Below are 144,179 nucleotides of genomic sequence, written 5' to 3' on the forward strand. Positions count from 1 at the left end.
TTGACAAGCCTTCCAGTGAATAAACACCAAGAATCTCTCTGGATAAACTGGAATTTCCTTGGCTGCACTGAAACAGCTCTGATGCTCCTGAGCACAAGTCCAAAACCTTCCCTGAGCACTTTTGTGGATTTTGTGGAGTCTGTATGAGGAAATCAACTATTGGTGTGTGTTAATTTGCTGTGATAAGCCTTGGTGTCAGACAAATATTCTCTTGCAAGAGAAAAATTTTATTTCTTTTGTTTTATAAAAGAATTAAAAGAAGGCAGTACAATTTGTGATGACCTGTGCTCCCAAGCAGAGCTAGGCCAGGTGATCCTTGTGGAAGTGATGATAACACTTTCTAAAGAGCAGCAAGAACTGGAACTCCAGAGTTTTCTCTGACTAATTTTAGGGTCTAAAGGGTGTAAGAAAGAAACATAATCTCCATTGCTGTGCTTTGCTTAAAGAACTTGAATAGATTAATGTGTAATATTCCTTCTTTCGTAATTACAGTCAAACAAAAATACTTCAACAGGCCTGTAAGTAAGAGACACACAAGAGGCAAACCACCTTCTTAACGACCTCTGTGCAGTGGTGAGTCCTGTAAAATCAATGTACAGCAGAGCTGAGTGTCAGAATGCCACTGCATTGATCCTGGATTACAGCTAAACTGTAAACAGCCTAATTTGGCTGCTCACTCTTCTTTGGTATTGTGAGCAAACAGCTTTTTAAGGAGATGTTTGCTGAACCTTTGAACTTTCCACACAATGTTTTTTTTTCCTTCACCTGTCTATTTATGTGAGTGTGTGGAAGGGGTTCCTTTCTAGTTAGTTGCAATGTACATACACTATGAACACATTTACTTTTCAGAGAGTTTTATTTAAGTTTTTCTGCTTCCTGATATCTCTGAGATTGACTACTTTTTTGGTATTGTTATGAATGTACCCACAAGTATGTGTGCTGACTCCCACTGACTTCAAAGGAATTTAACCAGAACAGAGGAAACTTTCTGGACCAATCCCTTCTGAAGCTCAGTGATCCTTGCAACAGGTCAAAACAATATGAAGTGAAGCACAAACTTTTGGGTAAAGACTTTGTATTTTTGGTCTCTTTACAACCTGTAATAAATTCTGAATTGAAGTGACTAAAACAAATGTTCAAACCGTACTTTGTGCAGAAAAATAATAACCAATGTGTACTGGGGTTTAAAAGTGGGAATGATTACTTAAATTGCCATTAATTTTTAATATTCTTCATGAGTCACAATATCCTTGACTCAGTCTCCTGGCAGATTGTTTATGCCTCAGACTGCTTGGGTCCTGCCAGGACTAGATGATCTTTTGTACACCACGTTGTGTTCAAAGAATTTAATCCCCTGACTATGAAGTGAAAACTTTAAAACCATATTAAGGTTTCACAGCCAGAGGCAGAACACTTATTCTTTTAATAATTTTCAAAATTGACTGAAGAGGGATAATAATGTTTGGGTTTTCTTTCCCCCTTGTGTTTGCATGAAAAAATCTTTCTGCTGTGCTTAACCTCAGCCAACAGTGGATTGATGATGTGAAGGCCAATCCCTTTCCAGTGTGGTCTGCCTGGGAATGAGCAGGGATGGACAGAAGTTTTGGCCATGGAATTATCTACTTAAGCTGCATAGAACTTTACAGTACATGTTCCACCAAACTGCTCTTCAAAAACATCTAATGGGTGTGGGAGGGATTTTTTGAATGAGGTCTGTCTATCAGATTGCTTCTTGCTCTTAGGACAAGTCCTCATTTCTGCAGTGTGGTGGCCATCACCTTGCTCAAGTTGTTTTCCTATATATTAATACATTATCTCGTGCCTTTATGCTGAGCACAGAAATTCTACTTAAACTCTTTGAAATTATTTAAATTGAAAAGGCTGAATTCACCCTGAATACCCCTCTGGCAGGTGGCATAATGGGAAAATAGGTAGTTCTGGCTCTGTGAGTTTGGAGATTGATTGCAGCTTGAGGTGTCAAAGTGGAATATCAGTGTCACATGTAAAGGCTGCATTGGAGCAGCTCCACAAGCCCATCCTGTTTGATTTGCCATCTGCAGGAACCCTCCCTGCTCCTGCTGCCCATTACTGTAGTGAGAACTGGGGGAAATTAGAGCTGTGGCTCAGTCTATGGTGACTCCCAAAACTATCTGTGAAAAGCACTGCAGAGACCTAATCGGACTTAGAGGTGATGTTCCATCTTAATGACCAATTTTACCGAATTCCAGCAGATGCTGTGATGTTTCAACCTTTTGGAGGGTAGCTGTGGGCTGAGAAACAGCCTTGTTTTTTGGCTAACAGCTGGATCAATACCTGCAGAGTGGCTGCTGCAGGGGGGATCAGGGTGTGTGGCTGCCAGCCTTGTCTGGGTGCTGCACTGGAGGGTGGCTGATGCGCTGCACCAGTGCAGGAGCTCACAGCGTGGCTCAGTGAGCTCTGGGGGCTCCTGAGGGGGACTTGGAGGCTTTTGGGGTCCTGTGGGACACTCAGTGTTGATGTCCAGCTTCATCAGCACCAGAATTAGTAAACTGTTCATTGAAGTGGTGCTACTGACTGTAAAAGGGTAATAATTCACCTGGGTGCAGTTTGGGGGAAGTAAGAGGGGCCTCCAAGACTGGGACGCTGCCTCAGATGAAGAAATGAGTTCTGTTGTAGTTAAAATGTTCTTAATTGCAAGCAGTGACATTTAATGCCAACCAGCTGGTCCTTCTTCAAGGGGATTCAGAAGCAGGGAAGAAAATGTCACCAAGTATTTTTCTAGGAACAAAGGGCACACTTTCAGCTCTGCTCTCAGTGGCCACACCTAATGATTACCCTGAGGAGCCTTGTCTGTCAAAAACATGCCACTCATCACTGATCTCATTTAGGCTTTAATAAAGCATATGACCCAAAGTCTTTCTATCCAGCTTTGCAGATATGATGCCCTATGCATTTAATTAGGGAGCTTAAAAGCCACTAGTGTTTAATTCTCTGACCTAGCTTGTCCCCTCTCCCATCTTTCCTTTTAAAGATGGAACTGCAGTTGCATTGTGGGGGAAGCAGATGGGCAAGGTAATTGAAGGGCTGAGATGGGTAGTCCAATGTATGTCTCTATTTTATAAACATATATATATTTATGTGGCTTTTTTAAAATGCAGCAGAGGAGGCTGAGCTAAGAAGATTCCACCTAATGTGTTTGTGAGACTTGGCAGATGTCTGTAAGTGGAACAGAAGAGCTGTGGAGTACCTGAGGACTGAAATCATTGAGAAGAATTTTAGTGGAGGAGTCTGTGTTGGTTTCTTTGCAGGTCCAGGATCCTACCATTTTCACTGTCTTAGAAAAGATTATTTGAAGTTAAAGTACAGAAGCACAATTTGTTTAAACTAGAAAGTGTCAGAGTGTTGGAGAAAATCAGTAACCAACGATTAGTCAAAGTGACTGAGGTTAGAAACCACAATCTTTTCACAAGAAATGGAAAATCATCTTTTTCAGAAGATTATGGGTATTAAATTTCAGGAGCCACTGTCTTGGGTTTACCAACCAGATAGAGTTTTGAACTGTATTTTCTCTATATCTCTTGGGAAGATAAAATTATATGCATAAAAAGTGCTATAATAATCCTTTTTTTCCCCCCATTTTTGACCGTTGGAAAATTTTTCCCTGCAGTTTTTCTCTAATGCCTTTTCTCCAGCCCACTTTTAAATGATGCAATTGATAGGCTTCCAAGACTGATTCAATGCCTGAATTGTAGGTACTAAATCTCCTTGAACTTCTGGCTGAGCAGCACAATTGAGTCATGATTCTCATATATTAAAAATTAAAGGCCAGATTTCCTTCGCAATTTGCACCTCCAGATTTTCTCTTGAATTTATGCCTTCTTTTTTTCTTTTTCTTTTTTTTTTTTTTTTTTCCTGTATGAGACTGAGATTATTAATGGGTTTTGTATCAAGTTAATTCTATTTTTTATCAAAAACTTTGCCTAAATCTTGAAGCCCAGCATCCTAACTCTGACAGAATCAGTGCAGGGCAGGAGAAATTTGAAGCAGCTGCTGGCAGCAGCAGCACCAGCAGGCTGGCAAACATGAAGCACCTCAGAAATTCAGAAAATTTCTGCTTGTCAGTCCTCATATCCTGGACTGCTCATGGAGTTTTTATCTTGAATAAAAATGCTGCTTTGCTGTGTTATGGTTTTCAGGGGTTCTTTTTTTGGTTTGGATTTGTTTTGCTTGTTATTCTGTTTTTCTACAGAACTTCTCCTTTCAGTGGAGTTAGAGATTTCTGAGTGAGTTGCATGCAAGTGCAGGTTCAGAATCAGTCTTTTGCCTGTGGCTGAGGTGATGGGAAAAACGTTCCTGTTTAACTCTGGTTCTCCCTGTAAATCAGATTATTTAGCTGTGCTGCATGAGAGGGAAAATGTCTGTATAATTCAGGGAATGTTGAAAAGGGCAAACACACTCAAGATAAGCAAATAAGTTAGTTCCAGCCTTGTCAAATATAAAACCCCTTCTGTTTTCCTTTATTAAAACAACAGAGGCTAAATTCTGCTGAAAAATATTAGTGCTGTCTCCCAGGAGATAGAGTTGCCACAGCTAAAAGCACAATTTCCTTCCCATGATGTGATTGGCACTTCTGAGGTACAGTTCCTCTGCCACTGGATGATCAAAATATGATAAAGTTACATGGTCAAAGCCAGTAAATCTTACTGCCTTTTATCCATGTGGCGATCCTTGCTAGCAGAAATGAAAAAGGGAGAAGGCAGGAGACGTTCCACACTGTGCCTGAAGTGCTCAAAGACTTTTTGCCTCCTGAGAGAGTCTCATCTCCTGCAGCTGCTGTGTTATTGTGCTGACTTTCACAGTGGGCTTTGGAGCTGATCCAAAATTTATTCCAGTTTTGGGAGGCTTTCTGTCAGCTCAAGATCACTGCTTCTTGCCAGCCACTGCAACAAAATGAGTGATAGTTCACAGGTGTGGAAAACCCACTATATTCTTGGAGTTTTCATTTGATTACCTAATTGCATGGTTTTAATTTCACACACCAGAACTATCATTTGCAACCTTGAATTTTAGAAAATAACATAGGAGCTGAACATTAGGAACTTTGATTTTTTATATTTTTCATGATGAGATCTTTTTCCTGCAGTTAAAATGTTTTTGATTCAGTATCCTATGCATATGTAATGTAGGGATTGCTATTTCCTCAAGTATTACTTGAGAGGGGTCTATTTAAATATAAAATAGAAAGTCAATGGGATGAAATTTTTATTTTAAAAGTTGACATGACTTTTTTTTTTTTTAAGCAATATAGTTATAAGAGGTGTTATTTTCACTTTCAATAATAAGATGGTGGCATTTTGGACCATAAAGATATGAGAAAGATATGTTGCTTGCAAGCTACAGAGTACAGTGTGGTCATGATATAATAGAGTAAGTGCAAAATTACCTCCACAGCCATTCCCAGCATTGAGAGAACAGAGAACTGGCACAAATCCACCTCTTGTGAGAGCAATGCATCTTGAGAGTTGGTTGTTGGGAACCCCTTTGAGATTCTCTGTTCACAAAGGAAAAGACTATATGAAGTCTTTGCTTGGGGGAGGGTAGAGAACTCTGCCTGTGATTAAATAGATGTGAACTTCAGGGAGCTGCAAAAGCAGTAATTTAGGGGGGCTGGGGGAGGAAAAGTAGCATGAATATTTTAGTCAAAGAATTGTTCTTCATCCAGGAGGGTCAAAGGCGCTTGCAGAATTCAGGGCAGGTGAAGATGAGAGCTCTGGCCTGGAGGTCATCGTGTGTACCAGGACAAAGGATGGGTGGAGGTCACAGGAATGCTTAATTAGTCTGAAGATGCCAAGAGACACACAGAAAAGGCAGGGGAAACCCAAGGGTGTAATCACAACTTTCCAGGCAGTATTAGAATCTTCATAAAAAGTCAGATAGCAGGATTTCACCCCAGGTATTAATCACTAGTTCTCTCAATTTCTGGACCTCCCAGTATTTCCAGAGATGGTGCAGACCTAATTTAAATTGACTGGAGAATTGCTTTGCTTAATTATCTGTTCTGGAGCACTTAAGAAGTAATTTGCAGACCCCAGTGACCTGCAATCTGACAGGCCCCCCAGCTCCAGAATCTGGGTCCTGCTGCGAGCTCTGGGGGAGATGAACGATCAGAACTGGAGAAAATGTTGACTGAAGTGCAAGCTGGAGGTACCTGACCTCTCCAAAGTACAGCAGGACTGTGAAGGCCTCCTTTCCCCTCAAGGACAGAAAAGATGGTCCTTTGGAAAATGGATGCTCTTTTACAGCTGCTGCACCTGGTTAGCCTCTGCTGCACAAAGGCCAGAGCAATGCAGTGAGCAAAAGGCCAGGGATCAAACAGCTTGTTATATTTTTCTCCTCCATCTCTCATCAATCAATGTACCGGGGTGTAGATTTATGACTTTGTTCTATGTGAAAACCTTCCCAAAGTTCAGGGTTGGTTGGATGGGGCAGAGAGGACAAGGTACTGATCTCTGGCACTTGTGAAGCAATTCTGTCAAGGGAATTTATCTGCCTGCAGGACCAGACTGCTGCTGCCTCAGGTGCTCTGGAAATAATCACCCTATACTGGCCAGTTGCTGGTGAGTAGGGTGAGTGGATCCAAAAAATCAGCCTCAAAAATCAGCCCTGGCAGACACATTAATGAAGGAGATCAGAACCAGGGCTGTGTATTTGGAAATGCACTGGTATTTTATGCTTTATGGATAATATGTACCCATTAGTCTATCAAAGTAAATAAGATGTGTGCTGCATTTTTGCTTTGAAAACAGTCTAATAGAAGAAAATATTCCAGGAGCAATCAGAAGAAGCTCATGCTGCATTATGCTGAGTTTCCCCCTGACTTTATTGCCTTTATTCTGCTGCAGCTACAGAAAACTCATTTAAACTATGAAACTTCTTTGGCATGGATTCTTTATATTGATGAAACAGAGCTGACTTTCTCTGGAGAGCCAGAATGTTATTAAAGCACTTAACCTAGCACTGCTGTGGCTATCAATTATGCCCTTCATTTACACTATACAGGGCTGACGGCTTATTTGAAGTTCAAGAGGTTTTTTTAATGAGATGTTAATTGAGTACACCTGCAGTTGGCTAAAATTTTCATGGACAATTAAGTGTGATCTTTTGCCTTCCTAAATTCTTTGCTTTTCCTGGGTTTCAATACTGTGTTTCAGCAAGTGTGTTCAGTGTAGAAGTATGGACTTTTAGTGTACAGCAACTACAACAAGGATCAAAGTTTGTGAATGATGATTAACCCTTTAAGTTTATTGCCTAAGTCACTGTGTGTCATGGATTGACCCTGGCTGGACGTGAGGTGCCCACCAAAGCTGTTCTCTCACTCCTCTCCTCAGCTGGACAGGGAGAGGAAATAATTCAGTGCTTGTGGGTCAGGATAAGGACAGGGAGAGATCACTGATCACTCACCCATTGCCATCACAGGAAAACAGACTCAGCTTGGGAGAAATTAATTGAATTTATTACCAATCAAATCAGAGGAGGATAATGGGAAATAAAACCAAATCTTGCAACATCTTCTCTTACACACTTCTCTTCAATGTGTGAGAAATTTTTCCTTCTGGACTTCCTCTGTAATTCTGCAGTTCAGCATATCTGACCTGGTTTGTGCTAAATTAAAGGGTACATTTAGGATAGACAGTCTGCTGATAGGAGGAATTTTGGAGATAAGAAAATTGATCAGTCAGACCAAAACAAAATCCAAGCACCTCTTTTTAAAATAACAGTTTTAAACAGAAGTTTTCTTGCTAAACAGTAATAAAATAAAAGCTTTTAAGTATTTTAGTGCTGCATGAAGGAGCTTTTAAGAATGCTTAAGCCTGCAAGGATATATGCACCTGCAAACTCTTCATGTCTGCTTTCATTATCAACTCAGATGGAATAAGTTCAGAAATATTACTGGATTTACCATTATTGCCTCAGATCCAATTTCCCAGGTCTAAGTGTTCAGCGGCCATTTGCAGTGCGTAGGATTATTAGCAATGTACCCATTAGTTTCCTATTAGGAACATGTAAATAATGAACTACAGGATGATGGAGGTTGGAAGAGACCTGTGGAGGTGACTGGGCCCAGCTCTGGCTCAGGCAGGGCCACATGGTGCAGCAGCTGGCCACTTGATATTGTACTTTTGGAACCTGAGCACTAAATTGTTTTCCAGGTACTGTTGTGGAGATAACTGCATGGTTATAACAATTGCATTTTCTGGGAGCTCATGGGAGCAAGGGATAAAACATTTCTGGTTTAGCTGATGGGTTTTGGGTGTCTTCACAGTGTTCTACTGCTCATCAAGGCTGTGGGTGTTGCTTACAAGTAAGGTCTTGCTGTCAGTCACTTGAGCTTCAGATAAATGAAAGCTGAAGATCACACTCTCCCTCTTCTGTCTCTAAAAAGTCATCAATTTCTGTATTAGGATATCATATTTCAGAAATGTATATTATTATTATTAGGGAGTAACATGAAATAGCGAGTAATTTAGAAAGGCCAAGAACAGGTCAAAATATCCCCATATTTTGACATGGCAGGACTAGGACCTCAAAGTAATAAAGACTGAGTGAAATTAAAGGCAATCAAATAATGAAGAAGATGCAGAAAGGGTGTATGAAGCACTAGATCAAAAACTCATAGTGAGTGAGTCTTAATCCCTAAAAATCTTTAAATAGAGACTGGATTTTTTTTTTTTGGCTGGGTCGTGAGTGAGGAGAGATGTAATTTAGTCAGTGCTTTTTTACCCTGAAAAGTATTACGTGGACATCCCATTTGAAAAAAAAAAAAAATTAGGCATATGCATTAAGTATGTCCTTAATCACTTCTGATTCTGGCTTCAAAGCACTGTCATGATCAGCATTATTTCCCTGAATTGAGTTATGTTTGTAGGTCAGACAGGTTGTCCCTGCAGTATTCCAGCATGGGGTTTTAGTAGTTGTCATAAAAGGGGTCAGGCAGGGCTGTTGGTCATAGCAATTCCTGCTAAGCTCAAATTATAGTAATTGACACTGAAAATTTCTGGCACTTTGTAGTGATTAATCTGTAGCAGGAGAATAGCATTTGTTAAAGCAAAAGTCAAGTGGTCTAGAAAGGAAAAAGGAGGCTTTTAAATTATTTTTATAAGTACTATGGTTTTCCATAACAAATGAGCTTGTTTTACATACATTTGCCACTTTATACAGAGGAGTCTGAGACTACTTTGATAAATGTGATAGTTAAAACACAAATGTAGTGGGGAGTAACAAAATTGGTAATGGCATTGAGAGAGCTGTATAAGAGAGAAAGGGAAATAAAGATGGACACTTAAGTTTTGGGCAACATCATTGGACTTTTTGACTTGAAGTTGCAAATATTAAGAGGAAAAAAAAATGGGAAAACAATAAACATTTTAGATATTAAACCTAGTAGTCTGGTAAGTACTTTTTTCAGTGCAAAGAAGGCCAGACCTGTGTACTTGCCTTCTGGAGACCTTGGCCATCCCATGGAGCAGTGGGTAAAGTGAGGGGAAGGGATGGATTTGGACACAGTTCTTTTTGCAAGTGATAATACTCTTCTGTATAAAGCAATTGGGTATTGACTGGCCAAAAAGCAGAAGGCAATAAGTTTCTAATTAGGCATTTAGGCTGCTTAGCTGGGCTGCAGTTGTCCTCACCTCTGTGGTGCCAGGTGGTCTTGGCAAAATATGGATATTCATTCCTGGGTTAATGTTTTGGCTCCTGAGAACTGGATCACACAGGGAGGGCACTGCTGGTTATGCTTTGTCAGTCCTTTCTTTACATTAAATTTTCATTTGAGTGAGAAAATTTATTTGAGCCATACCAACCTGAAAATTCTTTTAATCTTTGGTCTGGATGCCAAGTGAAATGTGAGGACTTTGTGGAGTCGTTTCCTGTATCATTAACTGTGGTGAGTATGAACACTTCAGTGTGGTAAAAGGGAGAAAATGTAGTGGATTATCTGGGAGGAAAATTTTTATGTTTTGATTTATACATGTAATTTTTGATCTGTGGTCTGTGGACCTTCTGAAGTTTCTCTGTTGCTTTGAAGGGGTTCAGGAAAAGCAAATTTTCACATTCCACAGAATGTGAATCTCCCATGCCTTCACTGGAACATTTTTTAGGGTCCATAAATCAAAAGACTGAAAATCCTTTCTCTAAACATACTAAGTACACAGTAATTTTCCACAAGAGAAGACCAAATTGCTTTGGTACACTGCAGACTAATTTTAGCGCCGCACTCTCTGGTGTATTTCCTTCAGGCTCCCCGCGCCCCTGGAACCGCGAGCTCGCGGAGCAGAAACGCTCGCGGGGCTCCGGAGCAGCGTTTGCTCATTTATATTCACAAACCTCTACAACCACAGTGCAGAACTTGCTCGGGCTCCAGTCAGCCCTGCACCTCAGTGACGTGCAGGCCAGCAAGCTCAGAGCCTGCCAGGAGGGAGCATTTCAAGCTCTGGCAGGAATTACCCACTAATAAATTGAAGGGAGGCTTTGGAAAGTCTCCAAAGAGGCAGGTGTTCAAACTAAAACATTTGCACTGTTTTCACCTGAGTGGCTGCTCACCCTGAAGTCTTATCTGCAGAGGAACAGGGGCTGGGCTCTGTGCTAGTACAAAAATGGTCCTCCACTGCAGTGATCCCATGTCTGAGTAACACTGAGATCAAACGAAGACAATGATTGATATTTTATTGTTTTTTTCCTTAAAAGAGAGCAATTGCCCATCTGTTGATTAGAAAAGTGAACTTTAATTAATGAATATTTAACTAATTCCACAAAATTGTGTGAAAATGCAAAATTGCACAATCTATTGAATATATTAAACAGGATTTTTTTGAGAAGGGGGGCATAAATGAAAAAAAACTCCAACCCCAAAATAATCACAAAATAATCACACACAAAAAACCCCTCAAAAATCCAACCCAACCAAACAAAAACCAAATCAAACCAAAACACCATGTATGTGTGAAGCACATTTATTTTGCAGTTTTTGAAGGAACACTGCTACAGAGCCACTATGATTAAGTGTAAGAGAAATCATATTTTCATATCCTATTCAGGTGTCTTTGCAGAACAGGAGAGGGTAAATGCAAGCTCACTTTGAGGCCTGAGCTGAAGTCTTCAGAAGTTAATGGAAAGATTTCCCTAAGCCCAGTGGCCTTTAGGTTGTGATTTTTAAGGTCAGTGGTTCTATAATTTGGCTGTTATAATGAGCAGCCTCTGAGTGTTCGCTTGGCCAAAGCCATGGGTGGTGTCTTCTGTCTCTGTTTTTCACCAGTAGCAGGATTTTATGGGTTTTATCTAAGCTATTATTTTATTCCTTGTGCATAGTGGATTACTTATCAACATTTATAGCAAACTCTAACAATTAGTAGGTGAACTTTTTGTTGTCTGGTGGCTTTAAACACTTTTCAGGTTTTTTTCTTTTTAGTACACTGACTGTTGCCTAGACCCTACAGCTTGTACTCTATTTTCACTTCTCTGTTGAGGGTCAGTATTGTTTTCTACCCTGCAGTCAGTGAATCCTGTCACATCAAAAGGAAGCTGACTATTGGAACCAGTAAAAATTATTGTTGATTCACATCTTATGTGGAAGAATGACCCCCCTGACAAAGACTTTTTTTTTTCCCTGGGTTTATAACAACCTCCAGGATATTCAGATTGTTACAGTTCCTACCTTTCACTTTATTTCTAGATATGAATGTGACAGAACAAGTCATCACAAGGATGCTTCACTCTTGTCCCTGCGGTTCTTGTATTTTCACTAAAATTCAATCATTGGCAGAGTGAAGAGAAAAAAATTTGAAATCAGAACTCTGCAAAAACTTCACCAAGAAGTACTACTTAATAAATCAGTGTAGGTTCCATGGAGAATGTTTGTGCCCTTTAACTGGAGAAACATAGTTATCTTAATGTAGCCATTCTTCTAAATTAACTTGAAAATTGCATTTCTATTAATGATGATCATTATGTATTAATGAGAAATCATTTGTTCCTTCAATATTTTCTAATTGTGTCATGACTTCCATAGCTGCCAAAATGTTATTGGTGGTGGTGATTACCAATCTGAAAAAACAAATAATCCTTTTTATAAGAACGGATCACTTATTGAATATGACACAGAGGATAAAAGAAGAAACAGATCTTGCTTGTTTGCTTGGTTGTAATTAGAATCACTGCACATTGAGATCTAAATGTCTCGAGCCATGTCAGTCTTTATTTCACATGAGAGTTTCTTTCATGTTGTCTTGATCCATCACTCTCACACTGAGGGGCATAGCAGGAAAACAACAGCAGAGACATGAGCCTCTGTTGTGTTGTTAACTGCTCCTAAACAAAACTTTTATGGCACTGAAGACAAAAACATGTCAAGATGACTGAGCCCTAAAGCTATCTGGCTTCAACTTGAGACAAACCTTTGCTGGTGTCATAAAAAGCCTGGAGGAGGATTTGCAGTTTGTCCAGGCTTTTCCTGAGCTGGATATCTGGAGAATGGATGCTCAAACCTAGCCAGTGTGGATTTGATCAAACGAAGCTAACCTGAAAACAAAGCTCCTGCTAGCTCCGTTCAGCTTGGACTGAGACCTAGGAGGAGATTATGGAAGCTCCATTTTCAGTTTCTTCTGAAAGCAAAACCAGATCTGCAGGTCAAAAGTTGGATTGGACTGGGAGAACAGAAGTGATCCTCACTTAGTGGTTAATTCTGTCACCTTGTACACTGCTAATCTTGAGATTGTAATCTAAAATTATTAATGAAACGGTAGGAATATATCAGTGAAATTCTTGAAGATAGTTGCTTTCAGAACTCAAAAGGGTGATGAAATATTTTTTTTCCTTGCAGGAAAAAAGCCCCTAGAAGGCTTAAGTATATATGGGATAAGTACATTGTGTGGGGTAGGACTGGCCACAGCTTTGGATGGGAGAGCAATTTAGCTCTTATAAATGAGATATAGTAACAAAATATCAGGAGGGGGTCTTCTACTTTTCTAAAGAGCTTAATTTTCCAGACACTTCAAACCTCTGCTGAAATCCTCTGGAGACTAAATTTTCCAGGCATGGCTTCAGCTTTTCTTTTTCTCCAGGGAACAATTTAATTTTGTAAAAATGGGTTGCTTCACGGGTTTTTTTTCTGTTTTTCCAGATAGTGTAATATTAAATTTTTTTTTTTTTTTTGCATCACTGTTGAGCTCCTAAGATGGTTACCTATGGCTGAGACTTCAAACATATTAGTTTTAAACATTTCAATTAACTCTGCCTTGTGGTCTTACAAATCTCAGCCATTCACTATACTAAATAATATTGCCTATATCCAAACAACCCACTTTCCTCTTTTCTGGATGGGCATTGCCCTACAGGCATCAGGAAAGCTTCACAATCCCTCCCAGCTGTGTCTTGTTTAAAATTGTTCCTTTAGGAATTTTATGGACACTGTGCCCAAGCTATACAATCTGATTGATCACTGAAAAGGGAACAAGTGACTCCATGGTCCTGCTCCAGACCATTATCTGATTTTCCAGACCAGACCATTTTCTAATTTTCCCAGTATTATCCTGAGTGCTCTGGCGCACGTGGAAATCCAGATGCTCCCTGGAAACCCTCAGGTGTTGGCATCAGGAGCTGTCCTGGACTGTCCCAAATGTGCTTTAACTTCCATCCCACAGAATGAAAGGTCAAGTGTTTTGATACATAAAGAAATGGGGCAAGCAAACTCAGCAAGGTCAGCAAAGTAAAAATCCAGAGTATTTGTGGAAGAACAACAACTCTTGTGCCTACCGGGAGAACCTGATGAAAGCAGTCCTCTTGCCAGCCATACTGAGTTTATATCATAAGAGTAATAAAAGCCTTGTGCCCCTCCCCTCTGGTGAAAAGTGCTTCAACTTGACTCAAGGCTTTACTCTCTATTTTTTTTTTCTTTTGAAAAATTCTGAGCCCGTATGGCAGTTGCTTTTTCTGGTCTCAGCTATTAAAAATGTATAATTTTTATTGGTTGCATGGCAACATATAATCCCTTTGTTCTGTTTTGTTTAAACAGATGCTGAGAACTCTGCCTGTCATAATAAGCAAAAGCACTACCCTCAGGCTTCCTTGAAAACTGAAAAAGAGGGGAGCGTACGGGGCTTGAATTAATTTTCCTTGGGTTGTAGCAAAGAACAGACCTATAATTCCCTTAAATATTTATGCTTCAAATGTACTCTGCTGCCATAACCTAATTGACTTTGGTGAGTTAACTCACACAGACTGGGATGGGGCTTCCAAATCAAAGGCCATGGCTCCTCTGACCACAACAGAGGAATTACTCTGCAGAGAAGCAGTGAAATGAGACCAAAAACCTGTTGGAAAATGGAGGCATTTTTCATTGACTTTAACAGGCTGTAAACTCACTGATGTTTAGTGAGCCTCTTGGAGAGCAAAAAAACGGAGAAGGCCACAGTTCTGATTTGATTTCTCTTGGATTGATATGGTTTTATGGATGCTTGGGAAGTTTCCCCTGAATTCCTTCAGCTGCAGTTGAATAAGAAACAGGCTGTAGGAGTTTCACAACATGAATGCTTCAGTGGCTAATATTACCTGTTATAAAAGGATGAGGATGTCATTCCTTGTATCAGAGATTTTCCTGACAAATGGGAGTGGAATGCAGCCCTCAAGACAAAAGTCAGAGACTCGCAGCGTATCTGTCACAATAGAGCTGTTACAAAAATTCAAGAAGTTTATTCTGCTGCCTTTAAACATTACCAGAAGCAATAAACCCCAGGACTATTTTAAAATAAAATGGACTCTGACATGGTACAGCCAGATGTCCAGGTTTTCTAAAGAAGGTAAATGAACCTGTAGAAAGTTATTTATACTTTAATGCTGCCCTTTATGATATGTAGACTTGGAAGCCTGTGAAGTGACTGTAACGTGTGTGTGTTAGTCACAGACCCAAATTAGACTAACAACACTCCCAAGGGTTATTTTTGGGAGCACTGGATTGCTGGGATGTAAGCTTGTCTTCAATAAAAATTCCCCCTAGCAACTTCTGTGGAACCACAGGACTTCATTGCTGGATTTGAGCTGGACCCTCAAAGAGGGAGACTCTTTTCTAGTTTATTTAGAGAGCAACATTATTAAGAAGTTTTGGTGAATGAGAAAAATCTCCCCTCCTCTGGGTTTACTCTTAACTTTGAGAGATTTCTATGGCAAATGGAAGAAATAAATGGGCCATGAGAAGGTTGGTTCAGGTCAGTGACTCATTGACAGGCATGGCACAACATGGGTGATATTTTTTGTTTAGCTATCTAGTAAACAGCTCTTTAGGGAGGAACAAGGTGTTCTGAGCAGTCTCTGCTCCTGAGGAACATAAAGGGAGAAGATAAGGCTGGTTCTCAGTGTATTTTTGAAGCTGCACAGAGGTCCATGAACTCAGGCTTATTGGACAGACATCTGTGCATTCTCTAGCTTAAATCTTGAGCCTTTTCAACGTGACATGAAAGTATGGATGAGATGAGGCAAGGGCTTCAAAAATGTAGTATTTGTTTTTCAAATGTAGCTTTTCCCAGTGAACTCTTCACAAAATGTCCATGCAGCTCTAACACTGCTTAATGCTGGATCTAGTCTTAAACTTGTCTTTTTGCTTCTGTGCACTTTATCTATCATTGAGAAGTGATGAAACCACTTCCATTTTCTTGTGAATAATAAGAAATCCCACTGTGACTGCTTGTTAATACTGTCTGGATTGTGCCTGAGTTTTCTTTTGTAACAGATCTCACCTGGGTGTTTCACTGGTACCCAGATTTTGTTCCGTCAGACCTTGAGATGCTCTGCAATTAGCTGCCTTTTGATTATCTATTCTGTTGTCTAGAATGGTTAAGCTGCATTTTGAAATGAGATGTGAGTAGCTAATTTCACAGTGACTGTCCCAGCTGGTGTCAGCACTGTGTGGAGAGAGGGAAAAGGCTCTGCCTTGGGGTACTGCCCTTGCTGCTGGGGGAAGGCAACACAGCCCAGGAGTGCACCTTGCATCCAGGAGTACAAATCTGGAATGATTTTGTTAACATCACGTGAGTAATTTTGAGTTTGCAGGGGCTTAGGTGAGATCATTGTCTGACTAAAGTGCTTTGCAGAGAGAAATCTGCTGTTCCCCTTCTGGTGGGAACAGAGAGGAGCACAGAAATGTGGCTTCTTTTTTTGCTCTGCTTTTCACCTCAGGCATCCTCAGTTGCTGTAAGTGGAAGTTCTGCTAGAGGAAAGCTTTATCCAGTTCTAAGTGTAATTTTAAAATAACACATTTATTGTCCATTCAGTTCAAAACAGTGCAACAGTTTGTCACAAAGAGATGGTTCATACATTGTCTTGACTTTTTGTATGCCCCCAGTGTTATTACATTACCTAATTCACCAGGTTTTAGTTTCTTGGTGCTGTGGCACTTCTAATAAGTTGCTTTCTAATCCCTTTGTTACATAAGCCATATCTCTAAAGCTTCCCTAAACTCAGACTGGCTCAAACACCATCTGCATCTCCACTCCTCTGCTTACCAGCAGGGATCTGGGGGTCTCACTCTCCAACTGAGCCCACCCTTGCACCTACCTGATGCTCTGGGAGAAATAATAAAGGAGCCCTCATGTCACAGTCATGAATTTGTCTGAAGACATCAGGTAAATAAAAAAAAGAGCTGATTTATTCTGATATGGAGGCATTGTTAATTAAGTCATACATGGTAATGAACACTAAGCAAAGAATGCTACCTGACATCAGCAATTATTTTATTGATGCCTCCGCATCTCAATCAAAGGCAGCTCCTGACAGGTAGTATTTAGCAATGATGGAAAAATGGTAGCTTTGAGAGGAGGGGAAGTGGGGGTCTCCAGTGAATGATAGATTAATGCCATTAGAATCAGATTTTCTGGATATGGTTTTAGTTGCAAAACTGAATTAACTCCGCCTGGGTAGCTGCATGAGTTTATTGTAGAGGATAAGTTCTGAGCTGATGCAATCCCAGGTATTGATCAAATCCTCACTAGTCTCCTGCTCTATAATCATCACAGCAGCAGCTGCTCAGGCCACCAGGTTCTCCAGAACCCTTCAGCAGGAAAAGTGCTTATTTCAAAAACCAGTCTTTGATGAGCAGACAGGAAAAGCTCAAATCCTCTACTCGTGCATTTTTCCATCTTCAGTGTGAAAGGATTCCCAAAAATCTCACTGGTAACTCAAGAAGGAAGCTGAGAAAGGCTAATAACTTCCTGACCTGGTCCCAACTATTCTCTGCTCACTCTCACTGGAAGTTCTCACAGCACCAGTTCATAAAGCCTTTTTTTGGAGGGAGGAGTAGAAAGAGAAGGAGGATGCTGTTCAAGGTATCCCATGAAACTGAGAAGAGAAGGATGTTCTCTTCTGTGTTAGTCTGGTGCTTCCTCATGTGTCTGTTTATTTTTGAAAGCAGCAGGAGGCAACCCTTGCCAATTTAGGCAGCTGAGTGTACCAGAAATATAGAAGTACTTGCTGTGTTAGAGAGGAAATAAACTCTATTTAGATGATGTGAAAACTCTTTTGGTTTCATAACATATCTCTGATGGAGAATCAACAGAAGGCCAAGAGCAAGGAGATGCTGATTTACATTTCTTTAAGAGTGTCTAGAAAGTCTTTCCTGTGTAATGTAAACATTCAAAGAAACCTTTTTCCAGCAATTACCAAAACCTCTCAGGATGTTATTGTTGCTGGTATCTGTTAACACTCACTCATTGATATCAGTGTGTTGTGCTGATTTTCTTCACATACAGGCCATATGTTTACTAGAAACATTTTCCTTTTATGTGTTACTTTTGACCATTTGATACTTGAGTCTTTGGAGGAAGAGTATCACTTTACAGTTGCATTTTATTCCTATTATATCTAAATATTTCCTCCCATTGTCTTCTCTTTTTCTTTTTAACATAGATGGATAAAAGGAGAAATCTAACATCTTCCTGTATATTTTTTTGGCATTTTCTGTATGTTGACTTGCATTAAAACTAAGAACTTTGCCTTTTATGCATTAGTTAGATGTATGGTTTATACCTCTTCTGCTTCCTCACAAGACAGCTTGGTTTGTAGTATTACAGCTTTCTTTGACTCAGTCTGTGGTTTTTCTGGACATTCAGAAAAATGTTCTTAAGCCATTCCCAATTATTGTAACATTTTTCTTAAAAATTCTTTCTCCCAGCTGGTTTGGCTCTTTTGTTCCCTTTTCTCCTCTCCTAGCTTCATGAAATTGATCCTTTTAAAGCAGCAAGCCTGTGTATTAGTAGTCTTGGCAAAGTAAAAAAGTTTTTTGTTTACACTTGAAAAAATGCAATCAAGAAATGATCACTTCTTCTCTGGATAATGCCTTTTTTTGTGATCAATTTACTCCTTATCACACAGATGAGCTCTAATACAGAATTATCTGTGTTGGATGCATCTTTTCAGAGTTAAGACTTTGTCATCCATAGATTCTTAGCAACAGCAAGGGCAATTTAACTCTGGCAGCATGAGTTCTCTCTGCATAAATCACAAATTGGAGCCTTATTTTTTTTTCTTTTTTCTTTATATATATTCTCATATTGATTTGTCTTGTGATTTGCTCTCCTTTTTGGGGAGAGCATCTTTTTAGTAATTACTTGTAAAGGGGTTGACCTGACATGTTTTTAGAATAAGACCATTTTTACTTTTAGCCCTGAGTTCAAACATAGGCTTTACAACATTTGCACGAGATTGTACTAAACCTAACCCCTGGCTTCTGTAGTCCTTGGACCTTTCCCAAAACACACCCCCCTCCCTCCACCAGCCCCCAAACCAGGTATTGTTGACCTCCTGACTGCTGATACCTCCCAGAAATCAGATATAAGCACCCTGAAAAAGGCATCTCTTCTTTATGGGGGTATTTGGCCATCCCTGATGAATTCCTGTGCTGATCCTGAAACAATGAGCCTCTTGTTCTTCAGATACTTGGAGATTTTTAATTAAGTTGCTCTGAGAATGGAGAATTCTAACTCTACTTCTGCCCAACCCTTGGTGATTAGGTGCAGACTGGATCCTTCAGGATTTCTGCCTGGATCAGGATGCCTCACTAATCCCTGTTTATTCTCAAACACATTCCCCATCCACTCAATAATTTGTTTTCTCTGCTCTTTAAAACATATTTCTTGGCAGTTATTAACATCAGCTTACACAGTAACATGAAGTTTTGCATCTGAAAAGAGTAACTTGGGGTCAAATCCTAGACTAGAATTATTGCTGTGGTTATCATTTAGTGTGTTTGTTAAAGTCATTGCAATCACCCAGGAGACACACAATGCACTCCATGCATCTGTCTGCCTTGGAGAATACAGAATCCACATCAGAATTAAAATGCTTATTAAAAAAAGGGTAGTTTGCATTAAATTTCTAAAGGGATTTATGAGGAGCTGTAACAAACTGTCTAAAGAATATGGATTTGGCTGTGAAAGAAGGAAGACCTAGAATTGACATGAAGGCTTTTATTCTTAGAAATGGTCTTATGTAATGGAGATCTGTGGTATTAGCATGTTTTTTTCTTTCCTCAGGAAATAATTAAGCACTCCCTTCTGATCACTTTATGGAATCAATACTCTTTCAGCAGTGTTAGCATTATTTGTCTTTGGGAAGTGCACTGCTGTGGATGGTAATAATTTTTAAATAGCTGACATTAACTCTTTTCCCTTGGCAGGAATGAAGTGAGTTTCTTAGCACAGTCTGCCTCAGCTGGCTGTGAGAGGGACAGAGGTCCAGGTCCCTGATCCTTGATTTTGATTCAGGCAGGCACTTGTTCTGCTTCTTGCTCCAGAAAAGCAGGAGAGGCCAACCCTCAGTAAAAATTACAAGAGTAATTTTTAACCTGTACAGTCTCAGCTTGGGGTCTGAAATGTCCTGGACATTGGGTGGGACCTGAACAGAACTGGGTGTGAATGTGGAGTGGAATAAACTGCTGGAGCAAGGGTAAACACGAGCACATGGTGGATTGCAGCAGAGCAATTGCAGTGGGCTGGCTGTCTGGAAACACGGGCAGGAATGAAGAAACAGAACACTTCTTCCCTTGTCTTTTTCCTCCTCCAAATTCCACAGGCAGATATACAAGGCACAAACCAGTTTATTCCCACAGCTGTTTGCTTTGCCAGCTTTCCTCAGGATGAGAAGAAATCAGGTGGGGAGGGCTGGAGAAGGATGGGATGGCTGTGGTGCGTATGGGGGGATTTCTTTGAACCCCACTGGCTGCTTCCACAGTGGCTCAGCAACATAACCTGCTGCTGGAGGCTGGGAGGGACCTGGGGAAGGTGCAGGATGGGGATGCAAACAGCTGATGGGTCTGGTGAGCAGTTACCCTGCTGCTCTCCCAAAGCTGACACACAGCTAACCTGTCCTTAGGCTGGTGAGCTAGAGCCCTTCCAGGCTGCAGCTTGTGGACCTTCCACATATCCAGATCCTCTCCTCTAGGTGCAGGAGCCACCATGGCAGTGCCTTCTGCCTTCCTCTGTGCACCTGCATGCAGTGAGATAAGGCAAGAGCTTTGTTGCCATTTCTACTGTCCTTACCCTTTCTTGGGGTTTCATTCTCTTCAAAGTTTATCAAAAGGGACCCCCTAAAATGGTAACACAGTGATAATTATCTCTGTGTTTTGTAGTACTTGTAAATGAAGCTTAAGTAGCAGCCAGTTGTTGGAATCTAATTACTGGAATTCACTTGAGATGCAAGTTTCTCTGAATTTAAAGTTGGAACTGTAATAAAAAAAAAATAATCACTAACAAAGAATGGTTTCTGCTGAGAAGAAAGTCTGACTGCTTCCCTCTCTACCATGTCTCCCATGCCTAGCACAAAGCCAATATGTCATTGGGATCTGAGATATTTTACTGAACTCTTTGAAAAATCAAAAAGGGTACTGGAAATCCTGCATTGCTCTGGCTTGATTCCCTGCTCTGCACAAAAACTGCTTTAAGAGTCTGCTGAGAGTAGAAGGTCTTTAGCTCCCACGGTGTCAGAGTTCCCATTAATCATGAAAGCTTTCCTGTGAAGCTCTCTATTGTGTGTGGAACATCCAGACCTTCCCTCAGAGCATCACCTGTGTGTTGTGCCTCTGAGAACAGGCTCGGGGAGCCTGAGGGACCCGTGCTCACCTGTGCCAGGGCAGCTGCTGCAGCAGGATTTGGGCGGGGGGGGAGAAGCAGTGGATTCCTCTCACTTTCATGTCTGTGGCAGCTGAGCTGGGCAAGCAGATTGTGGCTATTTTCTGTTCTCATTATATGATGTAAACCCCACTTTTTTTGTGTTTTTGTCCATGTGGCTGTGGTGAACAGAAGGGATTTTTAGAGCTTGGCTTTGAACAAGAAGGAAATAGCAAGATATGGAAAGGTATTTAAATGCAGTGACATGGAGACAAACCCAAGAAGGAAGGAATTATGCCAGGAATACAACACTGAGCATGTTTTAGAGCTGGTGTGACGGGGAGGGAAGCTGAGCTTCATGATGATGTTTGAGCTGCTCACCTGTAGCTGTACTGGAGATGCAGCAGGGGTACTGAGGTGATACCCACACCAGCTGAAGGAAGAGTGGAATGGAAAGTTTTATGTCCATAAGTGATGCATAAACTAGTGAGACAGTTTGAGAAATGTTTCTGCCTCTGTGTTCCTGGGCTGTGCTGCTAGCCTGGCATGGGCTGCATGCCTCAGAGCCCCTGTGCATGCCCAGCTGCCTCAGGAGCATGCCACATGGGGATCTGTGTACCCATGGAGGCTGCAGGGCTAAGCATGGCTGTCTCTGTCTCCCACTGACCTGTTTCTTTTAGGATCTATTTTTCTGCCAGTTCCCCAGACTGTGCAAAGTGGAGTTGCTTTGTGTGGCTTTTCCATTCAGTGAGGACCACCCCTGGGCTTTCTGGGCATGCATTTGTTCCCTCCCAGTGAGCTTAAACATTCCCTCAGGCTTAGCACAAATATGACATTCTCACCTGCCAGAAATAAAGCGCTGGGGGATGTGATTTCCTTAATCTCCTCAAATTGCAATAAAATAAAATATTAGCAGTTACTCCTATCTCAGGAACCCTTTCTCAGTCAGAACAGGCAGGCTGCACTGCAAGAAACAATTCCTCTGCTGGCTGCCACTGGATGCAGTGATACAAGGTGCCCTGTCCACAGGAGCAATCCTCCCAGAGAGGAGATTCATGCATTTCTGATGTGGAATGGATAATGGAAGTGGTACTGCAGTTAGTGTGTTTATATAGCAGGGTTTTGATTATCAGTGAAACCTAAATGGCATCCAAGCTAGCTCTGTAATTCCTCTGAGTCCCCTCAACAGAACTGGCTGTTAACATGTGGCATGACTTGAAGGGAAGATCTGTGCTGCTTGTCAAGAAATTTATCAAATAGTCATTTATTATTATGACTCAATATTATGAATACACAGGCACACAATCTTTCCCTTTGCAAGACACTACAAATTTACCTCCCTGCTGAAAAAAATCCCCTTCCAACTCAGAAACTGTGTTGACAGAAAGAGAGAAAAAGGCTGTTAAGCGAATTAATGGCTTAATGATGATTGTTTATTGTCTGCATTACACTGGTGTTTAAATTGAGACTGGGTCTTTTATGTGTTCAGTGTTACACAAAGTGGCTTCCCCAAAGAGCTAAATGGAGAACAGATAAAGGACAGAAGAAAAATGGCTTTTCCTGGATTAGAGAAAGGAGTAGAGAAAGGAGCTGCCTTGCCTGAGGTTATGTAGCTAGTCTATGGCAGAGCTTGGATGTGAACCCAGATATATCAGTACAACTTTTTTCACACAAATTGATGTGGCATCTTGATTTTTATCTAGCATTGCATTAACTACTTAGTGTCACCCTGGTGAAAGTGTCTGTGCTTCTCTGCCTAAAAAAGCAAAGGTTTTGTCTTTGTGTACACAGGTACAGAAAGCTAACATTCACGTCTGAAAACATCTTTAATCTCTTATTCTTGCATTTGCATGTTTACTAAGAAAATGCAAGTGTGAATCTGGTTAGTAATGCTTGTTAGATGCAAAACTGCCCTGTGTCCTGAGCACTGGCCTGGAATTCAGGCTAGCCCGGCTCCTGCCAGCTAGGCTTTGCTCTGGGGATGTGCTGCTGGGTGTTGTTTTGGTTTATTTTTTTCCTTTTTCATCGCATCTTTCAGCCTCACAGTGCTTATCAGCACCATGACCATCTCCCACAGTCAAACTAGGTCACCAAATCCTGCAGTCTTGACCTCAGCTGAGCTGCAAGAGCCTGAATATCTCCTATCTAGCTTGGTTCCTTGGAAACCACTTAACAGGGAATTAGAAGGGCATGGCAACACCCTCCTGTGATGAAGTGTGCCCCAAACAGGCTCTGAGCTTGCTGCTGAAAGCTGTCCTGATAGTGTAGGGTCTTTCTGGGGGCATATCTTGAGGCAGGCAGCAGAGGGGATGTGGGAGGAACCAGAGGGAGGGTTTGGGTAGAGTTATGGCCCCGAGGCAGCTCCTGGCAGTTTTGGCACTATCCTGGTTGGGAGGGAGGAGCTGAGGCACCTGAACAAGGCTGGGTTTTGCCCCAGAGTTTCCAGCCCCCAAAATAGAGCAACCTTCCCCCCAGCTCCCCAAAGCCTCTGCTCCAACCCTGTGCCAAAGTCCAGAAAGTGACCTGGTTTTTGTGTTTGTGTTCTTTCATTCGTGGCATCTGGAGCTTTCTGTTGTGCTGGGCAGTGAGAGGCAATGAAGAGATCCTGTCATTAAGTGTTTCCTGGTGTTTGCTGCCACTTTGGCTCTGCACAGTTGGCACAGCAGTAATTTCTGCTCCACGGTGTTCTCAGTCTCCCTGGCTGGAACAGGCATTTCGCTGACATACCAGGGCTTGTGTTTTTGGTTTTTTTTAAAAAGAACTGGCTCATTTCCCAAGGCAGAAGTTGCTTTTAAGAATGAGCTTCCTGCCGTGTACAGTATTTATTTTTTAATTAGTTGAGCTAATGTGCAATTAATGTTTATAATGCAAACCTGTCTGGGGCCATCTATTCACTTAATCAGGACACTTTTAATAGTTTAATTTTCTTTAGGATTTTTTCTTTGAGAACAAAACACTGTGGCTGCATGGCAGCATTTTTCCAAACCTTGCTGTATGCTTGGCTGTCCCTGCAGCATCTTGTCCTCCAGAGACCAGCCTTGATGAACTTTTTGTTCTCTGCTGTCTAACAGGTTTGTAGCTCTTTCCCAGAATAAACTGAACCAGCAACAAAACATCTCATACTGTCAGGAAAATTTTTAATCTGTTTGATGCTTGTTTTTATTCCCAGTCTAGAAGTAAAAGTCTGTTGTGAATTCATAAACCTTGCTTCAGATTCTAACTGGTTTGGAAAAGGATTTCCCCTGGTAATATTTGCACAGACACAAAAAGGCTTTTTCTGTGTTTTTAGTCATGTGTTGCCCTGTGTCACCCCAGTATTTTGCAATATGTTGATGCAACAATCTTAGGCTAGGGACAATTGCACAAGCTTGGACAAAAACATATGAAACTGTTTCATCCTAGACATTGTTCAAGTGTGGACGTTTAGAAGTGCAAGTGCCACATTCACTTCATGTGACAGATGATCAGGGGCTGGGAGAACAGCAAAGAATTTGGAATAGCTGCTCCATCCCTTGTGTGCTGGTAGTTGTACACAGATCTGATTAAGGATGTCTTAGAATGACCAAAAATACATTTTTCTGCAACAGATGCACGACGTGCAACTAAATTGCAACTAAAAAATGGTATCAAAGTCTAACAGTGGCAGTGAGTGTTCCAGGTTGGCTGAGCTCTCAGGGGTCACTTCATGTTTGCCCTGACTGGCAAAGGTACCTCCTGTTTCAGCAGCACTGAGGATGGAAAAGCACCTGCTCCTTTCCCTGGCAGCAAATTGCTGACCTGGCACTGAACTGATCCACTGCTTTTCCAAACTCACTGCTCAAAGAGAGTGCTGCTGGCAAGTTTGGCAGCTGTTTGAGTGCATCAGTAACCCCAGGCAGAGCAGAAATGACCTTAATAACTGTGCAGCTTGTTTGTTCCTGTTTGTTGGTTTTTTGAAGTAGCATCTGTCATCTGCAGGTGGGAAAGGAAGTTACTACTGCCAGGTATCTGCAGTGCCTCATTGACAGAGGTTGTGCAGCCTGCCCTGGGATGCTGGTCCCCTCAGCTCTCTCAGCTGCAAGAAGAGGAGCTTGAAGGTGCAATTACAGCTCAGATTCTTCCTTTGAGTTATCCTCTGCAGGGTCTGGCTTTCCTCTGAGTGTCTGGGGAGTACAGAGACTGTACTGATGCCTAAAGCTGTCTGCTGTGAACTACATGATCTCTACCTGAGCAAAGTTATCCCTGCTTTAAAGATCAGGCAGACAGAAGTCGTATGGGGAAGGCAGACCCAGAATTCATGTTTTGTGACTCCCAGCCCAGTGTCCTGAGCATGCTGAGGTGGGCTCTATCTGCTACAGAGGTTCTTTTTATGTGCTTCTAATTAAAAACCTGCAGCAGCCTCTCCCAGACACAGCACCAGTTGTTATGTCCAGCCCTGTGCAGTATCCAGGTGTGCCTGTGTGAGCAACACCAGGATCCTCCTGTCCCCAGCACACTGAAGTAAGATTAACAATGTGTGTTTAATTGCATGCTCCTGGCAGCTGCCCTGAGCCATCCACCCCTGCAGCAGGACTGCTCCACTAAACACTGCAATTACTGCAAAGGTCCCTCTGCTGCCCGATGCCTCCATATCACCATTGCAGCACTCTGCTCTCCACTGCTCCAAATCAGGCTTGTCAGGGGATTACAGGGAGCCTGCTTTCAGGGATTTATATTATTTAAGTTATAAATATCCCGCGAGAATAGGATTTGTAATGGAAGTTGGAGTTTTAATATGTTTATACAGATAACACAATTTCAAATAATTAGTTTGTGAAGAGCGAGGTGACAAAAATTTAGGCAAATTAGCATGTTTTATTTCTTAGTGCTGCAGCTCAAAGGGTGAACTTGTCTCTGCCAGTCTGCAAGAACTGGAATGGTTAATATGGGGTAGCAGGGTGACAGCTGAGTGCCTCGCCCTGCTCTGGCTGCACAGGCCATGCTGTTTGTTTTCAGCAGGCCAGGGCTTTAAGAAGCCCAAATAGCTGGGGAAAGCATCATCTCCTACAGTGACTCCATCTGGTGACACTTCTCTCTGGGGTTAGGTGGCCTGAGCTGTGGACTGAAAGTGGTGAAAGGGGAAAACCTTGCTTAAAACCTTTCCTGTAAAGTAATTAAAGACTATCAAGTAAACCATAGCTCCTGAGAGCCCAGCAGGAGAGCTTGGTGTCATTATAACTGTTCTGAGACCTCCCTAGGTGCTACAGGGGGTGCACTCCTGGGCTGCTCCTTTCCCAAGTGATCTGTAGCTCTTACCCTCTAATTTTGCTCACCTTCACATCCCTCTGATGTCTTCAGTATCATTGCAATGCTTTTTTGACTTCAATGTCTTTTCTTGGCCAAAAGTCTGTTAATATTGGGATTTAACTTGTATGAAGGCAGTGCCCTCAAATACCATCAAATTAAGGGAAAACCCCCACAATATCCAGGATTTTTATCCCCCTTCAGTGCAGGGAGTGAGCTAAATGGTTGTTTGTCCCCTGATTCCCTCCAGTTCTGTAATTCTAAATAAACTTTGAAAGCAGTGGCAGACATACATTGCAGCTAGCACTGAGTGGGGAAACAGTGGAGGTGTTTGAGGTATGATCATAAAAAGGACAGAAAATAAGAAGAGCACGGTGTAGCTGCAGCAGTCAGAAGGATGACAGGTATTAGGGATTTGAAACTTTCAAGACATATTATTTGATAATGTCCCTTTCTATTTCAGACTTAATCCTGTTCAGTGCTGGGGTGCAGTGCTGTGTAAGTGAAAGGCAGGGAATCCTACTGTGCACTAATAAGACTCTTGTGTGGGGACCAAATTCCTCTTCTCAAGCCCCAGCTTCCAGGACTTTCCTAATGCCCTGTAATCATTTCCCCTCTGCCTTGCTCTTAGTGGTGAAAACACTGAGAAAATGAGAGAAGAGGAGGACTGGCTGTGGGTGTGAGGGTCTGGGTGCATGTAACAGCACCTGAAGCATCAAGAGGCTTCCTCCTGAGATCCTGGAGCTCCGGGGCATCGCTGCTGGTTCACCTCTCTGTGTGGAGGAGATTGTGGCTCATCATGAGATTATGGTACTGCCATGTGAGGGCAGATGTATAAAATAGAGATCTGATTGTACAGCAGTGAATCGTGTTCATACTATCAGTTTCTGGGCTGTTAATTACAGTGAAGGGTTTAGTGGCAGCAGCTAAAGTAAAATCCATTATGATGTTGATCAGCATGGAAGTAATTATATCCTTCTGATTTGGTCTGCAGTGAAAAAAAGGGCTCAGTGAGGATTGTGATTCTTCTTCCCTCTGAAATAAGAATATTGCAAAATAATTAAAACTATTATCATCAACCCCTTAATGGAGGAGAATCAAGCAAGAGACAAAGACCACTGGGTGGGTCAATTTGTAGGGCATTGAAATCAATAACCAATTATCAGACAGTGCTTTAAAAACACTGGTAAAACACTCAGAAGCAGTGACCTTAATGTGCAGTTAATTTACTCTTATTAATTTTAGTAATATTTCTTCTGAATGGACACATTGAAACTCAGTTGAGGGCATTTATTTCAGGCATGATTATGGGCTTTGTGAGTGTGCAGGGAAGGAAAAACCATTTAGGTTATGTTGCAAGACATGACAGACCTTGGTGCAGGGTATTTCTGTCTTGCTCAGTGATAGACTGGACTTAGGCATTGGACAGATATTGCAATGTGGAGCAGGAGGTCCCCAAGATGATACAACCAGAGACAAGTCAAGCCCTGTTTTGAGGAAAAAACAGAGAAAGAGAAGTATGCAGTGCTTGTTGCAAAATATCCTGCTCCTGGTGTGCATTCTTTCAGGAATGGCATCCAAAATTACTTAAAAGAACTTGCTATGCTTCAAACAGAAGTGGAAAACCAAAGAAGGCATGACACGTCCCAGTGAGGAGCATCAGACAGGGGTTGTCATAGCGGGGCTGCCTGCAGGGCAGGGAGGAGTGCAGTGGTGAGAGGCCAGCAGGGTCTGGAACATCATCCACAGCTCCATGGTGGGGAAAAAGGCTTCGTGTCTCCTGCTAACAGCATGTGTGGGATTGATCCCCAAAGAGAGAGAGGTGCTGAAATTACAGCGCTGGTGGCAGTCTGGGGCAGGATCTGTGGCAGCTGCTTTGGTCTCCTGGAATGCTGTGATGAGTCTGCTAAGCTCCTGCTCTGGGGGTGCCCAGGGATACCCCTGTCCTGCAGGTTTCCTGTAGATATCCCAAAAATGTGTAACACCACTTTGAGGTGAAAGATATGGCCACAAATGTTCTTGTTTGCCAGCATTTCTAGGAATCTGAAAGCCAGTCACTGTTTCAGTCTTCCCAGCACAGGAGTATCTGGGATTCTTCATAGGTTTGATGTATCAAATGAATGGAGTAAAGTGAAGGTCTAATGTGGGCTTTGTGGGAGATGCTAAAAAACAAAGGGAGGAAGGAATAATAGGAAAACAGGAAGGAATAATAGGAAAACAGGAAGGAATAATAGGAAAACAAAATAGGAAAACAGAATCTGTTCCACATGCCAAGGCAACAAGGAAAGAGCACAAACACTGCTGCCTGTGGGCACTGAGCAGAGGCTGCTGTGAGAGCCACCCTGAGGGGTGTGACACATCTGTGTTACAGCCCCTTACCCTGTGCTTTGTGCTCTCAACACAAATGCTCATTTCATTCCTTTTTTTTTTGGGTTTCTCCTAGTGCTGTTTCCTGAATTTCCAGGGAAGAACTGTAACAGGGGAAATACAGTGATTGCTCCCCTATGATATATCACTGCTTTAAAATTATGCCCAGGTGTCTGTCAGCTCTAATTGGTATATCTGAAATCAGGGTGGGCTGAGGAGCTGGGTACCAGTCAGGGTCAGTACTGACAGTGCCAGATCCTGAGCTGCTGTGGGGTGGAACATCTGCCCTCAGATCAGAAAGCTTCTGTTTCCTTGTATTGGGTTGTGACAGGAGTAGATATTTTGTATTGGTCAAATTTAGAAGCTGTGCAAATTAATTTTTTTTTTTTTAATTAATTAGCTGATGACTAAACACTTTAATTTTTTGCACACTTTTACTTGCTCCAAAATTCCTTTTAGTGCTCAAATGAGTAATTTTTTTATAGGCCTTCGATGGTGTTTAATTAAAAAGACAAGGCTTGGAGCTTGAACTTGCTGATTAAATTAAATGTTGCAGTTTTAAACAGGTGTCATAATCAGAAAGAAACCCCAAAAATCATTAACCACTGAAACAAAGCTTATGTAAAAATACTTGGATTAAACAATGATGGCTAGGGTCCTGTCTAATTTTAATGCCAGGAACATCTTTTCAAAGCAATCGTGTTTTCCCAAGACATTGCCAATGAGGAAGGATTACTACTACAAAATATTACATCTTGTTTAGATTTCCATAGAGGCAAAATGCTTGTTTGCTGTACGAGCTGCTCATCTTGTATTGCTAGCAGTGACACTAAATCACAGCTGTCAGACTGAAAAGAAGCTCCCAGTTCTGACTTCTTGCCTTGACTCCTTTCTTCCAAACCATGGCTCCAAACCTGTTGGGGATGGGGACAAGATTAGAAGGGCACTGCAGCTCTTCTGCCAGTAAAGAGGGGTGTTTGCAGCCCAGTTTTGGAGTAAAAACATGTAGATAAACCCACGGCAGTGCTCCATGCTGGAGGGAAAGCTCTTCAGCTCGCTTGCAGCCAGAGAGGGGCCAGAGATGTGAGCCTGATGGGGCTGGTACCCCTCCCCTGGCAGCAAGCTGTGGGAGCACAAACCAGCCAGGAGCCTTGCAAGCTTTTCACTGCCATTCCATTAAAGTTCAAGCAATTTCACCACTTGCAGCTCAGTTCAGGAGAAGGTCCCCCGTGCTGAGCGCTCACAACTTCACCTGGCAGCGCTGCTGGAGGGGAGATCGGTAATTCTGTGACATGCAAGTGAATCAATTGAACTCTTGCAACATCTAATTAATTTGCAGTTCTTCTGAAGAATCTACAAATGATCATTATTGGTAATGAAGCTATTGATCCAGAGTGTACAAACTAGGCAAAAAGAAAAAAAAAAAAGTAAGATGTGAAGGCTCCATGTCAGATCCTCCAACAGCCACCGCCAGCACTTTAATGACCTCGGTGGGGCTTTGTTGAGTAACATCAGCTGAGAACATGGCACATAAAATTTAATGTTCCTTGAACTGTTTTAGGATTTAGTCATAATGTAGCTTATGTACACACCTACGGTGAAATTTTCAAAGCTACCCAGGGGAACTAAATGCTAATTGTAATGGAAATGGGCACTCAAAGCCCTTAAATGGCCTTCCAGATCTCACTGTGCAGTCATTCCTTGTACAGATCCACTGCGCAGCTCCTCGCTGCTTTTTGTGTGTCTGTGGGCTTTGCTTTCAACCAGAAATCAGCACCTTTTTCCTTCTTCTTTTAAAGAGTCTGAATTGTAATTCTCGTGATACAGATTTTGGTTGCTTTGCTGGCAAACCTGTGGATTTGTATGAAAGGGCAGTGTAATATAAATTTTACAGTTTTCAGTTTTAATGTGACTTTATAATTTAAAAGATAATTCAGGAGAGACACTTTGGGAAATTCATTGCTGTTTGTGGTCCCACTGCTGTTCATTTTCGACTGTTCAGAACACAACCACCATATGAGAAAGAGAATGATATAATTAAGTTGTTGCCATGAATTAATCTGTAGCACAATTCCGTTAAAATGAATGGAATTATATCAGGATTAGTTTTGGTCCACTTTAACATTTTTAGACACTGGGAAAAACATTATTCTTGTCATGAGGTAAAACAAGTATGACACTGCGTTCTCTGAATTTGTGCTTCATCCTTTATTAATGTTAGAGGGTAATGATGTGCTGTATTACTTTTCTAGCAGCTAAAATATTATGCTGTTTTAAGAGATGTTATTCAGTCCTTCAGGGACATTTGCTGCTGCCTGCAGCAAAATTGGATGAGGTGTGCATATATAAGTGTGGTGTACATACACAAATGTAGTTGTGTGTGAACACAAAAAACTCCAGGAAAGCTCTGCATATGGAGGGTTTTTAATTGCTTTGAAGGTAGATAGAAACTTTGGTGGTTTTCAACCTGGTTCTATTTATTAAATGTCTTACAATTAAGAGTAAAATAATATCTAAACAAGTTAAATGTTACTATTCATCAACAAGGATGAATTCCTAATGTTTAGGTACTTAGCTGTGCTGCTACTTTTTTGGATCTTGAGAGAATTTTTATTAAAATGCAAATAGTGTAGCTTCAACACTGTTCCCTGATTAAATGGAAAAAGCATCACTTAGTACTCATTGAAGTCAAATGTAATCAAGATGGAATTGATTTTATATTCTGTTCGTGTAAACACTGCTTATTCTAGCTCTTAAAAATCCATAAAATAACCAAAAATGCCAGGTTTATTCTTCAAATGGATACAAGGTAAAGAGAGAACTGCTTATATGCATTATGTGTTTATAATGGAAATGATGCTAGCCTAAGGAAAGAGCAAGAGTGATACTCCTCCACTACTATAAACTTATATTGAAACTATGGTTATGTGATGAAATTTTCACAGCCTGAGTAGAGCTGAGACTTTTCAGCATATTTACAGCTTGAATTGAGTTCTCCATCCACATCTTCCTTACCTCTTACTGGAAAGGTCCAGCTATCTTGAATTACCTTGTAGATATTGTGTGCTGGGGACACAAACATAAATTGTAGCTTGAGCATCACCTGTTGGCTTAGGTTTTCGTTCTATTCCCAGTTATGACTTGCAAATAACAGAATGCACCCAGAAAACACCTGGCTGCAGGTGTAACTGTGGCTGAGCTGTCACACTCTTGGATCCAGACCCTGTCAGGGTCTGGGTTTTAGGGGGCACTGGAGGTCTGTGAGGAAACAAAGCCATGGGGCAGGTGCAGTTAAATGTAGAGGGTTTTAGGCTCAGTTAAAGGAGTTTGCAGCTGTGCCCATGGAGAAGTGCAGCTCTAGGCTGGTCAACCTCTGAAGGTGTGCAGCTGTGCGGGGACAATTGTCCCTGCAAACACCATGGAGACGCAAAGAGAAGCTGCCTTATAAATGATGGGCTCTGGGCACCCTTCAAAACCTCGCCCATGAGACGCCTGAACTGCCCTGCTGTCTGCCCCCAGTGCAACACCCACTGCCCAGGGAATTGGGGTGTGTAGTTTTGGAGACTTGCTCTCCCACATACCCTCTCAATGGTATGGGAAGATAAATCCTAGTTGATTTTTCTGTCTGACAAAGTGTTTGGGTTTTTTTTTCCCCCCTGTGTTTCTCTGTGCAGGCACAGTCATGCAAGTCCAAAGGAAATCTCACAGTGCGTACTAAAAAATGAGTCACTAGACATTTCTGTCTCTGTGTCTCTGACTTAGGCTTTTGGGAGTCACTTTGTATTAAGAAAAATAGTATTGTGCTTGCTAAGCAATGTGGGTGTTTTGCTTGTGAAGATGTAACTGCTAAAATCTCCCCTAAGTCATAATATCTGATGAGCATGTGAATGGAAGGTAAAAGCTTCTATTGACATTGTGTTAATGCAAATCCAGGGAAATGTTTCTGAAGTTTTGAGTTCTCTGAAGTGTTAGTTGTGTGTGTGAAGTTTGCTGTGTCACGAGCAACATTCCAGCTCCCTTAGGCGCTGGGGAGGAGCAGTGCTGGAAGAGCAGGTGGATGGTTCGTGTGCTCCCAGCTGATTATTGCACCTGCAGGATGTGTGGGACATGTGGACACTGCAGAGGGTGAAAATCTCCCCAGCTGGTGTAGGTGGATGCTCTGAAGCCCATCTTTGAGTGAATAACCCCCCACAAGCTCAATTTGTGGGCAGAACATGACCTGTACCTCTCTCCCTGCTTGCTTTCCTCCTAGATTTCACTCTTTTTCCATATTGATCTAAGGATAGCAATTGAGATTTTTAGTCACTGCTTGGGGTTTTTATAAGCTACAGTTTAGGTCATGTAAAATACAAACATTAGTATTAATGCTATGATGGTCTTTTAGTAGCTAAAATTAGATTATCCAGGAGGAAAATCATATTTTGAATTACTGTGAATTCTTGTGGGTTTATGTATTTAGTGTTTTTCCCTAGATGACAACTCCTAATAACAACCATTATGCACATTTCACAGACATTACACTGAATGATTTAGACTTTAAGAAATTTCTTTTTTAGAAGCCGGTCTTTAAAAACAGAGTTAGAGTGTTGGACCATTTTAGCATAAATGGTAAAGTGCGAATGAAAATTAATTCAGTTTGCAAAATGTGTTTCAGGATGTGTTTAAGCAAGTGAAAATCAACAAATCAAAGGTCAGTCTTAGAAGGTGCAGAAATGGGGAGTGATTGCCTTGAAGCACATCTTCTAATTAAATCCCTGTAGAGGAAGTAATGGTGAATTTAAAGGCCAGAGTCATTGCATTTAGGACAGGGCTGCACATCCATTATCAGGAGGATTTTGATGGTCTTATTGGAAATGACTATAGCAAAAGGTAAGGTAGCATATTTGGGAGTAGCAAGATGTAATAAATTCATAATATCTACTAATACAATAACCTGTTTCATTCCAAATTCTGTATTCCTCCAATTCCCATTTCCAAAGACAATACTTCTGCATCATAAGTGTTGTAAAAGAGGTGTCATTATAAAAGATGTGCCATTAGAAAGAAAGGGGGGATCTCAGAGAATCCCATTAACTTCAGTTTTTACAGATCTCCTATTTCCTAGCAGCATTTGTACCATGAACAGGTCTCCTCAAACTTCTTCCTCTCTAAGGTCATCACCAAGTTAATTGTGCTCAAATATTTCTGAATTTATGCCCCTTTTTTCAGGCTGGAAACCTCCATCTTAATCCTTGTTTGGATTAGTCAGTATCTAACTTGTGCTGTCTCCTTAGATGACCAGGTTAAACATTGTATAAATTTTTAAAGTGCAACCTCCCACAAAAAAAAAAAAAAAAAAAAAAAAAAAGAATCTTTTTTTGTTTGGTCATTGAATTTTGAGTGTGAAACATTGACCTTGGGGAATTATAATTTAGGTCAAGGTTTCTTTTTTTAAAGTCTCTTCAGTCTGACAAGAACCTGTCACCACCTGGTTTTGGTGCTCTTTTTGTAAATGGGTCAGTAGCACAGGTAACCTAAAATCTATGAAGAGACTGAAAATAAGAGAAGAGGATTAGCTGTTTCACAGGCTGAAAAGAGAAAGATATGATGAAATCATTCCAGAGGCAGAGAGAAAATGTGATTTTCATGCTATTTTGTGATTTATATTTTCTGAGCTGTGCTACAAAGGGCAGCAAAGAAAAGAAAGTGAAATATCCTCTGGTGCTGCCTCAGTAACAGCGCAGGTTGTGGAGGGATTGCAGCTGAGGACTGCCAAGGTCTTGCCAGCAAGGCTGTGCTCAGGGGCTGCTGCCAAAGCTGACAGAGCTTCTGTGCTCCAGCCAGGGCTGGGCATGGGAGTGACACCTCTGTCCCTCTGTCCTGGGCTTCTCTTGTGCTCCCAGCCCTGGTGATGATTTCAGGAGTCAGCAGCACGATTGTGGTGAGCTGGAAGCCCTCAGCAGTTCCCCTGTATTTCAGAGTTATCTGCTGGCCAGGTAGGTTGAGCACTGTGCACTGGAGTCCAGCACAAAAAGGGTTTTAGTAGAACTTGTGATTCCTTAGAAACACTTTGTGCACGTGTTGCACCAGTGAACTTGTTCTGGGACTTGAAAAAACTTCAAGACTGAAAAACCACAAGATTTCAGACTCCTTTGACTCAGTCCCGTGTTTCTTCTTCTTGCACTTGTGAATTTTTGCACTCCTCCTCTTACTAACTCAAGTCAACGAGGTGTCTTTGATTTGCTGAAAGTTGTAAGTTGGTGAATGCAGCTGTAAAATTTAGCAAGCAGAACTCTGCCATTTCTTGTAGCTATAGTGCAATATGATTGGAGAAATCTATTTAAAAGGTGCCACATTCAATTTTGTTGGGCTTTTAGAATAAGTGTTTATACTACAAATTCTGTGGGCTCCATACATGTTTTGTTCAAAAGAATTGTTCCTTTATGAATTTATGTCAGTAGAGGATGTCTAAATCCATTCAGTCTTATGGAACTTGTGACTAGTTTAATGAGAGTTAAATGCAAGCTGAATTAAGCATTAAGGCTGTTTCTGCAGTGCTGTGTCTAATATCAGAAGTTTGAAGGAAGGGAAACACATTTTTAGTGGAACTTTGGAAGTGTCATGTTCACAAATTTAACAGGATTGTCTAGTTTTGCCTGTTTTGCATAGGATATTCCTCAGATCTGGGCAAGGAGCTTTAACATGTGAATTCCCTGGTCTACTGAGATAGATGACAAGAGGGAATTTTTACTGTTGAGTAAAATTTACTGAATTTTACTAAAGTAAGCTGAGACTGACTTCACCAGGAAAATTCAGATCTACAGGGATAAAACCCTCTCATACATTTTCAATAACTTTGATTTTCAGTCTTGGCATACTCAGGGTCACTGACAGACAGAATCAAGACAAAACTCTTACTCAGGTCATCTTTCCCATGATTTTCCAACTGTGTTTTTTTTAGACTTAGCAGTTTTCAATTCTTTCTATCCTGCCTCGAGGGGCAAAATTTCCACACTCACATTCATGCTGAGTGTTCTATGCTGGCATCCCTCCAAGCTGGTCTGCATCTTTGCCCAGGTGTGATGCTGGACACAGGGCTGTCCCTGAGGCTGTGTGGAGTGAGTGACTCCAAGTCTCACACATCCCTGCTTAGATGTCTCCTTATGATGATCACTGAGCTGCAGAAATTTTATTCTATCTAATCCCTTGCCCACAGCCTAACCAACATATTTAAAACCAGAATCATCCCCTAATGTGATTGCTCAACCTGTTTCATTGAAAAGGTATCAGGTATTTTTTCCCCTTCTTTCTGGTCTTGGAGGAAAAAACAATTTGAGCCATCCCAGCTCTCTGCTGTTGTTGTAAGTGGAGGTTTCAGGTTTGTTGTGTTGCTAGGGAGTGTGTGCAGCTTTTGTTGCTTTTGAATTATAGCTGCTAGCACTTATCTTCTCCTCCAGCAAAAAGCATTTATAACAAGTTCTTTGAAAGCAGTGCAGTCATTTGTACTTAAGACAGAATTATGGCAGCAGCAAACAGTTACAGAGAACAATATAGCCTGATGCTGCCTCTACACTCAGGTGACTCTGCTTACATTGGTTATTCATTTCTATAAGAATAGTTTTCTTAACTTTCTAGAAGAGTGGAACAATCCTGATCTGGGATGAGAAACAGGCTTGAATTTTCCATATTCCTTCATAACAGCTAAAACACTCTTGGATCCTCTTTTCAAATGGAAAGGCATCTTTATTCAGAAAGTGGACATTTTGCCTGTTTTTTTTTTTTTTTTTTTTTTTTTTTTTTTTTATGACAATATTTTAAAATGGATTTATTTTTGCTCCCATGCTAAGCAGAAAACATTTGGAAAGTATTCTCCACATTTTGTTGTGGTTACATTGAGACGTCTTACAAAATGGGATTGTTGTTTTCTGGTTAAATGTAATTTGCTGGAATTCAGAAATTATACCAAACAGTTGCACATCCCTGTTTTGCTTCATGCACATCTTGTTTCATATTCTAGCAACATGTGTTTTATTCTGTAATCAAGACAAGAATGGATTGAATGGGAAGAGATATTTTTTTGTTCAAAATTCCAAATGTCTGGTTACCCACTGGGAAGAGAAGCTGGTGCTAAGAATTTCCCTAGTGAGAAGCAGACTAAGTTCTGATCTCTTCCTTCCTGTCAATACCTAAAGGTTCTGAGGACACAGTGAATATACCCAGCTGCACCCTGATGAAGAAGAGCTTTGTGACAAAGCAGCCCATGTGAAGCTGTGTGTCAAGTGAAAGGTTTAATTGTTTGGGCTTTTTATCCTTTCCAGCCTTTTTTGTTTTGAAATGCTGAGCACTGACTTTGCCTGTCAAAGTTGAAGAACTTAATGTTCTTTTCAGAGAACCATTCCATCAACAGTTGCTTCAAATATTTAACCCATGTGGTGTAAATCAATTGACAATGTGGGATTATTTTTATTCTCTCTCCAAACTATAACAAAATGAAGATATCCTCTCCCCCTATTTAGCCTAATGTTTTAAAGGCCTGTAAAAATAGACTGATGTCTGTATGTGTTTTGGGGCTTGGTTTTTTGTTGGGCTTTTTCCTTTTTTTCCCCCAAACCATCATGGCTTTATGATGGGACTTAAGAAAAGCAATCTCCCTCTGCTGGCCTGATCCAGAGGCATATATCTAATTTACCTCATTCACATCTAAATGGTGATGGTCATGATGTAATTTTAGAACTGGGACCTTAAGGAGGTAAGGATGAATGTTCTCAGTGTGTTTCTAAGTTTGAAAGGACTTAAAATGAATACAGAGCAAAGAAACCCCTCTGAAGTGGAGGTGGTGGTAGTGGGCTGGGTATTCTGGAAGGAGCAGTTCTGTGGCCAGTGGAATAATCTCTTTTGTAACAGAGTAAAAATAAACTGCAGGCAGTCAGTGTATCTGGTATGCATTTTTCTTCTTTACTTACATCCTTAGGGACATGGAGTAGAAAGTTCCTCATATAAATTAACTTACATGCCAGAGGGGAAAAAAGCAGGGAGGACTTGGGCAGTGTGACATGTGATCAGAAAAATTAATCACATCATCATCTTTCTGTTTTAATGACTCCTGATGCTGCTTACACAGTTCTGGAGGGAATTGCTCCAGCCCCTGACTGTGGAGTTAGTGATGCCCTTGTGCTTCTGTGCCTCCCAGCCAGGCCATGGGTGGAGTCCCCAGAGCTGCTGGAGCAGCTGCTCCATTGCCAGGGGTTTGACTTTGGCTTTGCTGCAGCTCTGCCCCTTCCCACCAGTGCAGGCTCCTGGACCTCTGCTGACAGAGAAATGCAGAGATTGCTGTGGGGAAATATTTCCAGAGTTACACCTCACTGTGAAAAGCGCAGTTCTAGCTCCATAAAACACACAGATAACATTTTTTGTCATTTTATGTGTAGCTCCTGCTGTAATATGAGACTGGAAAATGAAACTAGCTTGAAGCGAGTGTGAAGTTCTTTGAATATTCAGGAAGTAAAATAAGCTTTCTAATTAAAGGTGTCTGTAACTGCAGAAATTTTGGGTATCAGTTCTTCTCTTTGAAATAAGCTTTTCACCAGTAAGTGTAGTTTATTCCGAATATCTGTGGCTGCATTTGGCCCTTTGCTGCCTCAAGGACAGTTCCTGGGGCACCTCATTGCTTATGACAGCAAAGAAAGGAGTTCAGGTGAAGTCACACTTTAATTCCTATAGCTGTCTCATCCTGTGGCAAAGGCAGCAGAGGACTTTGTGTGTGGCTGAGGTGTGAGCCTGTAGCATCACTCGTCAACGAGGACGTGCAGGCTGGTTGAGGTGGACTGCTATTGTCATCTTAGGTCATCATCATCACACCTTCTGGCATCTCAATTACTGATCTAAAATAATGAAAGGAGTTGTCAGGTCAGGTGGGTTTGATGAATTACCCAGCTCAGTTACTGCTATCTAAAATAATCTGTATCATTTACTGAGCATCAGCATGTTGCTTACTTGAGAAATTGCACTTTAACATTAGTTTTTCTGAGGCATAAACAGCCATTAAAGAATTCTTTGGGGTATAGGTACATACCAGAGAAAATGTCAAACCATTTATTTAGAAAATATTTTAACACTGGGAAAAGATTTAGGAAAATAGGAGAGGGGGAAAAAAGTCTATGGAGAAAACAAACCTGCTCACAAAATAAGAATTTTTATATGACTGAGCATACTGATTTCTAAATTTACCTTTATTAATAAAAATGGTTGACCATGCAGTTCCAAAAAATGCAGTACAGATCCTACACCAGGGAATCCAATAGCAGTAATACCATTTTAGTTCATTTTCACACTTCATTGTGTTAGTAACTATCTAAAACTCTCACAACAATGCTAAGCTTTGTGTGGACAGGTAAGAAGACAAAGTCCTCACAGGTCTGCCAAGCAGATATTCAGAGTAGTGCAAGGAGTGTTCACTTAATGTCATTGGTAAGGTGAGGAACTAGGAGAAAAATAAAAAAATAAATCAAGGAATTAAAAAAAAAAAGGCAGAACAAATGGATAAAATACAGATGATCATTGACTGTATTAGGTGACTGTTTCATTTACATTTACTATTTCTTTTTTAGTTATGTTAATGAGAGTAGGAGTACCACTTGGATTGGTGCTGTACAGACCCAGCACACCCTCAGTGTGTCACACTGATCTAACACCTATTGAACCCCCTTCACCTTCAGCTGCAGCATGATTTGCCTGGAGACTGGTACTGCAGAGAGATGTGTGAAGTTGGACATCAATTAGAGTTAGATGGGAATTTTCATTCATAATGGAGAAAGCAAAGAAAGTTTTTTTTCAAAACCCATATTTCAGAAAGAAAAAGAACCTACAGAGATATTTAGATTAAAAAGTATTTCCATCTGGATTACTGTTGTACTCTTAATTAAAAAGTGTAACATTAAAGTATTTCTTTAAAACTAAATTTTTTTTTCTGAAAGGAAAAATTATTTTTTCAAAGATTTCTCCCTAAATAAGAATTTCACCATAATTTATACTTTCCTAATAATGATGCTGATAATAGTGTGAGCTGTAATAATGGGCTGACATTTATTAATAAAGAAATGTTCTCCTAGAAGCTGGCTGTTCTTTTGTGGTCCAGAGCATTTTTATTTCTCAGAGATAACAGAGTTCATGCACAAGCAGCATGTGGGGGCTGGAGGATGGATTTAATCCCAACTTCCTTTCTAATAGGATGGAAGATGGATGTATGGAAACCAGCAGTCCCTTCCCTGCTGAGCCATGTGGTTTTTGTGCTAGAGCAGAGTGTTGGTTCAGTGACTCCACCTTCTCTTTTCTACCACATGGAGGTCTAAGGGAATTAAAAAAAAAAAAACAAAGTTATTTTCCTTTTTTTCCCATTTATTGTAATCAATGAGTCAATTACTTGATTTTCTCCACTGCCTCTGGCCTGATTTGTGTATTCACATATTTGCTTCCATATGATGCCCCATCAGAAAGGTTCCAGGGATGATTGTCCACTGTGTCCTCCTTCTTCTTGTTTGGAAAAAAAAAAAAAAAAAAAAATTTTTTTTATTTAGTTCAGATCTTGGTGGCTGCACTGACAGACAAAGCCTGCCTGGGGATGATGTGGTTTATCCCAGTTACCAACTCCTACAAACTCAACAGCTGCTAATTATGGCTTTTCTGTCTCTGCCTGGGATTTGTGCTGTCGTTGGAGAGGCTCAGACATGCCCAGGTCTTAGTCATGGGTACATAATCCAACATACAAAACAGCTCAGCTTGCCTTTGGGGAGAGAGGGAGAGGAATTCTTAACACAATCTAACAAAGTAATACTTTTCTATCTCCAATTAGTGTTTCTCTACAATAAAGTTGCCTTTTTCTGCAGTCATAGTTAGGAGAAACTCAAATTAGAACAGATGAATCCTGAATATCAATAATGCTCTGAACTCTGTGGGATGCCTAGAAAATGAAAACCAGAGTAGATTAGTATTGGTCAAAGCATGGATGAGAGAAGAGCAATAACTTCCAAGAGCAAATGTAACCAGATAAAATCATATTTAAAATGAATCAAGGTCAGTTGTTGACTAAAACAGTTTAGCATAGATAAATGAAGAATAATTGAGACTTTATGTGACTTTATTGCATGAGTCTTTAAGCCACTTAAATAACTGAAGTAAAAGGGGCTAAGAGTCAACAAGATAAGTTGGCATTTCATATTATTGAGTGATACAAAATAGAAAACCAGAAGGTAGGTTTCCATCTCCAGAATTATGAGATTTTTTAGTTCACAGAGATTACGGCTGTGGTGGCCTTCATGAAATACAAAAATGTAAAATGTCAAAAGGTAACTAACTTGACAAAGCTGAAGGAAAACTCATGTGTCAGGGACATCTTATGTGAGGGAGAGGAACAGGAATGTGAGAAATGAGGAAAGCTGCTTGAAACATGATGCACATACATACACTTAAAAAAACCAGTATCAGTAACTACCCCATCCTTGTTTCCATTTTCAAAACTGGATGCTAATTCTTTGTGACACAGCTCTTCTCAGTAAAATTCAAAACAAAGGAAAATGGACCTGCCCAAGGACATGCAAAGTTGATGCCAAAAGCAGGATTCAGACCCTCCAGGCCTGTTGCTGGACACCCACAGGAGCACAAAGGGGCTGTTCAAAGCCCTGCTGATGGAGGTTTGCTCGCACACTTCAGCTTCAGGGTGGTTTTTCTGAAAAGCAGCAACAAACAGGAGAAGGGATTGAGGACCTTGGAGATGCTTGGTGTGCTTGTGGGCATTTCACTGGCTGATGGGGTGGCACAAGCACAACAAGCTCAGGAAGGCTGCTCATCCTGGGCTGGGTCTGAGCAAGGTAATCAGAGTGATTGCTCCCTGAACTCCAAGGCCACAAAACAAGGACAATCAGTGTCTTGCTGTTCCCACTCTGATAGCAGCATTATGCAGTGAAACATGAAAATACCCAATAATCCCACTTTCTTCTCTCTGCCTGGGTGCAATGACGATTGTATGCTAGATTGTGGGGAAAAACATATAGATTAGTGCTTCAAAATGAGCAGCACGCTTGGCTGCACTGCTTGACAATCTTCCAAAGTGCTTTACCAATATTTCTTACTCAGCCTCAACACAGGCATGAGACAAAGATGCTCAGTGTGCACATTTCACAGTGGGGTGCACACAGACTGAAAGGGATGGCTCTGGTAGATTCACACTGAGGTTTGCTTTGTTGTATCTTCGTGACTGTTGCAATGATTGGTCCAATTGAGATATATTTTTATATAGATATAATATACACATATATATTTATACACACACAAAGCCTACCTCGCATTACACATGGCTAAGGATGTTTTGTGTAAATTTGGCTGATCTGTAAGTGAAGCCAAGTCACAGAAATGTGCCCTGACATGGCAGTGGACTGGCTGCACACCTTCCCATGGCATCTTTAGTGTGGAGGTGAAAACCTTGCGCAGGGAAGCAAAGAATTTGTCTGGAGACAAGAGGTGACTTGCTGGGAGCACAGCTGAAGTTGTGGCCTGATCCTGCCTGTCAGCACCTATAGGATGAGTATGGAAAAACTGTCAGCAAAATTAATTTGGGCAGCCACATGTGTCCTGTCCCCCAATAGCATGGTGCCTCAAACCCTGGAATCCATCTGTCCAGTGAACACCATTTCAGCTGGTGCAGGAGGCAGCTCTCTGCCAGAGTTAAATTGATACAAGTGCTGCTTTCAGACATTTTCTGGGAAAACCTGATTTCTCAAGCACTAACTCAATCCCAAAAACTTTGTCAATTAGCCCCATAATCTTATTTTTATCTCCAAATATGAAGAGCACACATGTATGTCTGGCTGCCTGACAGCTGCAGACCACTAGGAAAAATCAGAAGACAGAAACCAGAGCTGGGATTTTTGTTTGTCTGAGCAGATGAGAACAATTTATATGTACAGGTTATTTATAGAAAGGCTGTAGCAAGCTAATTAATTGTTTATAGGGAGAAATTTAAAGTGCATAACCTGATATCTGATATTCTGTGTGGTGATAATAATAATTAGAGATGAGCTGAATTCAAAAAGCAGGATGTGAACAGAGATACATGTTGGAAAAGTTTTGAATCTGATCCAGATCTCAGCTGTGCAGCTTTTTGTAGCCATTAGGGTAGGACAGAACAGACCCCTGGGTTGGAATTTGGCCTTTTGTGTTTTGGTAAAGTGCAAAGCTGGATCCCATTTATGTGATGAGCACCAGCTCCTAATCAGCATCTGGCATACATGGGGAACAGAATTAAATGGGGTTGCTATGCCTTTATTGGTACATAGTTGTTTGGTCATTTTTGTGGGGTTTATTTCATTTATTTTTTCTTTTAAATTAACTTAGAAGAGCTCATTGAGTTAGACATGAGGATCTTGGAAAGCTGTCATGGACATTTATTTGGTCATTGACAAACTTCTAAATTATTCTAGAAGCAACCTAATTTCTGTGAAGTTTTCTTGAGCCTTCTCATAAAGGAGTGGCCTATTGGTATTTTTTAAGCTTTGAAGTGATGGAGAAGAATTTGCATGCTCAGCCTGGAAAGGCAGCTTAGGCACAGCCATTGATTCATGTCTGGCACTTGCTGGTGCTTCTGACCCAGTGCAATATCTGAATATCTTGACACTTGGTTCTAAGCTGAGTAGAAATCAACTAATATGAACTGCATAAATATATATACACAAGAGTGAACCTGATGGAACAAAACTTGAGGAGGGCAGAGGAATCTCAGTCCAATGTTTCTCTTATCCATGCATCTCTGTACACTGTGTCCCTAGCCAGAAAGAAAATGCATCCAAGGGGGGATTGTGCCCTGCCTAAAGAATTCAACCATTTTGCAAACAGACAATGAACTTTCATGTGTTGCTAGCTTCTCTTTCACATGCCTGAGGTAATTGCTGAAGATTTTATTATGTTTTTCATAGGATACTGAAGAATTTGCAAGACCTCTGTGCAGGAGCTGAATGAATTAGGGGAGATCCAGCAGAGCTGGGGGTGGGGGCAGTGGCCCAGGTGAGTGGGTTTGCTCCTGAGCCAGCACTGCCAGGGGATCACAGACATTGCCAGAGGGCTCTCACAGAGTGCCAGCACCCTCAGGTGAGACCTGGGTGAGCAGTTCTGACCATGACTGTCCAAAGTTCATCACACAAGGAAGGCTCTCCCTCCCTGCCATGCTCTTAAATCAGTAGCCATGGGCATAATTATTTGCTGTTGTTCTTTTGGTCTTGTTTTCGTCCTTTTCATTGCACACAGTTTTTGTTGGTTTGGTCTTTTTTTTCCCACTACTGTGGCTGAGCTTAAACTGCTTTTTAATTTCTCTCTTAATTTCTTCTCCTGTTTTGTTACTGACTGAAACCTTTTTTCCCACAAACGTGGGGCTGTTTTCAGCTTGCTGTCAGTGCATTTCCTGACAACTGGACCCTACCTTTGCTGGACTAGTCCCTGAGCTGCATAATCTCCTCCAGGAGCTGCAGCCTCAGAAAGGCTCTCCCCTCATAAGGAATCTGCTCCATTTACATCCAGCACAAAAATCTGCTAGTTTGGACTAAAAGATGTTTTCCCTCATGCTTGTCACAGTTGACTTTTTGTGTCTTGGAGCAGCTTCTCTGGCACGCAGACGTTTCTGTGAAAACATTCTTCCACCACAGTGTCTTAGAAGGGTGCTAGCTGTTTTTTGCCAAACAGGCTGAACTGCAGATGTGAACCACATCTCTGCAGAGCACTGCTGCTGTTCAGGGAACAATCCATCAGCCTTGTCTTCTTCAGTGAATGTCAGTGACTGATAAGGACCCCACATGTAATATTTATTTATGTAATGTTGTATTTGTCAGTGGGAGGTGAGACTTTGACCTTTTTATACAAACTTCAGTATTCCCAAGACATGTTGAGATCTGGCTTTGTCTCGCAGCTCAGCCATTCCAAACCCTTTTGCATTTTCATTGCACTTTTCATTATGTAGCTAATTAAGCCATGCTCATATATAAACACCATTATGCAGTTTAACAGTTAATGAAAAGTTCTCTGATATATGTATGTATACACACTGATATATAGTGCATGCAGCATGGGGGTTTTTCGCTCAAGTAAGGCACAGTAGGTTCAAATCAAAATGACATTTTACTAATGGCATTGTGGGAAGACAGATTAATACAGTCTTACTGTGAGATTTCTTCTCCCTCTGGTAACAAAATGAGAATAAATTAAAGCACACACACAAATTAAAGTATATTTGCTCATTCTTGACGCCTTATGTGACTAAATCAAAATTTCAGAAAATACAAACCCACCAAAATTTAACTAGCACACAGAATTGCAGCTATTGGATTTTGCTATGAAAGTCAAACCATGAGCAACATCTCATCCACACCCACAGATCAGGCCTGGCTTGGGATGACACTGTAAGGTCTTGTTCTCCCTGGGCATGTGTGCCCTTTGCAGAACCTTAAAGGCAGGTAGGAAATTTGTACCTAAGGTGACTTGACGTGCAAACCTGCATCTTTCAGTTAAACCTGGGCTGTGGTTTGCATCTGCTCTGTCCTGGACCACATCACAACAGCTTTCTCTTGTCTTTCCTGGGAAATTTTAATTCAGAGATTTAAATTAATCTAACTTGGCTCTTCAGGCAAGAGTCCAAACCCTGCGAAAGAAAACCAGAACTTGGTTTACGAACACACTGTGAGCTGAAGCATGCAAAGTTTGTCTGGCTTTAGTTACCTGTTTCCAGGGATACTTGAATCTGCTTAAGTAAACCTCCATGTTTCTAATTTTCACTCTACTTACCAAGAGAATTGTGCACATTAGGTTTCTTCAAACACTGCCTGGGGGATGAATGACATTGGAGTTCAGTTTCTGTTAAAGAATATGCCTTGGTAAAGTGTGTTTTGCATGTTTAATTGACTCCAAATCATTTACCTAATCATGAGGGTACAAGGTAGAAGACACACATCTAAAGGCATCATTCCAAGGCCAAAATATGGACAATAGTCTGTTGGATTTGATGTACTGTAAATAAAGGTCACTAGATTTATCCATTATGGTAAGAAAAAGCAATGTATGTAATTGCCAGTACAGAAATACTACCTTAGGACATTGTGTTAAACCATGGGGTGTTTACTCACATGCACTGAGTACAAGTGGCAGGCTGCAGGGCTGGGACATGTGCTACTGTGAGTTTTTACACGGGCTGTGCAGTAGCATAATTCTCTCTCATCACTCTATTTTCATGGGTATTAATGAAATAAGCCCGCTAATTTAACAACAGTCTACAACTTCGCCTCAAGTGCATTTCTTGTTCTGCCATGTAAAAAAAAAATAAATGAAACACGCAGAACAATTTCTCATCACTACTGGGACTATATGCCAAGATGATTTGTCAGAACTCCTACAGCTTCAATGCCTTTCCACCTGTTTCTTACACCTTTTCCCCTTTCTTTTATTTTTTATTTTAAATTTATTGTTTTTTAATTCAATGAGGAAACATTCCTGCCTCAGGGGAGGAATTTTGCACCATTCCACAGTGAAAATGGAATTCTTAAAGTTATGCTGTTACTTCTCAGCTTTTAGGGAGCATGTGTACAAAGTCACTGTAATGCAATTCTTTCACCAGACTGAAGTTTCTAAACAGCCATGGGGCAAAGTCCTGGCTCCAGCCTCTGTCAGCTTCCTAATCCCAAATGTATTTAATTAGGAAATAAAGGGGTTACACTGTAATAGTTTTGCTTTAGACAGAAGTAGCAGGAAGCTGTGAGAGATTTTAATACCTGATTCTGAGTTTTGCCTTCCTACATCTGTAGAAGATTGTCTCAGTCTCTGTTATTAAAGCTTTTGGCATAGGAACCAACTTTGGTAAATGTTGCATTTTCAAATAATGTATGTTGTCTGTAGAAGATGTGTGAAGAGCTAAAGAAGAAATTAAAGTCATAAGGAGAATTTATTTCTGGCAATTGTTCATGAATATGGCGAATTTAGGATTTCAGGAAAAATGGCAGGATTATGCTTGTTGTCCTTCCTTCCAAAATCAGATGAGATTTTGGAAGGAAGGGGGATCAGATGGGGCAGTGGATTTCAGTACAGATTTTTGTTTCAGAATATAACAAGGACTGCAGAACCAAGAGATGTCTTCATTGTGGAAGAATGCAGTAAGATATTCCCCACTAGAGAGGGCAAAAAAAAAGAACCAAAAACTGAGGTTCCTTTGAGATATCTACAAAAAGAACAAAGAAAAAAAACCCATTGTCAGTATTTGGTTATTTTTAAATTTTGAGAGTAAAAACCTTGAGCAAAATACCAATATTCTGTAGAAAAACCCCAGTGGTTAGGGTAATTGTTGCAGCAGAACTTCCTGAATTTGTTTTGTTTTGTTTTTTCCTGGTAGTGATCACATTCTGAAATGTTGTTTGGCCTGAAGCTTCATACAGCTGATCTCTATCAGAAGAAACCAAGTGTTTTTAGGTTTGCTATAATTTGATTATTTGCACAAAATTCCTTCAACCCCTTATAAATTGTGTGAATAGGGAAAACAAACATAAGCTCTTTGTTATAATCCTAATTGAGTTGTAATACTCTCCCACTGGGTACTCCTCTGTCCCTGTAGGAAATTAAATCCCTTAAAAAAATCTAACCCCTAATCCACTTAATTTTCTTTTGAAAATCAAATTAGGCAGCCAAGTTGTACTTGTGGATACCTAAGCACCTTTGTAATCCAAACCCGGGTCACGTTGTGAAGTGAAGCTGCGATTGAGTGTCCTTAGCCCAGGTCTGAGCTGTTTCCTGCCTCCTTCCTCCCTCCCTCCCTCCTCATCAAGGCTCCCTGTTTCCTGTGCTGCTCAGAGCTACTGGAGGAAGAAAAGAGAATTGTTTCCCCATATGAATTATCCAGTCCAGATCCCTGCTTTTCTTATGATGTCACAACACTAGTAGGGCTTTGGGGACAGCGATGAGCTGAGAGATGGAGAAAAATTAAGTTCTGTAGGTGTTGGTATTGTCTTTTATTAAAGCAAGTGCCTTAGCTGGACTCTGTCATGTCTTTGCAAACTTGTCTGCTTTTGGTTATCAAGCTACTGAAAGTTATTTCCTCTCCATGTTAACCTGGTCCTACTTCCCTTAGAGCCAGACCAGCAGGGACAGTGGCACTTGGAGCTGATGTTTGAGCTCAGTTCCTTCCCTTTGAGGATGCCCTTCTTTTTCCACAGAACAGCCAACCCTCTGAGCTGCAGCAGATGGGCAGTAACTTGCTGAGTCCCTGGTTTAGATGCAGAAATTCAAGATTCAAGATTTGGAAAGACGGAGGAAAATTGTCTGGGGATGGGGTGACCCAGGCTGCCAGCCTGCAAGGGAGTCCTTGGAGTGAATACAGTGCTGAGTGCTCTTGGACCTTTTTCTTTAGCTTTTGCCATTTCACATCTCTAATTAGGCATGCAACTGAATCCTGAAGAAATTTGGAAAGCTGCAGTAGGAGAGAGTTCTGCTGCAGTGGGAATGGGGTGGCTTTCAGCCTGGCTGGCTTCTGCTCTGCCACATCTCTATTAGAGACACCCTCCCCAAACGTGAGTTCAAGTGGAGAGAGAAAAGCACCTTTCCATCAGCTGTGATGCTCTCTTGTGGAACACCAGCCAACCTTTTTCCAGCCAGGACTGCTCAGATGGGTAACTCTGTGGGTTGCTGAGTTGTCACTGCAAAGGTCAGTGATGTGAAAACAAATGAACAAAACATTTCTCTTGGAGTTCTTGGATCAGTGCAAAATGTGTATGGAGCAATTGCTAACTGCTCTGCAGCTGAAGGCAATGTCAGGGTATGAATCTGCCTGGGCAAGCACAGACCTTGTCTGACAGAAAGGTCAGAGCTGTAATTCCTTGTAAGAGTTCAAATCCCCCAGTGGAGGAGGCCAAGGAACATCTGTATTTGGGCAGAGGAGATCTGCTGCTGGTTCTGGCACACATCCAGACAGAGGGGCTGGCTGTGGCTATGCCACTGGGACACGCCAGTCCTTTTCCAGATTACTGGCCTGTGTTGATAACCTGAGTGCAGACCTTTCTAACTGTACCAAGGCTGAGCAAGCCCCTTTGTGACAAACAGCAGATGAAGAGGTTTAGCATTCACTGCTGCAAATATCTCTCTTCCATCACAAATCTCTGCCCTATAACCTCTGTCCATAGCCTCGTGATATTTGAGGTGTTTGTCATTACACTGGTGGTCTGAGGCTTGTGGTACTTTTTATAGTTGGGCTATCTGACAGGTTGAGTTGTTGGGCTGAAATGTTTGCTGTAAGAAGTGCTCTTCCAGAAGAAAAGCCCAAACAAACCCTTCTGTCTGAAGGCAGAGGGACGATCACCTTTTGGAAGTGCCTGCCTCTCAGCAGGGACTCTAGGAGGTGTTTATGCAATAGAATTAGATAAATGCCTCACACCTACTGTCTCAGGCCCTCTTGAAAAGTACAGCAGGAATGAAAGTACCTTTGGAAACTTGGCCTTTGTTAAATCCACAATGCCCCAAATGAAGCACACGGGAGAAAAAGGAATTGTGGTGCTCTGTGTAGGAAGAACTGTAATGCCAAGCAGCCTGCACCCCACTCTGCCTGCAGTTCACTTTGGCTTTTAACCCATTTAAATTATATCAATATTATGACACTGCTTTAGTGAACCTTATTTATTTTCTTCACCTCTTAACTCTTTTTAGTGGGACAGAAAAAATCCTAAAGTATGGAGGTATGCCCGTGCGGTATGAGGCCATTTGTGTCCTATCAAAATGCTGTTTTCATCTTTGTGTTGAAAAGATGTTTATTCTATTACTGGTTGTGGTCTTACAGACTACTGTTTTTCTAACCACATGTTTAACATAAATTACCAACCTCAGAGGGGACATGATGGCCTTTTCCCAACTGCATTAAGCACTGTTTCATGTTTACTGGAAAAAATGTGAATTTTGCCAGATTTAAACAAAAAAAAAAAACCAACAACAACAACAAAAAAACCCTTAAAATTTGCATTTCAATACAAAAAGTACTCTTATTTGCTCTGAGTCATTCTGGAGTTTACACATGCATTGGCAGCTCCAAGAGCAGTGGTTCCAGTTGTGACAGAGGTAGTTAGCACTTGCCTAAAAGCACCGAGGTTTAGCTGAGTCACCTCCAGCACCCAGAATTTCAGTGGTCAAAACTCAGAGTTGAGCCCAGTGTAGAAACTTCTTGCAGGATTTCACCAACAGAGGAATTCAGGGTTTAGGAGTACCCTGTGCACTTTGGAAATTGTTGGTGGAACTTCACTCCAGGTGGACAGTGGGCAATTCCTCCTCATTCCCCAGCCTCGGGCTCCAGGGCACGTCCTGGTTTCGTGCCACCTGCAGGATCCCTGCTTTGGAGAAACCAGCCCATAAACAATTGATGTTTCTGCAGAGTTTTTCTGTTTCCCTTCAGCCCCAGAGATGTTTCCATCATGCCCTGTGTGGGACAGCTCTGCTGATAAAATACCAGGGAGCCTGGGTCATATGCTCATGCAAGCTTTCATTGCTTTCTCCTAATTATGATTATAATTTTTTAAATTTTGTTTTGCTATTATTATATTTTTAAAAAAGATTATAACAATTGTATGGAGATTCTTTTTCTCCTCTGAAAAGAAATACGGTTCCCTACTTATCCTTTGATGATCTATGTATACTATGAGCTACCTCTCCTCTAATTACATTTGCCTGATTCTTCAGCAAATCTTTTAAGGCAACATTAATCAAGTGAATTTGGGACAGAGAATACCTGAGGTGTCTCATGCAAACCCTCAGACCGAATTTAAATTGTGCTCTTAGAAACGAAAGGCAATATCCAAAGGATTGTTTAAAATTTAACTTCAAAGCCTCCCAAGTATATTTTATCTTGATAGATCTCAAAAACAAAGAAGAAAAAAAAAAAAGAACCTTTTTTATTGCCAATATATTCTGCTCTTAGAGATATTCAGTTTACACCAGTAAGGCAGAAAAGAATCACTACTCCATCAAACAACATTTAAGGAGTTTTCAGTAGCCATTTGGGAACGATAAATAAGCTTCAAGCTTGGTGCAAGAGCATGTATTTTATACATCCATAAAGCAAAGATCTTTCCTGGCTAAAGGGTTGTGTGTTTCAGTACATATTGATGATCTGTTTTTTTGTTTTGGTGAGGATTTTTGTGCCAAGTTAGGCACTTTTCTTGCAAACCCCTAGTTATTTTACACTGGAGAAGAGGCAGCACAGAGATTCCCTTTACAGTCTGACAGCTGTTTCTCAGTAAGTTTGCAACAAAAGCCTCGTGGGAGAATTCATTACAAATTCCAAACTCAGTGAAATATTGCAGTCAGGTGTTTCTGAACCATCACAAAATTCGAGAGTAGGTGTGCTTTAAGTGTAATGTTAAACCTGGGATATATCTTAGGGGTTTTTTTTCATTTCTTAAAAACGTTGGGTTCATGACTCTTCTACATTAGGTTCACATAAACTGTATTAGTGAAGAATTAATTCTTCTGCACTTCCATCATCTGTGAGCCAATGGATCTAGAAACAAGTGGCAGAGAAAACCATGTAAATCTGCCTGACACAGCTTTTTTTCCCCTCCTCTTTCTCTATTTTCTTTGGTTTATTTTCTTCACTCAAGAATGCATTAGAGCTCTCAAAATAAATAAACCCAAACTGTTTTATAATGACTTCCTGGGCTTTGGTGTTTACTTTTCACTATATACATTTCTAAGGACTGCTCACCCCATGCTTTCAGCACCCTTGGTAGTTTCTAGAAAGCGTAGCAGTAAAATTGCAATTTTGGGGCTGTGTGGGCTGTGTCTGCTCCAGTGACTTGCATCCACTAAGTGAAATGGAAAAAGAGGGTGTTGGGGAGCTGAGCTGGGACCTAGGCTCAGCAGTGTGCACCCAAAGATTAGGAGAATTGTGCCCAGGGTATTAGAAATGTATTGACATTTGCAGAAATAATTCATAGTGCCATTTGTGCTATTTAATGGTCCATGAAGCCAATGGATATGTTAGAGCTGGCACAGCTTCTGTGTGCTTCAGTAGCTTTAGATTAGAGTATATTCTGTTTGGTTTTGGGAAAATAGAGATTTTCACATTTTGATAGCACTATTACAATAATTTGTGTTTGTTACACCTTTACTGCTTTGCCTCAAGATGATGTGGATTGTGCTGAAAACATGGCATGGGTAAGCTATGCTAAATGATGAAGTCTTAAACTGAAAATACAGCTTCTTGTTAGACATCACATGAGGGGGTAAAAATGTTCTCAGCATTCTTTTACACCTTTTTACAGAAGGAATATGTGAGAAATGCGGTTAAATTTCACTTGCATTCACATCAGCACTTTGGCAAACCCCACTTGAATTCCTGTGTAAATCAGGCCTGTGAATAGTCCTGTTTGCTTCCAGGGTAACACTCATTTGTAAGCTCCTGGAATACAGGATTGCAGGCAAATTCCAGCCCTGCAATCAAAATGCACTTGTACATCTGCCCGGTGGAAGTCAGCAGTTTTGTTTGTAAAGATGATTTCCTAAGCCCTGTGCAGGATCTTGACCTGAGAAGAAAAGACTTTTATGGCAAGAAAAGCTGAAGTGCTTCTGTGCATTGACTACTGCCAGCTATCACCATGAGGTATTAGTGCAGAAAACAATCCCACAGTAATAGATGTGTGCATGTTTCTGTCTGTAGTAAAACAACAACTTTTTCACTGTAAACTCTCTGTCCTTTGGGACTGGGGAGCTCGTGTAAGAGCCTGGACTAGAGTAGTCCCAGATGTGGGGCAAGAGCTGAGCCCCAGGGCATACACACTGCAGAGCAGCCTGCTCTCCCTTCAGTGCTGCACTTTGTCAGCTTGAATTGTGTTTACTCCAAATTCACATGTTTATGCAGAGATGTTTCATGAATTCTGTATGCCAGGTCACACCATCTCTGCCCATCCCCTTTGTAAAATGCAGTTATGTGAGCTGGTGAAGGGAATCAGATTTTTAGGACTGTGTCCAAGTTTTATATGCTTTATTTCCATATTTTTCTTTTCTTTTTTAATTTCTTTTGTGAAAGCCAGGAAAGAAGCCAATTTAAGCTATGCTTGTATTGTGTCTGGCACCAGAGAAATAAATCAGAAGCATTTTACTGAGACAATATGTAAATACAGCTCAACCTCCCTCACACTGATCACTTGATTGCCAATTTGGCCTCTGTGCAAGTACAGTATGGCTGAAATGATACTTTTTAAAACTCACATGCTACCGCCATTCAGCTCTCCATATATAGAATATTTTTCTGTTTTTAATTAGCAGCTTTGATATTAAGCCAACTGGCAAATATTTATTTGATGAAGATTCTCCATTCATTAGCAAAATGAGAAAAAATGAATCTATAATACCATATAACTGCCCCATTAAGCAGCATTAGCTATCCATTTGAGAGATAATAATGTAAAATACAATTTTCCAACCACCAGATGCTGATGAATAAACTGGTGATAAATCGGTGGCACTAAAGCAATAAACAGGTCAGAGGTCAATTAGTTCCACCAGAAAGAAGCAACCCACTGGGAGAGTGGCAGCAACGCCCTGATGGATGCTCAGGGGGTGCCTGGCTGGTGTTTTATTCAGAATTATGAGCAGGCAGCTGAGAGAGACTGAGATTCAGGAGAAATTGGTGTTTACCTTTATGGATTGCTGTTGTCATTGCAGCAGAGCCAGGCCTGGGGGCTGTGGCAGTGCTGCCCCTCCCCAGGCAGATGATAAAACCAGATGATAATTTTGGCCCCACTGGAAGCAATGGCTGAAAAAAAATCCCCTCAGACTGACTGAGACTGAGAGTGTCACAGAGTGCCTTGTCCTGTACAGATACCTGGGTGTTGTTCCCCTTGACATGCTCAGTGAAAGTCACTGTGCCTCTCCTTGGGGGCCAGTCCAAGAAAAAAAGATTTATTCTAACACGTCATCCCATCCTGCAAGAGAAAAACACCTCAGAACATGCTGAGCTTTGATTTTGGGTGGCTGGAACAAAGGGAGATGAGAGCTCCAAGATGAGACAGCTGAGTTGGAGGACCCAGCAAGGGTGTGTAGGATGAGTGCTGAAATGTAGCCCCACATTACACAAACCACTGACTGTTCCCTAACTTTGTAGGAGTAATGTGTGGTACAGCAGGGAGGAGCACAGCCCCAGCATTGTTATTTCACTTTGTGTAATTAAGATATTCACAAGGAGTGAGTTGAGTCTTCTGTTCCAACAGATCTTTTTGAAGCAGTGCCGCAGAAATTAATCAACTTTTTTTAAAATCATCCATTTTATTCTGACCTATCACCTTCTCTTACAGCACTAGCATGTAAAGCTTATGCACACTGTGTTGAACTATGTTAATATATTCCACAAATCACTCAAAGGTTTGCTGCATTATGTTGAGCAAAAATGTGATGTGACAGATAATAGAGAGAGAACACATGCACATTTCCAGAGACACACTCCAGCTCTAATTAAGTGCAAGTCTTGGAAAATACTCAATCACTTACAAAAAGTGCTCTAGTCCTTATGTTGGTAATTATCTCCATCTCTGACTGTCCCCTGCAAAGTCCTGTCACCCTATGACAGTGCTGAAAAAGAGACTTAAGGGACACAAAAGAGTCAATATCCATCACAGCCTGCAAACTGAAACTGGTGGTGAGCTGAAAGAGTTCTGTTCATGTAACCTGGCAGAGGGGAGATGTCAGTGATCCACTGTGCTTCTTGTACTGCAGATCATTTTTGTTATATTCAGAGGTTTCATTCTCTGGAAAAATAGATCTGTTTTTCTGTCTGAATAGCTATTTCCTCCTCGTTGTATACAACACAAAAGCTATCGCTTAAGTACAAAAGCTTCTCCTCAAAACTCTGCAGGATGTTCTCTGCCCAAATCTGTTCTTTGAAGACACTTTTTGCAGTGCAATATCTGCATTATATGATATATATGGCATATTTTATTTTTTTCCCTGAAATTAGCAGCTTTAAGCAGAATTTAAAGTTGGAGTGGACAAAAATCTGCTAGAAGTGGCTAAGTAGAAAATGTTGTGGTGTTTTCTAAGTAAAAACTAGGTGTTTTTTTTTTTTAATTTGATTTGGTTTATTTTGATATTTTTTAAAATTCAAAAATCTAAAAAGTTTATGCAACAGATTTTTTTCTCCCCTTGAAATTAAAGCTGTACTTCCAGAAAATTCCACTGGGTGCAATTAGTAGAGATGGTAGGAATGCTCATAGTGAAAGCTGAAGCTGTTTGAAATCCAAAGGGGTTTAGCTCTGAATTATGATCCTGCACACTCTTACACCTATGCTTAGCTTTAAACACACTGGAACCAATCAACCCAGCTGAAAAACCCCAAATTCTTTATGACTGCAGTGGTATCAGTGAGAGATTTGTAAGGTATGGGTGGTGCCAACCTGCTTGCCCCAGCTGTGCAGGCTGGGGACACCCTGGGACCCTGAGCTGGTGTTTCCACCTGCCCAGCACTGCCCTGACCTGTCTTGGCTCTCCTGGGGCTGGGTTGGAGATCAGCACTGGGATTCTGGGGCTGGGCTGGAGCACTTGCTCCCCCCTGGGAGCTCTGGGGCTGACTTGGAGTTCTTGTCCCCAGCATGGATGTTCTGGAGCTGGGCTGGAGCCCTTGTCCCCCCATGGGAGCTCTGGGGCTGGGCTGGAGCCCTTGTCCCCAGCACTGGGATTCTGGGGCTGGGCTGGAGCCCTTTTCCCCAGGACAGGACAGGTCACACAGCTCAGGAGTGCAGAGGTCTTTGCTGTGCTGAGGTGTTTTGTCACCATGTGAGGAAGGCTGTGCAAGATGATGCAGGACATGTTGGGCTCTGTGGCAGGAGGAGGAGGAGGCTGCTGATGGTGCAGGAGTGGTTTGGCTCTGCACTGAGTGCCGTCTGTGCTGGAGGTGAGGGTTTTGTCCCAGCTCAGGGAGCCCCAGGACTGGGCTGTGCTGCCCCCTGAGCTCCTCTGCACAAGGTGAGAGCAGCCCAGGGCTGTGTGCCCGCTGGGCCAGGGATGCTCAGGGCTCTGCGAAGCTGTGCTGGACCTCTGGAGATGCCTGCTGCCAGCTGCAATTCCTGCTGGCAGGGCTGGGAGTGCAGGGAGTGCTCGTTAACATGCATGGGATAAAACACTCAAATAGTGTGTGCAGTCTCACTCTTTCACTTTTTATTTCTTTCTCTTTGTACTGAAGAAAATCACTTTCAGAATCTTTGTTTGAACATCATCTTCCTTTTCTGTCCTATTATTTTCTCTCTACTGTGATTTACAGAAAAACCAGTGTAAATATTTTATGATAGAGCAAATTTTATTCTCTCTTCTCTTCCCTTAAAGAAAGCACCAATAAATGTTGCTTTGTTTTTGATTCATTCTCTGTAATAGCTTTCTCCCAAGCCTAGAAAAATCCTATACAGAGACAGATACACACTTTATTTCTTTCACAGAAGAGCTATATTGACTTCTTAGTGTAGAGAGTAGTCCTTTTTTTCTAATAGCATGGTCTTGTATTGTTGTCCTGATATTAGCATCTGGATATATCTTCTTCAGACAGATGGGCTTGTTATTTTGAGTCAAACCCAATGTGAATGACCAAAACATTAATTTAAAACAACAAATTAATACAGAGTTATTAATTTACAGTTCCATTTTCTTCCTTTCCATTTTAAATATCTGTGTGCTAATGCATATATACATACACATGTAGGTGTGTATACAGAGAGTACCCGCTGTAATTTTAGCCAGTATCTCTCAGCAGATGCACACAGAGAAAAAAAAAAATAAATGAATAATTTGCTGATGCAGAGTTACAAGTCCGTGTTTGTTTCTGAGAGCTGAAGAACTTGTAAATGTCAGCCCAGATCCTGTGGCTTCGTCTCCTGTCAGTTTTCACACTCAGCTTAGCTGGGACACGCAGCAAGAAAACCTTTCAGAAAATCCAGCCTGCAGGTAGGGTGCATATTTGAGATGTAAGGATTGCTGTGCCCTGCTAAGCACGGGGAATATGCAGACAGACAGACAGACAGACAGCAGTGCTGGGCTGTGCACTCTGGCTCGTGCCCCCGGAGCTCCAACAAGGACCCAAGTGTCCTGGCAGCTCACTGGGACGGTCCTGGCAGCTCACATATGTCACGGCAGATAAAGGAATGGCTGGTGGGAGCTCCCTCTTGATCATGGCATTTTTTGCAGCCTCCTTGAACTCTCGTTCTGAACATTCAGGCTGTTCACCTGCCCCTCACTCCATTATTGATGTGCTACCAGCAGAGAGAAGGAGGAGAAGTCATAAAAAGCACGTGCTTATTCTTCTCTGTCATTTTTTTCATTGTTTCAAATTTCTGAAATGCAAGTTCAAAGAAAGGGTAATTACTTTCTGCAAGGGGCATTCATCTAATGAGAGAGTAATTTGCAATGAAAATATTTTAAGACCTGGGTGAAATGTTGCTAATGATTTGCTTTGTCAGGTCGTTAGGCTGCTTTCAGGCTTCACTGGAGGTAGCAAAGTTTGTTCTCAGCACGACCACTGAGGAAGCATTGCCTTAATTTGTGATCATATCACACTTTCTTTTTATAGTATCAATTTATAATCATAATCTCATCTCTTTGTGGGGACAGGGATGGGGAGAAGGGGCTGGATTGCTGGCACTGGGGGCAGCACGGGCCATGTCACTGCAAGCGCACCTGGAGCCTGCACCCACTGCCTGGGGCTGCTCGAGAGTTCTGTCACATTCATGGGCTGACTTCACAGCCCAGAAATCCTCTTTAGTCTGTTCCTTTTTCCTTTTCAGTATTTTCGTTGTTGTTGAGCTGTTGTAGCTCAGCAGGCTCTGGCTGCCTGTGTGCCAGGGGGCTGTGTGTACCAGAGCTGCTTCCCACAGAGGGTAATTCTGTGCCAAGCTGACATTCTTACTGAGCCCTGCTGAGGCCTCTGACAGCCAATTGATTTCAAGGAACACGTTTTAATACAAGAATCTCAGATTTGGAACATCTGCAAAGCACAAGGATCTCTGTGCCTTTCTAAAAAAGTTGTTTACAAGGAGAAAGAATTTGGACACTTGGAAGTGACACTTCACCTGTACCTCTGCAGTTCCACAGACAGCCCAAACCCACTGGCAGTGTAAGAAATCTTCAGTCTTTCATTTATTTTTGTAACCTATTTATTCTAATGCACAGTGAAATCAGGTTTCCAAATGACCCAAACAGAGCTTAATATATAATAATAATTTGTCACTCAACAGCTTTGGCCAGGCTGCCTGAGAGGGAGCTGTGACAGGATGCTCAGTGTCACCTGGACATTTGTCTGGTGATGCTGGACTTGCACAAGTCCAATTAAAAAACTAAAAAACAATTAACATGGACACATTTTGATGATAAACTTGCCTTTTAGCCATGGGAACTCGAAAGATTTCTTACAATTTTTTCCTGTGAGAAAAATCTTCCATTCCACCCCCCTTAATCTTTCTTACTCCTCTCCACTGCCTCCCTCTTTTGTTTGTTATTCAGGTATTTAAGTCTGCCTAGGATAAGGGACTACAAAAATAATAGAAGTGAGGAATAGTATAGGTAAAATACAGTATTAATGTAAGTAGAGTATGCTGTTAATATTTTACAATTATTTTCCATAGGAACATCCATTAGACTGTTCCCAAACAACTGCATTTAGGTATTTCAGATACTCAGTACAAAATTGTTTTTAGAATTATTGGGAGATTTCACTTTATCTTATTTAATCTAGTTAGATACCTTGTCCTATCATCATTATAGTCTGCTTCTTTATGGTTGGATCAGGTTTCACTATGAAGAAATTAGTGCATTTTTACAAGAGAAAATTCACACAGAAAAAAAGAAAAAAAAAGAAGGATCTGGGGCAATGCAAGGAAATACCAGATTTCTTGGCCTGTTTTCTTTTACTTCCTTATGTTTCCAAATAAAATTGCAGATCAGGTTGGGTATAAACTCACATATTTTATCTCTTGTCAAAGTTGTACTTTAATGTCTATCCCCAGCCCTGGTAAAATTAAAAATAAAGAGTGTTGTCAGGTCCGGAAATGTAGTTATTTTACTTGTCATTTCTTGTTAGTCCTTTGCTTCACCCATGATCATTGAGTGGATAAAATATTTAAAAGAATGGGCTGTGTTCTATCAAAAGTGTTTGAGATGAGCAACAGGGGCTGTCAGCAGAAGAGGTCATCAGGCAATTTCCCTCTCTGCTGTCTGCTGGGGCCTTTGTAAGCCAAGTGTTATGAAAACAGGCGAGTCACACTGAAGGATCTGGGGTTTAATACACATTATGTGTTCTCAATAAGAGAATTTGGCTTGGATCCCAGGAGGACTTATTTCTTATGTGTGTTACTTCAGGTCTCTGGGAAATTGGAAGAGCATAAAAGTTCATTTCTGAGTGACCCAGTGTAAGTGGTAATTCAGGAATGGCTTCAGGTCTTTTATGGTGCAGGGCTGTAGTGCACCCACACTAATTAGGGGATCTGTACCTACAAATAGGTGACAGTGGGAGCCAATGGTCTGAAAGATGCTGGGTAGATACAGCCAGTTAAGGATGGCTTAGGTCTGGTTCACAGAGATCCCGAGAACTTGTTATTTCAGTGTTCAAGCAAAGATGCTCAAAGCTGAGTGCCTCAAGATGAAAAGTCATCAATAACCACGTTCCTAGGGAAATGTCACATCCTCCACCAGATGCTGTACGTTGCTGGACCTTTGTTGTGCCAAGCCAACATTTCATGGACCTCTTCCTGACCTTCCTTTGAGCAAAATTATGGCCCTCCTCAGCGAGCTGCAAAGATTTTAGCATATCTGACTGGACCTGTGCGTGTCATCTGTGTAAAGAAGTCACATATGCCATGGAGTCTGCTGCTCATCACAGGCTCAGAAGGGTGAGGTAAGCCTGCTGTGACCTGTTCTGCATGCAAAACAGGCCTGGGTGAGCTTCCTGCCCAAAGCACCATTGACAGGAATCCCACAAGGTCAAGCCCAGTGCTCTTGGCTTGTGTCAGGACTGACACAACTCCACAGTGCTAATGGCAGGTCAGGATGCTAAGTTGCATTTTATCTTAATCTGTCTCCCTCTGCCTCATAAATAAATGTTTTCGTGGGCATCAGCATTATTTTAATACTGTGCTGCAACCTGAATGCTTTTACTTTTTGAATAGTGTTCTGAAATCTCCCAGTAGTACCACAGTTGCTGACAGCATCACTTCCATTCACTCTTTTCTAATGCCCTGGGATGTTTTTATTTTCATTTTTTTTCAATCAATGGGAAACTTACCCCATCTGAATTCTCTCATATTTTAGAGACAAACATAAATCCCTTTTCCCTCTCTTCTCTTCCCACCCACTCTGCCTCACTGAAGGTCATGCCTACTTTTATGAAACAAATCTCAGCTTTTGTTTTCAATGCTTCGTGAACAAAACTCATGACAGCACTGGGACACCCAAGTGACTGCAACATCCCAGACTACTGGCTGATGTTTAAGTAAGTGCACAATGACAGATGTCAATCCAAGTGCAAAGGCAGTAAAAGAAATAAAGGATATGAAGTAATTAGTATTGTAATTACTAATCAATTCATTGGCAGAAATGAAACTTGCACCTTCTCTTAGGTTTCTTTGCCCCTTTCTTTCTTCAAAAAATTAAAGCAGCGTAATGTAGAGAATTTTCTGCTCCTTTCTCTCCCCAAGTGCTTAAGTACAATCTTTGTTTCATTTTTCCTAATAGATCTCCCCACAAAGCAAAGGAATTATTGGTAAAATTCTGCATTTTCAGTCAGTCTTCTGCAGATTTGGGAAGTTTAGTAAGTAGACCCAGTTTAACCTTTGGGTTGTTCTGCTCCCAGCACACAGATGATACCCCTGGACAAAGCTACCCTGCAGGTATTACAGGCACCTTTCAGTGTCCATTCTCATGGCAGCAGGGATCACTGTCCAGCCTTTGAATGGAAGGGTGTTAGATAAATTATATTTATCTCTAAATATTAATAATGGCAAGTAAGGGGAGTGGTTCTAGTTGTGCTATACCCATCAGAATGTGTCCTACCTGCCTTAAGTACAGTCTCTGTCACGATTTACTGAATATTGGTTGTAATTATACAATTAGCATATTTGCCCTATGCACATAATTATACATAGTTACTGTAATCATGATAGGAAAAGAAAAAGCCTATTTTTAATAAGTCCTAATGAAATTCAGATGAGAAACTCAGCATTAAAATAACATTAAGTACTTGATACAACACCAAAATGACTCATATTCAAATACCACAGAAGAATATGGAATTGCCAGAGAGCTGCTGGATTTAAGTATTCAGATATTAATTTTCCAGTGTAAATTTCCTTGGCTGAGTATAGTTCATGGCAAACTTCTTTTGGGAAATAAACTCATGTGCAGTGACTAACAAATTTGTGTACATATTATACAAATATGCACAAAAGAAGGTATATTCAGGTGTTCTGAAAGAGGTATTCCTTAACTCTGACAAGGCCATGGCTGGGTGAAGCAGTGCAACAACCCAGACCTGCTGCTGAAAGAAAGAGCAGACCTCCTGAGTTAACACTGTACCCTTGAAATGGTGTAAATAAATGGCCTAAGATGCCTTTTAATAGTGTAATTATCTTCCCTAAGCTAGGAGCTGTCATTGACATTGAATTCTTCTTCCAAGTTTCTGATAGTGGGAATGGTTCTTCCAAACTTCCTCATACTGGGAAAAGCACTGTTGTGGGAAAGGTCACATCTAATTATGCCAAAGCACAGCAGGGACAGAATCATTGAAGTGGAAAAGCTGGGTGAGTCTCTGGGGAATTCAAAGGAATGGAAACCAGGAAGGAAGGTTTTGCTAACATTCACCTTTCTTTTTTTTAATTATTTTTTTTAATTATTCAGAGATTAATTGGTATGGTTTTGAGCCCTCAGTGGACTACTGGAAAGACAGTAGATGTAACATAGGTGCTCTGGAAAGAGCATCTGTGTGAAAGAATTTGTGCTCAACTTGTGTTTCACAGCTGAAATGCTTTATTTTGAAGTTATAGCTGAGTTTCTTTTTCAGGAGATAATAATAGGGCAGGAGGGAACACTGAGAGGTCCCACAGCCTGGCTCTGCCCCAGGGCAGACTCAACTAGAGCTGAATAGGGCATGACATAAAATGTACAGACTGTTCTTGAGAGCCTTCAGTGACAAAGATGCAGCAACTTGTGTGAGTAATTAACTGTCGGGTTTTATTAAAATTGGTATTAGAAAGATATCTTTACCATCAAGGTCAAATACATAATTTCTATTTAAATTTGGTGTAAATTGTCCCTTACTTTGTGAATCTACCTCAAAAACCCTGGTTGTGTCTCCCGTGAGGATGGAAGGTACAAAATCAGCAGCATCATGGAAGGAGCTGGTAGTGAGAGTGGCTACAGAACAAGTTATGGGTAAGGTTTTGGCTTAGGTTTGAGAGAGTCAAAGAGTCTGGTGCTCCAGGAACACTGGGACAGGAAAAGGCATGCCAACATGATTCCAGGAAATTCCCAACATTGCTGCTCCTACATCTTTCCAATCAGGATCACCACTGGTGATTTTTGCCTTCTCCTTTTTTTCATTTCTAACTCTTTTCCTTTATCTCCTTAATTTATCTCAAATTTCTGCTTTGAGTGAACAGGTTTCATGGAGTGGTAAGGAGGGCCTTTTTAGGTCACTTAAGCCATTTTTTACAACAGTGAATTAGTGGAAATACTTGTGGAAATTCAAAATACTGGATCTTCAGTATATCAGTTTGGAGATAGGCAGGGCATGCTTCTCTCTTGCTTAAGAAGCTCAGTGAGAAGAGGAAAGTGCTCCATGAATCACTCCTTGCAGAGGGACTCAGTCTCAGTGGTGTAGTCAGATTACTGTCACTCAGATTTATGGGAATATACCTAAGGTGAAGATGGATACGAGAATTTCCCTTGGAAATGCTTCCCTGAGGTGACTTGCATCAACATGCACATGCCAAGTGGACTCAAATCTGTGGTCCTGTGTGAATTCTGGGAGATTAAAGATTCCCCTCAAATGTAGGGCATAGCTGTAACTAACTTTCACAAGGTTTACATGACTTACATCCTGTTCTGCATGGCAGGAACCTGACATGAGCTGCTGAAAGGTCTCCTGGGTGTCGAAGGCAGCGTATGGGATGCTCCAGGCAGATCATGGGAGTTTTATGGTGACAGCTTTTTGTTGATGCACTGATGAGCAGAAAGCAGCCAGCTCTTTCAAAATCTTCCTTTAGGGATTTGTGTTCTTCCTGTGGAAGTGTTAAACTCAATTCCATGTTGTGTGTCCAAAGCAAGCTGGCTCAGATGTGAATACAAATCGTGCCAGCCTTTTGGTTTTTTATCACAGATCAATCTCCCATCAGGAGAGACAATTCTGAAATAATGTCAAGTCCTGACTAGCACTTTTTAGCAGCTTGTGACTTGTCTCCAAAGCATTGTAGCATCTCGAGGCTATTCCCAAACAAAATGTTACAAGCTGGTAGCAGCCCCAGTTCAGAAAACAGAAACACAGACATTGAATGAGAAGCAGTTTTGTACATTTAATTGGTAATTAAAAATATACTTTGTGTTCTGTGACCTCGAGGCCAAGCATTCACATGCTAAAATGTGACTTGTATTTTACCAACGCTGTTCTGATGTCGCCTGTGTTTCAGAGTTATAATTTTAATTGGTCACTAGCACTTGCAGCAGCATAAAATAAATATTTCATGATTCTCATTCATTGACTGATGTCTGTTACATTATTCATTTGTGTGTAAAGGTGTTGTTTTGTTTGTGTTTGAGAGATTTAGGTGCCCAGAATTGCAGTTTGCCTATTATCTTACTGCATAACACTTTTGTCAACAATATCTATGTCCCGGTGTTTCGTCCCTGTGAAAAATGCTGCCTGTTTTAAGTGATATGTAAGGGATTCTGTGTTTTCAGAGAGGAACCAAGCACTTTAGAGAGGAGAGTGTTGTGTGACAGGTTGTAGCTTCCCCTGAAGATCAGCCCTAATTTGGACTAGAGTTTAAAGAATAAGAGGTTCTATCCCAGAATCTCAGGAATGTATGAATAATGGGAGCAACACCTTCAGCTCTCAAAAATTTGTACAACTCTGTAACTGATTCCAGTGCTCACTTGTGTCAGCTGGAGATCTGAATAGTGACTGGTGAGGAGGAGGAGGAGCAGGAGCTCTCAAGGAATTGCTGAGGAGCAGGTGGATATTTTTCGCCAGGCTGCCCAGTGCTCTCAGCAGCCACTTGGGGAAGAGCTCTAAAAATGTACTCCTGCAAGTCTCCAGGAAGACTTTCAGCAAAGAGAGGGAGTACATTTGGTTCAGCAGCCAAGCAGAAAAATATATTTAAAAATCACTACTCTGTTTACTGATTACCTTTGGGAACTCAGGAGAAGTGATGCTTTTACAGAGTTATCAGCAAAAAAGTTCTGTGGTCTCAGGCAGTTTTGCTGAGTTTATACAATCCTAGAGAAGGTGTTTTTCAGTGCAGGTTTCTTAGATTCCCTGTAGGAAGAAAAAGAAAAAAGATCCGAAATCCCTCCTGACCTGATTTTCTGGATTTTTAGTATTTCCCCCCATCCCTAGAGTCCCGATTGATGGTTAGCTTCTTGCTGCAGCAGATTTCTTGTCAGGAATGCAGCTGAACGTGGAGCATGGTGTAACTGTGTGTTTCTGCAGCAGCCTTGAAAAGAAAATAAAAAATGCTTTATGTAAAATTTTTACTTCGCTTGAATTTTAAAGGAACAAAGCTCACAATAGTGTCAAATGCAGAGCATTTTCACCCAGATCTGGGCAACTTCAGCTTCTGAGTGACAGTTTTTGCGACTGTGAGATGAAAGGTTGAAATGAGCAAAGAAAGTCAATTTGTTAAGAAAAGAAATAGCCTGCCTGCCTCTCTATATGCTTATCATTGAGTTTAGTGTCTACATAAATTGTCCTTTAAATATTCCCATTCACTTCTCTGTTTGTAAGGAAGGTTATAGAAAACCAAATCAGGATTTGGGATTTCTCAGTAAAAGGAGATGAATCATCCTCCTCCCTGAAGTTCACTTTTCCCACATGTAAAGGCAGGTTAACAATGTTTATTTGACAAAGAGCCTTAGGGCTGAGTTATTATCTCAAATGTTTTACAACTGGAAACACTTTACCTAGTTATATTTTTATTTTTACAGCTAGTAATGCTAAAAAAAGAAAAGGAGCAGTAATAAGGCAGCTGGCATTCACCTTCAGCAGTGCTTCACACCTGACTCTTTGAATCTTCTCATTTACAAGCCTGAGAAATGAGGGATCCTATGTTCAGTGATTCCTCATCTTTGTGGCTTTGGACTCCAGCTGCCAAAGGGGCTCAATGGCTCTGCAACACAGGAAAAAAGAGATGAACCTGTGCCTTTCAGAAATGCAAAAAAGAGAACATGTTGTAGAATGGGAGAAAACTTTTCTTTCCTCACCCCTCTAAGTCACAGTGACTTGTGGGAGGCTGAAACTGGGGCTCTAACAGGAGAGAAAGCCACGACTTCTGTGTTGTGGCCAGATTAAACCTGAGTTTGAAGAACTGTTGAAACATTTCTATTTTAGGAATGCATTTTGGGCGTTTTATGTCATAATTATTCTGAAATATCATCTGAGACTCCCATGTGAACAAGGAAAGCTCTCCCGATTAACATTGATAGGTTGCTTATCCATTTCCTCCAGGAGCTGAATTCCCTGGGCAGAAAATTCTCTGTATCTTGTTTTTCTGCTGAGCCAGGGTGTGTTCTCAGCTGGGAAGAACTTTGAATGTTAAAAGTCCAGCATGAGAGCTGGAAAAGTACTTTCAAAAACTACAATTGTGAAAAAGCTGGTCCTCTGAATATTTGGTTATGCTTTGTTATTGTTTATAAACTTTTCTATCCCATGTAAGAGAGAGCACTGGGAAAAAAAAAAAAAAAAAAGAGAGAGAGAGGTTTGGAACTGCTCAGAATAATTTTGTCAAAAAGACTTTTTCAATTACAAAACCATTTTCCCCAATATTTGGAAAATTAATTTTGATGACATTTCTTTTTGTTCTAAATGCACAAGGGATTAAGTGCTTTGATTGTGTCAAAAGCCTGTTTCAATTTCTGTTGTAGGAGTACTTCTAAAAACTCCAAACGAACATTTTAGCAATGAAGTACAAACATAAAAATGTTCTTAGGAGCTTAAAAAGCTGAAAACCATCCCCCAACATACTGACAGATCTCAAGCCAAAGTGAAAAAAAAAAAAATCCCAGCAAATGAATTACTGACATTGCCATTATTGCCTCTGGTAAATATATAGTGCTGGTTTTCAAGGACTAAAAATCTTTTGTTTTGAACTTGCTGTCATTGACTGATCAGCACAAACAGTGAGCAGAGAGAAGGTTTCTGTGTCAGACAGAGCCTTGGGCTGCTGCGTGGCTCGGCAGCATGAGGGATGTGTTGGACAGACCCATGGCAAGCCCAGCTCAAGCCACGATCCTTTTCCCAAACCCCTGAATTCTCTGAGCTAAATCCTGCAGTCAGGGCCTCCTCTGTGACATCCACCATATTAAGGTTACCAGGAGGATAAATCCAATCTCTGGGGTCCATGGTGTGAAGAATAAAGAGAGAGTGCTTTGTTTGTGACCCTCTCCTGCTGCCCGCTGCCCAGGCCGCACGCAGGCCGTGGGGCCCAAGGCTGCAGGTCTGTGCCCCAGCCCCAGGCTCCTGCTGGGCCCAGCTGCCTTCCTGCCCTTCCTGGCACTGCCCTTGGCAGTTTGTGGGTCGTGGAAGGAACAGATTTGTGCACATAAAAGTGCTTTGGGTGTGTGGGCAGATGCTGCCTGGCGCTGGCTGGCAGGATTTTGGTCAAGTCCTGCATACGGGGGATCTCCTTGAGGTTTTTTCCTCTTGCAGTCAGTCTCTCCTGTGCTGCAGAATTCTGAGACTTCCACCCAGTGCTGCAGGCCTGCAGATTATTGCAAATGACTTGTTTTTAATGTAGATTACACCTCACTCTTGATCCCCTCCCCACAACACTTTTTCCCTTGGGAAGCAGGCCCAGCTGGGGCCCACAGTCTGGTTTTGTCCATTCCTCCATGTCCTGGGCGGTTTCCTGGTGTGAAAGCCTTCTTGCCTCTCTGGCAGCTGTGATCATTTTTATTTCGTAGTATGTTTTGTGGATACAGCCTTGCTGTCATGCCTTCATCTGAGACTTCCACATGATAAAAATCTTGCTGCTGCAAATCTTACCAGAAACAGAGAGTGGTTGTATGGCAGTTGCACCTGGAGGCAGAGAAGACAGATGCCTGTCTGTCTGTGGGACCTACCAACAACTCCAGTGTCTGCTAGCCCCGTGTCCTTTGCTGAGGTTTGCATGCCATGGAATGCAGCAATTTATGGCTGAACATTCAGTAAAAAGTGGTCTTGTCTGCAATGGCTGCTGAAGTAGTTAGGGCTCTGATCATGATCCCAAATCCTCGTGATGGATCTTAGGATGTTTGTGAGGAATGGTTTTAAGTGCCTGAGGAATTTAAGCCTCATCTCTTCAACCTACATCAGGAAACAAGCCTTTCCCAAGTGACCACAATGCTGTGGCCATGCTGATCCAGAGCATCACCTTTTCTCTTTCAGTGTCCTCATGAGCAAAGGCATCTACCCCCAAAAAAGAAGTTTTATTTCTCCATGGATTTATTCTGGAATAATCATGTCAGTTAATATCCCAAATGAAAGACAGCCTGATTTGTACAGGAAGTCCAAATATTGCTGAATGTTAATATTTGTAAATATTAGTAAATATTTAGAAAATCTCAGCCTTTATTGTCCGGATCTTACTGACTTGGCTGGAATGTTGTGTAACAGTAAACAGCTGAGGACAGAGTTAGGAAGCAGCCTGAGTTTGTATTTTCCTGTCCTTCAAAGGTTGCACTTAAAAGGTACAAAACTCAGACCCACTTCTCAGTCTAACCAGACCTCTACCAAATCATTAACCACATTAGTCTCATGCCTTCAGTTTAAATATGAGTGGATGCTTACTCATTTCTTAATATAGTTTTTACTCTTAAATGATTCATATTGTTTTATCGTTTTCATAGCACTCTGTAGAGACTTGGCAGAGGCCTGGGGGACCTTTACTCTCTCCAGCTTGTCACTCCAGATGGCTTTGCATTTCCACAGCAGATGAGATGCTCTGGTCATGGCAGTGCAGTTGCCTGCATTTACTAATCCGCTTTGCCAACCTCCCAGACCCTTGTAGGATGCTTCTGTGCACCACATTTGAAGAGTTTGCATTTAAATTGGCTGTTGAAATGCATGATTCATTTTCTTATTTTAATTACTGTCTCTGCTGCACTCCTAGATGGTTATATACTCTGCTGGAATACTTGGGGGCTATATTTTTTTGAGTAACACAAAACATCTATAGTAAAAGCAGGGAAAAAAATAGTATCTTCATTGTCCTCTTGGTGAACTGAATCTCTGAAAGATGAACTGATTTTCTTCAAGATGCTCAGGGGACTATCCCAGAATCTGGGACCTCCTTTCTTTGGGACTTGCATAACTTCTGGCTTAGAAATTCATGAAACCTTGTGGGATCAGATGCAGAGCAGCAGCCTGAGGAGCTAATCTTATGCCTGAGAGTCAGTAAAATGAGATTCCTCACAAGTGCAGTTTCACTTACACAGTGGAAAAATGTTTCTGACTATTAATTCTCGTCTCCAAGAATTTATTTGAGTCAAAAGTGGTATGAAATATTGGGTCATTTGCAGCTGGAGTTTGTGCAGTGCCTGGGTCAGCCAGGAAAGCTGTGCTCAGCACATTGAGCCACCGTACTTCAGAAACCCCCTGCTACTGGGTGGCAAACAGACTTCATATTCATAAAGAGTTGTTTTTTCTGGAAAACAGTCCTATTATGTTTCTCTGAAATCTACTTACTTAATGCTGTGGTCCTGCTGTGTTTCTGTGAGTCTGTCTTGGGGTAATCCTCCAGCTTTTGCCTCAGTTCTTGGCGTGTAACAAGTGAAACCATGCTGTGACACCGGTGGTGCCAATTTACTACTCCTGTTTTGTACTCAAAGTAAAGATAGCAAATTGGTCCATGCTCTGTTTAGTGGCTTTACTACTTGTGAAGTGCTCCTGTGCCTCAGCAGATTGCATCCCATGCCACTCTCAGGACCAGAAGCCTTTTCCCATTTGCCTGGTCCCTACCAAGGGTTTAACATCATGTGCAGGGTGTGCACACAGCTCTGCTTTGGCCTCTCTGAGGTTGTGCAAGCCTGGGAAAGGGAGGAAAGGACTCCTGAATTCCTCCTTTTGCAGGATAAGTCTTGCACAAGCAGTGTTGAAAGCTTGTGAAAGCAGCAGAGCCCTGGTGAGTGGTGTGAGCAGATCTAGTCAGCTCTGTGTCTGTCTGTCTGTCTGTCTGAGCTCCACAGCTTCTGGAGGCAGAGCTGAGGGTGCAGATATTGCTGAGAAGCTGTAATGAAGAAGAGACTTTAGTGGTTGAAGCTTTCAGTTATCCTGAGGCTATTGTAGTGTTTAGAAAGGGGAAATGTGGGGTGTTGTGTTTTGTAATATTTGTGCAAAACTCTGTGGGGCCAGTTGGGGCCAGCTGTTGTGCTCTGCAATGATTCACGTTGTAAAAAATGAATGTTTAGAAACTGGATGTGAGTAAGACTTCTCCAGGGCTGAGCTACTGCTTGGCCACTTGGCTCTGTCTTTTTGTAGGTCATTGCTAATGCATTGTGAGTTTAAATTTAGTGCTAGAATGAATTACTCACCACTGAAGTCAAAAGAAGAATTTTCAGCTCGAAGTTTCAGGCTATTTTCCTTAGACCTCTCCCAGTCAGAGGAAGCACCAGTTAGATAGATAGTTAGAAGTGCTCTACGAGTTTTTGGCTGAATTAAATTATAATTAACCTGGGAACAACAACAACAAAGAAAGGAAACCTGAATATCTCTGAGAAAGGATAAACTTGGTGGGCACCTCAGACTGCTTTTTCAATCCTTTGTTTACGTACCATGGAACCTCTGAAGAGATTTCAATCTTTGGTGTATCAGATGATTCCAAGCAGAGATCATTTCTTTGGCCAGCTCCAAAACCCTCATTCCTCATCCTTCCCTTTCTGTGACACGTGACCCTGCCAGGAAATGACAGGAGCATTGACTTAAGTTCCTATGGACAGGAGAAGAGTTTTAGCCAACCAGCTCCATATTTCTCTGCTGTGATCTCTAGCAATGCCATCACTGTTGATCTTAGATCGTGGCTGAGCCTAACCCTGCAGTTAAGCACTTAGAAAGTCACAGCCTGTCAGAATAGCATTAGTGTCAATCCCAGCACCTCGCCCACCTGCTGCCACCTCGGATCATGCCTGAAATATTAACTCATTGCTTCCTTGGAGTGAGGAAGGGAGGATGATCAGCTCCCTGTCAATCAGACTTTCAAGAATATGCCTGAAATATTAACTCATTGCTCCCTTGCTAGTGAGGAAGGGAGGATGATCAGCTCCCTGTCAATCAGACTTTCAATCTGAGCTTCTAGCGTGCTTATAAATCATACTACCATTAGCTAAAACAAAGTGGGTGTTTTTTCTCATGTTTCTCATCTATTTTCCCATCAGGGAGAAATCCAGGATGACACATCCATGCTCCAGGCTCAGAGGTGCTGCAGAGTGGATTGCAGGAGGCCTTTGGGTTTGGGGGGGTGGATGCTCACCAGTCTGTGCCGTGGCTCTCGACACTGTGCACGTTCAGGGGTGACATCCACAGTGCTGCCATTCTTGGAAGAGGAGACATCTCCCTGTAACTAAGCTCTGGGTATTTCTCAGCAGTCCTGCTAATTGCTAATGACAGGGACCTTGGAAGTCTCTGAAAGATCAGAGTATTTTAATTTGAATTTTTCTCTGAGGAGGGAAGTTGTCAGTGAGTGAGCAGTCAGCTCTCTCCAGGCACCTCCACTGGGAAGAGCGAGTTTTTACCACTCCAGTAAGACACCCAAAGCACTCAAATTTCACTCAGGATATTGTTTGTTGTATACTTTATGTCTGAGATAAAAGGAAGCAAACTAATTTTAAAATTACATCCCTAGGGGAAGATAAGGATGCCAGACTTATTGGCTGCAAGGAAATCCCTCAGCTACTTGAGCAGTTAAAGAAGCCTGAGAGTGATTGTAAAACCAAGTCTCTGTCAGGTGCCCTGTACAAGCTTTTAACAAAAAAACAGACTTGTAAAGGAAATCTTCTAAGCACCACAGACAATAAATAACACACCATTAAAGCCTGGAAAAGTGTGAATATGTTGCTGTGTGCTATGCCAGGCTTGTGTCTTTGTAGGTATTTTCTGAATTAAGCCAGAGTGTGCACCTGAGCATCCCATGGGGAGCCAGGATGTCAGGGCACTGCTCTGGCTTCAGGCAGCAGCTAGCTCAGAGCTGGAGCACCTCTAAAATGTGCAGGGACTCTGGGGAGTGGCAACAGTACTTCATGAGCTGGTTTTACTGTTCTTGATTAGTTTGGTGCCAATTACATAGTGATTCTTTTTTAAACAAATCTAGAATTTTGCCCATTTGGAGGAAGTTTATAGAGCTGTGCTTTAATTTCCGTGGTCTGTTAGACAATACAGGACAACATTCTTTTGGTCAAGTTTTCATCAGACTGATGAGAGTTTCTGTTTAGTTTGAGACCACAGTGGCAGTTGGCACAATCTCAGAGCCTGGCCTACTTAGAAATTAAAAAAAAAGAAACAGAAAATCTTAGTTTTTATCAGAAAGTGTGAATCTCTAGTCCCAGCAGCTTTTGTGTGAAAAAAAAAAAAATAGTCTGCTCTGACACAGCCAGTCAAGAGATTTCTGATGAAACTGGAGCTGTTTCACCCTCATCACTTCTGTCTTTGTGATACTAAACTTTCTGAAATAACTCTGTGCTTTATTTTGACTTAACTTTCTTTGCCTTAGAAATTTTCACCTAAGTGAAAATGGTAGCACTCCTGATTGTTCCAGACTAATTTGCAGTGTGATTATAGAATCAATTAAAGGGTATTAATGAGAGATATCTGTTGTACTATCTGCTTCATTTTATGGTTGTTAGGAAGCAACTTATGGAACAGTTACCATAGTCACAACCTAAAAAATAGGGGCAGTCTCAAAGCTTGTGAGCTAAAATCCTGTATTGCTACATGCATGAAATCCTAGATAAGTGTGACAGGATTTGACATCTCAGATAGAGTTTGACTTACCAATGAGGGACAAGGCTATGATAAGACACACTGCCTCTGGAGGGAAAAAAAGATTCACTGTGGGAATCATTTTGATTGTTGAAAGAAATCACAGCGCTTCAAAATGATTGTGCTATAACGGCTGGAACATCAAAAGCAAGGATAAACTCCTGGAAAACCACATTTTCAGTATTTCCATTTAACCATTTAATAGAGTCACAGGAGAGTGAGTGGATAAAACACAGGAACTGCCCACAGCAGTGACTCTTTCAGCACACACATTTTATTCCTGCTCTCTGTGTGGTTTATAGGGATTGGGGGATTTCATCCACAGCTTCCCCCGTGAGACCTACTGTCTCAGTAACCCCAACTCTTATAACTGCTGATAATGTTTTCTCTCCTTCTCGAGCCCATGGCAGAAAATGCCCTGTAGAAAACATGCTGCACAGAGCAGGCAGAGGAATACATGGCTGAGAGAGTGAGGCTGTGGGGCTTTGTGTGCAATAGTAGCAGTGTTAGTGCTGTCCCTTGTGTCCAGTCCCCTCTGCATATCCTGAATGACCATTGGGACAGGGTGTCTGTGGTCTGGCCCCTTGCCTTTCTGATCTGGCACATCAAGTCTTCACTGTAAAGATGAATGCTAAATGTTGCAATTCCATATTCATGTGAATAGGCTACACAGCAAACAAAAACCCAAAGAAAAGGCAGCTTACAAGATGATTGAAATTTTGGTGTTAAAACTGGTGGGTGACTGATACACCTAAAAATAATTTGGGCCAATGACATCTGGAGCAGGGTCAGTCTGAGCACGGGCAGGCTGATACATGTGAATACTGCTCAGAAAGCCAAATTAGCAAGTGCTTTTGCATGATCTGTCTTCTGCTGCCTGGGCATTTTCCCATAGTGCTTGGAGCTCTGATTAAGGCAGTCAACCATAAATCACTAGGGCACATGTCAATGAAGCCCTTACGATGCCATTGGGGATAGAAGAATCATATCCTCTTATTGCTTTAATTGTGAGGCTGGAGTCCATTAAAAATCCATTTAAATCTCTGAACTGGTGCTAGTTTTAAACTGGTAATTTATGTCCAGTGGATATTAGCAGAATTTTTTCCCCCTGTATTTGAACTGTTGCCAACAGCTGCTCTAACTAACCAATGCTATTCATGTTCAGGCTTATACAATATAATCTGCTTCACTTTCTGGGTCCATATCAGCAGGCAGCAGTAATGGGTATTGTCTGAATCAAAGCCTCTTACAGAAAGGTTGCAAACCAAAATGAGAAGGCTGGAATAGCACGCCATCAGTACACAGAAAGTATTCTGTACTGGGAATTGATCAGTGGATTTTCTGCCATCATCTTTCAAACTGTATTTTGGAAGGAATCAGAACAAGCTCAGTGGAATGTACCTGATACCCAACAACCACCTGCCAGGATGAGCTGTACAATAATAATTAAACAGATGCTTTTAGCAAAAAAAGGGTACATTCAGTCTAGGTAATTACTTTGTTGATTTTGGAGTCTGAGTATTTCAGAGGCTCTGTATCCTTGTACTCATCTGATTTGCAAAACAAGGGTTCTGCAGGGGAAGTATTCACACACACAGTATGAGCTCTTTCCCTCCAGTGCTGATGCCTGGTGGAATTTGAACATAGGCAGGAATTCTCCCACTTCTAACTGACCAGAATCAGATTCTACTGAAGGAGTCCAGTTGAAACAGTGCAGAATCAATGTGTATTGTGCTGTTAATATAGGAAGAAACACTACAGCAGCAATGGCACAACTGGCACCTACATTATTGTATGTACAACTAAACAATGTAGAATCAAAGACTACTTGGGCAGAAGTATCCTGAGGCTGGGGTGGTTCTGGCAGCATTTGGACAGGGTCATAACCCATTTAAAGTAATCTAACTTCTCTCCTCTACACTGTTAAAAACCACTAACTGTTCTATGGCAGCTCCCATTTCAGTTTTCTGGCAGAAATAAAATTTGGAGCACAGAGGTCAAGGCTTTCTCATTTACCCTGGCACTAAAAATTTTTGGAATTAAAACAAAGCAATGCAAAATCCTTTGTTCCACTGTTAAAGGACGTTCCCCAGCTGTGAGGACTGTGGATAGTTCAGGTATCACATCATCAGTCAGCACAGGGCCTTTTCCACCCTACCCCAGGTCACTGCCTTGCTGTGAGGTCCACTGCCCACCTCCCTGTGGTTCAACCCTCTGAGCTGCCAGCAAAGCACAGATGTCCCCCCAGCCAGTGGCATAGGACAGAGGGGATGGTTCCATATGAGCAGGGCATCTGTCCCCAGCCACTCTGTCCATCTGCCACAGCTCTTGCTCTTAGCAGGTGAGCACCTACTCCAGGAGCTCTGCAAGAGCAGGAAGGAACTGGCACCTGAAGGGTGATGAGATCAGCAGAATGTTGGATGCAAATGTGTGGATCTCAGTTGGAGGTCCAGAAAGGGATGTAGGAGCAAATGTTGGAAGCTGTGGCAAGGGATTTGTGTTCTGCATGTGGAAATGATAATCAGAGTGCAGTAGGACGGGCCTGACCAGCCTAAAGCAGGCAAAAAGTAGCCAAAAGAAAATAGGCAAAGGCTCAAACATTTCTAAGCCAAAGTGCTGGGCCTTATTTTTCAAAATTAAATTAATTAATTTCTCCTGGAACTCTACCAAACTATTTATTCTTATTTCTGATAGCAGCAGCCACAGAGGTAACCAGAAATCTCTAGGTAGTGCAGGTGTTTGCTAGCAAGAGCAGCTGTTACTGTTAGAAAAAACTCAAAAGGTTCCCTTCAGTTTCAGCTTCATAACCTAGATGACAAGTTCTGAAATGAATTTAAAAAAAAAAAAAAATCTTGGACACTTCATCAAAACCTGGGTTGGCTTTGCTTGCAGTTGTTTTGCTCCTTCTGGGGCTTGACTTGGGGTAGCTGTTGTGGGAGCTGTGCTCACCCTTCTGCATGTCCTTTTTTTGACTCACCTTCCATTCAGAAGCCAGTTTCTTATTTTCTTCATTTTTTTGCTCATTAGTGCAAAGGAAGCAACTGTGCTGTTGCCTCAGCTGCTGCCTCAGCCAGACAAAAATCAGCTTCCTTGGGCAGGTGGAAGGTGTTTGTTTTGTACTGGGAGCTCACTTGGGACAAAGAATAAACAATAAAAGTAACTTGTTCCCCCCAAAAAACATCTTTGTTAATTTTCTCCTGCAAAGGTTCTCCTTTGAAACGACACAGCTCATGGACTGGACTTGGAGGCATCCATGCAATGCCTCAAAAGGCAAAGTTATACTTATGTCAGCAGCATTAGGGAAAGTTAAATTTGTGGATATAGGCAATCCAAACTAAGCCAGGAAGCTTCTGTTTGATTCAGGCAGCTTAGAGCTGGCTATCTCTGAAGTCTGCATTTGACAGCTGAAGAACTATTTCCTTTTGATTTTTCATGTACAAAGTCCCATAGTTCAGAAGAGAGGAGCAGGGTTTCATGCATATGACTGAGTGGAAGAGCCAGAAGCATTTGGAAATTATTCAGTGCGAGTTATGATTTGTTCTTACTGCTTTTCTTTTTAGCACCAGAAATCGTTGCTGATGTCATTCCCTTGTTAGTTCCTTAGTTTAGTGAGAATAAAGGACAGCTAAATTGGGACCCTGCAAAATGCAACACCCAGATGGTTGAAAAGACAAGTGAACAAGGTGCTGAAATGAGAGGCTTTTGTCTTGGGTTTGAAAAAAGAAATAAAAAAAATCAAGCTGCATACAAGTAATACACATGACCACAAATGGAAGGGAGGTTCACTTGAAGCTTGAATTTTTCATTCCTTCCCATCAAATCAGGCAGTGCTGCTGTATTTGTGGGTTAAAAACAGGAACAAAACCAACAGCAAAGCGAGGCAGAGAGAATCAGACCAAACCCAAGTCTCTGTGGCAGTATTTTGGTACTTGGGGCTGGTAAAGTGCATTTCCCACACCCTGTGCTGCCAGGGACACCTGCCCTTACTGTGACCCTGTGTAAGGAGCTCCCAGCCAGGTGCTCAAGGACCAGCCCAGTTTATTTCTATCCCTGGATATTTTATTGAATACATTTTAACCCCTTGACATCACAATGTTTTCACTGCAAAATGACAGCAGGCTTGGCCAGTGAACTTATTGCAGGAGCTACAACAGAGGCCAGAGCAGCACCTACAGACTGGAGGCGCACTAATCTGACAATTATCAGGCAATTGCACAGCCCTGTAAGTCAGGTATGGCTGCTTTAGAAATGCCCCAGGAGGAAATGAAGTGGAGAGGGAATGATTCTAACATATGGCAATTTATCAGTTGCTAACACCACTGAGATTTTGTTAAAAGATTCCCTCAGGGATCCCTACGACAATGTCATGGATTTATGATTGGTGATGAACATCTCTCTGAGTAGTGCAAAACAACATAAAGGATTACAGGCTCTGGACATTTTCTGAACTGGGATACAGGTGAAACAATTTCCACCATAGTGGAGTAGTGGAAGTGGTATCTTGTGACAGAAGGAAAAATCTTTGCTGGTGGTCTGTGTGATTGGTGAAGTATAATACTATTTGCTTAGATTATTTTACACTGGAGCTAGAGAGAAAGTTGGTAGCCAGAAAACCCAGAAGAAATTTGCTTAGTTTGTCTTAAAAGATACTTTTTTTTTTTGTCAGATTTTTCTCCATTTTCCCAGCAGCACTGGTTATATCAGACATAGCAGCATAACACATAGGTGCTAAAATTAACAATGCTGTGTTGTAAAATCCTCTTTTAAAAAATGGTGACTGGTGGAAACTGCTCATGAATAAAACTGAAAAAGAAGAAGGAACGAAGCATCATGGAAATGTTGGCAGAATTGCACTTTCAAAGTTTAAAATGTGAAAATTCGTTGACAAGCAATATAGATTGCTTTAGGGAGGGCAGGGATCATGCACAGTTTATATGGTTCTTGAAAACAGAACAAGACACAAGGTACTACAAAGTGCTCTCAGCCTGGGCTAATGTGAAGGGGTGGATTCTTGATGGTTTTGGTCAGGGGTTATCCTGCAGGACAGGGAAGGGGGAGGCCCCAGGCTGATCCTGCCTCTGTTTTGGGGAGAAAGTTGCTTTTCCTTCGAAAGGATCATGACAGCGAGTGCAAGGAAGGAGGGTGGTGCTCCCTGCTGCTCACCTTGCTGGGAGAGCAAGGTCACTGCTCACTCTGCAATTGTGGTGATCTTCCTTGCCCACTGCACAATTTAATTTCTCCTTTTCCCACCACTTGAGGAAAGAGGTTCTTTGTTGGATCTCTCTTTGCACGTGCTGGGGTTGGTGAACTGATTCAATATGACAGTGTAGCTACAATTGCAGAAAAAAAACAGGAAGAATGGCACATTTTTTTCAGGATACTCTGTCCTGATCTATGATTTATTTGGCATGTTGAAGGATTAATGCTTCATGTGCTGCAATAACTGACTTTTTGATATGGAGGTTTTGCTAGGAAAAGCATTTTAGGGTATACAGAGCCAGGGGGATATTGGAAAAGAAGTGGAGAAATTGTCTTTTTAACAAAAACTAGTGAATTCCATCAGTGGAACCTATACACCAGCTGGGCCAACAGAGTAATGGACAGAATTATTTTCCAGCTGATGGTGATGAAAACACTGAGAGTGTGGTGACATTCATTCGTGTCCTGAACAGTCACCTTGTAGGAGATCACAAGCTCATCCAAGCCAGGGCTGGGGCTCCATCTTCCAGAAGGTTTCTCAGTACCAGGCACATGACATTTCACTTTTTTTTGTAAGAGTGGATTTTTTCCAGCCTTTCAGAGTGTATTACCTTTAGGGGGTCAAAAACCTTTGATCTCTGGTTGCCCAAACCATCAAAGGAGAAAGGGTAGGAGAAATTAATACAGCCAAGGGTTTCTAAGGCTTTGGTTGTGCTCTTGCTTGTTGAAAAGACTTTTCTTGTACTTCTGTTTAAACTTCACAATGAATGAAGTTAATTAGACTTAGTTAAGCTGATAACACCACTGCAAGGACCCAAAAACTGAGCCCTCCTTGTCTCTGTCAAAGAAAATCAATATTTTCATTCTTCCATAACCTCATTGCTCTGTTAAGCAACACCAAGTTTGCATTATGCTGAAACTTATGCACATAATTAGAGCTTTGGGAATTTGGAGGTATTTTATCGGTAATTAAAATGAAAGTGTTCAAGAGTAGGGATTTAGTTTCTATTTTTTTTTTTCATTCTTAATTAAAAAAAAAAACAAAAAAAAAAACCCAACACCCCCCCCCCCAAAAAAAAAAGAAAAAAAACCAAAAAAAAACCAACCAACCAAACAACAACAAAAAAAACCCCCCAAAAATATCAAACCAAACCCACTGGACCAAAGCCACCCCAAAAACATAAATAAAAAGATTACCCTGGATCTAGAAAGAGTCCCCTGGGATCTGCCCCTTCCCTGTGTCTGTGAGGCCCTCATGCCTTCATTTCTGACCTTTCTTTCCATGGAAGGACACACAAGTTCTTCACTTTCCCTGCCAGAAAGGAGGCACCAAAGGGAAAGGTTCCACATGAAACCAGGAGAGCACTTTCAGTAAACACCTCACTCCACAAACACTCCTAGTGGAATCAGGGCCATATTTCCTGGAGAAGGGAAATATCCCCCTTTAGAAGCTGCACCATGCACATTTCACTGTGTTTAATTGCTGGCCCACTTAAGTAAAATGCTTTTGGGGCCAGCAGCTCCATGAAGTTCCCTGATGTGCCATAGGTTAAGGGAATGTTGGGAAAGGTGCTTTTTCTCATACAGTGTGGCATCTCCTGCTGTCTTTTGGGACAGCAGCTGGCTGGTGATTTTAGTGTTTTGGCAGCCATAGAAATCCTGCCCTGGCTTTGGGTAATTCCTATGCAAGGTGGCAAAACACATCCCTCCCTGGACAGCCCTCTAATACCCCTGCCTTTCCCTGCAGCACGGGCAAGAGAGGCCAGAGCAGCACAGAACATACCTGGAGCTGAGTTGTCAGTAAAAACACTGACAAGAGGTAGAACTAAGTAATTTGACTCGGCCAAATGAAATATTTCTAGTGCTATTCAGAACTGTGCACAATCTCCAGTAATGTTTGAGCTGTAAACCCAAATCTCTTGATTTTTAGTAAAAGCGATGTTGTCTGAATGTTGCTAGAATACTGACAGTGAAAAAATTCTTTGGAAAAACAGTGAGAAAACCTGGTGTAACTTAACAGCTTTTATTACAGGTGTGCATAGTGCAGAGGTGGAATAATGAATGTTGTCCCCAGTTTAAGCAGTTGCCTAGTGTGCTGCAAGTGTGAACGGTTCAGGAGGAATTGTAAGGAACTGCATCCTTGGAAGGAAAGTACCAAAGATAAAACTCCCATCAACAGCAGCAGTAGGTAAAAGTATTCCTAAGTGCTCATGAACAAAGGACTTTTTAGGGAAAACTTCAAGCAAAGAGGGTTTACATCTTATCTATATTCATCCTTGGTTCCGTTTGCTTGCAGTGTTCTCTGTCTCACAAAGGAGATCAGCTTTTGTGGGGACAGCTGGGACTGGGATGGCTTATTTTCAAGTCTCAAATGTCAATGACTAATGCTGATTTACATGCAGATTGCCTCTCAGCTTTATTTTATTTGGTTATTTATTTATTTATCAGAAATGCTGTCATTTGCCTCTGAGGAAGAAATCAATGAGAGGGCAATAAGGATGTAATCTTATTGCCGATTCAGGAAAAAAAAGAAAAATAAAAGTACAGAAATAAAAAAACAGAAATAAAAAAGAGGGTGAGAGAAGCATTTCAGCAAATGTATAACTGCTGGTAGTTTTTCCATTCAGGTGTTTGCCAGATGCCAGTCTGTGTGGGAAGAATGTGTGTTCCTCTAGACCCAGAGCTGCTGTTGAGCTCAAGCTCTGTGTTTAGTCTCTGCTGTTTGAGTTTGCCTTTCAGTTCTTCATTGTTGGTATGAAACAAATCCCATACCATTAGCTCTGTTCCCTGACAGCCAAAAATGTGAAATCCTGTAGCTCTCACCATCTGGCTATGAGCAGCAAAGGTGTGATTTTTTTCAGTTCAAATCTCTTCTTTCCAGGGTGTTCCAAATTACAGCTCCATGCCTTATTGACAAAATTAATCATTTGTAGCCTGCACGTCTCCTGGATTCAGTGCTGTAATTTGGTTTTTTATTTTCCTCTTCTCTCCAGTCTGCCCCCATCACCTGCTCTCTGGTGCTGGATGCTCTGTGGGGGAGGAATCAGCTTTGCTCTGTATCTTTACAGTGACTTTGCAATCCTTTCTTCCACACTAAAAAATGTTTATTGCTGGCGATTATTTATAATCAGAAATAAATAGGCCTAATATTTTTACAGATTTCTTGTTGGACTTGGCAAGTTAGCATTTGGGAAGATTCAGACCTACTAGCAATGAGAAAGCTGCAGGCACAGCCTTTGGAATTGAAATGTCACACACTACCAGATTTATTCTGCTTGGTAGTTTCCAAAATACAATTGCAATGTCACCAGCCCATGTTCATGTTTAACCTCCACTGACTTCAACAAGAATTTGGTCCCCAAACTGTTCAGAAGTGGCAAACTGCAGGCCAGAAGTAAATAGGTTTACATAAATACAGCATAAGAACCCTGTGTAAATAGGTTTACATGAATGGGTTTGATGTTGGGAGATCTGGGTTCAGTTTTGGGGGTGCTGACAAGCTTGCTGAGCCCAGCCCTGGGAGACTGTGTGCAGCTGTGGAATGGAGCTTGGAATAAGGCAGCCACACTTGTGGTGACCCCAACAGAAAAAAATGGACATAAAAAGCCTGGTTAGGCTGGGGTAAATACTTATCTCTCAGGATTTATTGTAGTCACTTATTCTATGCCCTCATGAGGGCTCGGGAGAGTCAGGAGATTTATAAATTAGGGGTTGGGACTCGCAGATAAAGTCACTGTGACATAGCCCAGCTCTTGGGCATTTATAGCTGAACTGCATTGATTTTTATTCCTTTTGTTTTTTTCAATTTGAGTGTCAAAAGGCATATGAAATGATCACAAATTGATGGTGACCCTGAAAATCACTTTCTAGTTGTGATGAAAATATCTTATTAAAGATTTACGTGGAGCAAGGAACCAGGTGCCAACTATTTCTGGTGCTGAGTGAATGTGCCTCAGAATATGTAAACATTACTGATGGAATGAATGTTCCTTCTTGAGAATTTTTAATGATTAGAGAATTTTCTTAATTATAGTCAGATATCTAACCACTAATTACTCTGCTAAAGTGTGTTCTGGTAGCAGGAGAAATGCAAAACAAATTTACTTACCTATTAAAATCTTTATGTGTCTATTACTGCCACCAGTCTGTGGCTCCTCGGAAATATAGACTCTTATTGATGGGATCCCAGATGCTAACTAGAATTTAATTTAGTTAAATGGTTTGTAATACAGCTTGTATTTCTCCATGGATATACACCAACAGAACAAGATAAAACCATTACCAATTACACAGGCTTTTTTTTTTAACCTACTTGCACCCTTCCTTCTTGAATTGTAAATATAAAATATTTACAACGATTTATGTAAAATACTACCTTTTTTTGAGTCAGAAAATCTGCTGCCTATGCTATAAAGTTGCTTCCAAGGCTGTCATTCCAGTTGTAACTGTCCAGCAGTTTATAAGACACTACATCTGGCTCTACTTATCTTTTTAGTAGATTACACTAAAGTGAATCCTTAAGGCTAAACCCTCTAATTTACTAAAACACATGAACATAAAATTACAGCTGTCTCACCAAGACTTTCATTGATTTGAACAGAACTGGGATTCATTTAAATGGTTCTAAAACTTAGATAAGCAAACTTCTTTCAAATCCATAGGAAAAAAAAAAACCCCACAAGTAAAGTACCAGCACACCCCCAACCTGCCAAGCATCCCTAATTACTGGTTTATTGATTAGCTCATCAGTGCTTTATTCCTTATCTCTGTGTCTGGTGACAGGATCTCTCCCAGATCCCTTGGCTCCAGTGGCAGCTAGGTGTTCTTCCCACACTGAGGGACCATCTTGTCAGGAAATAGGATGTTTCCTACAGTTAAATCACAGTACAGCTCAATATTTTACATTGTGTAAGATTCATCCCTCTGAAGCTTAGCAGTCTAAAAATGAAACGTTTAACTTGAGCTGAAGGCAGGGCAATCATTGACTGCAAACTGCAAAGAGAACATAGATGGAGACATTAAAACATATTAAACAGTTTTTATGCATGCAGTTAAGATAAGAGGTTGCTTCCTCCCTGGCAGGTTTTCTGCTATTAAAAGACCTCACTGTGACTTTCTGCACACAATCTTGAGTATTTTCTCTGAAAATTACATGGGAATATCTTGCAGGAGATGTAGGAACACCTCCTCTGGGGACTGGTGTACATCTACACGTCCTCCCTGCGTGGAAATGCCAAGAGTTTTACAGCAGATGTGGAACCCCTCCAACATCCCAGATTATAACTCACAGAGGCACAGGGCTCAGGAGGAAACATGGAAAACAACATGTAAAACATGGAGCAAAAGGGAAGTGAGTTTTCTCTGAAGGCTCAGTCAGGGGCTGTTCAATTACCTTCCCAGCAGCTAATGCCCCATTTTGCACTCTCATTACCCAGTTCTGTCACCCAGCTTAGTGCAGCAAAGTGTTCAGGCACTGCTGCTGCTGAATGTGAGGGAAAACACCAGAATCCAATTAAAAGTCCCCTCAGCGTTATTAGAAGCCAAGAACTGGCTTTAAGGAGCAGTTCCAGCAGTTTGCCTGGAAATGTGCTGTATTTCCCAGAGCCAGCCTTCTCCCTGCTGACAGGCCCTGTTTGCATTTCCAAACGAAATCTGCCTGTGCAGTGAGCAGTTACAAACACGATGCAAAAATTCATGGAAAAAACCTTTCCAGCTCATGTGATAAACAACTCTAGATGATCAAAATCCATATCCAAACCCTCTCTACTCTGACTTTTCCCTTGGGAGAGTGGATCAAGAGCAGCACATGGCAGATGTTACTTTGCCTAATGCAGTGCTTCCCATCTCTCAGTACACTCATCTGTGTGGCTGGCAGGTGCAGGAGTCTGCCTGCTGCTAATTCTTTCCTGTGTTTCCACTGATAGCCCTGGAAAGGGTTGATTGTTTCAATGAAAGTGGTTGAGAAGACATGTTTTGCACTGGGTGGTTGTAGCTTTATGAACTGCTGCAATGTCAGAAGGCAGAGTTTGTCCAAGGATTCCCAGCAGTACTTGTTCCCCAAAGTTGAATTCTCCATCACCAGCATGGCCAGGTGTGTTTGCCATTCCAGTCGTGGAAAGGAAGATCAGAGAAAAATGAAGAGTCAGGAAGATGAAACTGCTGTTTTTGTTCCCTGGACAGGAGGGTTTGGGGGAACACTTGCTGGGTTTGAGACAAGTCACCCTGCAGCCTTTCTTCAGCGTTATCCACTGCCCACCCACCCTTTCCTTCCTCAGCCAGGGCCCTATCACCCTCCCAGAAGGAATTTCCTCCTAACACCTGATCTAAATCTTCCCTCCTTCCCTCCCTCTTGCCCTGTCACCCCATGCCCTTGTCAGCAGCTGCCTCTTGCTGTGTGTGGACCTGGGGGCTGTGGCAGCAGCTATTTGAGCAAACACACCTGGTGAGTGCCACAGGAGCAGGATCTGGGCACAGAGGGTCCCACCTGCAGCCTGGGACCTTCTCCCCTGCCCCTCCAGGGCTACAGAGGGCAAAGCTGAACTCCCACCTGGGCAGGAGAGACCGGTTCCTTTCGTGCCTCTCTTACTGGAGCTCCATTTTTCTCTCCTGTTGCTTCTGTCCATTTCCCCTTTGGCACTGGATGAAAGCTAAAATAGGAACCAAATGTTATTTTCAGACTGAGCCAGGTGCTGTGGGCCTGCCTGGCTGCCCATATCTTGTTGAAAATGCCATGGACGTGTTCAGGAGCAGGACTGGTGATCCTGCAATGGTGCTTCAAGCACTGCTTCAGCAAAAAATGTTTGAGGATTTATTAATTTCAGTGTGTATTTAAGTGTTTTGCTGAACCAGACCATTTTTAGCTTTAGAACTTCTAGTTTTATTGTATTTTTGTAAGTAAATGTCAATAATTTCATTTATGTCTCCTCTGGACAGCTTGATATGTTCTAAAATAGCCTTAAGGATTTTGGTCTAAAGTTTGCTGTCTACATCAGAAGCGTTTGAGAAAGCCACTGAGATAACAGAGAGAAAATGGCCCTAATAATTTGCTAAAGAGATGGTACCTTGTTGGCAGAAGGTGGTGCTGTTACCTGATATTGAAGCAGATAACTGACTCCCGTGTCAGTGAACTCCTGCTAAACCGGAGTCCCTGAGCAGCAAAGACATTTTCTTTCCCCCTTCCCCAGCCACAGATGTGATAGTGAATAGCTACAGATGAGCTTTCCTGATCTCTGAGACACAATAATCTTCTTAATTAGAAGGCAGATGGCCGTGCCATAGTTCCTCCCTACATAAAGTAGAATATCAGGTGGACTTTGTTCTTTAGAGAAATAAATGCAGCCACACCGTGCTCTTCCCATGCATCACATCCTGATTTCACTGACACAAACATGTGGCCTGAATTTAACAAAAGCAAAAAATGATTGATATAAGCGACAGCTGAAAGATTTTAAAGTTGGGTGGATTTTTTTTCATGAGCAGCACGCTGTCACACTTGATAATATCAGATGCCAGGAGAGAAAATTTTAAAAATCCAAGGGGAGGTTTTGGTTGGGAAAAGCTCTTTTAAGTTCTTCCTGGAGCATTGATAAAATGGTTGGTGCATGAGCTGACAGGTGATGCATAGCAGCGTGTTGGGTGCATGGAGCAATTCACAGGTGTAACACATAAATCACTCTTCGCCCTTCAGAATGATTTCCAGCCTCCAAAAATACCTAACATCTATTAGGAAAGAAAGGATGAAATGCAGCAAATGATAAAACAGATAACAAGTCTCATTTCTGAAGCTTCAGAATATATAGAGATCATATTTTCAAGCTTTACATCATAATCATAAGAGTCAAAAACTTATTTTCTATTTAATAAAAGATTTTTTTTTTCAGCTAATCTTATACCTGTGGGACTTATGGCAATGCAGTAAGACAGAGGAGGAAATAAAAATTGTTAGTGCATGTTTTCTCATAAAATAGTTGAGGGTTAAAAATTGCTAAAAGGAATGTTTTACCTACTTCTGGATTAGAATACTCAGAAATTATTGGGTTTTTATTCCACTTACAGTTCCTAATATAGAAAATATTGGAACATGAGAAAGGCTGTTCCTGCAATAGCTCACTAGAAACTGGTGTCAGAAATTGCAATCTGCATTCTAAATTATTTTGATAAATTTTCACATTGCACAAAGCAACTTGGAAAATGTAGATATAGATCCAACTTTTTATCCTGAATGGGGACCAAATTTCAAACCTTTGAAAGTCTCTTTGCTCATTGCTAATTCTTCAGTGATTTAAGATAATTTTAAATATGAGCCTCTATAAAAGAGAAAAAACTTCACATGTGCAAGGGGAGAAAATGAAACAGTGAAAAAAAAAGTCTAATAATGAAATAAATCTCTCAGGATCCATGCTACCAGCTAATCTGAATAAGCATGGAAAGCACTGGTGGATTAGGAAGGGTGAGAAATATTTTTGCTCCTATTGAATAAAAGTAATAATAATAATAATAATAATAATAATAATAATAATAATAATAATAATAATAATAATTTGGGCTGGCAGCTGTAAACAGGGGCTTGTGATACCATCAGTGCCAGGGCTGAGAAGAAGCCCTGAGGGGCTGCATGGACACAACATTTCAGAGAGAAATTTGTACACTTGCCATGTGCATTTTGGGTCATGTTTTCAAAATTCTGAAAGCTTGTCTTTGATTCTTTTGTTAGAAGAGCTCCATGGACATAGAAATATCCAATAAATACCTGGAATTTCAAGGAGCCTGAGCTGGGTTTTAAAAATGTGAATTTTTGGAGCCCAAACACTCTGACACACCTTCAGAGAAGAGAAATATGACTGGTCAGATTCCTCTTAAGATACAGCTGAGCCTGAGACTGGAAGGCTCTTGCAGGATTTTCAGACTTTGAGCAAAAGGTTTCTTTTTAAATATTTTTTTATTTTTTTTTCCCCAATTGGATTTGAACGCTGAAACTGGGTGTAAGAACCCTGAGACTAGGGAGCAAATAGCTTTTTATGGAGATTTGAATTACATTTTACACTTGGAAAAGCAGCCCCAGCAGAGAGTGCAGTGGCCTGGTGTTGTCCCTGTGCCATCCCTGCTGCTCCCCAGCCCACAGCAGGTCACACTCCCAGGGCAGGGCAGGGCAAGTGCTGGGAGAAATGCTCCTCACCTCCAAAAATTGAAAAGGTTTATTAGAACCTTGTCAAAAATACAACAGAAGACTGAACAGAGAGAATATTACAGTGCCAGGAGCAGAGGATTTTCACACCATGTGCTCGCCCACACCATGGAGGTTTCACCTTTTACCCTTTAGCCCCTCCCAAAGTTCTGTCCATTGACTCCTTCTTCACTGTCCAGTGAGTTCACTTTTGGTGACATTTATCTTCTGCAGACATTAGCAAACTTATCTGTCAGTTTGTTTATAAACTGAACAGTTTATAAGGTTGAGAGTGGTTTTTTTTTTGTTGTTGTTGTTTTTTTTTTTTTTTTTTTTTTGTGAATTTTGATGCATCTCTGGACAAATGGGTGACTTTGCTGTTATTTTCCCTCAGAACAAAACTCCAGTCTGGGGCCCTAAATGAAAATCTGTAAGCACAGAACTCCAAACCCTCAATTCTCACTTGCCAATGGGGGAGAAAAAAATATCAGCCTAATGGTGGCACAATCTAGCCCTGTAAGTAACACCTACTCAGGTCCTGCTCCCCTGGAAGAACGTTGTATGTCAGCTATTATCATCTGCTTTCCCATGTTTTTTGTGTGTATGAGTTGCTGAAAAGCAAACCTTTCCCACAACTAATTGTATTTGCTAATTACCTGTGAAAAAGCAATTATCTGCAACTGATACAACTCTTTGGAAAGACTCTTTTAATTGGCAGAGATGGGGAAAGATGCTCTTCTGTGGATGGTGTTTTCAGAAGAATCTTCTCAAATATTGTACCTGATGTATCACATTAGACACATCAGATTGGGTTGCATCAGCAATGTTGCATTACATCACATCACCGGGGTAATGTGCTGTGACAGACTTGCAATGCAACGTGTCAGCTGGAAAATGGGGAAAGATGTGATTTCCTGAGCAAAATGCTTCCTAAGCTTTATGGTATTTTCTCCTACTCTAACTAAACAAGTGGCTTTTTGTGTGTTGTGGTATCTCCTAAAAGACTCAGTTGCCTGGTGAAGAATTCTGGGCATTTTCTGTGTTTCCTGCCTCTCCATTGACTATTAACAGGTCTAAAATGAAAGGTATGTTTTATTATTTACACTTCCATAGCCAGATTATAATATATTTGTCTCCCCAAACTTTCAGTAAACTGAAAAAGCACTTTCCAGGAGGAGTGCTCCTGCCGTTTATGTAGCTCTGTCCAGGGCCTGAGCTTTTACCTTGGCTCATGGAATTTCAGCATTCCTCTTGTGGGGAATGCTGAAGGGTCAGTTCTGCATAAGTGAGGCTCAGAATCCCAGTCCTGAGAGACAAAGTGTGCCTGCATTCAGGTGCACTCAGGGGTGCAGGGAGAAGGGGATTTTCCAATGCATGGCTCATTTACGGTGCACAACTCCTACAAGGATGGCACTGAAGCTCCTTGCCTTGCCCCCCTTCATGGCTGACCCACCCCACAGGGGTGGTACTGCAGCCTCTCATCCTTCAGGGCTGTGTAGGGAAAATTTGCTTTGGCCAAGGTGTTTTTCCAGCCCTGAGTAAAGATGACTTGGCTTGCCCAGGGGAGAGGACAGAGTAGTGGCCATTGGTCACCTGGAGTGGTATGTGCCCAGCCAGCCTCACCAAACCCTTCCAGTCAAATTTGGTTGCTGCATTTGGGTGTCTTTGACAGAAGACTTGGTTATGACTCAGAACAGAGCAGAGAAGCTGGGAGCAGGTGAACTTCAGGTAGAGCTGTGGAGGTAGGTAGATGATGGAATGCATATGAAGGAGGAAAACTCAAAAATGTTAAGCTCTTTAGAAAAGGAGGACCCATGAAATCCATGCAAAAGCAAAAATCAAAATATTTTGATGTGTTTTTATAATCTGCATTGTCACTAATAACAAATTGTAACAGTTTGCTTCCTTTTCTAGTTATTTCTTTTTGAAATTCTCCACGTTTTTATGAGCTACTCAGAATTGTCTGATATTGAGCATCCTTTCAGGTATACATTATGCTTCAGTGGAACACCAAAACCAATCAACAGAGAATTTCTGAAGAGGGAAGTGCTATACAATAATGATGAACATATTGTCCTCAAGCTGTGGAGGTTAACAGCCTCAAATAGCTTTGCTATTTGTACATATTGAAATAAGAAGAATTTATATGTTTGCTCTCATTTCAGTGTGCTCTTGTGATTCATTACATTGGCACTTCAGAGTTCAGAACAGTCACTTGTCTCCTGCAAAGCAGCACCCTTAACTGTGTTACTGTTTGGTTGCTCATTATTGTCCCAATTCTTTCTTTTTTATTGCTGCACAAATACACTTTGGTTTCACAGCAACTTGTGCCTAATGCTGATTTCTGTAGCATTCATTGTAGGAAGGATCAGGGCCCTGGTGTACTCAGAGAGAAATCAGCTAAGTCAATCTATAATAGCTTTGCTGTTTAAACAATGTCTTGGACCATTAAAACTAAAACAAGCACAAAAATTAAAAAAAAATTGGTTTTGCACCTATGGACACCTTTCATTCTTGTTCAATAGGGTTTTTTATGAAATGGCAACAGACATGTAGAAAGGATTAACTTACCTTTCTGTTTCCTTGGTTTAGTCTTTTAGGACAATACAGTCATTTTTCAGTCTGTCCTGGGTAAGGGAAAGAGCATAATTGCTGAGCAATGAATTGTGAGTTGAAAGTCTCTAATCTTTGCCTGCCAACCCACACTCCTTGCTCTAAGCAGGCATTGAGGAAAGGTATTCAGGTGCCTCAAGGGGAAATAGGTTCACAATGTTTTTTGCTTTGTTTTTGTTGCTTGTTTGGGTGGTTTTTTTGGTGTGTTTTGTTGTAGTTTTCTCCCCAGAAATGGACAAGAGACCCCTCCAGCCCTCTGCAAAACTGCTGTATGCCCTATTGTACCCATAAATTCCTCCAGGACTTCTATTGACCTGGATGCTGTGGCTTCAATCCAGCCCTGGCTCCCTGTCCAGGCCTGTGGGGCCATCCCACATCCCCAGCTGAGTGTTTGGGTGTAGATACCCCGCTGGAGCCAAGTACTTCTCCTCTGTCAGAGATGAAATGCATCCTGAAGTGCCTGTTTGTTGTTCTGGGAGCTGTATGAGCGTCCCTCTGGGACAAGCACAGAAAGGGATATTTCCAGCCTGATAGCCACATTTGCTCAGGAGAGCCTTATTTACACAAAGGGTCAGCCTTGGTGTTTCTGCCCCTTCTTTCCATCAAAATGTTTATTTTCTAAGTATCACAGGTATGTCATTCAAATCAATAGCAAACACTCTAATCTTATCTTTTAACCAAATATTAGCCATGCTTTCTTTTTACAAGCTGACATTAACTCACACTAACCCTTTTTCTGCATACAGGACTCCTTTTCTTTAAACCTGTTTTTAATTCTTCCTGTTATGCCTAAACCAGGTACAGCAGCACAATTAACTGCTTTACTCAACATGTGAGTTTATAAGTCACCTCCATGACATGAAGAAAATAATGGGGTTAAACTGGCTCTCATTACAAGCTGATCTTTGTACAGTCCGTGGCTGGTAGAACTGAATCAGACATGTATTGCAGAATTCAAATTAAAAGTTATGAGAACCATTGCTACATAATGGTGAGATCAGACAAGAATGGCAGAATCCACAGAAGACTTTAATCTCCATCAAGACAAGATATTGTTTCTGCTTTGCTCTGTAGTTTAAAATAAATCCTTAATGACGCTGTCACCATCTCGTTTTGTGGTCTTCATTTCCTCCTGATTATAAATAAGAATCAGGTTTTCCCTTTAGCAGGACTGGGAGGCAGGGGAGTTCAAACTCTTCTGCTCCCTGCCAGCAAGAACTGCTTTTCCCACTGCAGTGTCTCAGATCTTTAGCTCCCTGGACTGAGACTCCTTTGATGGTGAGTTCATAAAGACACAGAGCGCTCAGAGGTTGTGTCCCGTTAGCCAGGAGTGCTCCATGAGGGGCAGAGGGAGAAGCTCCCCCATGGCTTTGCAATCAGAGAACAGGCTGGGGGTGGGTGGTGGTAAGTGGCTGGAATGGTGACCTTCCCCTGCCCAACAAAACACATCAAAGTCAAAGTGGAGCAGACGAACAGGTAAGTGAGCTAATTCCGTGCTTCACTCTGTGAAGAGCAGGAGTTTAACAAAATTTTGAAAGTAGTGGCAGTGGCTGAGACCGCAAGTGACTAATGCATGACTCAGGTTTCTACAGAAGGTAATGCTCAGTTCTCCTTAGATTTATGAAGGCTGTGATCAGCAGGTATGCCAAAATGGAGAGGTGAGTTTCAAAAAGCTGGAGAATAAGGCTGGATTCCAGGGCTGCAGGGCAGATACGATATCTGAGTGAGATTTGTAATAGCAATGCCAAGGACATGACAGAAAAAAAAAAAAAAAAACCACTTGAAACACCCACTCCTCTTCAGGAAGATTTCTAGATTTCTCCTTTTGAAACTCTATGCAATAGGCACCCAGACAAATACTGAAAGAATTCAGCACATGGAATAGCTGCTGAAGAAGCTCCAAGAAATCACCTTTAAAGAAGCAATACTGAAACTAGCAGTGAGATCTCTGGGTGAGGAAAGCAGGATGAAGAGATTAGAGAAAATGAAAAGTTTCCACCTGCTTTGTAAATATTAATGTGAAGAACTCAGCACAGCAGGTTTTGTGAGCACCTTCTTCAGCACCCTCTTTTCAGTAGGTTGCTGGAGATTTGCATTGCTAATGAGCTTGCATGAAAGTTCTCCCAGGGAAAAGAGGCAGATGTAATCTTTCAGGGCAAGGCACAAGGTAATTTTACCTCTGCATCCAAAACTGTGTATGTACTGGATGTGAAGCCTTGGGGTTTCTGGATGGAAAACACCTGAACTTAGCATTCATTAAGGAGAGCTGGTTTCTAACCACTGTATCCTCGATAAGTAGCACATCAGTAGGAGGGCAAAATAACAATTGCTCTAGGCTTGGAGACGCTTTTGCATTACTGCTACTCCAATTATTTCCTTTTTTACACATGTTCAGCAGTCTCTCGCCTCTGTAATTACCACACTGAACACTTTAGCCATTAGATACAGCTACTAGACTTTTAATAAGACATCATTGCACTTGCTATCTTACAATTTAGCAAAGTCTTTGAGACCAGTGTACCAGACTCACAGACCTGTGTATGGACTCATGCATATAAAGTCTGGCTGCAGCCAGAGATTTTGCTAAAAAACAGAAAAGAAGCCAAGGATAGACCTGCAGAATGTGGAAGCTGATGTACACTATGGCCCTGGTTTGAATATTCTAGTTAAAAGTTCTTTTTAACATCTGTATTGGGCAAATTTTTCCTTTCATTGAGAAATGGTGGCTGAGGATGAGAATGGCCAAGTTAGAAAGCAAGCTGAAAGCCTGAAAGCCTCTGAGGTTTTATGGGATGTCAGCCGTGTATCAGCTGTCCTTAAACACCTAAGGGAAGAGAAAAGACAGGTTGAGAAGGTTTGCCTTTGCCCAGCTTTCCTTCTATTTGGCAATTTATTTCCTATTCTCTGTGCTCTTGTGATGGTGCAGAATACTAAAAAGAAGTAATTTTTTGTACACTCAGGCAAGTAGGAGCATGATGGGCCAGGTTACCTGATTAGCTGGTGGATTTTCTGTGCTAACCCCAGGTGGCCAGGCAGAGCAGGCATTTAAAAACTCATCCATCTCTTGTCTTACTGTCTTTGAATTTGCATAATTAAAAGTGAATTACTTGCTGTATTTTTAATATATGCAGTGAAATTGCATGAAAAGCTGAAAAATTACAGCAATCCAGTAATTCATGTCATGTCCCATTCGGAATTACAGCTTTCCAGCCCCAGCTCAAACACCAAGGATTTCCTGCCACCATAAAGCTGTAATTGCTGAATTAATAACAGCAGGTTTTGAAGAGTGACTGCACAGACTCTCTGACCCAGGTAATAGAAATACTCATGTTAAAATGAATTTGATACATGTGACTTAATCCATTTCATATTAGGCTCAAGTGGTGAAAATCATTGCTGTCTTTGCCACAGGATGTTATGAGAACCACAGCAAGGTGTTTAGTTTAAGGCAGCTGTGTTGCTAAGCCAATGGGGACTAGAAATCAAATTTCAGGGACAAGCCAGGCTAGTTGTCCTTCTACCAGGGAACTTGAACCCCAAATCTGTTAGTCTGCTCAGCACTTCTGGGAGGTGGAATTCTCCACCCAGCTGCAAAAGCAAGGAGAACAGGATGCAAAGGTAGATGGTGAAAGGCTTCTGCTAATGTTTCATTACTCCAGGATTTTATTATCAACTACTAAAAAACCCCAGACCTTCCAGTCTGGAAATAAATACTGCAGCTGCTGCTCTTTGCAAAATATGCTGTCTGCTGTCTCTCACAGCAGACATCATCAGGACTGGGATGAAGGGACTGATGTATCTAAACAGAGTGATTAAAAGTCAACTGAAATGGCATGATCTGAATGAAAGGTTCATTTTTTCCCTCCTTTGCTCCTTGTTGCTGTGGCCTGGGTTTGTGAGGGATCATTAGGTATTGGAGGAAGCTGGTGATCAAATTCGCTGTGAATTCCTCAGGCTGAGACCCTGATGCAGCAGCCATTTGAACCTAGGTGGCTTCACATTTATTTCAGTAGGTTTTGTGATTCCTGGTCACTGCTATAATCTGATTCAAGCTGTCCTGTTAGAGATCAATTGGCCCAAAGGATCTGCTTGTACCGTGGGATTGATTTAGTGAACAACTATTCCTGTTGCAATGTTCAGCTGCAGCAAAAGACAAGATGTATGAGCAATCAGAAACTGAACTTCTCTGCTCAGGATAATGTCCTGTGCTGGGGATCTTTGAAATATCCTCACTGAGGTTGTGTGGACATTGTGGATAAAATGAACTGGCAGTTTCCAGGGCTGGCAATCTGGTTCCTTTCATAAGAATTACCATCATTAATTAAAATCTCTTTTTCTGTCTAATCATTTCAGCTCTAATTCTCTTGCAGGTTCATAAATAGTAACATTTCATTGTCCTGGAAAAAAAGTCCATTTTTCTCCTTTTCATTCCTTTTGTCACTGCCCTCAATTCTCTGCCCTCTCATGGCTTAAGGTAATTAAACTTCCACAGTCTGGTCACCTCTCTGAAATATTTAAATGTAATCAAAGACATTTTCCTGTTTCTTTTGTGGGCAAAACTCCACAAGGAGTCTTGAACAAAAAGGGTGTGCTTTTATCTTCTGCAAATAGCAGGAGATGAGGGCCAGGGATCCCAGGTTCTCTCCATTTTTGTTCACTATTACCCAGACTCTGTGCTACAATTCTAAGGGCAAACCTTTCAAGGCTTATGGCTTGTAGGGATTGTGAAAGGTATTTAACCTGATCTTTGTAATTGCCTCCTTGCCATTTAACACTGAGATTACAGCATTTACTGCTGGATGTTGATAATTCCCTCGGCTTAATTTTTGCATCCAGCAAAAACGATTTTTGCAGAATGTTCCTGTGGAAGATACTGAAATTTGTACATGCATGAATGCATACATGCAGAATAGCCTGGGCTCACTCGTGTTAATAGAGAAGAGAAAAATCTCCCCAAAGGAAAAAATCTCCCCAAAAATCTTTTAGCAGGATTACCCAAAAGATCTGAGGATTTTGAGAGAGAATCTGTCGCAATAGGACACGAAATAAAATGACACGCACACATTGGAACTCCTAGGTAAGAAAAAGGGAAGTTTATGTTCTGACTCCAATATTTATAGACTTTCAAAAGTGACAGTGGATTGGAGGATGAAACTGCCACCTCTCCAATGACACTGGACAAACCAGCAGTCCTTCAAATTTCTCCTCCTCCAGAAAGGAATACAAAACAATAATTATATACATAAAAATGCGTGAGAAACTCCATTACAAGAATGTAAACATCAGAAGGCTTAGAAGAACTTAGAAGAACAGGGCGACAAGAGTCAGCATAAACAGTGGTGTTAAGGTAGAAGATCCTGCTTGGGCCAGCTGGAGGCTGAATCTTTCCAGGCTGTCAGCAAGGGGATGGTTTTTATAATCTCACTATGAGATCTGCCCTTCCTGTGGATGTTTAGCTTGCTGGCTGATGTTTTCTTGAGTTTTTCTTTATGAAGTGTCAAGTTTTGGTATAAGAAAATATCAAGTGCAGCTAAAGGTCAAAGTAAATCATGAATGAAATTCCACAAGGTGATATTCAGCAAAGAACAAAAAGTGATGTTGGAGGCTAATTCTAATTTACATAAATGGTCTCCCTAAATCAGAGGCCATCCATCCCCTCCAGAGGAGCCCCTGTGCTTCCCTCTTGGAGATGCAGGTCTACCAGCCAAGACAAGAAGTTTAGAACATGATTGGGATGTCCACTAATTTCACCATTGAAACAGAAGGTACCTGAATCATTACAATGATTTGGAAAGCTTTTCTGAATGCTTTTATTTTAAGGAAAAACAATCCAATGTCTTCCCCCAAAAACACAGAATGCCAGTGACACAAGGTATCTGTGGAGGTTTTAGCAGCAGCTTGGCTGACACCAGAGAACAAGCAGGAGACAAAGATTGCTGCTCCAGCTGGATTTTTGTTTGTTAGGTTACTCGATGGGGGAAGACAAAAATCAGGGTCTATTGCCTGTTTTAAGCACAGAGGAGAAGTTCCATGAGTGGAACAGCTCCTGGGCTGGGAGGGTCTGTCAGACCTGCCCTTCTGGCCAGCAGTTCGTGCCAGAATTGAATTCCTGCTTGGTACAGAGTGCAAAATCTTTGTGGTTTCACAGTCAGTGCAGTTTCAGTTGATTTTGGGATGTTTACAAGCAGGACTTTCAGTAGCAACACATTAATGGCTGTGAGGCCCTGAATCAATGGTGTCTATCAAAGCAGCTGAATTCTGCTCAGAAGCAATTAGTTCTGTGAGCTGTAAAGACAACAGGATTTCCAGAGCCCGTGTCCTGCATTTACCTGTGGATAAATGGAGAGCTCATTTGTCTGCTTACCAAGGTGCCCATTTCACAAAATTTGTAGGAATGTTAATACCTTGACTACACACAGTTATACTTATTCAGAGAGGCTTTGTGATCACATAAAACTTAAGAAGGCATAAAAGGAATCAGTTTTCTTGGGTATTTGCAGTGCTGGCTATATCAGAAAGAAGTGGCAGAGCTGGAGTGAAGGAAAAATGCATGTCCACAGATCACAGACAGAAAAGTAGGTGTTTTGAAATACTTTGATGGTAACACGGATGTTGTCTCCTCTCCAGTGCTGGGGCTTTTGAAAGCTCACTAGGCAGCAAAATGAAATGTTTTACGGTTTTGTCAAGCACAGCACAGCCACTGATATTATACTTGCAATTTCATGACCTGGTAAACAGATACCTTTGTGCTTAAGGGTCTAAATGCCAGTGGTGTAGAAAACTGATGATTATGCTGCTTTGCGAAATAGAAGCTTCTTCGTGAGGAATATATCACACTTGAAGCAGCATCACTTGATATTTGCCCTTGTAAAGCATGACCTTGTGACCAGTGCTTTCAGTGAGATAAAGAGTGGAGGGACCTGGTGGGACAGCTGAGCTGGAGATATGTTTGTCTCCTGCAGCATGGGCTGTATAGAATATGTGTTGCCTCTTTGAATGCAGTGATTTGGCACCACATGCCAGTATTGGATTCTTGTCTTGGTCCAGTGTACAAACTTTGTGGGGCTCAATACAATTTCAGCCAAAGCCTGCTATTTTTTTCTGTAAGAAAGACTTTGAGGAACAGCCCTCTTTGGGCTGTTGGCTCTGAAATGATGGTGTCTATCAAACCAGTTGATGAGTTTTCTTGATGGCTGCATCAAACCATCTGCAAGTCCTGTAGATCTGGTGTAGCTAATTTTACAAATTAATGAGAGCTAGGAGAACATGGCTGTGGGAGAAGGGAGCCCCTGGCTGTGAGTTTCCACAGAAATCCTTTTGCTTTCAGCAGGGAATGGTAGCTCTCTGCTATTCTCACAGTGTCTTATCTAATGTGTTATTGATGCCATTGCATTTGCTTTCAAACACAGTCATTAGAACATTTAATTTGCAGCAGCTGTAATTTATATTTGTAATTTTGCCTAAGATCAATAAAGGAAACTGAAGAGATTTATAGTCCCAGTTTCAACTAAGATAAATTAAAACAGACTCTGTTTCCCTGAAAAGCTTTATTTAACCAGCATTTTAAAAGAACAAAATGAATTAGATGAGATATTTGCATGCAGGCATGGGTAAATAATCCCTTGTGTCTGGAAGAAGTATTGGAAAGGGTGAACATGGTCAGTGTGTTCTTCTCTGAAATACAAATAAACTCCTGGGAAATGTTACCTTAGTGTAGGATCTAATGGGAGGCAAGGAAGCATTTCAAAATGCTTCTTAGCAGCAGCAGTCGATAAATATCCTTGAGATCTCTTGTATTAATACTGCATAATAAGACTGTAGCTGCATGTTTTAAATACTGTCAGGATCAGTCTGGGAGTGGAAAGTGAGACCCTGAAAACACAGCTCTGCCTTATTTTACAGCAATCCTTGAACATGGATTGCAGAAATGTGTTAATAATTTTTTAAAAGTCTGTATTCATTTATGAAATATTCATGTTCCAAGCACTGCCTCATGCCTGGGAAGAGGTGCCTCTCCCATGCAGCCATTAGCTGGGGGATTATGCTGAGCAGAAGAGACGTGAGCAGTGTCAGGCCAGATCAGGGCTGTAGTAGTTTCAAGAAGGGTCTGACAGAGGGAAGGCGGAAATTCCTAATGAACCTTTCTCCTTCTGCACAGGACAGGATACTGGAGCAGTGCCTGAGAGATGTGAGGGCTGGGACTGAGGGATCCCCCTGCATCTGCCCAGGACAGGGCACAGTTCAGCAGCTGGTGGCTGTGCTCATCCCTTTGGCTCTGAAGCCTTTTAAACGTGCCTTGGGAGCAGGCAGTATATTCTTTCTCCACCCTCTGTTAATTTGGTTTATGCCTAATCCAGCTCCCTGTTGCCAGCAGACTGCTGGTAGTGCTGGTAGTGCTGTGCCAGGGCACGTGTTCCTCTACTCTGCCATGCAGCCAGGCTTGAAATTTCTGCTGTTTTGCAGAAAGCTTCACTTCATACTGTCATGTAATCACATCATACTGAAGGAAAAGATAATCTGTGGCATGGAGGACAAAGTTCCACAATAAGACCTTGGCTTCCTCCACCAGGAAGTTTTTCTTGTTTGTTTGAGTTTGGTGTTGTTTTTTTGTTTGTTTGTTTGTTTGTTTGTTTGTTTCTATAAGTTGTTCAATATGACGGTGTTTTGATTTAGAGTTTTGCCAAACGGCTGCTCCACCCTTTCTGGGCTTCATTCATATGCTCCAAGCCCTCAGGTGTCTCAGAGCTCCTGGATGTGAGGTGTTCACTGAGTGGCTCACCTTTCCCCATCAGTCTGGAAAGATGCTTTACCAGCTGACACATTCTGCAGGCATTTATCCCTGAGGGGAGCAATCCAGGCTGGAAAGGTGAAACTAATCTGTGCTATTCTTAGGTTGCTAAAGTGGGTGAGAGTAGAAGAGAAAAGATCCCCATTTTCTGCACTTTCACTTGTCTCCTCCCATAAAGGTTACAGAGAAAGCCAGAGAAGCACCTGCCCCATCTGTGTGTGTGTGCTGCACTTCATGAGGAGGATTTGTCTTTAAATGCTAACTGTAAAGGCAGCTCCACACTGTTCTCCTTTCTGTTCTTGGGGCTGGTTGTTTGAATTCAATTAATTTAATATGTTTTTAATAGTGCAGCACTGCCATCTCTACAGTACCTTGTAAACAACAATTTTTGCTGTAAGCACTCAACCAGCACCCTGTGTGTAGTCATCACAGGGGTTGAATTTCACCATTATGATCTTGGACTTGATGTGACTAATGTCTGAACTGCAACAAAGCGCGTTGTATAGGCCACGAGATTGTACAATGCAAAATTATTTATATTCTTATAACTGCTATTAGTAATAGTTGTACACAAGTTAGGAGAATTACTAGATGTGTTATCAAGGGATTATGGTGCCAGGGCCAGAACAGAGACAGAGAGTCTATGGAGGAGGACAGACCTTCTTGTGAGGTCCTTCTCTGGTAAATGAATAACTCAGGAGCAAGTGTGTCAAGGGAAAAAGAAGCTGGGAGTCAAGGCTTAGCATCACATGGTGAATTTAATAGAAGAACTGAGTGGTAGCCTGTAATCTTGGACTACTGCTAGGCTTACTTCATTATCCTGTTCCTCCAAACAAAGCTGTGGCACACTGAAGCCCCAGGTGCTTTGTTTATTGTGTGCAATCTGTTCAACTTGTCATTTCACCTACACTTTCTATTACCCAGTGTTTTCCTTAGAAGCTGCTAACAAACAATTCAGGTGAAAGATTTCTTGAAATGAATAGCTATTTGTGAGTCAGTGCATGGTATTGGATTTCACCTGCCGTGGGTTTTGGAAGAGAGACATTTAGAAGGAACAATAGATAGATTTAAATGACTGGTGGGTTAGTTTGAGGAGTTGCCAGTCTCATGTAATGGCCCTGTGTCTTGTTGTCAGCCTGCTCTGTGTTCCAGCTTGCAGCCTGCATGGAGACAGGGTGGTCTCCCCTAATGAGACTGGGGGAGTGGATTTCCTTCCAGTATTTCTGGCTGTCTGTCCTCAGTATCTGTGCTCTCCTGTGTGGGAGTGCATGGAGGGATGGCTGACCTGAAACTGCAACAGGAGGGATTTTCTGCTGAGGAGGGTTTGTTTCTGCAACAAGGTTCTTCTACCAAGCTGCAGAAGAGGAGCTTTTAATCCACACTGCAGCACAGTCAAAGACTCTGCTGTGTTGTCTCCACTGCATTGCACCTCTGAATTTGGGGGTTGTGGGATGTGTGGGATGAGGAAAGCATCCCTAAATTTAACACCTCACTAAGATTAGGGTTTTTTCTAAGGGCTTTCACTGGTGGGTGAACACTGGGCTGACCTGAGGCTTGGAGCCCACCAGTTCAGCTCTCCAAGGAGCAGTCCTGGGAGCCATGGCTGCAGTCCAGAGACTGGATCCCTCCACACTTTCACACACCTCTCCAGTGGGCTGGGTGGGATGAGGAGAGCAGAGATCCATCTCCATGCCTGGGTCCCTGGGGTGAGCAAATGAGAGAAAGGGATGTTTAAGAGATGTGTGCCATTTAGCCAGCATTTCAAGTTGCTACATAATAGGCAGCATTGTGAAGCTCCTCCAGGGAGAAAGCTTCTGGTGGTAGCTCTCTCTGTGCCTCCCTGCTGTGAGTCATTGTGAACTCAAGTTCAGAGGAATTGGTACCAAGGAAAAAGCATTGAGATAATAACCTTGAAAATTCAGAGGAGAGAAGAGGGGGGGAGAGTGGGAAAAATTTATTCCCTGAAAATTCAGAACTGTTCACCCTAAAAGCATTCTGTAAATCATGGAATCAGGCTTTGCAGCAATCTGCCTTTATCAAAGCATCGTCCTCTGAGGGTGGAGAGACGTGTGCTTTGGGATTTTGGGATTTAAGGACTGTCCATATGGTGTCACACACAGCCTAAGCCAGTGGTTGGTATGTTGCCAGTTTGCAAACCAACTCATCAATGCAATGAAAAGGTTTTTAAATCTTATGCTTGCAATTATGAGGAACAATAGTTTGTAGTGCCTCGGGAGAAATAGTGTGCTGTGATTGCCTTTCTCTAAGCATGCAGGCCTCTGGTGTTAAGAACACTAACATCTATTCAAGCATGTTTTACCTTTCTAACAGCCATAGACAATGCCATGTTGTGTGGGAATTTAGTGGTGTTTGCTAGCTGCTGGGCCTTTTCTCAGAGATAAACATGCATTGTGTTATTAAGAAAGAACCTTCAAGTTGCTGTTCTGATTTATATTCCCTTCTACTCTGGTGCATGCATTTATTGTTTGTTAAGGGCTGACAGCCCTGGAAACCTAAGCTCTCTATTTATCCACAGAGTGAAATTCCTCTCTCTGTAGAGGGGATGCCAAAGGCAGTAATTGTCAATGATGTTGTTGTGCACACAAAAAAATCCTCTCCTGATTTTCCAGCCAGAATAATTTTGCCATGTGAGGGAGAACTACTGAAATGGAAGCTGATTTGGAGAATATGTCTGACAAAAACAACGGGGCTGCAGCTTGGGAATGTAGGCAAGCCCAGGAGAAGGTGAGGAGAAGCATGCTGTGTTGTCAGGTAGGAGATTGGTCCACATGATTCACCTCTCCCGTCCTTACACAGTCAAAAGTGATGATGAGCCTATTGCTATTATTTCAGGGACACAAAGAAAGAGGGAGAGGGAGATTTTGTGGCAGTAAAAATGCTTTTCTCACCTTGCACGTTGATTTGAAATGTGGTCTTGACATATGACTGCATCACAGCTTGCAAAAATGAGAATTCGGAGAAGCAACTGACTGGTTACTGCCAGCCTGTAAAGAATAATGTTGAAAGGCTTTTTTATTTACTCATTTCCTTCCGTAAAAAGAAGGTGATGCTAGGGAGAAAAACTAAATTTAACAAAAAGCGGAAGTTTTATCTCCTCTGTTGCATTCCTTTAACAAAGTAGGCTGCACCTTCCAGCCTTGGCAATCTCTGAAATCCCAGAGAGCAGGAAGCTCCCATTTCATCTCAGGAAAGATGGTAGCTTTGGCCCGCTGTTTGTTTTGCAGGGCATATACTTCAGGAACATAAAAGCAAATTTATTTTAATTATATCAATTTATGTTCATTAAAAAGTCTTCTCCATAACTAACCCTAGTATTGAATTGCTTTGTATCTCTTCCTAATTCACTCACACAATGTTTATTCAATTTAATTGACAGTTAGTGTGAATTTATAGGAGTATAATTCACACTTCTGGTGAAAGGAAAAAACAACGTGGAACAATATTATTTGCTGCAAAAGTGAAGGAGGGAAATTCATCAGAGCAAACTGTATATACAATTTTAATAGTTTCCTTCATCAAGATCTCTTAATAGGGTTTCTTTTGCAATTACTTTAGGCCATTTGAAACTGCTTATTGTGAGAAGTTGCCAAACAATATTGAAATAAATTGAAGAATTTAAAGAGCGTAAGCTGTTCACTTCTTTCTTCTTCTTCTTTTTTTAATATTATTTTCTCTGGAATAAAAATACTGAATTTCCGAAAATCTCTGTTTGCTGGAGAGCCTGCCTGGGTCACAAGTAAGGAAGGTGCCTCCAGCTAAACTGTTGGTAATTGTTCCTTAGCTTTTCTTGGCACGGCTTTGTGGAAAAATGTTCAGATAACTTGATATCAAGGGGCAAACCCCCCACCCTTCCTGTTGGAAGAGGTTTGGTGTGGGAAGGTGACACATCCAAGGGGATGAAGGGAGGCTGGCTTTGCCAGACCCCACATCACAGAGCTCCTCTGAGAAACCCCATAAGGCTGAAATCAAAGCCCCAAAGTGGGTCTGGTCTTTCCAAGGGGTGAGCAACCAACTGCAGCCACGTCCTGGCAGTCTGGGGGCTTTTGAGCAGAGGGGATTTCTGTGGGAAGTGAATCCCAGGAAGGACTGAAGTGGCATCTGGCCCCATGACCCAGGTGCCTGTGGGGAAGCAGTCTGTGTTTAAGGCAAGGGGTTTTAAGGAATTGCTGTGCTGCCAGCTGAGTACAGTACCCTTGAAATGACAAGATTTTTTTCCTTGTGCTCTAATAAATAAAGGTAATATGATGCTAAGAATTAATAAGTGGAGTTTATTTGTCCAGGCAATCACCCTTCAGTATAAAAATCAAAGGCACTGATGAACTATGGCCTCACTGTGTGAAGATTTTACAATATCATGATTACTATCAGATCTCAATACCTTCCAGTAATGTGTAAATAGCATCAACAATTGCTATCACACAATTTCATTGGGCTTTCAGATAAGTATCTAGAAGTAGAACCAGGTTTTAGAGGTATAAAGAATGCAATTACCATTTTAATATCTCTGCACAGGGAACAGGAAGATTAATTTTTGTAGGTCTATTTTTGAGATTTTTTTCACAGGTTGGGAGAGATATGTATAAAGCTGGCAACAATACACTAGAAATAAATTAAGTGCTGCTGATAGCTAATTAAAGCAACACAACTAGATAGCAGAATTACTGGGAAAAAATTCTCTTGTGCCTTAAAATCAGGCAGTACTTGTGATTGGGTTTTCAAGAAGAAAGAGGAGAAATTTTGATATTGTTGACTCTTGTTTCTAAATGAATTGTAAGCCAACATTTTCAAAGCAGGGCTATGTCTCAGAAGTCCAGAGACCAGAACAAAAAAAAAAAAAAAGTCTTTCTCTCCCTTTAGGCTATATTTATTGTTATAACATTTGTGAGTATATTTATTGTTACCACTCAATTCCTGCATTGTAATATGTGGATACAGTGCATTGCACAGCTTAATTTTGGGCTTTTTCACTGCTGCTTCCTGACAAAGCTTTTAGAGTTGGTTCCACAGAAAATGCACTCAGTTTCTAAACAGTGTGGGTATGTGACTACTTTATTCAGATCCAGTTTAAGAAAAGAGGTGGAAGCTGCCAAACCTACCAGAGAGCTGGACTTCTTCTGGGGAGAAGCAGAAGTTTTTTGGCACAGATTCAGCAGGAGATTTGCTGGAAGCTGCTGGTGACCTTCTGTGTCACTTCAAAACTCCGTCTGACCTGAGCAGCAGTAGCTGAGCTACGTCTGGGTGTGCAGGAGGGACAATGTATAGCCCAAATCAAGATGGAATTGATAGCTGTGATTGGGATGATGTCCCTGCAGCGAGCTGATGTCCCTGGTGTTGAGATGCTGCCTGGGGTGGTGAGGTAGGGAAACAATAAACGGGATCAGCAGGAGGAGCGCACACAAACCACACACAGGGCACGTTCCACCTTCATCCCCGTCCCTGAAGCATTAGGGATATCGAGCTTGTATTTCAGACTGGAGATAAGGTGTGGAAAATCCATGGCTCTCAGATCTTGCTACAAATGAATCCATTCACCAGGCAGGAAGTTCTGAAGTGGGTTCAGTGTCGAGGCGTCACGCGGAGCTCTGCGAGCGGGAGCAGTCACAGCGCGCCGTGCCTCTGACAGCTCCCTGTACGGCAGCGGGCAGGTGGCACATTTTAATGGCTCATTACTGCACCTGGCCACACTTCTGCAAGAGATAGGAACATTGGTGTCTCCTGCAGCGTGTTTCTGAGGGTTTAGAGCCAGAGGTGTTGAGATGTTACAAGTATTGTGTGGAATTTTCTGGTTTTGGGGATGTGGGGTGGGAGGGAAGCAGAAGTATGCAAAATACATATACTTGGTGAGCTCCAGAATATATAGCTGTGTTGACCTATACTGGGCTTGTCTAGGGGTAAAACGAAGGCCATAAACTTCTTGCTACAATAACCTTAAAACTATAACATCACACAGCTGAATGATGTCCTTTAGGACACTGGCATAGAAAAAACCTCTGTGATTTTAAACCAGCCTTACTCAACTGTCTGTCTTCAAGGAGTTAGATTTATGATCATGCCATTGATATCTATTTTTAAGTAGAGTTTAATGAAATAAGATTAGTTTGTAGCTAGTAAAAGGAAGTAAGGAACTTTTCCTCTCTGTTTTCCTTTTAGTGAAGAGGATAGCATCAGCTTCCTGTTTCTCAGTGATTATGACCCGTGACTTAAAATGGTATTTCTTGACACCCTTTTCCTGCTGCTGCTTTTCCCCTAAATATCAATATTAGATGTTCAAGAAGAAAACCATTTCAACAACACAAAATTTTCTAAAATCAGGAAAAGATGTGAAGGGTTTTTTTCTCCCAAGTATTGCTGATAACTCTTCAGAAACATGTTTTCTTAAATGCATGTATCTGAGCTTTGCAGAAGTTTATTCCAGAGCAGGTGCACCCAGGGGTTAAGAGATGCTGTGTGAGAGCCAGAGAGTCCAGAATTACAACAAACATAATTTCTGGGCAGCTCTGGGTACTCACCCACCCACTCTGTATCCCCACGGGATGGCCCCAGGTCCTCTGGTGTAAAATCAGTGGGGAGCTCAGGTCCTGCCTTGGCTGTGCCAGTGAGGAGCGTGTTTGCAGTCACAGCACCAGGATACCTGCGTGGGATGTGCTCTCCATGAAACGTCCTAACTCTGCAGAGACAGCTCTGCCTGTGGGTTGTCATCCTGCCGTGACATTTTGAAGTGTTTCAGCTCTGCAGCCTCACAGTGAATTCTCCTCTCTGCTGGTGCTGCTGATGAGCTGCTCTCTGTACAGCTCTGCAGCTCCATGAATCGTTTTGGGAGCTGGATTTTAGTGATCATCTCCCTGCAGGATTGACAACCACTGGCTCCTTACAGACCCCACACTTACCTGTGTGTTGCAATGAACTCTGTGTGTGGAGATACAAGGCTTGACTTCATTTCAGAAGGTTGATTTATTATGTTATATATTATATTAAAATACTACATAAAAACTATACTAAAAGAACAGAGAGAAAAGAAAGATCAGAAGGCTATAAAGAACTAGAATAGAATAGAATAGAATGCATAACAAAATCCTGTGACTGCTCACAGCCTTGGCACAGGTGGCTGTGATTGGTCATCAATCGAAAACAATTTACATGGACCAATGGAAGATGCACCTGTTGCATTCCACAGCAGCAGATAGTTATTGTTTACATTTCTTTCCTGGAGTTCCCAGCTCCTCAGGAGGGGAAAAATCCTAGGAAAGGATTTTTAATAAAGTGTCATAGCTACACCTGTGCTCTGGGGTTTGAGCTGCCCCAACCTTGCAAGGCATGGAGGGGCTGGTCAGAACCACAGACTTTGGTGTGACATTGGGTAAATCCCTCAGCAGCCCTCCCTGTCACCTGGAAAACAGAAATAATTCCATCCTCCAGCCCTACAGAGGGTTACTGGTAAATGCCTCTCCCTTTTGGAGAGCACTTGAATTTCACTTAGCCTTATTAATACAATTAGCTAAAGTGCCTGGTCAAAAGCTGATGGGTATCCATTTTTCGAATAGAATTATGTGGCTTGGTGGTGCTGAGCACTCTGCAGGTCACTCCAGTCACTTGCACATAACAAAAAGACCTGTTTTTAACTGCTTCCAGCATGGCCAGAGAAACAGATACTGGGTGTACTCACAACGTCTTTATTTAAAAAAAGAAAAAAATGGCACGAGGAAAACTCCAAATGCAAGAGAAGTACATCTGTAGTTTCTATTTAGGTTCGACAGACCTTTGAATCCCAAAATCCATCACTGGTTTTGGGGTTTTTGATCATGACATGGATCAGCATTGTCACTGGGGATTTCCAACTGCAACATTGGAAATACAAATGAAAAATTCTCTTGCCAACGGTATTTTACTTTTTAACTTCATAGGAGGTTGTGCTTTAATGAGAGGTTTGACTTATTACTATACCAGAAAGTTTTTAAATTAAAAGCAAAAACAAAAAAAAGGGGAGAGGGGAGGAAAATGCTTAGAAAATGCCTTTAAAATGAAAAATTACCTTCTCTGTGACTGTTTCTGTGGGCCTCTTTCATGTCCGTGTTCTCTGGGTGTTTCAGCAGAGTGTGAGGCTGGCAAGGAGGATGGGGGAGCAGTTCATGGTTCTGCCTCACCTTGCACAGAGCTGTGCTGGAACCACATGTGAGTGAGGCTGGCCAGGTCCACCTCTGGCTAATCAAAAGGGAAAAATGCCACACATCTGAGATCAATCAGCAGGGAAGAGCAAATTTTGACAGTTATGCCAAGGTAATTTGAATTAGACAAAGCTTTGATGACTACAAAGCTGGACTTGATATCCCGATGGGAGCAGATTTTCTTGTTATATGTTCATTTAATAATTTTTTTTACTCTAGGCAGAAATAAGGAAAAAATGGCTTTTTGACAGACTCATATGGTTGATTCTGAACTCCCAAGGAATGCAGAGAACTAGCCAGGCAAAATCCTGAAGAAGTAGCACCAAACTGGGACTTTTATTCCTCGATGACTTCTTTATTACTTAGGTGTCTGTTTGTGCAAAAAAAATTAACTTTTGAAAAGTAATTCCAAGTCCTTACTCATGTTGCAATCTGTAATAAACACAACTTATAAAATGAGGGACAAATCTTCAAATGATGCAAGGGATTTGTTGCAAATTTATGCATACATTTGTTGTATTGAATGTGTGGAGGCTCTGCCTCAGGCAGATGAAAGTGCAGTAATAATCTGTGAGGAAGGTCAGCACAGAGGAGGCAGAGCATATTTTTAATTTACACACCTATGTGCTCATGGCAGGTGTTAAAACTGGCATCAGCGGTTTCAGGAGGGAAAACACAAAGGATATGGGAAGATGTCTGGCATGATCAGTTTTAAGTCATGCACTTGAGAAGGATACAATGTGAAGTGAGGAGTTTTAATGCCGAGAATTTTATTCTTCAGCAAGAATGCTCCGAGCCTGCTGCTGAGCTGACATTTACGGTCAGTTATTTCCCAAAGGTACTGGCAGTTTTATAATTAGGCCCTCAGTTAGCAATGCCTTTCTGCTCCTGCCTCACCCCACACAGATCTCGGTGCTGAGGGTTTCTGGTGTGGCTGTGATGTTTGACTCACACTGACCAGAAGTAACTGGAGCAAAGGAAGGACTGGCATTAGTGTGAGCTGTTTGTTTGGCTCTGAGGAGTTTTGAATCATGCTTCCACTTCAGCAAGCTCTTCAGGGTCAATGAAGTGTTCATTGCATGAGAGGGAAGATGTATAGTTGCAAGAAGTCTTTTGTCACCCTGGGATAAAGCAGGACCACGTTGCCTGGGGACACAACAGGAGTGGCCTCCCTGATTCCCACTGTGCCAAGAGCGCTCAGGGGAGCAGCCAGAGCTGCTGGCCAAGAAATGTTCTCTTCTTTTAACATTTTCATTGTTTCAGCTATTTTTCTGAAAGCAAATGACTTGTCTGGGGTGGAGCCTTCCATTCCAGTGCCACAGACCAGAAGTGAGTTGTGAGATCCAAAGTGCAGATTTGCTGACACTGTGTTGCCCCTCTCCAACACAGAGGGTAAGTAGTTGCCACATAACCTGGAGGTGACCTCACCAAGGTGACTTTTCCCTCTGCTCACCATTAAAAATGCTGTTTCCTGCCAGAGTCCCATTCTCAGTATCTTCTTCAATGAAGAGGTGAAGTTTTCTCACAGATATTTCTTGCTTTTCAATATGACTTTCCCTTGGTGGGATATGTGAGACCTGGGTGTTGCAATCTGCATTTGCAGAGACTGGAATTCACTGTCACCATCAGAGCTCAGGTCTTATACACAGGCTCAGAAAGTGGCACCTTGGTAAAGCTCATGATAAGCAGAAAGAAGGGAAAAAAGGGAAATAGTTAATTATTTCTATTGTTTTCATATCATAGTAAGTTATGAGAAACACTCAAAACTATTTTTTTCTCAAATCTCTTGTCAAGTTCTGGCAAATAGTGAGTGTGAATAGATAAATTGTTGGAACATTTTATCTGCATTTCCATACATAGATATACATACATATATGCATAAACATGTGTATTAGTGTATTTGTGCACATGCAAGCAGATCAATAATGTATGTGCATGTGTTTCTGTGGCTATAAATACACACATAAGTATATACATGAATACACCCAGGAAAGTCATTTTGCATCGCCTTTCTGTTGTTTAACAATACTAAAATGCTGGCATTCAACAATCTAAATCCTCAAACGTGTTGGAGAAACATAGATTTTAATGGTGTTAAATGAGCCATTTAGCACAGAGGGCCTCTCACCTTCAGTGGCACACTCTCCAAATGAAATCCAGTGTTCAGATACAATAATAAAAAGAAGAAAAACAATATTACCTGTTTAAAGAGAATATAAAAATCCAATTAAGTTCTGAATTTTAATTTGCTTGCAAGCATGGGTTTGCTGCTCTGTGAAAAGAATGAAAATGTAAATGACATTTCTGTGTGTTATCTACATAATCCAGAGGCTAAAATATCCTGTCATGCTTATTTTGTCTAGTGATGATAAAACTAAACAGTTTTAACTGAATTTCCTGTAAATGGGCAACTAATCAAAAATGAACATCTTTATATTCTGATCTTTCATTAATTTATGTACAAATGCTGCTATAAAGAGATTAGCTTCTGTAGAGGAGATTGAATTGTGCCTGGTAGCTGCCAGCAGTGCTGGGCTGTGGCACTTGGAGTGCTGTGGGTGGGAGAAGCTGGATGGAGCCACCACTCCCTGCTGAGCTGTGAGCTCAGCCAAGGACTGGGGGCAGCTCTGGCTCCTGGGCCCCCTGGCACACCTGGCAGCACACAGAACATTGTGCCCAAGTGTCACCAGCCTAGAGACACATAGAACATTGTGCCCAAGTGTCACCAGCCTCTCCTGGCTCTATCCAGAGACACACAGAACATTGTGCCAAGTGTCACCAGTCTCTCCTGGCTCCATCCAGACACAGAGAACATTGTGCCCAGGTGTCACCACCTTCTCCTGGCTCCATCCTGAGACACACAGAACATTGTGCCCAGGTGTCACCACCTTCTCCTGGCTCCATCCAGACACACACAGAACATTGTGCCCAAGTGTCACCAGCCTACAGCCTCTCCTGGCCCCCCTCAGCCCAGGGCAGTGCATCACTCTGGCCATTTGCTGTAATGTCTAACAGGATGAAGAGGTGCTGGCCTGGGGGTGCAGGAGAGGCTCAGTGTGGCACGAGTGAATCTGTTCCAGCCTTGCCTGGGACGGTAGGAGTGCAGTAAACTCTGCTTCCCATCACAGCTGAATGTTCCTGCCTTTCCTTCTTTCTTTACATTTGCTTTATTTGGAATGAACAATATAGCAAAAAAATCTGTGCCTGAACTGTAAGGATCCAAACCAGCAATTAACTTGTGTCTACAAAAGGCTGTCACCCACCAGCCTGGCTTAGCAAAGAGAATGCCCTAGCAGGGAAAAAATAACAAAATACACTTCAATGCCCCCATGCCTCTGCAGGCTGGGGGCATCCAGACATGCCACACCCTGAATCCCTGCTTTTGCTCTCCAAGGAGCATTGCCTCCCCCAGAATAAATCAGCACAACTGCAGATACTGAGAATGCAGACAAGTGAGATGGTTTGTGTTCTTTATATTGCTATTTAATACATTGTTAGGGAAGGGTATTTAACAAATTGCTAATTGAGTAGCACAGAAAAAACCTGTGCAAGTGGAACCTGCAGAGAACTGGGTGTTACATCCAGGCTGGTGTTGAGTCAGGTTACCTTCAGAGAATAACCTTTTGTATGATTTGTAAAGATAATTTAAAACTGGAAAAAGGTAGAATGTCCAAACCCACATTATTTGAATAGACTTTTGTGCCTATTGGTGGGATTAAAGATTCAAACAAAGGAGTCTGTTGGGTGTTGGTCAAGTGTTGGGAAGGATGAAAGTTTGACAAGAAAGTCTCACAAATATGTATGCTTGACAGAAAGATTTTTGAATGTAGAAGCTGAGGAAGGAATAGAGATGGAAGTAAATTTTGATATAGAAGAAAAGAATTGCTGAGCCAGTCTCAATGGATAACCAAGGAGGCAAAGGGTATGTTAGTAAGAAAGGGTTTTTTATTACTTAGAGCAAAGGATAAACCCACCTCAAACAAGATGTTTTTACCAAGCAGAAAGATAGCACAGGCAAACAAGTCAGCAAATGTTGCAAGTAGAAAAAAGGTCTCAGAATTTTCCACTGCAAGAAAACTGAAAAACAACTTCTAGCTTAAACTGTAATGTACTAACTTTTAGTGATTGGAGAATAGTAACATGAATATGGTAATTATAGTAGTTGTGATAGGCTATAGATAAAAGCTAAGGTATAGATTGGTTCTATTGTATTAAGATGCTCAGTAAAGAAAAGTATATAATGCATTTGTAACCTAAACTCGGGGTCTCCAGGCCTGCCTGCAGATGCAGCTGACAGCTGTAGGCACAGGCTCTGTCGCCCACGACCCTGGACTGCTGTAACACCTTGGATGTAATAAACTGCATTTGGAAGAGCCGCCTGGAGTCCCGCATCTCGCATTCAGGCTCTTACAGTCAAGATTGAAAATTCTTGCTGTCTAGTTTTAAAATACCCCTCTGTAATGATGGGTTCCCAGTCTGAAGGGTGTCCAGCCCTCCAGTGCTGGGAAATCTGCTCCTTGTGAAACAGTCAGAGAGGCTCTTTATAGGATCTCCAGGTATGGATATCAGATGCAGAATAAATTATTAAATTGTCCTTGTGAGTTAAATTGTACAGAAAACAGGGCTGTGAAACTACCAGATCCAACAGGTGATAGAAAGCAACTTTGTCTGTTCTTTCTTATTTTTTAAAAGCTGTATGTACTGCTCCTGGCCTTTATTCTCACTGCAGATTCTGACCCATTTGAAACGTTCATTATATTGCAGCTCTATGGCAGAGATGGGAAGAGCAGCACCTGAACTCAAATCCTTCTGTGCCTCACAATTTGTGTACCCATTCTGCATTTTTCCAGGTTCAGAAAGTCGGCAACTTTTATGGTTCTTCATGACTTGTAAAGTAATAAAGTACAGCCAGGTAAGCTGATGGAAGTAAAAACTAATCTTGCCCTTTTTTTCTGTATAGAGAATTTTTTTAATATTATTTATACTGTCTCTACTCCCAGAGCATGTCTGTTGTTCAAAGTTGTTTGTGAAAATGAAAATAATTATAAGTGTATGCAGAGACAGAAAACACATTTACCATGACAAAGCTAATACTGCATGGTTTAGCCTTGTTTCATTTAAAGCCTCAAAACCATCTCAGGGCCTCATTCAGTTTCTTACAGGCGATTTGTTATGCAAGAAACATCACCTTCAGCATCTCATATGAAACCACCAGGTGTTGTTCAGCCCTTCCATGTTAACCTCCTTCATGCCTCTTCAAAGGCAGCATGTGAAAATTATCTACATGTATTTGCAAACATACTATAAAAGTGTTTTCATACTCATAAAAATGAAATTACAAAAATCTGAAAAGCTGTGATGATGCAGACAGAATTTTCCCCAGTACTTGGGTGTTTTTGTTCCTGCACACGCTCCCCAGGAGTGATGCATGGCAGCAAACCCCAGCAGGTGCAGGCAGCAAAGCTGCTTTGCAAGCACTTCACTTGCTGTTTGTGCTCCTGGAATGTAGGAACTTGAACGTGCCCTTATTTTAAAAGCCAAACACTAAATTCAATCAGCAAAAAATTAGGCAGTGCAAGTGCATTCTGATGCAGCTGAAAAATAATGAAAATTTCACCTCAAATGAGTTATTTGTGTTTGAATATTGAATCCCCAAGAAGGGGTGATGGCTTTTTGCTGTAATTCTTTGGAGATGGAGTACATGATTCTGAACAGCACAGTGGCAGAACAGGACTGGTTCCTGAGCTCCATTCTATTCAAACCAGCTCAGTTTGCCAAAAAGCATGCAGAGGGATTTGTCCGTGTACCCTGCTGCTTTAAAGACCTGACTGAAGCATGCACAGGAACCAGCAGGTCTGGAAGGGTTTCAGAAGAGCTGATCTCTGTGTGCTGCCTCACAGGCTGCTCTCACCACACACTGCCAGTCCCTCTCAGCTCTTTGTGACACTGTTTGTGACACAGTTTGTACAAGTGGCATCTCACCCTGCTTGCTCGCAGTCCCAGTGTTCCTTTCCAAGAAGGAGCTCTAACAGTTCACAGGGATTGTGTTCAGGCTGCAGGGCCCCTGCAGCTGTTCTGAGTGCATTTACCAGCTGGGGTTGGGACAGAAACGTGAGTGACTCTGTGCTGTGTGCACTCAATAGATCATAATGGCTCTGCTGGGCTGGGCTGTTACTCTCCAGGAGTTTTGGGGCATGCCACAGTTGCACAGTGCAGCTTTTGGCATGACCTGAGGTCCTGCAGGAAGGACAGGCCCGCAGAGTGTCTGCTGGAAAAAAACCCAGGAGAGCAACCCCAGCAGACAGCTCTGGAAACTGAGGCTCCACTGAAAACTCTGTAGGCAAGAGGTTTTAAAAGCCGCAGGAGAGCTCTTTGGCCAAAACCAGCTCATGGCACTGTGCTGGCTCTGGTCATTTGCTGGTTCTGGCTGATCCATTCCTTGGTTGCTCCTGGATCCACATCTCTGCCCACAGGGACAGAGGTTTCTGTTGCCTCTTTATGTACCTGCAGAGGCAAGGACCTGGGGGTGACAGCCCTCATGTTAGACCAGGGCTGAGCAAGCTGTCTGGGATGTGTCTGTGATAATCTCTGCTTTAGGCTGACCTCAGACCCTGAGCCCCTGCAGCCAAGGGGTGAGTTCACTGCTGATGGAGACAATGTCACTACCCTGCATTTTGATGTCATGCTGAGCAGTAAATGAAGGACACTTGACAAATTGTGAGCATTCTCAGCCAGTAAAGCCTGATTTCAGTCATGGATTTTAATGATATTATGCAATAAACTCTAAAGCAAATAGATATGAAAATCTGTGTTTGATCTTGCAGAACCTCTCAAGTGCCTGAGAAAGTTCCAGGCCCAGTAGCTCAAGTTAAGCTAAATTAAGCACTGCTGAAATGCAGAGTATGCAGGGAACAGCTTCTCTTTTGCAGTCCTGGCAGTGCAACTGCCTGTGCAAGGGGAAATCCTTTTCAGTGTCAGAGAAATCATTGGCTTTGAAACCTCCATCATCTGTGTTATCCCCTTTAATCTATCCATCCATTTCTTTAGCACTGGAGTTTCAGTGTCACAGTACACCTTCCCAGTCCAGTTCATGTGTTAAATTTTCAATATCAGTTTCTGAGTTCTGGTATTTTTTGTTGCTTTTTTTTTATTTTTTAAAAATAGAGCTGGGGTTAGATTCATGTATACTACAATGCATTCATATATAGGACACAAAGGACCTGTCTCTAATCACAGTGCTGCTTTTGATAAGAAAACATAGATGTAACTGTAATATTCATCCAGATGAAGAAATCTAAAGTCTTTGGTGCTCTTCAGATTTGCAGGACTCAGTGCTGTGAGCATCTATCTATGTGAAGACAGAGCATAATTACAGAAAATTTTTCCACATAAATATACACTTTTTTATGCCACTCCATTCTATTTTCAGTTTAACTATATCATTTTACTATATAAGTAGAACTTCTGGAATTTATTTTAAAAGCCTTGTAACTACCTGATCCTAATATACGCAAAATGTGTTTGCAACTTTCAGCTTAACACTGTGTGACTTCAAGCCTAGCATTAAGCTCACCTGTCTCAGAGCTCAGCATCTCCCCAGGTGAATGCAAGCTGACAAGGTTTTATCTTTTGTGAAGAACCCTTCTTTTTCCTTACCAGCTAGAGAGTGCCCGCAGGAGTTGTGATCAGGAATGGATGTGTCAGCTGTTATCACCAAACTTGCACGGGTGTAATCATAGCTGCTTCTATGTGTGCCAGAAGAAATTGGGATGTTTACAGCTTTTCAGTGCAGCAGGAAGGAAACAATCACATGTGAAATACAAACACACAGTCACGTGTAAAAATACTTGGGAAAAGCACAGAAGTGTGCACAGAGGTGTGTATTCACACTCAGATAAAGAGGATGCCAAAGGGAACAAGCAGAAAATGTGTTTGCAGGTAGAAAATGTGACCAAAGAGGCAGAACATATGGAAGCAGAGGACAAGGTGAATGTCTGCAGAGCAGAAGTGATGGCAGCAGCCTTTCTGTTCCAGGGCTGAGCACAAGGATGTGAGGGTGAGTCAGCTCCAACACTTCAGGGTCTGGGCTGGGGGAAACTGCACACACTCTGTGTGCTGGGCACTCCTATTATTGAGGCAGAGACAGCCAGGAGGGAGGATTCGGGTTGATGGAGGAACACTCCACAGTGTTTGCAAAACCTAAGAGGAACAAGCTACTCAGAGACACTGGTATGTTCAGTCGAATTGATGCTGCAAGCAGGATGAAAGGGTCTAAATGGAGACAGAAATTTTCTGAGGGGTAATACCAGGTGTGGGAATGGGGTTTGTGTCTCCTTACCACCATCCTTTCTGCCAGTTCACTTATCCCCATCTCTCTTTTTGTTCCTGAAACTGTGTGACCTCCTGTGCATCCTCACATGGTCTGACCAAGTCTTATCCCCTCGTGTGCACATTAAGCTCCTGCACTTCTTCTGACAATGAGGGTAGTCTGAATTGTTCAGTTTTATTCCTGCTAGGGTTTTTTTTTTTTTTTTTTTGTCTATATGCTTCTTGGGAAGTCAATGCTCAAAGGAGCAACCTGTCTATCTCTGGCTTACATGCAGTTCCAGCTGAACAGCACTAGGCTTCCAGCAGAAGGATTGAAAGAACAAAGAAAAAGATTCATTTAATTTACCTTGAGGGATAGTTCATTTTTCAAATAGAGACAATTTGAAAAACACAAGGCACTATGCCAATACCTTAGTCACTCTCAAAAACAAAATTAAGTCTTTCTTGATAGGAAAGTAAATGTCAATGCTATGTACATTTGCATCCAGCATCAATTCTGAAACTAATTTTGTAGTAATTGATAAGCTGCTATATTGCTTTATTATGGGCATTGAAGCTTTAAACATTCCTGTCCAGGCCAGACTTGGCCTGACACCAAAGTGGTCATTTGCCATGTGCCCTGCAGGCTGTACCCAGCAGGCTGAACAGTAATCAGAGCTGCCACAGAGCTTAAACATTGATGTTCACTGGTGGCTGAATACAGTTCAGAACATTATGGGCCAAAAATCCTAACTTACACAGTTAGGCTGCTTAATGAAACCCAAAACTGACCTGGACAATATGAAACCATCCGTCAGATTGGAAAAAGAAGTCACCCTTTAAGCAAGAGGCCATTAAATAGCTGATAAATGGGTGTTTCTATGAGTGGGATTCCAGGACACTAAATTTAAACCAATATCTTCTTTTTTTGAGTGATGCCCATAAGTATCTTTATTATCTATGAAAGTGACTGTGAGAGTAACCTTCTGAGAAAGGTGCATAGTGGTTTCTTTATCTGTTAGAAGGTTGTGCCTACGTAGGCTTCATTCAGGCACAGGGTAACTTGTTTTTAAATGCAGAACCCCTGTCAGCTGAGGTGTGGTGGGTTATTTCCCTTTTCTGTTCTCCCAACACACACTGACCACTGCTGGTGCTACACAGTGGGCTCTGTGTGCTCAGTGCCTCACTGTGCACCTCAGTCTGTGTCTGCAGTGCTGCTCTGCCCACTTAGGGCTCCTGAGAGGCAATTCACCTGTTTATTCCTGCTCCTTCTGCTGGGAATTTCTACCAGGGGCTAATTTCTACCAGAGAAATTCTCCCGTTATTCTTTCTTGCTGGACACCCCAGACTCCTCACCAGCAAAGCCTCCTGCTGATGAACTCATCCTTTCATGCCAACGAGGTGGCTTCAGAGTGACTCCCACTGCAATTACAGTGACAGCCTTGGCACGTTTGGGGCTGGGATGGAAACAGCCCTGGGCCACTCTTTGCAGTCCTTGCTTGAGGAAGCCCAGAGTGAAGGACAGGGAGGTTTTGTCCTCGCAGGACACAGAAGGGCATGGTGCTCTGTGCTCTGCCAGGTGCCGCTCAAAGCGCTCCCACTTGGCTCCTGCTCTGAACCAACCCCAGGGGGAGGCTGCTTCTCCCCATGGACTCCAGGTGAGGCTTTGGGAACCTTCCTGGTCATATCTGACTGCAGCAAGAGGGACTTTGTAGCTAAAAAATGACATCCATGAGGCCCTGCTTGCAACCTGGACCAGCATAAGGGTGGCCCGTGGGGTTTTGTCATGTTTGCAAAGTGCTCCTCACCAATTCATGCAGTTTCTCTTCTACATAGCAGATCCTCTTTAGCTTTCTGCAGCAAGCAGGTGTTTCTCCATATTTCCAGTCTGCAACCTTCAAGAAATCCTAAAATAATTTGTCATTTTATAAATAAGTTATACAAGCTGTCACCACAAATCTGTCACCACGCAGACAGATGCAAACATGCGCAGTATGTGCTGATACTGGGATCAGAATAAAGGCCATCCAAAAGCAATTACACTTCCAGGTATTAAGCAAGCACAATTATTTAAATTGCTAGTCAAAAACAGTTGATAAAATAGATAATTAAAAAAGATTGACCTAAAGCTGATTTTAAATTATTCTGTAACATGCACATAGCTTATATAATTGCTCTCTCATGACCCAGCCTCCATTAAAAAGAAATTTCACCTAGGAAAAAAATTACATATGCAATGCACGGTGATTAAAATAAATACTTATTCTCCTGAATGCTGGAAATTATGTGAGGAACTGCATTAAAAAGTAGGAACAAATTAGCCCTACGTTGAAGACTGTAGTGTGGTCTGTCATTTTAATAAATCACACTCAGGTATTACTGAAATAGAACATATGACAATGCATTAGCCCACAGAAATAGTAGATGATCTAACATATGTATATATATATAAATTAAGCTGGAAAAAGACAGAATAAGACCATGGAATCATTTGGTTTGGAAAAAGGCCCTTAAGGTTATGGAGTCCAACAACTAAGCCAGCACTGCCAGGTAGATGCTGAGATAATGGGGGACTTTGGTTTTCTTATTCAGAGTAAAGGGGCTTCTAAATGGCAGTGGGGGTCCTGCCCTGTCATGAGCACAGAGCTTGGGGGCAGCAGCTGCTCTGGAGGGATTGCATTCACACTGCACCAGGCAGAGAAGAGCAAAGAGGAACTAGAACTGTGGCACAGGCAGGTTAAAGGCCAGATTTCCAAACATATTTAGTGCATCTTGATGAGAAAGATGGAAACCTTGGAGGAGTCTCAGATGCCCTTTGTGACCAGCTGGGGTCACACAAGATGAAAAGCAAGTGTGTAGGCCTGAGGCCAAATTTGTGTCCTTAGTACTGGGAGGGTGGTGGACGTGTGGCCACCTGACTGGGCTGGACACAGCTGGGACCAGCAGTAACTGCTGGAGAAGAAAAGCAGCTCTTTGTCTCACTTTGCAATTAGTGCCCCTCCCTGCCTCATGTGCCATGGGAATGGCTCACAAACGTGGTTTGTTTGTGCAATGCTATCATAAAAGAAGAAAATCTTACACTGCCTCTGTTGTAAGATGATGATTCTGAGTTAGCTTTTAATGTCTGGATGCCCAGCTGGAGTTAAGAAACTGTTGAGACAGTGAAACCACAGCACTTTATACCCTGTTCTGTTGCTTTTGATCTTCCTCATGTTGGTTGATGCTTTCGGCACCTACGGCCAAATATAAGCATTGACAACAATACCATCAAATGAAAAATAAGTGAATTTTGACCTATGTCTATGATTTGCAGAAACTGTTTGAAGACATGACCAGCAGCAAAGGACATTTCTTGAGGAAAATCCTGTAAGACTCCCATTTTAATAGCATGTAGCTCTGCCAGTCTCATTGCAGAAACATGAGAGCTTTCAATTTAAAATGCTTTCCTGCACATGAAGTGCTTCTCCAAACCTGTCACTTCTCAGGAGGCCCTTTCTCAGGCAGTCTGCATTTTAAATTGAGCAGTTATGACAGTTTTCACTGCAAAAGGGGACAAATTAGTGAAAGCAGAATATATAGGAACTCGGTTACAGTAACAGCTAAACAACAGTAATCTGCTCCTGGGAAATAACTGGCTTGGATTTTTGCAGTGACCGTCCATAGGAAGAAAAGAAAGCCATGGAGGACTAAACAAGCTCACCAGCTTTGTGCCTAAAGTAATGAGTTACAAAATGGCACAAGCTGAGATCATTAATCCTGAATTTATTGACAAGTTTGAAAGCCCTGGGTAGACATTTGTTAGCAATTCAGCTGACAGTGCAGCCTGCTCCTTTGTCTATGGTATTTTGAAGCCCTCTGCAATTTTCGATATGTTTGTTTTCCTGTGATGTCTCTGAGACAGGGTGATGTGAATCCCATTTTTGGGGATGGGATATTGAAGCTCACAGGCAGGTATGTTGAAAAGTTACTTGAAACCAAATTTTCACCGACTCACCTCCATGCCCCTTCTTCCCCTTTTGCAGACAAGTGCACTTGCAGAGTGGACACAGCTAATTTCACGTTGCAGGCTTTTTACATGAATTCAAGGCTCAGTCTGTGGCTTACTGAGCGCCACTAGAATGGAATGGTTAGGAAGGAGCTTTTTTACTAATCTGCTTTTAGAGTCCAATTTTCACATCTGAGTCTTATGATAGGAGATCAAAGTCCCTCATTAGAGGACTGAATCCAATATTTAATACACTTAATGCCACTTTATATACTCACAAGATAGTCTGGTTTCTGTATAAAACAGCATCCAAGCTCCTTGTGACACTTAATGAAGGGACAGGAGTATTTTTAAGCCCTCATTTTCCATGCTGTTACATGGTGGTGGAGCAGGACTGACTTCAGTAGTTAGATGTCATACAAGCAGCCTGTCAAAAGCAGGATCAGTCTCCTCTGCTTTCCATGAGAGGATACAGAAGTATCCTTATTAATGCATCTGTCTTCCAAAAGCTGTGCTGTGATTTCTTGCACTAACATCTTTGGAACATCCTGGACTTGGGGAATGTCAAAACTCAGCATTTGAGTGCACACTGTTGCTCTGTAAATTATATTGGAACTGATTAACCTATCAATCTCTATTATTCACCTACTGGAAACAAGACACAGACTTCTCTTGGGGATTTACCTGGAGTGAGATCAAAAGGAAACTGCTTTCTCCCCTTCCTGCATAAAGGTGCAAAATTTGTTTTACTAGTGATGTTGAAAATAAATAAATATATGGAGTGACCTGAATAACTCGAGGATTCCCTGGTGATTAAGGCGGGAAGCGTTTGAAACATGAAAAGTTGCACCCATGTTCAAATGAGAGAGGTCCTGGTTAATTATTTAGAGCAGCCGAAAGCTCATCAAAAATTTAACCAAGATATATTTCTCTATGATTGTGCAGGCACCACAATGTGCAGAAATGGAGGCTTTAATTCTGTTAAATGAAACCCTTGAGTTTTCACCTCCCAGCTTTCCATTCCTGGCTCTGGACAGGAGGGGTGAGGGGGAAATGCATCCTTTTCTCCCATCTCCCCTCTTTGCCAATCTCCTACAGAAAATTGCCTTTGGCAGCAGTGATGCACATTAGTAAGGTGGGTTGAAATAGCATACCCTGGCAAATAAATAGCTTAAAGCATTGGAAGTGCTGCTGGAGGGGGTGGCCTTGGCCCACAGCAGAATGTAGCTGCGGCTTTCCAAGGCTGTGACCATCCCTCCTTGGTAGACAACGTCAAATACAAGCCAGGCTGCAGCACAGCCCCATTCCTCTCCCATCTGTGGTGTGGCTACTAGTTCTGAACTCAGCAGAGCCTGAGGAAGGGAGGGAAAGCATGGACTGCCTTCCCAGTGTGCTGTAGAGTAATTAATATCCATATTCCCACCCCTTGTAGCACTGGCAGGAATAGAAATGTTCTTGGTGAAGGTGAGGAGGGGATTTTACAGGCTCAGAATAAGCCCCAGGGGTGATAATTCCCTGGTTTTCCACCCATCATCATGGGATAGGTGCTGCACTGAATGGCATCTACTTTCCTCTGTTTCTCTTTTTTGTACTGTATTGGGGTTTTTGTTTGTTTGATTTTTTTGTTTCTCCCATTGATTCTATTCCCTTAAATGAGAAGTCAAAGCTTTGCAGCTCTCAGACTGTTTAAAGTTCCCTCCTGCTGGAGTTTCCCTGGGCAGAGGCAGCTGCAGGAGCAGCTCTGCAGAGAGGTCTCTGCCACCCCAGTGAGCATCAGGTACCTGCAGACCTCGAGCCTGTGCTCCCTTCAATAGCCACTGCTGCAAACTGGATGCTGTTTTTAAGCAATTTGGTTCAGATCTCACCAATTTTGTGCACACTGCCTCAGAGCTAGGTCAGGGCCATTGCCCTTTTCTTTGAAGTCCATTGCATTTGTGATTTTCTTTGATCACTGCTGTGGAAATGATGGAAATGTTTTTCTCACAGGTTTCTATGCACACAGACATAAGAGGGCTGCAGTGAAGGTGAAATATCTGAACTTATCTTGACTTGGTTAAGATTAAAGTAACATTAAATAGGCCAAAATTATGTACTAAGTACCTTGAGAGACTGATGAGGAGGGAGCAACAGTATTCTACTTCTATCAATATACCCAATACTTAAAGGGCTTTGCCATGAAGCTTGGTGGGTGTCAGGAATTTAAACATGCCAGACAGGACCTTGGGATTTCTAAGGCATCTTGTTACACTGAGCTTCCAATGATGGTACTTTAGATCTAATATTCCCAAAGGAACAAAAGTAACAGAAGGAGAGAAAGAGAGAGAAAGAGGAAAAGAAATAGAGAAAAAGAAAGAAAGACAGAAAGAAAGATGAAAGAAAGAAAGAAAGAAAGAAAGAAAGAAAGAAAGAAAGAAAGAAAGAAAGAAAGAAAGAAAGAAAGAAAATAAAAATAATCTATTCTTTCTTCTTTTCACAAGATCTCTGAGCAGAAAGGTCACAAAAAACAGCAAATGGGGTTTCCTGGAACAGTCCTGGTCTTGCTCTAGTGTCCCAGATTTCTGGATCTTTCAAGAAGTGCTCTGTGCACTGAGCCACTGGAGAGAAAGAAACAACTCTGCCCCAGCTGCCTGTGCTGATTTGGCTGATCTCTTAGTCCACACAGCCTTGTAATAAAAACCTAGATAGGAGAAAAATCTGAGTCCTTGTGTATAGTTCCTGTAAAAGCTATTCAAAGTTGAGAGGTGATCAGCTAGGGGAATAGTGATGGGAATAATGTGGCAACTGCTGGAGAAGAAAATAATGGCATTTCTTAGTTCCCATTGTATCAGTCTGTGGTGAACCAGCTCACAAACCCCACTCGGGATCGTCTTCTCTGGAAAAGATGAGAAAGGAACAAAAAAGGATAGTGAGCAAGAAAATAAGATGGATTTAGAAGGAAGAAATGGTCCATACAAGAATGAATATCAGGCTCTCTGGACTTTCAAATCATGAAAGATACTGAGAGTCCTAACATGGAATAATTCATCCTTTCTCGCAGTACATGAAACACTTTTTACACTGAAAAGGTTTTTGGTGAATAGCTGAAATAAACCCCCAAAATCAAGTGGAATATTTTGATGCTTTGCAAGTGGTAACTAGGGAAAGAATCTGTACAAGAGTAGGATTTCATTTGAAGTATTACTGTATATTTTGATTTCTTTGTCTCAGTTCATGACATAATGGAGCATAACTGATATAACTTGGCTTGATGTGTCTCCTCGTTACACATACTGGAACAATATCTGCAGAAACATTTGAAATTACACATTTTCACAGACATCTATTTTAAGGATCAGTAGCTTCAAATAAGCAGAACACTTAGGCATACTTTAAAGGCTTATTTCCTGCAATCATGCGTGGGTCATGGCTTAATCCTCATCAGAAAGCACACTTTGGGATCCTGATTACAGGAGGGGGCAGTGAAGGAAGGACATAGAAAAGCAAAATTAGCAGAGTTTTCAAAAGGAGCTCAGAGTTCTACCCAACCAGTAAATCTTTGATGCTAATTTGGAAGAGAGCTGATTTTTCAGAATTCTGAAGAAGGGAACCCAAGAGGCAAAACAAAGTTGATGATTCAAAGTATCTGTTAGGAGAATGAATGGCAGTGCTCAGCACGGTGTGACCACGTGTGACACAAAGGACAGGATTTGGAGGAATCAGCTGGCAAGGCAGGAAACAGACAGTCTGATGGGAGAAGCTGCTAGATCCAGTATTTCTTATTAAATTACTGCATCCCTCTAGTGTTTTTTAATATGGTTGTTAACCAAAAGGCAGGTTTATGAATTATTTTTGTGTAAAAAATGATAGGGTGGCTTTGCTTGACCTTGGACTTCTGCCAGGTGAGATGGGGTGGGAAAGGATCCTGGTGTTTTACCTGAGGGAGGTGGGAATCCAGCAGCTTTGTGCAGCAGATAAGAACTTGATTCTGTGCCACTTTAAATAAGTTAAGCAAATAATTATCTGTGAATAAACTACTCAGGGAGAAAAATGCTAAATATAATAATACATACATATGTTTTTTTGCACTTTTTAACAGAAGGCTCATTACAGTACACAGCTTTATTCAAGAACTCCCCAGTCACACACATTTTCTGCATATGTTCTGTGCAGTCACCACTTCACAGAATACCCATTTAGTGGACACTTTAAAAACTTATAACATTACTTTAAGGTCTGTGAATAGATAGCAGAAATTTGTTTATGCCTTTCAAATCACCTAGCTGAATTGTCAAACATCTAAATTTCTGAAGTAATTTAGTTTGTGAAAAATGAGTATGTGACAGATGAACAGGAGGCTTTTGTATTTTAAAGTATGAGGAAGGGAATTTCCTTTGCATCACAAATCATTGAGATGCCAATATTTCTGGATCATGGGATTTTTAAGATGCTCTCTTATTACAAATTATTATTATTATTATTAAGAATTCTTCCAAAATGTCCTGAGAGGTGCTCATGCTCATTATTTAAAGGACTTCCCCATCTCCTTATACCTTTTTGCTTAAAGATTTTTTCAGTGGATGTGGTTTGCAGAAGCCTCCAGGCTGCTCTTGTTCATGCTGACAGAGTGACCTTGAACTGATCAGGCAAAAAAATGGAGAGAGCACAAATCATGCCTTCGTTCCTACCCTTTGTGCTCCAGTTATTGTCCATTATCTCCCCAGAGACTACTTCAGAAACTGAGTTGTAGTTTTCCTCCCCCTTCACATTTTTTCCTGCTGCCTGGTGATGCCCAGGGGTTCCACCTGCACTGGGAACTTGGCTCTGGGTCAGGTTTATGGAGGGTAGCAAGCACAGGCAGCATTTTAAAGCCTGTTTAATAATTCCAGTATCTCAAAATTTGATTTGAGCTTCAGTTGTTCACCTGCAAGGCAGGATTCTGCTTCCAGGGGGGTCCTGGCCTCTGGCACCCTCTGTACCCCAGTTATTGGAGGTGCTGCAGCCAAACCATGTCCTGAGCAGCAGCAGAGGCAGCGTGAGAAGGGGAAACTTTTCCCAGTGTTGTAAAAACAAGGGAAAATTTTGGCAGGTATTTCAGCTATTCTGCAGGACTGTGATGAATAACCAACCAGTTCCAATGGCCATAAAGTGGGGACAGAAAGGTCCTGGCTGTGATGTGGTGACAGCCATTGGCTTTGTGTGCATTTCTGCACATGCTGAGCCCGGAGCTGCTCTGGCTGCTCCTCCAATGCTACCCAAATACCCTGATTGATTCCTGGGGCAAGATTTTGTGTCCCACGATGCCACAAGTGTGGCAGAGGTATTTCTGCTGCAAATCCTTTAGGAAATGCTTGAGATAATTTGTTTCAGAGCACCACTGGGGTCTGCCTGCATTAGGCAGCATTCAGGGCTATGCCTGGGTGCTGTGTTCTCTGAACTCCAAGAGTGCTGCTTGACTCTCGTCTCACTGAGCAGCTGATAATTGTCAAGGGTGTTTACAAAACTTTCATAAATGGAGAAAAAAAACAAAAAAGGCCAGAGTGTACATTTTACAGTAATGTTTTTTAAATTCAAGATTAAAATATTTTGATTTTTGAGATGGAGTTTAATCTGACTCCTGTGAAAAGCCTATTTCTCCCTACCTGTTACACTCAGGAGCAAATCTGCAGATGAAAACCAACTTTCCATCCTGCAGCCTCCCACAGACATATGCATGCACATTATGTCCCATGTTTAATTGCTTTTCAAAACTGTCTTATCTTGGCACAAACTTGTCTTTGGTTTATCTCTGCTCAGGATAAATGCATACCTAATCTTATTACTGGATGCACTCAGAGCAGACAATCTCATTAATAGCCACCCTTGAGGGATTTTTATCCATGGATCAATTTCATAATTGGAACTCAGCTACATAATATATAAATATATCCCTTCAGTGGAATAGCTGTTCTCAGGCTGTTCAGTCTTGCACATATCATGAGAAAAAATAAAAAAGAATCCAGGAAGAAAGAATGTATTTTTAAAATGGAGATTCTCCTTGGAAGCTTGTTAGGTTTTCAGATCACACCACAGGCTTACAAGCTTGATTTGTCAGGTTCATGATTGTTAGTGGATATGTGAGTTCTATCATTTTTAGCCTGGATAGTCACTAAGAATAGTTTTCCTTATTCTTAGTGGCAGTGCATTGCATTCTCTATGCTGTTTGTTGTAGCATATAGAATTCTATAATGGGAAAAATCCTATCATGTTAGCTACATATCATTTTCTAAAGCAGCAGGAGCTGTGCAGCTTTTAAGAATTAAATTATGTTCATTTATTCAGTGACTGCAAAATACCCTGCTATGAGTGTAATAGCTTAAAGGCTTCCTAATCAACTTTACTTCATCATTAAATAATTATACTTTGTGTATCTGAACTACACTTTTGTCACATCTCATATACAGGCTGGTTAGTGAATATGAATCATTACCAGGGCTGAGTGAACCATTCATAATTAAACCTGAACCAAGCAAAACTGCCTGGTTTTGAGTTGTGTGAAGCTTTCAGCATGTCTGGGCTAAATTTCCAACAAACTTCGATTCAATTCTATCCAAGCCCCTTTGATTCAATTCTATCCAGCCCCAAGATAAAACATATATTTACTGCACAGACCCTAACCACAGCAAGAATTGCTGTTTGGAGTTTGGTTGATTTTTCCCTCACCCCTGTCCTTCTGTCAGGATCATTACACCTCTGATACAAAGGGATTAATTTTCTTTCTCCCTCCCCCTCTGCAGGCACACAGTGAGGATGGGCATCACTGAGGCTCTTGGAATACAAGCCCAAGAAATTAGTGAGCATGTGTTACAAAGTTTTACTTATTTGTAGCTGCAAGTCATGCAACTGTACACAAGGTTTTCCATGATGACACCACTGGGTGTTATGAGCCAGCTGGTCAGAAAGAAATTACTGCTATAATTCAAAAAGTGAATAGTGATAGCAGTGATAAAGATGATAATTCAGAAAAAGAGCAAGAAGGGCATGTTCATGTGTTTGATTATTAACAGATCCCAGATCACTCAGAAAATCAAACACCCTCATCAGCTGCCCGCAGCCATCTTTTGATGTTGTCAGCAGCAAATCATCCTGTCTCTGCTGCTGTGGTGGGAAACAGGCTGCAGTGAAAGCACAGACATTTCTGGATGTGTTTTCTTGTTGTGGGGCTTTGCTGCTGCAGGGGTGAGGACAGGCTGTGCTGTGCTCACTCAAGAGGCAGTGCTCTGAATCCAGATCTCAGGAGATAAAACAGCCCCATACCAGCAATAAGACACCCAGTTTAAATTGTGATGACACCTCACCATCAGACTGATATCCTTAGGGACAGGGTGGAATACCTGCTGCTTGCTGTCTGCAAATCAAATCAAAACAAGAGCCACATTTCAAACAAAAGTGCCTAAAGCACACGGGAAAAATGGAATTGTTGGGAGGACAATTGCAAGAGCCACATTTCAAACAAAATTGCTACCTAAAGCACACGGGAAAAATGGAATTGTTGGGAGGACAATTGATTGATAGGGAGATATCTGTGGAGTGCACTATTCAATTGCATCATTTATATTTCATTAAGCATGAAATTATGTTTATAATTGTATTAGACAACTCTGTGAGAGATATTAGCTCATAAGCACAGACTGAATTAAAACAATTATTAATTATTACTCTGTTTTTCATTTTTAATGAAATTATGGTTCTGAATTCAGAGCACTGGTGAAGGTGTCTTACTTTATTCATAAAAAGATCACTTTGACTGGCTATTGTCAAACTGATGGGATAGGAGTGGGTGTTGTTTAATGCAAACACTATTTAATCCAAGGATGCACTGTGTGTAATCTGTATGGAGAATGGAGATTCCCTGCTCCAAAATGGACAAATGGTCAATGGCAGGGAGATGGTGCAGCAGCCTCAATAATGGGGTGGCCACACAGTGTGCAGGGGAACCCAGGATGAGGAGACCAAAAAGAAGAGTTTATAAAAAATAGTAATATAAAAACCCCCAACCCTGCAAAAAATTATGGGAGGCAGAAAACGATCTGCAGCCTCAGGAGGTGTGAGAAAATAGCAGGAAGCACCACAGAGGGAAGCAGAGGGCAGGTATCACCTGGTAGCTGGAATCTGCGCTGCTGTGCTGGGAGGGAGGTACAAGCCCATTGCTGCACCTCCCTGCTTTGCTGTGCCTTCACCAGCACAGCAGGCCTGGGGATGATGTGTCACAGTGCCAAAAGTGACAAAAATGGCCAGCTGGCAGCCTACCCTTCTTGCTGGGATCATCCACAAACCCCTGTGTGATGGAGAGGGAGTGACAGCTTGCAGCAAAATGGGACTTACTCTGTGGTTTGTCCAGAAATCAGAGCTGAGAGGTTTTATTTAATCTAAAATCGACCAAGACTATGGCTCTGTTAGACTTTTCCACTTCATCCAGTGATATTAATGCATATGCAAAAAATCCCTTGGACTTCAAAAGGCCACACTCACCTGCTGTAAGAGCTGCAGGATGTTTCCTGAGGTGTTGCAAATGTGGATGACTTACTTTAAAAAATACCCCAGTTTTTACACCAGTATCATAGCACACAAAAAGTTCTTCAGTTCACCTTCATGTATTTTTCTGCAGCTTTCCAGCTCTCACACTTATTCTGCTAATGATTAAGCATCTCAAGCACTTTAAAACAAAGCTTTTCACCTTTAGATATTTTTTCCCTCTGTAGGAGAAGAACAGATTCCTTGCTGGCATTTATCTTCCAACATGCTCTCTGGCACCCCGACCAAAAATATTTTGAAACACGTTCCTTTTCATCTCGGAGCTTTGTTGTGCGTGCCACACAGCCCACTTTTTTATTTTTTATTTAAAGGCAGATTTTTTTGTTTTGTTTTGTTTCTCCTTTTCTAGTTTCTTCTCCTCTGTGTGCAGCTGACCACATGGTTTCATTCACTGGAACAGCCGATTGCCAAATTAGACAAACACTTTGACTTTGCCGCTGGCTTTCTTGGTTGCCGTACCTCTGAAGACTCCATTCACCTCTAATTACATGTCCATCGAAATCCTGCAGAGAGGGAACAGTGTAAATCATTAGCCCTCCTAAATGAATGTGCAGCTGACTCGCTAACAAAGGGATTAGCACTTGACAGGGGAAGCGTTGCATGCTGAAGGAGAGGGTCAGGGGGCGACTGCCTATTACACAGAAATAATTGCCACCCGGTGCTGGGGGAAGCGGTGTCTGCAGGCTCTGCTTGCTGCAGAGAAGCATTTTCTCTCAGCTCTTACCCCTCTGCCTAATCTGCCTTTGCACAAATCGAGGAGAGGAGCTGTTAGTGGGCTGGGAGCATGGAAACGGGTGCTGGAAATGCAAGGTGATTTGGAGTCCAAGAACCTTCCTGTTGGACAGAGGGCTTCCACCCCTAAATAAAACATGTCCTTTCTAGTTTTTAAAAATACTGCTTTGCTAATCCTCCATTACCTTAATATGGCATGTGGCTTTATACAGTTTGTTTTGAGCTTGGGAAAACAAATTCAAAACAAACTGTAACAAACTTTTTAAAAAAATATCTTTAACAAAAAGAATATAAAGACACAGTGCACAGATGTCTTTCTCTACCCAATCTTTTCTTATTTAAAGGCACTTCATGATCCAGGACAATATTCACACTGCAATGAGCCCTCCGCAGATTAAGCCCAGCCAACTAATATTTTACCTTTTTAAGAACACAGTTCTTACTCATGGAGTTCAACAGATCTGTTAGTTCTGTGACCACAGAGGAGGAACACCCTATGGAGGATTTCAAAATGCAGTAACAATTTTTAGATGCAATGGGTGGCTGAGTTAGGGGATCGTGGTCATCACTGTCACTGTGGTGCTGTTGACAAATTGTGCTTGCTGGAAACATGCCACTACATTAGCATAATGGGGCATGGAATATCCTGTTTAGCAGTGAGAGGGATCTTACAGTTAGGAAAGATTCTGGGTGAGACTTCCTGCTGGAATAAATGCTCATCACAGCTGTTGTGATTCAAATGCGCTGAGATTCTCTCCCTTCTCTCCAAGCAGCCAAGGACAAAATCACGGCTAAAATGACTGGGGAGCATTCAGCACATGTTTGGAGTTGAGCAGAAGGGGGTTTTATCTTCGATTTCTAATTTTTTTCTTTGTTGCTCTACCTTGAATTGCTTGCTGAGATCACACAGAGGACTTCCAGGTGGGCAGGTGCTGGGTCTGGTGTCTGTTTGGTTGTTTTAACCTCACCAGCAATACATGGTAGAAAACCTTTTGGCCAGTTTTGGAATAAATATGCCATTTTATAGCAAATTAGCCCAGTCAAAGTAATTTATCTGGACTATATATAACTATGATGTCTTTAGCCCAATTTATAGACAGTGAATTTTAGTGCAGGCATTTTAAATTATCTAATCAGCCCCAAGAAGAAAATACCTTAAAGATACATAACTAAGTCTGAGAAAAGACACAACAGCAGTAGGGTGATACTGTGCAATGTGAAAATGTTGTTTATATCCAAACATCACACGCACAGTTGAGCATGAATTCACATTAAATCAACTTGAGCTTCAAACATATATTTTTAGATATGGGTAGAAAGAACTATTTTTCACTCATGGAGTCCCAATATCACAAAGGTTTTAATCTGGTGAAATATATGACTTTTGAAAGTCTGAACATGACTAATATTTCCAAAGCCTTGTTGAATAAAAACATCTGAGCACAGGGGTGACACTTGGTTGCTGGTATTGTGAATCCTTTTTGTGGCTTTATTTCTTTCTGTATCTTTAGTGGTTTGTCAGTTTTGCCATGACAAGCCCTGTAAAGGTTTGGAATGAGTGAAGCTGAAGACACGAGTCCACGTTTCTGCCTCCTGACATTTTAATGCTCCACTGTGGTGTGCCAGCAGAGCAGGTGAGGTGAGGACCACCTGTACACAGCCATCACCTCCTCAGAGCATGTGGCCATTGGCCCAACTGAGCCACAGATACACAAATAGGAGCCCTTTCACCTATTCATGCTGCTTCTGAGCACAGAAAAACTAATTACAGGAATAAAAAGAAATTTTTGCATGAGGCATCCCACACTCTTACATTCACCATGGAATACTCCTTCCTCTTGTCTGATAAAGTGACATCTGGTTAGTATATTTGCCTGATTTTTCATTTCTCTGCATCACTGGGAGGAAAGTAATCTCTCTAATTGGTACAGAGAATTTTTTTCAGCATGGTTAGAACAGCAGACTCTGTAGTGAGATTCCTTCATGGCTGTTGTTCCTATCAGCTTCAGAAGTCATGGAAAAGGAACCTAATTTTGTGTTTATTCGTTCACAGAGTTAACAGATTTGCAGCCTTAGAAGCAGTATGTAGGTCTAGTTATGAAGGAAATAAAATGCCCTAATTAATTTTCTGCATCACTGAAATGGAGCTTCAGTCAAATCGGGAAGGCACACATTGTGGATGTCAGAGAGCTGTCCTAGGACCAAGCCTCCAGCACTATTTGGGAGCAAAAGGTAAAATGAGACAGTAGATGAGATGAAAATGCTAACTAGAAGAGGGGTTTGGATGAAATAGGCAAATCTCCTTGTAATCTCAAATAAATCAGAAGTTTTCTTGCTGTGTTCTTATCCCATCCTGAGTTTGTTGTGCATTTTGCTCCTGAAAACAGCCCTCAGTCTATTTGGATCCTTCAGGCATAACAGTCTGGTAGAAAAGACTATTCCCTTTCCTTACTTAACCCTAAAGATTATTTCTTAGAGAGAAATAAGAGGGTGGTTGCTGTCTTTACAGTGGCACAGGTTTTCTTTAATATAAACAGGCCTGGTCTATTTGGTCTGGAGGGATTTTCAAAGGCCAGGTAGGAATCACCCCCTCAAAGGTGTCTTGTGTCTTTCAGAGCTGGACTACAAATCCGTCACTTGGCTGGAAAACCTCTTGGTCAGGAATATGTTCTGAAAAGGAAGACCTGGAGACAAAGTAATGATGCAAATCTGCTGGAGGTAAAATGAGCAGGATTGTGTATTTTGGGCTGTTTTCCTTTTTGCTATAAGTAGCTGTGTTGAAGCATGGATACTACAGGTAAAAGTGGTGTTCCTAAACAGATTGTATTTGCAATGTTAGACTTCTTCCTACTCTGACTACTTTAAGTTCCTCAGGACGCTTTTATCCCAGTATGTCTGAACATTTTAGCAACACTCATTAGGCAGGATGACATTAGTTATTGACTGAGAGAGGTTTTGATGCCCCCTTTCCAGATGTGGTCATCCAGTTGGTGAGAAAGGGACAGAAAGGGCTAAAGTTACCCTGGTTCCAGGAGAGCAACAGGCACTACAAAGAATTTTACAAGAAGTTCCTTTTCATAAGGATAAAACTGAAAGTGGTGAATTTGTAGAGCTTTGAAATAAAAAGACATGGTAATAATCTAATTTTCAAAAAGTCTGCAAAGAAGGTGCTTCTGAAATACTCTCCTGGTCACCAAAGGAGCAAAAAGGTTACTGGCTCTACATAGAGCAAAATTTTAAATCAGAGATTTGAAAAAGCTTCCTAATGAAGGATATTTAAACAACGAACCTGGCTGCTAAGGGAAGCTGTAAAATCTAAGTTAGAAAAGACCAATTAGACTAACACCTGTCTGGAATGGGCACAGCAGGATTCTGCATCCATGCAGTGAAAATGGACTTAAAGCCACTATCATGCTGGGGTGCTGGTTTTTATCCTCCAGAGCCCCACTCAGGTCCTGTGATTCCATTTTTGCTACACACATTTATCTCCCTAGACTGTATGTGAGTCGTCTAAGCTCAGCTCTGAGGGTCCTCAGGCTGTTTCCCTTCTGTAGCTCCAGCCTGTCTGGGAAAAAAACCAAAACACCAAGCTGAAGTATGTGAGATCAAAGCCTTCTCATGAAGTCAGGAGGATTAAAATTAATTTCATTACTGTGGGTAGAGCAGCTTTCCCTAGGGAAAAAGGTGCCTTTTTGGCTCTGTTGATTTGGTACCTCAGCTGACCTCATCCAGGGAAAAACTCTACTCCATAACCATCTTTTGCAGGGGCTGGGGGTTAAGGGTGAGGATCCTTGAGGAGAAGGGATACTTCCCTACAATCCTCAATGAGGTGTGCAGGATTCTCCTGGTTTCCCACAGACACTGTGAATATATTATCTCTGAATGGTTCCCTTCCTGGCACACCGTATGAGAAGAGTGGGCATGGCATTCACAGCTCTGGATTCCCCTCTGGAAACTGGGATCCTTCATGCCACAGACAGTGTTACTTCCTAGGGTTCTAAATTCTTGAATTTAATCTTAGCTATGAGATGCAAGAATGATTCCCAGCACTGTAAGTCAGCAGTATCCCCCAAGTAAGTTGATAAAGCAGCTGTGTTGGCTCTAGAGCAGCTTAACTTTAGGCTTCTGAGTATGATGAATTATTGTTTAAGGAGATGTATTCATAATTCTGTTCCTTCCAAGCAGGTGGTTGATATTTTGAGATCCCTGCTGTATCAGCACTATGTATATTTGGCACAGAAACTGCATGAATATTATAAATTCTATATTTAATTGAGTCTCATAAAGAAATCCTGTAAATCATAGTCATCCCATCAAACAAACCAGGAAACTGATGTGGTGAGGTATTCAATAACACAGCTTCTTTTTGTCCCTAAGGGATAGACAAAACTTTGTTGTTTCCCTTAGAAGAAAAAGAATGATGATAGTCAGGTATCTTTGATGTAGTTCTGTTTATCTGAAAATAACATAAAATCCTAATTCTTAGCATTGAAATCAAGTAATATGAGAACATACTTTTACATGCAACACCAAGCCTCCATGAGCCAGCACTCAGCCAAAAAACTCTCTGTTTAGGCTTTAAGCAAGACCACAATGCCACTACTGAGTCAGGTTGTGTCCTAAGCTTTCTTGCTTCTTTATTTTTTCCTTTAAATATTTCTTTGTGTTTCTCTGTCTCATATGGTGGCAGAAAATATCACAGCATCGTTTGCTATAGAGTAGATGGTGAAACTCCTTTGTTTACATTTGTGATGTTAGGTGATATTATATATGCTGGGGGGTGAGAGTTAATATTTTGTCATCTTACTGGGACTGCTAAAATCCAGAAATCCTACTGTGTTCTGCTTTACCTGAATGAGAAAGAATCCAATAGTTCTTTCCATAAGATACACTCTGGGGCTTTGATAAAGGATCTAAATCACAATAAATTAAAGAGGGGCAGTTAAAACAATTGTAGGTCTAACCTAATAACAAGGGTAAAATACACATAGCAGTGCAAGCAAAGCGAGATTTATATCCAGTTTCCTCAGGTGGGTTTGAGTCTCTACAAAGCTAAAACTGCTTTCATTGTGTTGTTTTAAGTTCTCTGCACCACTGGCTCACAATGAATTTGCACCTACTTTATCTGTAGTACATCTATTACATCAAATCGACAGGAGGTGAGAGAGGCTTGTACTAAATGACTGCAGCTCATTATTTAGCTGTATCTGGAAACGTGAACAAAGGCAGCGGGGGTTGATTTTGGCACCTGAGCTGCTCTGGCATCTTTTGCCTGCAGAGCCCTGGTCGTGGGAGAGAGCAGTTTGCTTCCAGGAGCAGCAGACAGGCCAGTGAGCCCTCAGAACACTCTCAGGAGCACACGCACGGCCACGTTTTCCTGACAGGCTGCTTCAAGGGCTCTCCAGAGCTATTTGATCAGGTCCTCTAAATGCTCTTCACAGCTCTTCTCTTCGCCGCTCTCACTGTGGCATTCATCACGGGCTATTTTATCCGGGTGAGAGAGGAGCATGCACATGGGTTTGAGTCCACACAGTGCAGCTACAAATAGACTGCTAGACAGGTCTCTGGCCTCGCTTATCAGAGTGAAATGGCTGGAAAAGAGCTCTCCTTGAAAGGCCAAGGTGATCCTGGGTCATCACACCCCAGGCAAGCACGAGCCCTGGCAGGCAATGGGGGACGTGTGCCCTCGCTTGTCGCAGGGCAGGGCCAGGCCTCACCTGAGAGTGTGTGCAGATCTGTGCTGAAAAGCCTTTGTGATAGGAGTGGATTGTCCAGGGATGGCAGGAAGGGTGCTTGAGATAAGGACATGGCAACTGTGTGGCACAGCACAACAGTGATGCTGAGGAAAAAACCCTCAAATTCCCAGCTCCTGTCGGAGTGTGAGGGGACGTCAGAGCGAAGGGCGATCCTCACCACACCGCCAAGGCCCGTCCTTGGCACTGCCCCACATCTCACCCTCTGATGCCTCAGGGTTTAGCTTTCATATTTTTCAGATTCTCTGCTGCTTTAGTGTGTACTTCTGAGTTTCATATTAGGGGATGGGAAGTTCTCTTCCCAGAGCAGGGAGACAAAACAATTCCATCTCTAGCTGGGGACCAAGGAAAATTGATCCAAATCTCAGGCCAGGAGCAGAAAGAACGTGGGCTGAAGAGAGAAAAACAAGAAGGATGGGACTTCATGGGCTAAAGCTGTAATTGGACAATTAACTCCAATATGCAAATGGACCAGAACTTATAAAAGTGAGAGACTCCATGACTGGGCAACCATTTTGTGACTGTTTTGGGTCTATCTTGGGTGTAGCCCTGGCTGGGCTCTTGTGCTGCCCAAGGTGGATCCACTGGGGCCTTTTAATAAATCCCTACTTTATTCTTTAGCTCTGTCTACTCTCTCTTCTAGGTCAGCCTTCACAAAACATCACCCCCACCACAAACAAAACCCTGTGACAAGTTGCAGTTGTGTCTTTTTGAGATATCTATTTTGATCTTGTTCAGCAGCAAAGTGCACCCTCTACCAATAAATTTGCAGAAGTTTTAGAAAGGCAAAAAGCAATTATGGGAGATCAAAAGGAGGCTGGTGAGAGAGCAAGCACGGGAAATGGTGTCTGCTGCTGGTTTCCAGTTTGCTCAGGGAAGTGGAATGGGTAGCACAGCCTAAGAAATTTACATGGTTCTATTAAGTAATAGGCATGATTTACTGTATTTTACTTTCTATCCAAAATCATCCACAAAAAATGGCCAACAGCTCCCTTTGCAGGAGCAGGAATATTGTCATATGTACCAAAGGGGTCACTGAAAGTAAAAATAACTGTAGAATTAAGTAACTGTGAATAAGATCCTTTGAGCAACCAGTATTTCATGAACCTGGCTGAAGGAGGCCTGAAATGCATTGGAAAGTTACTGTGTTCAAATGCAATTTTCACATTTTCCTATTACACAAAGTAAAAGATACTTTGCTTACCAGAAAAGGGCCTGAGCTTTACTGTAATAGAAGTTGAGAAGTAACTCTGCTGAAGTCATTGGTGTGAGCTAATGAGCTGTGAATATACTCTAATATATGAAACAATACCTGGACAAGGATTCTTGTTGATTTCAGAGGGACTATTTGTACAGCCAGTTACTGCTCTGTACAAGTCTATGAGCATGTGGGTTACTGCTAAAATAAGATTACATGTCTATTAGACTATCCAGAAGCTACAACACTGCAATGTATGGTATTACCATGCACTGAAGATAGGTCCTTGGGAAATTATTCAATAGAAATATGTAGGAGACCAATTTCCTCAGTAACAGCAAATCTTTCAAGCTCTGCAGTTTAGGTGAGGATTCAGCTCTTGGAATAGAATCCATTTAACTTTGGATTTGGAAAGAACAGTGCTGGAAGTTAGGGAGCAGCAGATTTATGTGTCACTGGATTATAGTGGTGAGGCTATTTTGCAAATAACCTGCCCTCTGAAACTGCTGACTGTAAGATGCTTTAGGAATATTGACATTTTGCCACAAGTAAAGAAAGCTCACGCTCAACTCATATAATCAGGTGACTTAACAACACTTTTCCCTTGCATTAATGAAACAATCCCCGTGTCCTCATGACAATTATAAAAACATCTTTCACTTATTATGCTACCCTGCAGCAATGAGAAGGGTATTGATCCAGGCCTACATTTCATTTACAAAAAAAAAAAAAATTCTGGGGAGAAAACAGAGGATATTAAATAGTCTAAAAGATGAAGCAAATGGTTTCATCTCAAAGAAGAAACAGCCCTTGGAAGAAAACTAAAATTCTCAAAGTACCTTAAGAACAAAGAAACACAAGCACCTGGGTCTATGAACTGCTCTGGAGTAAACTATTTCTTACTGCAGTCATAACAGAGGCTCAAGCAAGGGGGAATCTTCCTTAACAAAACAAAACAAAAGCATGGGAGGTCACTACAGAGAGTTTTATGTGGTTTATGCATGGGGAACTGAATAGAGACAGGCTGCATTTTTTTCCCTGTGAATCACAGGGCCCTTGCTGGCACTGTGAACTGGCTCAACAATTCCAGAGTCTCTACTCAGCCCTGCCATCCCTGCTTCAAAACCTGCACCTGACAGAGATCCAGGATGACAGCACAGTTTCCATACCAGTGCTTTGGTAACTTTTCCAGGGCTCTATAGCATTTACTTCTGAACTTGCCTCGTTGATGGTGAGAGGACAGCAAACACCCAGTGCCTGCGGCCCAGGACAAAGTCCTCTTGACTGTCCTTTCACCTTGTTCCTTCTCATAGCCAATTCTTGTGGTATTGGATCAGAGAAACTGGCTATAGGCAGGGAGAGTGCTGTTGAAGGTACATTTAAAGAGGGAAAAAGTTGAGTTTCACACTTGATAGAGCTCCTGAGAAACCTGAGATCTGTCACTGCTTACAAAGACCTAACACCAATGTCCTTCTGAAATACTGCAAATTGTGCCCTGCCTGCAGCACCAGTTCCATCCATGGCACGTGGGCAGCTGTGAGAGCATGAGGAAGTGCTGCCTTCTTCTTCCCCAGGGGTGATTTGTTTACCCTTATCCAGAACATTTCAGTATTTTTATATTTGCTTTCTGTGTTGTTTTTTCAGGTGTGCAGCTCTCGAGGAGCAATCTGGGCTCTGATTCCTCAGAAATGTGTCAATGTCATTCTCTGTATCACTGAATTCTAAAATCACAGTTTCAGTTGCTACGGCATTTATTGCATTCAGCTTTCCTCTTTTTCTGAGGTTGTTTAATTTCCTGAAACTCGGTTACAAAATCAACACAGAAGGCCAGAGCTGTTCCTTGTGTTCTAAATACATATTCAAAAACTCTCAGCTAATTAGTGCTAAATTAAAATGCAAGAGGAATATCCTTTATTTTTGGGTTATATGGATAAATCACTTCCTTCCTTTACTGTTTCTGAAGAAAAGTCAGCCACTGTGTGCTGTTAGTGCCACTGAGAATAATAAAAAAGTCATCAGAAAATGATACCTTGATAAAACACGACCTTTAAAGCTGAAGCTGTGGGAGCAAACCAAATAAAAAATGTTTTCAGAATGCACACGAAAAGGTCTGCAATGAAAGGAAAACTGATTATTCTCACATTCTTAATTATTTTAGAAGATTGATGCAATTAAATTAGGTACGATTTTAAAACAGTGGGATTTCATACCATGCTGGCTCCATTATTCATTTTTGAATGAACTTTCATTTTTTCTATTTACGAAAATACTGATTTTTATACGCACGCTTTTCATTTTTTCCACACATACCATAAAACAAGGACAAAAATTTTCCCAGCAGGAATTGATTCCTACCTGGTCACTTTAAGCCATGTGGTCTTCCTTCCTTGTAATTACTGACTATGTCCTTATCCATTTGAAAGGTTTCTAGCAGCATACAACAGCTGGGGTCATTCTTATTGCTCCTGAGTAATCTTGTTTGGTACAAACACCCGAATTCACAAAGGAGCCAGCCACTGTCTCAAGGTTTCTGTGTACAGAAGCTCTCATGCAGGGGAAAAAGAAATAAATTAAACCCCAAAGATCTTTGCCAGCATTATTTCATTTTCTTCTCCTCAGATTCTTGTCCTGATTTTTAAATTACACACAAGTGGTCTCAAAGTACTTAAGCCAAGGTCAATTTTTTTCTGTGTTTTTGCATAATGCTATAAAATATGAATTTCTAATCTCTTATTCTGGCTGGGTAGGTCATCTGCCCTAAATATAACAAATAATATTAAAATTCAGGCTTTACTGATGTTGAAATTAAATGAGCGGCTGTGATGAGGATGAGCAGAGCTGAGGGGGTGCATGTGTGACCTTTTCCAGTAATCCCAGTTTGGATCTATAGATTAAATCTATTCTCTTTGAAGAAATACATTACCACAAAACCCCTAAATCAGCCAGAAAATACACAGCATCAGCAGTACAGGGTTAAAACTTGAATTAGGTTGTGAACCAAGTCAGTGGGAGGGGGTCTATTCTTAATTGGACTGAAATCCTGCTCACAGGAGGAGGAAGCCTGTGAAACACCCAGCTAGGTTTTAAATGTTAGTCACATTCCACAAGGCTTTCCCGGCTCTTGTGGATTGGGAAGGGAGAGGAAGGGTAATGAAGGAGTAAATTAGGAAGTTAAGACCCACATCTGTTGAGGACTGCAGAATTCCTGAGGCCAAGGAACTGAAGGACAAAAAGATCACCCCGTGTGTGTCGTGGGAGCAGCTCCATGGACAGACTGGTGGATGATGATTTGCATTCATTTTGGAGGAATTCCCTTGGGATGTGGTTGTTTGGGACCAATTTAAAGGGTCCCAGTTTGCTTCCCTCTCTTTCCTTTCCCTTTGTACAGTGTTCTAAGGAAGGACCAGTCTGAGCTGACTCCTGCTGGTTTGTGTGGCAGGACCTCAGCTTGTCTCAAACCCCAAGGCACTCACAGACACCTGCTGGAAAGACACTTGTTACATCCAGCCAAAGGCAGATTCTCTAGACAATCTTGCCAGAAGCAAAATTCTTGTTAATTTTGCTATTTCACTCCACATATTATTAAACATAAAATATCAGTGCAGTACAAAACTCACAAAAGAACAACACGGACACATTTCTAAGATGCTGAGAAAAACAGACCTTAGGTTCACTTAAGTAATTACTAAATTCCTGAAGGAGAGGCAGCATGTTTTGTGTCTTTCTACATATTTATTATCTTTCTCCTCTGCTCTTGGTGAGCTGTTCAAAACAGTTGGAAGAAGTTTCATGTGAAATTTTTAATCCAAATTTTTCTTCAATATAAATTTGTGAAACTAAGTCTTTGAACACACCCATCTGACTGGTTTAATTTATTTATTTTTTTTAAATGTTGATGTCTTCCTTTCTACTTTATCTTTTCTGCAACAGCTGGCAGTACTACTGCCAGATGCCACCAAACTCTACAGAGTATTTAAAGCAGACCAGCCCTAACCCTGGGCTTGAAAGAGTGATGATGTCTCAGCTGCCAAAGGACACAGAGGAAATGAGTGAGACAGAAGGAGCTTGTCAGAGAGCTACAACATCAAACTAACAAAATAACAGATCTGAAATTCAAAATGCAGCTTGGTAGCTCCAACAGCAGGCAGATGTACTCACACATTTACTTTTTTTTTTTTTTTTTGTCCTTTGGTGAAAATTAATTCTCTTGACCAATTCTTAGACTTGACACATGACTGCAGAATTTGTCTGAATTGCATAGGTAAGAAAAAATTTGGTTTGGAGTCATCATGAACAGAAAAATCCAAGCTTCTTCCTTGCTGATGGCCAAGGCAAAGGTATGATAAGTAGAGGAGGAATGCAGTCTGGCAGGTGGCCATTCCCACCTGGATACCTCTCACCTGTCTGGTGAGGTCGAACCATCCTGGTCCTGCAGTCAATGGCAGCCAAGGACAAATCCATGGGTTTGTCCTCTCTTAGTGCAATCAATGGAATTACAGCCTTTAGCACAATCCAGAGTGCTGAACCCTGTCCACATCTGTGCATCCTGATGTTTCCAGTGCTCCATCAGGAACTGATGTGCTTACACCTATTAGTGGCAGCCATGTGATACAGCAGTGTGATTCCCCAGCAGCTGATTTGCAGTGATGATTCATTTTCACTTCCAGAGGTTTCTAGAAGCTTCCAAAGGGGCAGAGTTGTCCCTTTTAACTCTCTCTTTCTGAGCTGCATCTCATGATGCACTGTTGAAGCCAAGTAGCCTGAAATTTAGGCAGAAGATGATTTCCAGGGTGTTGGCCATTCACTGAGAGTTAGAGCTGAGGCAGTGGCTACTGAGGAGCCAACTGGAATTGCTAATGGTAAGGAGCTGAAGCCAAAGCAATCCAAGCCAACAGAATCATTGGAAGCCTGCGAGACCTGTCTCTGGGGTCTGTCCTACTGAACATATGTTTGGAACTTGAAAAAGGAAAGGGACATATCAAGGGACATGAATCAGACCAGTTGAGCAACACTGGAAACTTGAACATTGCTACAAAGCCAAAATGTCTTTGTTTTAGCATATCCAAAATTTATTAAAGCAAAATACTGCAAAATAGCAGAGAAGCAAAATCTGATCCAAATCGATATTTAGAAGAAAATGTTGACAAAGAGCATAATCTATATGCCAAGTGTTCCCTTAGGAGTAGACTAATTTTGTGCAGACATTCCTGAATAGGAGATGCATTCATAAAAATCTCTTGTCACTGGGTTTCAGCACAGCATGGGAGCTCCTCACTGAATTAGTTTCCAGCCACGACTCAATCCTCTCCTTTCTCTCCCTCTCCTGCTATGACCAGCTAGGAGCAGCCACTCCCTCTCAGGCTCTCCACAGGGGTTAATTCTTTCTCCTGTGTTAGGCAGCCACTGGGATTGCCCTGAGAGTTTCCAAGGTAGAAAGAAAAAGTAGAAGCAAAAAGCAGCTCCCTGCATGATTTCTGAAGCATGCAAAATACAATAGTAATAAAAATAGTAATGAGCTCATTATAATAAAGATGGTCTCATTAGCAGTGCAAATGCCAATCATATATGTGGCCAGGTTCCTGATGGTGCAAGGAGTCCTTTAACACTGTTCTTCCCTGCTACAGAAGTAAAAATCCTATTTTAAAACATCTAATTTTTCCAGTTCTTGGGTTTCTATCCCTCCCTTTGCTCCCCAACAAGCCACTGCAGTTTATAATGCCCGGACACATGGAATGTGGGGGGTGAGATGCACATCCCTGTGCCCTGCCAAGGCCACTGCCTGCCCTTCCCCTCCAGGCTCCCACTGCCACAAGAGCAGGGAGAAGATAACTCCATTTGCTGGCAAGAAATATCTTGAGCATACAATGGGAAAATGTATTTGGAAATATTTTAATTGGGAGGAAAACAGTTTCCATCAATGTGATGGTAATGAATTTAGGGCATTTGCAGATGTACAGTAAGAATGTTTCAGTTTCAGACATTTTTGGCCAGTGGGAGTGCAGTACTCATGACTGTACATGTCCTGCTGCTTCAGACATTCCTCCCAGGAAGCTGCAGTGCAGGGTGATGCACTGCCTGTGGCTGGAGTAAGGTTCATCCCTCCTCTTCCACTCCAGACAGGTGGTCTGCCTTCCTCCCTTCCAAAGTCTGAGGCAGAAATACCATCTTGGCTGAGAATGTGTTGGCCACTGGTCATTCTGAGGGAAGAAACTGCCAACAGTACACCCTGTAGACAAAATTTTTGTTTTCATTTGTAATCTAGGCTACCAGAAATGCAGAACTCCATCATGATCTGCCAGGTAATAATGAGCCATGCTCTTCAAAAGTGTACTTAAAATTGAAAGTGATTAAAGATGCTCCAGCCTGCAATTGCCTATTACCCGTTTGTGCTCTAAACAGTTCATTTTTCACATCATTCCAGGAAGTTGTAACTCCTTAAAGCAATGTTCCTGGTAATTAGAGGGGGAGAGGAGCAGCAGCAGCAGCCACTGAGCATTATCTGTGCTGCAGCAGTGTCAGGAGTGCTGCCTTCTGCAGATGACAGAACAAGTGTGACACAGGGGCAGCACCTGGTCCCACTGCTGTATCTCATCGCCCAGGAAGTGACCACTCACCAGGACTTCAGAGAAATGCTGGACTTGGGGAGGCTTAACCCAGCCTGGTCTGAGCTTCTAGGATCAGTTTTGGACCTAGAAGGGAGCTCTGGTACCCCTCAGGAACATGGCACTGCCTGTAAACTGGGCAAAATTCCTGCCTCTCTGAAGTTGGCCTAGGAATAAGAAAAGGCTTTTAGAAACCTATTTTTAGGGTCTCTACTTTTTAATTTTGAAGCATAGTTAAGGTAGCTACAACAGACAGAAACATCCTGCCACTAAACCTCAACACTCTGCCTTTGCCTTCATGGCCTTTATTCTGTACACATTTTTGATTCACCCATTTTACTTTCCAGACAAAGTTAAATGAGACCTACGTTTTTTTCAGTTGCAAAAGCAGTGCTACTTTGGTCAATAAATATATCACAGGGATACCACAACGCTTAAATAAAGTAGCAATATAAATAAATAATTATCAAAATGCCAGGCATTTGAGACAATCACTCTATACCAGACACAGTAATTGCAAGACCAAGTGCTGTGGTTGTCCTGGCTGCCTCCATGCCCAGCCCAGGGCACAGAATGAGCCCTAATAATGGCTCAAATAGTTCATGACAGTGAAAAATGTAATTTTTATGGGCTGCTCTGGCTGGAAGCTGCCTGCTTGTAGAGATGCACCTACAATACACAAAGAGCATTAATTCATGCGAGGTGTTAGTTGTGCTTCCCATTTTGCTGCTCAAGTTGTCACCAGGACATCCTCACCCCACCTCTCCTCAGGTTGCTGTCACCTATGACACTGCCTGATGGAGCCAAACCTGAAAAGAGCCAGAGAAGGACAGAAGGGAGCAGTGCTGGCAGAGCAAAAGTGGGATGGAAACCCAGGGCTCCCGGCTGTGCTCGCAGTGCTGGGTGCAGCTGTGCTGTGACACATCTGCAGTTCTGATGGAGACAAGCCTATGCTGCACTAAGCATTCCTTCTCCCTCCAGTGTCTTCTCAAACTCTCTGTGATCAAGTGTGGGCTTCCAGGGCTCCTGGATTCATAGCTTGCCTTACACAAGCCGTTGGTTTGGCAAGTGGCATGATGCTTCATTTTAGCTTGGAAGGGGATATTGTTTCACACCAATGCTGTTTCATCTTTAAGCAGAGGGCAGTGATCACAGCTGTTGAGTTTGTGAATTTTATCACAATAAAATAACAGCAATAGATTTTACCTGTTTGGAAAGAACTGTACACACAACAGTGTATAAACAGCAAGTGGCAATATTTCTAATAATTACCCCTGTTACTAATGACAGGGACTTATCTCAATATTAATAAGATAAGCTTGTTCAAGATGACTTCATCTCATTAAAACTTAAGAATTAATCTCAATAATAAGGAAAAATAGAAGTATAGCCAGGAAGATGTATGTAAAGACTACAGAGAAACTGTGTCATAACTGTGGTGAAAAAAATAAACATGCCTTCTTGCTCTGGTATGCATGATTGAAAACACCCCAAACCTTAAGTTGTATAGGATGTATTTATGCAAGGAAAAAAGCTGCAAGGGTGAGGATATTCCTGAGCTTTACAGGAACAGTGAGTTCTCCAGCTGGAGGCTGCAACATGGCACAGCAGCAACAGGGACAAGTCTGTCAGCTTGGGCAAGGGACAGCTTTCCAGTTCTGAAATGTCATCCCACTGCTGGCGGGGTCCTGTGCTGCAGAGGCTCCAGGAGGACAGGAGCTGATTTCCTGGTGAGGAGTTTGTGAAGGCTGGAGCTGTCCCACATGCCAGGCACAGCTAAACCCCCCAGGAGCAGCAGGTCTCCCTTCCACACCGAGCCTGGAGCTGCCTCTCACTGCTGCCCATGCAGGGCAGGCAGAGAGATCTGTGCCTCAAAGCACAGGAGGACAGCTGAGAACATGGGTGAGCAGAGGGAAAGGAAAGAACAGCAACTACCAGATGATTAATGGCACTGATATGAACCCTGCTGACAGCGCCGAGCCTGGGCACCTCTGCTGAGACAGATTAACTCTGTCTCCTGAAACATGGGAACTAAAGGAAGAGAAGCTACCCACTGGGAAATGTCTAAATCCATAGAAAAGTAATGAGAATGTTTGGGCTGAAAGGACTGGCTGGAGAAAAATTTTGGCAACATCTGCCTCTCTTTATCTGAGTGCTTAACATCCACTCAGCTGAGAATGCAGGTTTTGGGTTACCAGCTGCATGTCCCCTAGCTAAAAAGTCAAAAGACAGTAGCACAGGAATTGATCTTCATTTTTTTCTGAAGAGGTTTGAAAACCTTCCTGAGTTGTGTTTTTCCACCCTGACCTATATTTCTGTCATGATTCATTTTTCTGTTGTTTTTTTTTTTTTAAAGGATGGCAGAGAGCACAAGCTTTGCCTTGGCTGGGTTTTCCCAGCCTCATTGCCCCCATCTCTGCATGGTAAAACCATGGGACCCTTGGGGGCAAATCCCTCCTGGCCCACCAGCCTCTCATCTCACAGTATTAGGGCAAGTTGCTCTGGCAACTTCAAAGGCAGAAAGAAAAGTCCAATACACATTGAAATGCTTGTTGCCTGAGCGTGTCTCTGTGTCAGACATGACGAGTTTTCCATCAGGGATTTATGGTGTATTTATTCATGTCAAAAAAAAACTGCTCAGTGGCAAGCAGAAGTCACTTGTGGGTTAGTCCTGGCATGAAATTTCCACAAAGAGTAAGTAAGAGCTTTTCCCATGCCTTGGGGTTATGACAGGGATCTGCATCCTCCTTTGCCTGAGAGCACTGGACTGGCATTTGCAAGTGATGTGAAATACAGGTCTGCACTCTGGAGCCACATGGAATTACCTGTCTGGGCCATAGCACAATGTGCACTTTATAAAACAAGGGCATGGTCTCACTTTAGGTGGCTGGGGCACTTGCACCCAAGCAAAGAAACAGAATATAAATTTTATTGCTTGCCACATTTCCTTCCCTTGTTACCCTCCAGCTTCACTCTGCTGAAGAAGTTACAAAACTTTAGTATTGTGTCAAAACACTGGAGACCAGCAGGATTTTAAGGCCTGATTCATAACTCACAGAACATCAAAGGAAAAGTCCCAGTTTCCCGAGTTTCTTTTTCTCATTTCTGCATATGGGGTCTGGCCACAGCTGATTTT

The sequence above is a fragment of the Onychostruthus taczanowskii genome, unplaced genomic scaffold, assembly GCF_017590055.1.
Source record: "Onychostruthus taczanowskii isolate IOZ18803 unplaced genomic scaffold, ASM1759005v1 scaffold19, whole genome shotgun sequence".
Classification (NCBI taxonomy): domain Eukaryota; kingdom Metazoa; phylum Chordata; class Aves; order Passeriformes; family Passeridae; genus Onychostruthus; species Onychostruthus taczanowskii.